General features: G+C 54.0%; 3 protein-coding genes and 1 pseudogene across 5 annotated transcripts; 2 read left to right on the top strand and 2 right to left on the bottom strand.

Moving 5' to 3' along the window:
* The first annotated feature begins 89 nt into the window (after positions 1-89).
* LOC308534035 (beclin-2-like) lies at positions 90-14118 on the top strand (annotated as a pseudogene). The gene is made up of 5 exons: positions 90-977; positions 1033-1422; positions 7155-7257; positions 8343-8582; positions 14017-14118. The product of its transcript is annotated as a beclin-2-like (transcript).
* A 24911-nt stretch (positions 14119-39029) lies between these two features.
* Positions 39030-52184, top strand: POGK (pogo transposable element derived with KRAB domain). Its single transcript, XM_081112848.1, has 6 exons — positions 39030-39290; positions 40680-40813; positions 45370-45496; positions 46093-46191; positions 47538-49010; positions 50483-52184. The coding sequence occupies exons 2-5, from the start codon at positions 40682-40684 to the stop codon at positions 48995-48997; spliced, it is 1818 nt and encodes a 605-aa protein (XP_080968974.1). The 5' UTR covers positions 39030-39290; positions 40680-40681; the 3' UTR covers positions 48998-49010; positions 50483-52184.
* Positions 52185-54228: 2044 nt separating this feature from the next.
* On the bottom strand, positions 54229-69342 carry TADA1 (transcriptional adaptor 1). The gene is made up of 8 exons (XM_081112847.1): positions 69161-69342; positions 65190-65281; positions 64889-64954; positions 60027-60124; positions 58512-58721; positions 56966-57117; positions 55574-55736; positions 54229-55184 (listed from the first exon to the last, which is right to left on the bottom strand). Exons 1-8 carry the CDS (start codon positions 69232-69234, stop codon positions 55032-55034), a joined length of 1008 nt encoding a protein of 335 aa, XP_080968973.1. The 5' UTR covers positions 69235-69342; the 3' UTR covers positions 54229-55031.
* A 15980-nt stretch (positions 69343-85322) lies between these two features.
* On the bottom strand, positions 85323-140669 carry ILDR2 (immunoglobulin like domain containing receptor 2). Of its 2 annotated transcripts, none has more exons than XM_081112424.1 (10): positions 140609-140669; positions 126801-127133; positions 125473-125592; positions 107150-107206; positions 104503-104649; positions 103146-103322; positions 94902-95015; positions 91049-91265; positions 88595-89195; positions 85323-88071 (listed from the first exon to the last, which is right to left on the bottom strand). In XM_081112424.1, exons 1-10 carry the CDS (start codon positions 140652-140654, stop codon positions 88036-88038), a joined length of 1848 nt encoding a protein of 615 aa, XP_080968550.1. In that variant the 5' UTR covers positions 140655-140669; the 3' UTR covers positions 85323-88035. The 2 variants fall into 2 exon arrangements, with proteins under 2 accessions (XP_080968550.1, XP_080968549.1); XM_081112423.1 differs by having other exon boundaries at positions 107150-107202; positions 125469-125592; positions 140609-140663.
* Positions 140670-140899: the final 230 nt, after the last annotated feature.

Below are 140899 nucleotides of genomic sequence, written 5' to 3'. Positions count from 1 at the left end.
CTGCCCCCCACCCCGGCTCCCTAACCCAGGCCACACCTGCCCTCCCAGCTCAGGCACAACTCCCAGCTCAGGGCCACCTGCTATATACCATGTCCTCCATCCGCTTCATCTGCCATTTCTGCCGCCAACCCCTGACGCTGGCTCGGTCCACGGAGACCTCAAGCCTTGACCTCAGCCAACCACCTGCAGCTTTGACCGTCCCCTCAGCTCAGGGGGAACCGGGAGATACTCCGGAGGAAGGCTCTGCCTCCAGGATGGAGACGGACCTGGAAGAGCTGCAGGGCAGTGCCTCCGGCTGGACCATCCCTGGCGATGGCGAGATGTCCGGGGACGGTCCCAGCCGCTTCCCCTGCTCGGGAAGCTGGCCTCTGGGAGGACCTCGGTAGCATCCAGAGGGCCACGAGGGGCCTTTGTGACGCCCGATCCGGTGAAGAGTGGGCCACCCCTGTGCGAGGACTGCACTGACAGTCTCTCGGAGCAGCTGGACAGCCAGCTCAGGATCTCAGGGTCCGACAGTCAGACCTAAAAACGCTGCTTGGAGACCAGGGGTGGGTTAGGTGGGGACTCGAGGGAGACACGGCAGCAGGAGCTGAAGGTCGTGGAGCTGGAGGAAGGGAGGCTGGTCCAGGAGCTGGGGGAGGTGGAGAAGAACTGAGACAGGGCAGCTGCGGCCCTGGAGGCAGCTGGGGCAGAGCCGGAGAGCTGGAGCAGCAGGGAAGGCAGTGCCACGGGGACCTCGGTGAACTGCAGTGGCAACAACTGGAACTGCAGGACGAGCTGCGGAGCGACCGCCTGGGTACGCCCAGACCCAGCTGGCCTGGCTGAAGAGAACCAACGCCTTCAAGGCCGCATTTGAGATCTGCTGTGCTGGCCCCCGGCCATCATCAATAGCTTCAGGCTGGGCTGCATCCATCCCCACTGTCCCGTTGAGCTGGAGGGAGATCAACGCAGCCTGGGGGCAGACAGCCTTGCTGCTCGTGGCCTTGTCTAGCACAGTGGGTCGCAGCCTGGGGGCAGACAGCCTTGCTGCTCGTGGCCTTGTCTAGCACAGTGGGTCTGCTGTTTCAGAGGTACCAGCTCATCGCCCCCGGAGACCACTCCTACCTGAAGTCACTGACAGAGGACCCCGTGGGGCTGCCCTTGTTCTGCACCAGGGGGACGCGCTCTCTCTTGGACAGCAAGTTTGACCAGACCGTGGTGGCCTTCCTGGGCTGCATGCAGCCGGTCAAGGAGGAGGCCGAGAAGGGCAAGCGGAGTCTCTATATGCCCTGCAGGACCTCGTGGAGCGGGGCCTGATGGGGGACCTGAGATGGGGTGAATTCCGCTCCATCAGAACCACCTGACCACGGAGGAGCGGTGGACAGAGGCACTCAACTTCATGCCCCAACATTTTAAGTTGAGTCTCGCTTGGGTCTCCTTAAGGTATCTGTTAGGTCTGATCAAATCATTGAATTGATAGCCCTCCCCCTGGAACTGGCTTTTCAGGCCATTTCACTATGGCCATTCCCTTTGCTGAGACCACATTCCACATCTCCCCACCGGATATGCACAGAGAATTCTCCGCGCAGAAAAAAACCAACAAAAGTCCTTTAAAAGCCGCTGACTCCTGCCACTGGGGGCTGGAGCCATTCAGGCTCAGCCACCTGGCGTGCAGATGATCGAATAAATTCGTGATCCCTCACCATTCTGGCCTCGTGCATTCCTCCTTCGGCAACCTAACATTTGGTGCCAAAATCCGGGAGGGTTCCACAGGGATGGGGAGCCATTGCCCCGGCTTTGGTCACCCCATTTGCTACTTGGAGAGGAGTAGGCAGCGCAGCTCGTCCTGGGCTTACGTCCGAATCTTACTCAGGTGATTCCATTGCTGGCCTCAATCAGGCCTCCCTCCCCTAGGAGGTCGTCGTCCCCCCCCCCACCCCCACCCCTCCAGCCAGCCAAGGAGGACACAGGACTGGGAATCTCTCCTCCATTGTTGACCCTCCATCCCACACCAGCCACTCTTCTCTAGGTGAGTGACGTTCCATAATTCCCCTCATCCTGGGTCTTCTGCCCACTCTCTCTCACTGACTTCTCGAAAGTCTCTTGTCTCAAAAGTCCTAGCGCTAGGCCAGAAGACCCCTCAGCCGTTTGGCTTTGGGTCCTGCTGGATTGGGGACGCCCAGTCCGGAGGGTCGGCTCTCGTTTCTCGTGGTGATTTGTTTAGCAGCAGGACTCCTGCCCTAAACAGTCCCCTTTGGATTTGTGGTCTGTCGCTCACCCTTCCTCTCTCATGGGCCACACCACACTCCCTCTGCACACGCACAGGGGAGATCATGCCCAACCACCTCACTTTATTCTGTAATACTGTTTGGCCACAACATAAACTAGATAATTAGTCTCAATGGCCTGAAAACAGCACTTTCCATTTTAACACACTGAGCAACTTACATAATTGCTGTCACTGCAATGGAAAATGGTCAGAGATTCCCTACATCCAGGCCTTTTCACCCTCCAGTCCTAATCCTCTCTCTGTCAATCCTGCTCTACCCATCAGATCTTTCTCCTTCACACAAAACATCACCCCCCTAACACTTCTGATTCTGCATCTACTTTTGACCCAGCAGACCACCAACCTCCACCCCCTTACACTTCTCCTCCCTCACCTTCAGGAAATTCCCAAACCCAGACCTTCCTAACCAGCAGCCACCTCCTCCCTGCCCCTGAGAGCCCAGCTCCCAAGAACGCAAGCTCCAAACAGCCTTTGCCACCTGACACTCGTTGTGTCCGACCTCGCGCAGATTGAGAGGCATCTCAGGTCTTTTTCCACCGACCTGACCACCTTTACAAAGCAATGTGACAAGCTTAATGGAATCACTCAGGGCCCTGACAAAAGCCCAGCTCTCCTCTCCCGCCTGACGGAGGCCTTACAGAAATGGACCACCTTAGACACCACCTCCCCCGAGGGAGCCCTTCCTCTGAATACCCATTTTATATCCTAACCAGCCCCCAGCATATGCCGCAAACTTTGAAAATAGACACAGGTCCACAAACCCCTCAAAAGACCTCCTTAACCTGACCTTTAAGGTCTCTAAGAGAGACGAGGAGATCCAAATCCAAAAACAAAAGTGAGATCAGGCCAAGGCTGAGGCCCATTAGGAGGCCTTCCAGCTCCTAGCCACCGCTCTCACGAACCCCAAATGAAGTGCCGTCCTCCAACTGCGGGTAAGTCAGGGGCTAAGCCTCCTCCAGGCCTCAGCCAGTCCAGCATGGCCGCCCTCTGGATCTGGTTTGGAGCTCCCAGACCTCCTGGGACTGGCCACTGAAGAAGCTGCCCTGACAGGGCCCCACAGACTTACACCACCAGGACAGAGCCTCGGGTAACAACTATGGTGGCAGGTAAGCCGATCTCCTTTTAACGGACACGGGGGCCACTCATTCTGCCCTCCCCGAATTCGCTGGGACCCTGTCCCCTCCTCAGTGTCTATTATGGGGGTTGACCGATCAGTCTCACAGCCATTAGCCACCGCATGTCTACACTGCATCTTACTAAATTCCCCATTCACTCTTTTCTCGTTCTACCTCGGTGCCCGGCCAGGGCTACCATGCATCCCCTCAAAAAGCCCAGTTGTCCCAAACCACAGTCACCTACCTCAGCTCCACTTTCTCACCACACAAGGCCCCTCTCTCATTGTTGATGTTTCTATCTCTCTTCCTCTCCTTTCTCCCTGAAATCAATTTTTAAAAAGTATGCATTAATAGAAATTCCAATATTTCCTTCTCACGCCTCTTGAGGCACCTTGCACCCCCTGGGTTAGAAGCACCCCCACTTCTGAGGCCACTGATTAACCTACCCATTGGAACCGAGTGATTACCAGCCCCGTCTGGTGTGTGGAGTCCCTGCTGTATGCCAGGCACCTCTTTACCGCAGACAGAACCGAAGATTCAGAGATTTAGCGACGTGCTGATGAATTACCGGGACCAATGCGGTCACACGGATTGTAATGGTACAGCTGGGATTTCGGCCCCCAGATGTCCAATCCTTTTACCCAAATCCCCCAGAAATGGCATTTCCCACAGGTGATGGGCCCGTGAACAGAGACACAGGTGTGTGCAGAATAGGAGGTGGTGGGAGAGGACAGCATTGCGGCGATTCTGGTGGTCGCTCTCACAGGAGGTAGGGGCCCCAGACCTCGCAGGGGTCGGGAATCTCCACGCTCTCTCCCTGAGGTCGGCCTCTCCATCTTCCTCCCCGCGTGGACTGGAGGGACCGGTGGGGACCAGAGGGACCGGTGGCTTCTCCTAGCTCACACTGGCCCTTCTCCCCTCTCCTCCCTGCCAGCGCTCTCAGCTCTCAACAGCCTCCTCAGCTCCAAGCTTCTCCCTGCAATTCTCTAGTGAAATTCCGGTTTCCTTTGTAATTGTATTTTAACATGGTTCATGCTCTGATACCAACCTTAAATCAGTCTTTGCAGAAAGACTATGGCAGTGTGACAAGCTCCTCTCATTACAAAAACATTATCCGGGCTTCCCGGACGGTGTGAACGGCTGCCTGAGTGCAGCAATGACTTAATCCACCAGCCGGGGATTTCATTTCCTCTCCTGTTCCCTCCCGTGGGCTCCTACCCCAGTTTCTCATGAGATTCACTGCTCCTCAGAGCTGGGGCACGGGTCCCGGGAGCCTGCAGCCCCGGGGCCCTGTGGTTGTCCAGATTCTGTCCCCGGCTTCCCCGTCCGGGACCTGCTCTCTCTGGAGACCACTCAATACACAGTGGAGAAGAAAGCTCCCCTAAGGGGGCCAGGTGTGCACTTCCGTCTTCTTGGGGGTCCTAGCAAGGGACCTGCATCCAGGATTCTGGGTGAATGTTGTCCAGCAGATGAGAAACACGCTGTCTCTTCAGGGAGCGCAGGCCAGGCGTGACTCCAGCAGGAAGAGGACCAGGCGGGTGGTCCGGGGATGACACAGAAGAGCTGGAATTCTGGGCAGAGACACTTGGTGGGTTTCTGAGAGGGACACAGCATTACTCAGGAGATGGCCTACAGGCACGGAATCAGCAACTGGGACTCAAAGAAGGTGACACAGGAGATCGGGTCCACACATCTACAAAGAGCTGAACACGATTGGAGCCTGACGCCTCTCAGGGCTCCGTAAGCGGCAGACGGTCCTTGCTCAGACGCTGCATGTCTCCTGAACAATTCAGCTCAAGGACATAAAAGCATCAAACACGTGTTTTCCTGATCACTGTCTTCAGCTCGACTCTGTGCCCTCGCCCTTTCCCCCCTTTATGACCTCTCAGCAAATCCGACAGGTGTCTGATCATGTCAGGCCAGCGCCATGTACGACGCCCACCTACCTCCTCCCCGCGCCCCTCAGCCCGGACTTGGCCCCAGTCACCTAGAGGGGCGGGACTCTTTCTTTCTTCCATCCCATCTACTTGGGACGGGGATGGAGCGGTGGGAATAAGAGAGAGGTTGCTGGTCACGGCACATGGAATGGCCTGGGTGGTAGTGACTTTATGGACCACAGTGACATGAGAGCCCGAACTCTAGTGGGTACCAGTTAATTAAGTCACTTGATTATCTCTTCCCGATGGTAAGAGTTTAATGCTTAAGAGAGAATAAGAACTAGTCAGAAATGCATGTGAATAGCCGGAGGGCCAATTAAACAAAACCAGTCAAGTGAGGAAACAGCTGGGGAATCAGGCCTCCATGAGTGGCCTGGGACCCCGGTGGCTCGGAGACCACCTTTCAACCTCAGCAACTGAGAAGGCGTCTTCCAAAGGTGTTGGGTGACAGAATTATTAGTGAGGAAGTCTGTTTTCAGCCCCGAGAAGATTTAGGATTATGATTCCAAATGTGTAAGGGAATTAAACTCAGTATAAAATGTTAAAAGGACTCCGACATATACCATTGTGTGAGTTTAAGGTATACAATGTGTTGATGTGATACATTTACATATTGAAATACGATTAACCTCTATCATACCACATAATTATTATTTCTTTTTTATGGTGGGAACAATTAGAGCTGGTCTCTTAGCAACTTGGAAGTTTGTAATTATATAACCATTATATGTTATATATGGATTATAATATATTACATCAATTATTTATTAATCATAATTGTTAATCATATGCTAATTATAATTGTACTAGAGGTCCAATGCACGACATTTATGCAAGAGGAGGCCTTCCTTCCCCTGGCTGCCAGCACCGGCTTCCCTCTGGCACCCAGGACCCCCGCTTCCCTCACAGCCCTGGCTTCATCCAGAAGGTTGTCTGGAAGGATGTCCAGTCTAATTAGCATATTATGCTTTTATTATTATAGATTATTGTTGTTGTCAGTATTGTTGACTATAATCACCATGCTGTGCATCAGCTCTCCACATGGATCCTAGATTTGAATCCTGCCCTTCCACTTACTAGCTGTGATCTTGGGCAAATCTCTTAATCTCTCTGCCTCTCTCCTTATTTGAAAATTTTGGATAACCTATTTAGGGCTGCTGGAAGGACTAAATATGCTAGTGCATATGAAGTCCTTGTAACAGTGCCTGGAGGATAATAAATAGTATGCAAATTGGTAGCTTTATTATTATAAAAAAAGCATAGCCCGGCTCGTATGGTTCAGTGTTAAGCTTTGACCTTGAACCAGGAGGTCACAGTTTAAGTCCCAGTCAGAGCACATGCCCAGGCTTTGGGCTCATCCTCAGTGTGGGGCGTGCAGGAGGCAGCCGACCCAGAGAGCAAAACATCAATGATTCTCCTTCTCTCTTCTTCCCCACTCCCTTCCACCTCCTCTGAACATCAATGGAAACAATATCCTCACTCCTTGGGTGAGGATTTTTTTAAAAAAATCTAAAGGAAAAGCACAATGGCTTAGATCCCCGTCTGTCGCAGGTCCTGAATCGTCCATCTGACGGGGCGGGCTGCACCAGCACCAATGGCCCAGTGTCCGTCCAGTTCGCTGTGAGACTTTCCCCTCTCGGGTCTTCCCTTTCCTGGGGCTTCGGGAGGTTGAGCGACAACACTCCGCTCAGTTCCTCGGGCCGGTGGCGCCCTCTAGTGCCTGGTGGATGCCGGTGCTTTCAGCATCTCCCAAGTCTGACCATCAATCACCCCACCCGGCAGGGCTGCTGGGAAAACCGCGTCCAGAACTGACCTCTTTGGGTCCATTCCTAGACCCCAGAGTACATCTAAGGCCCTGAACTCCCCGTTAGCAGCCTCGGTGGCCGGCGACAGGCGCCCGGTCCGATACAGGCTTGGCGGGGCCTCACCCTTCGCGGTGGGGACAGAGTGGGAGGCGGGACGATGGTCATGCACCCACCTGTGAGGGAGACCCCGCCAGCCAAACCCTGGACAAGCACTGCCAGGAAGGAAGCCCGCACTTGGCTCCTCCGGGGAAGACGTAAGTGCCGGAGTGTGAGGCTCTGAGACTGAGGACCGGGAGGCGCTTCTCCGTCACACAGGCCACGCCGCGGCCACGTTCCAGGGGCTGCTTGGATGCTCTCTGTTCAGACAAAGCCGTGCTTGCTGCGGATGAGGGGGCCGAGGGAGAATGGCCTCCTCCCCCCGACACCTCTTCCCCTCGTCCCTGTGCGGTCCTCACGGCGTTGCCAGCGTGAGGACCGCACTGAGGCCTCGACATCGACTCCGGGGCCGACGTCGTGGTGCAGCTCCTGGGCCCTCGCAGACACGCCCTCAGCCCAGGGTTCACCATGAGCGCAGATGCCCAGTGGCTGCTCGGTGGGGGGTAAATGCCAGCCTCCTTTCTCCAATGTGGGCACCGCTGCGGGCCATCTTCAGGTGGGCCAGGTCCTTATTCAGTAGGAAATAGGATTACTTTTAGGTTTTAGAATGCGCCCCCAACAGGCCGTGGTCATGGCCAAAGGCAGGCGTTCGGAACAGTCTGCACTGGCTGACGCTGCTTCTCTCGTCGGTGTCACCGTCTCTCGTCTGAACATGAGGAGCAGAGGGAAGGAGACAGTCCCAGGGCAGGACGCTGGCGGCCCCTGAGCTCAGCGCTTTGTTCTGCGGTCTCTGGCCCTCGGCCCACCTGCGTTGTCTAGGCCCCCAGCATGGAGCCCAGAGCTGATGATGGTGGCTGTCACTGACACATGAAAACAGGCTAAGAGCTCCTCCCCCCCCCCCCCCCCCCCCCGCCCGGCTTCCCAAATGTGCTAACAAAGGGACTCAGGAGCAGCCATTATTTTATCCACATTGAGAGCGAGAGCTGTGGATGGTGTTGGTGATGGCAGCTTATGGGTGAGCCACATGTGCACGAGGCTGGGATGGGGCTCGGAGGAGAGAGGTCCCTGGGGAAGGCACCGGGAGACGCTCTGAGGGCGAGCCCTCTGCCCTCCCTCCCAGGGCCCCAACCCTCCTACTAGCCCCGCAGAACCCGTCCCGCTCTTCCTCCCTGTGGCCAAGACCTCTGCTTCCCGGCTCCTATCTACGTTTAACAGGAATGACATGCACGTGACAGCCAGTGGCAGTGGCTCCAGTCCCCTCTGCTGGGGCCTTGCGTGGACACACGGGTTCTGCCGTGGGCCCTGCATCCACGGCTGGCGGGGCCCCACCCACGCTTCCATGTACAGGATCTTCGTGCAGGTGACCAATGGCACTGACTGTCTCAAACATTGATTTCTAAAAAGTTTATCTCTAAAAGGAAGTTTTGCAATGTATTTTGAAGGATCCAAGTGTTAGGCCAGGAGCAGGTCTGCCACCAGGGGTGCAGTCCTGGAGGAGACTGGGGGGGACAGTCCTAGAGGAGACTCGGGGGGGACAGTCCTAGAGGAGACTCGGGGGGACAGTCCTGGAGGAGACTGGGGGGGACAGTCCTGGAGGAGACTTTGCGGGGAGGGGGGCAGTGGCAGGAACTGGCTGAGACGTGAGGAGGCCCAGCCTGCCCTGTTGCCTCTTCTCAGGGGAGAGATGTCCGTGGGGAGTCACTTCCTTCCGTTGGACTTGAGTTCCCCCCAGTGGAAACCAGGGAAATCTCCGTTGCCTCTCACAGTGTTTGAGAATCCCATGCAGGACAGGAAAGTGATTGTAAACTGTGAAGGGCTAACCAGGTATCGGGACGTTGATGTTCTGCGGGCTTTGCCACCAGCCGTAGCTGCTTCCCTTGCTTCGGTCCCCGTCATTTCCCAGGGAGGACACAGCCAAGAGGAAACACCAGGAAATTCCCCTCTTACCCACTCACTATGCTTCCCCTCCCGCTCATTTGTCCACACCGAGGGTCAGTTCAGAGGGCACGGTCCCAGGGACAGGAAAGGGCTTCCGTGTCTGACTCTGCTGGCTGGGAACAGAGACGTGGCCCCCCACAGCCTGGGGAGTTAGGACCCAAGACCTTCGAGTCACATCTGCCTCAACACACACATCCCTCACACAGGCCTCCTGGCCCCACGATTGGAGAGACTCAAAATGAGGCTCGTGTGATGTCACCGCTAAGCAATATTCTCTGAACAGTTAGGGCCACCAAGTCCCCTTTTCAGGGTGCTGTGAGCTACTGAGATGTAACATGTATGTTCATGGCCCCAGAGACACAGGAAGCAACTGCAGAGCAAGTTACCACCAGCGTCCTGTCTGCGGACACTGTCAGGGGCCTGTCAACCATGCGGTGTTCACGATCGTTCTGTAATCCGACTGGCAGAGTCGCAGCAACTGCCGGGTAAGGAGTCCCATATATGTCTTCACACAAGACCTTGATTCTTTGGGGGAGACCTGTGTCCCCACCTGCTCACTAGAGGAAGAAAGAGGAGGAGCATTTGTCTGACTAGCTCTGATTTGATCCCCTTTTGACTACCAGGGAAAAGGCAAACTCAGGAGCGTAAATAAGAATTAGAGGGATATTCTGCTATGTCCTCCTGTCAGGAACAAAGCTCACTGTGGAGGGAGACGGGACCCACCTTGGTCGCTGGGGCTCACAGCATTTATCTGCTGCACATGTACTCGGCCTCCCAAAACTTAGGCCAACGGAGGCCCGTCCTGGCACAGCCTGCCAGGGTGCTGCCTGCGGAGGCGACGAAGCCCCTCGGGAGACGGCGCCAGAGAACGAAACATAACAAGGGGCTCATCCCCTCCCAGCGGTTCTGTTCTCCAGGACTCCTCCATTCAGCGGCGCACAGGGCAGGCTATTCCGGTAACTGTGGGCACTAACCCTGATGGGTCAGAGTCCGGAGCCTGTGGGCTCAATTTAACCCTTTACAGAGAAAGTCCCACTTCCCGTGCAGATCCCACCCTGTGTGCCACTCAAATCCCTTCCAAACACTGCCCCAGAAATCTCCTTATAAAAGATAGCTAGTCTGGCCAGTGTGGCTCAGTAGTTGAGCATTGACCTATGAGCCAGGAGGTCACGTTTTGACTCCCAGTCAGGGCACATACCCGGGTTGCCGGCTCGATCCCCAGTGAGGGGCGTGCCTGAGGCAGCCGATCGATGATTCTCTCTCATCACTCATGTTTCTGTCTCCCTCTCTTCCTTCCTCTCTGAAATAAATAAAAATATATTTAAAAAATAGTCATAGCAGCTAATATTTGCTGGGTACCATGTGTATGGACAGCGCTGAGTACATCGTGACAGAGGGAGACAGTGACCACCAGTCACACCCATCTACGAGGGTAACGTCCTCTCTGGGACAGGCCACCTGAGTACTGTGCGCTGCTTGGTGATGGCACAATAACCCCGTGGTTCTCAACCTTCCTGATGCCGCGACCCTTTCATAGAGCTCCTCATGGTGTGGTGACCCCACCCATAAAATGATTTTCGTTGCTACTTCATAACTATAATGTTGCTACTGTTATGAATTGTAATGTAAATATCTGATATGCAGGATGTATTTTCATTGTTACAAATTGAACATAATTGAAGCATAGTGATTAATCACAAAAACAATATGTAGTTATATATGTGTTTTCCGATGGTCTTAGGCGACCCCTGTGAAAGGGTTGTTTGACCCCCAAAGGGGTCGCCACCCACAGGTTGGGAACCGCTGCAATAACCCGCCATACGCTACGGGGAGCAGATAAGCTTTCCAATTCCACTCTGCTATGGACAGATACATAGAGCTAGTTGGTCAAAGCAACATGTTCTAACTGTTCTTTTTTGTTGTTTTTAATCCTCACCTGAGGATATTTTTTTCATTGATTTTTAGAGAGAATGGAAGGGGGTGGGGGGGAGAGAGAGAGAGAGAGAGAGAGAGAGAGAGAGAGAGAGAGGGAGAGAAACATCGGTGTGATCGACGTGAGACACATCGATTGGTTGCCTCCCGAAGTCTCCCCAACCAGGGCCAGGGATCAAACCTGCACCCAGGTATGTGCTCTTAACTGGGAATTGAACCTGAGACCCTTGGGTGTGTGGGCTGATGCTCTAACCACTGAGCAGCGCCAGCCAGGGCTGATCTAACTGCTCTTACTGTTGAGACAGCTTGGTGAGGTTTCTCTATGCTGACCTGCCCCTCTGTGTGTGTGTGACCACCTGGTATTAGTGGCCACTCCTGCTCTGTGTGTGGCAGGATGGAGCAAAGGTAGCAGGAGCCCAGATTGCCCAGGGTTATGTAATAAATGGTGAGTCAGTGTTTGAACCTACCTGGTACCAAAGCTGGTGTTCTTTGCTATACGGACCATTCATTTTCAACAGATATTCTTCAGGAATTTACATACAGGAGCATTAAAACCCTGCTAGTGTGCATGTATTTGCTTCACTGCTGATTGCTGCTGAAGCAAGCAAATCGTTCCATTGTACATAAGCAAAAGCTGCATTTTCCTAACGGCACTGACAATACTTAAACAGAATGTCTTGTCGTTTATTCCTCCCGCATCCTTCACCAACTGCATACTACACTGATGTGAAGCCAGAAAGAGTTTTCAACCAAACTGTGTTTTCTCACATGAAAATGTGTATCATCTCAATCAGTTTAAAGTGTTTGCGTAAAAGAATATCCATTTTGAAGAGTTTTATATCGAAAGCCTTCCTTTGAATGATGAGTATGGTATAGATCACCAACTCCCAGCTTCTGGATCGAGCTTCCTTGCCCCTCTGGAAGCAGGCATGGCCGTGTGGCTTGCTTTGGCCAGAAGAAAGCAAGCAGGAGTGACATGTGTAACTCCACGGCAGAATCCTTAAGACACGGCGCCTGTGCTGTACACGGTGGAATACTACTCAGTCACAAAAAAGAAGAAAATGTCACCCTGTGCAATAGCAAGGATGGACTGCCTGCCCTGCCTGCAAACCCAAGCTGTGCTCCCCTCCCTCCTCATGGACTGTGCCTGACACAGAGGCCGCCCATCTGAGCTGGCCCGCCCTTTTCTGTTCCTGTGTGTCACGTCTACCCGGCAGCGTTTCCAGGTGCCCACCGTGCTTCTCAGATCTGACCGCCTGACGCTGCAGAGGGGCGCAGCAGGCACCTCACACACTCAGAGCAACAGTTGGCAAAACCTGACTCTGGCCGAGGTTCCTTCTCCTTTCCTTCCTTCCTTCCTCTCCCTCTCACCGCACGCCCTAGTTTTCATTTTCTCTCCAAGAAAAGAGGCACAAACCCCAGAACCAGCGCCGTGGTGCAGGGAGGGCAGCGTGGAGCGGCGGCAGACTTCCCCCAGTGCTGCTGGCTCAGTGTCCTTCGCAGGCCGGGCCGCTGGCTTCCCCTGCTCAGCACGCAGGGCTCCCCAAGGCTGGCACCGCCCCAGCCTCCAGCTGGGGAGCAGGGTCCATGGTGCTCCTGAGCAAGGCGTGAGCTGGAGCTGGCCACTGTTCTAGCTGCTGCTAGAACCACCAGATTCCTCCCTCTGCGGGGGATTGGTGCCCGAGCTTAATCATTCTCGGAGAGTGCGGGCAGAATGCAAGAGTGATGCATAAGGAAGCTCTCTGACATTATCTCAATGCGTATGGAAGCGCTCTGACGTTATCTCAATGCGTATGGAAGTGCTCTGACATTATCTCAATGCTTACGAAGCGCTCTGACGTTATCTCAATGCGTACGAAGCGCTCTGACGTTATCTCAATGTGCACGAAGCGCTCTGACGTTATCTCAATGCTTACGAAGCGCTCTGACGTTATCTCAATGCGTACGAAGCGCTCTGACGTTATCTCAATGCGTACGAAGCGCTCTGAAGTTATCTCAATGCGTACGGAAGTGCTCTGACGTTATCTCAATGCGTACGGAAGTGCTCTGACGTTATCTCAATGCGTACGAAGCGCTCTGAAGTTATCTCAATGCTTACGAAGCGCTCTGAAGTTATCTCAATGCGTACGAAGCGCTCTGACGTTATCTCAATGCGTATGGAAGCGCTCTGACGTTATCTCAATGCGTATGGAAGCGCTCTGACGTTATCTCAATGCCTACGAAGCGCTCTGACGTTAGATCAATGCGTACGGAAGCGCTCTGAAGTTATCTCAATGCGTACGAAGCGCTCTGACGTTATCTCAATGCGTACGAAGGGCTCTGAAGTTATCTCAATGCGTACGAAGCGCTCTGACGTTATCTCAATGCGTACGAAGCGCTCTGACGTTATCTCAATGCTTACGAAGCGCTCTGACGTTATCTCAATGCACACGAAGCGCTCTGACGTTATCTCAATGCACACGAAGCGCTCTGACGTTATCTCAATGCGTACGAAGCGCTCTGACGTTATCTCAATGCGTACGAAGCGCTCTGACGTTATCTCAATGCCTACGAAGCGCTCTGACGTTATCTCAATGCATATGGAAGTGCTCTGACGTTACATGGTGGCCCCACTGTCCTGCGTGTCCAGAGGCTGGAAGGAAGGGGCCACACCACAGAGCCGGCTGCTACCCAGAGGCCCGCCAGTCAGCTCCAGCAGCCACACCATCCATCTCCACTCCTACGCCAGCCTCCCCTGGGGCTCCTGTCCGGCCGGTCCGTGCCTTCAGGTGGGCTCACCTTCGGCAGCGCTGGCCGGGCAGCTCCCTGCCCCGAAGCCTCCAGCGCTGTCTCCAGCAGAACGAGCCCCGTGAGCCGCAGAGCGCTGCACCGCCAGGCGCTGGAACCTGCCTGTCTGGGTACTGTCCCCTCCGCTCTGCCCCCAGGATGGCCTGAGACACCTGCAGCCAGTTCCCCACCTGCCCCCGCCGCTCACCTCGGTGCCTGTGCCCACGCAGATCCCCATCCCCTGCCTCTTCTCTGGCTGATAAAGCCCCGCTGATTCTTAGAAACTCAGCTCAGAGAGCCCCTCCCCCTGGAGAAACCTTCTCTGCCCCCGCCATGGAGTCATAACTCTCCTCTTCTCGTGCCACGTCCATTCTTTGAAAGGATCTCTGTTACTCCTGCCCAGACAGCCCGGTGGTTAGTGCTTGTGTCTCCCAGCTAGAGCCTGGGTTCTCCAGGGTGTGGACTGTAATGGGTTAATCCCTGAACCTCCAGGGCTGATGGATAGCAGCGCATAGTAGGACCATGATCAAGGCTGGCTGGCTGGGTGGCTGAGGGGCACCACTTGGAAAAGCCACAAAAGGAAGGATAGCCAGTGGGGCTGCATCCCCAGCCAGAGAAGAAAGGAGAGAAGACGGCCGCTCGAGCATGAGTGACCACCACGCTCACAGCTGCCAAGCCCTCCTGCCGGAGCTCCCAAACTTGTCTCTGGGCAGAGGTGTGGGTTTGCACTGTGAGACAAAGGGGCCACACTGGATGCCCTAGACCAGCGGTTCTCAACCTGTGGGTCACGACCCCTTTGGGGGTTGAACGACCCTTTCACAGGGGTCGCCTAAGACCATCGGAAAACACATATTTTCGATGGTCTTAGGAACTGAGATACCGCTCCTCTATCCATCTCCAGGCGGGTCCACCCACATGCAGATACGCCCACATACGAGTACCTGGTGTATTAAAGGGTCACATCATTAGGAAAGTTGAGAACCACTGCTCTAGACACACGTGTAGAGCCACCTGCCCCATGTCCACTCCCTGCCATTCAGGGCGGGGGTGGCGATGGAATTCTGTCTGTGCAGCAGGGTGGCTCTGTGAGGCCTTAAGTGTATCATCCTATATAATAAAAGCCTAATATGCTGTCGGTTGTCCAGTTGGCCGTTCAAGCAATCAAAGTGTAATATGCTAATGATATGCTAAGGCCACTCAACCGCTTGCTATGATGTGCACTGACCACCAGGGGGCAGACGCTCCAACTGGTAGGTTAGCTTGCTGCTGGGTTCCGGCCGATCAGGAGGACTGAGCAAGACAGGCTGGACCCACCCTGGAGCCCTCCCGCGGCCCCTCCCCAGCTGACGAACCTCCTGCATCCCTCCCCGGCCCCAACCATGCACCGGTGGGGTCCCTGGGCCTGGCCTGCACACTCTCACAATCTGGGACCCTTTGGGGGATGTTGGAGAGCCAGTTTCGGCCCCATCCCACAGGCCAGGCTGAGGGGTCCACTGGTGCATGAATTTGTGCACCGGGCCTCTAGTTAGAAAATAATCTGTCTGCAGACTCAGGGGCCACAGAGGCTCTGTGCGTGGCAGAGGGAGAAGCAGTTTTTATTCATGGCCCTGCAGTTCTTACGTCCTCCCCTTGCCGCAGCCCCAATGGACACACAGGCTCCTGTGGGCTTCCAGGGGATTCCCTGTGGCCAAGCAGCCAGCCATCGGAGGTGGCCTGGTGAAGGGCAGACAGCGTGTTAGCTGGGGGTGGACTCTTTATTCTGTTCACTGTGTAGGCATCAAGCCCGAGAGATGGGCAGGCGGCTCCCTGGAACGAGCCACGCCTTCCTGAGAAGCAGCCTCCTGCTTGCTGTGTGTTCGTGGCTGAGACAGGACACGCTTTGCCGTGGTCCCACCCAGAGCTCAGGTATCCGAGACCGGCTGCCAAGAGCCTTCTTCTCAGAGGGTCACTCGACCGAAATACGGCGGCCACTTGTTCTAGTTACTGTAGCCATGTAACAAATTACCCCAAATCCAGGAGCTGCAAACACCACTATTCGAATACTCCCAGGTTCCAGGTCCAGAACCCAAGGAAAGACACACGGCGCAGCGCAAATGGCTTCTGGCCAGTGTCCGCTTCAGGCTGCCTGGGCCTCAGCTTAGGCCAGGGATGGCGAACCTATGGCACGCCTGTCAGGGGTGACACGCGAACTCATTTTTTTGGTTGATTTTTCTTTGTTAAATGGCATTTAAATATATAAAATAAATATCAAAAATGTAAGTCTTTGTTTTACTACGGTTGCAAATATCAAAAAATTTCTATATGTGACACGGCACCAGAGTTCAGTTAGGGTTTTTCAAAATGCTGACACGCTGAGGTCAAAAGGTTCGCCATCACTGGCTTAGGCGGATGGAGGGCAGGCCTGGGTGCATGGTCACGCTGGCGCGGGCCCCTCCAAGTGTCCCGAGTGTCCGCATGGTGTGGTGGCTTCAGGAGTGGACTTCTCACCCGGAGCCCGGGCCTCGGAATGAGTGTCCTGTGAACGCCACGCTGCGTTCCTCTTCATGCCCTCGCTTCAGAAGCCTCACGTCCACTGTCGGCGCCTGCTGGTCATGAGGGTCACAGCCCCCCCAGATTTGAGGGCACCGAACCCCTCCCCACAGGAGGAGGATCCAGGGGCCAGCCCACCGGTCGTCAAAGGGGCTGAACCAGAGCAAGGAGGCGGGCCTTGGAGGCAGAGAGTCACGGTTTCCATTCCAGCTCCACCCCGGCCAGTCCATTCACCCCTCCCCGCGCCTGTGACCTGGAGACGGTGCCTCTTGTAACTGAGCCGTTGTGCTTATTAACAATGTTCATGCTCAGAAAATAATAGTTCTCTCCAACCCAAATGAAATCAAAGTCCTTACCTCATCATAATGTAGGCTGCAGAGATATCTACAGGATATAATTTCGAAGTCAGATTTTTAAGAAAAGTAGGAAGTATCTTGAAACACACACACACACACACACACACACACACACAGCCAAAAATACTAGGAGGCAAGAAGTGTGCTTTATGCCCTAACCGGTTTGACTCCATGGATAGAGCGTCGGCCTGTGGACTCAAGGGTCCCAGGTTCGATTCCGGTCAAGGGCATGTACCTTGGTTTCGGGCACATACCCAGTGGGGAGTGTGCAGGAGGTGGCTGATCCATGTTTCTCTCTCATCGATGTTTCTAACTCTCTATCCCTCTCCCTTCCTCTCTGTAAAAAATCAATAAAATAAAAATTTATATAAAGAAGTGTGCTTTATATATGGAAGGCGGAGAGAGAAGAGTAAAGAAAAGGTTAACACCATGATCAAAGCATCATGTGCCAACCAGAGTTCTGGGCATGAGACCCAGAGGAGGCGCGCCCTCCCCGCCCCCCGCCTCCGCCCGGGGTGTGGCCCAGCTCGAAAGAGAACCAGGGCTCACCCCACACAGGCAAGAGTCCAACTCTTGGCAGAAATGCCTTCTTAATATTAAAGTTTTCTGAATAGAAAGCATAACATCTAAGCTTAGCACATGTTAAAAGAGGATAAAAGAAGTTCTATATTAGACCTTAAGAGTTTAACTTTAGGATAAAGAAGAATTTGACATTCTCCCACGTGTCCCCCCCGCCCCCCGCCCCCTCCAAAAAGATAAAAAAGCCACCTGTCTGAGCCAGCCGGGAGGCCCGCTGCCCTGCAGGAAGCCTGGCTGGCACCCTGGCTGCTCTCTCCATCTTGGTCACTGTGCAATGGTGCCTTTGGGCCCTGGATGTCAGCTTGGCCCTGAGCATCCTGGTGTGCATGGGAAGGACAGGCACAGGCGATGGAAGCCGGCAGCAAGGACAACGGTGCTGCGTCCAGTGGAACAAGATCCCTCTGCCTCCTGAGGTCAGGCAGCAACATCCTGCTCAAGGCCTCGCGTGACAGTTAGGCAGCCCAGGGACACCCGCCTGCTCAGAAGGGCACTGTCACTGAGTACTAAGATTTAAATAATTAAAAAAAATACAGGGTTTTCCCACTCTTAACCCATCTTCATTACATGTGTTCTTATTTTTCTAGTTTTTATTGTGCCATAGCTGGCACATGCCATTGTGAATTTGAGGTGTAGAGTATGCGATTTAATACATTTTTATATTGCAATATGATTGCCACCATAGTGTTAGCTAACACCTCTGTCACATTATATAGTAATCATTTTTGGGGTGTGGTGAGAACATTTAAGATCTAGTCTCTTAGCAACATTACAAACTTGCGGTTAGAAGATGAGTGAGTTCTGAGCTCCAATGAAAGCACAGCATTGCGACTGGTCACCAATCCTGTGTCAGAAACTTCAAAAAGAGTTACGACAATTTCCCCAGTTACTTCAGTTAGCTTGTTAGGTCATTAGCCAAGGAGCACGAGGTCAACGTGATGGATTCACTCTGCTTTCATAGCCTTTTCTGAGTGTCAAACAGTTACTGTGCCTACTATCGTTGGCCCCTGAGATTTAATCAACAGTTGGTGTTCTCATTGCTAATCCCTCTCCTTTAACTCCTATTCCGTTGACCCTCCCTTACCATCAATTGCTATAGGAGTCAATCAACAAACATTTGCTATTGCAGTGCCTCCTATGACCCCTAAAAAGCCATCACAAAAAACTCTAAGGCCATGGTCGGCAAACTGAGAATTGAAGAGCCCTTAATGGAAGTCAAGGGACTTGAACTTGGACTGTGGTGATCCACCTGACTAGCTAAGTGTGACAAATACCTACCTCTCTGTGTCCACACACTGACGCAGCCATTTGTAAAATGAAAGGACTTGATCTTCTGAATGTTAAAATGCAATATATTCTGGAAATCAGGACCCGATTATGATATAGTCTATAGATTATTGACTAAGGATGATATCTTTTTTAGCTTTTGTTGTTTGCTTCCTTGCTCAGACACTGCCCATAGGGAGACATGAAGTACGTATATTTGGAGAGTTTCAGGGGGGAGATGCAGGAGCATGTCCAGAGCGGGACAATCTCACAACGGCAGGCAGAGTGGGGCTGTGACAAAGTCCTCAGCAGGGCCAGGGACAGGGCGAGGCACCGTCACTGGGAAGGGAGAGCGGTCAACTTGGTGAAGACCGGCCCGTATCTCCATAGAGGATGGTAAACACAACCAACCACCACCCGTCTCCTGAGACATCATTTCCGTAAAGACCACGAGGCCGATGTAATGATGTTACACTAAAGGGGGAACTGTTGGTGAGCGTTCCTTTCGGACGGGTCTGAGACAGGTCCGTTTACTCCCTAGCAGATCCCTGACCTACAGTTAGACCCACAGGGAGTGTTGGAGTCAGCTCCCTCTGGGGCGCTGTGAAATATAACGTTAAGTTTCGGGGCAACCCACTGACCCGGGCCCAAAGGCCTGCGCTTTCAGATCACACAGAACACGTGTTTCTACTCTGCGATGAGCTGTCATGCGGAAAGGAGTCCCTGTAACAGGAACCCTCCTCTTCCACCACCGGCATGGAGAAGTCCAAGGCTGTTAGGTCCACGGCCGGGAGTAACATCGTGATGGGAGGGCATCCTCGTGGCTGGCGTGGGGAATCCTGGCGTGGGCATTGCCGTGGAGCTCAGTCACGCAGCAAAGCAGGTCTGTCTCCTGGAAAACCGCCATTTCCCTAGAGAAGCCCCCGCCTGTTGGGGGGCCGCCCGCCGTGAAGGCCGAGGGTCCTGGCCTCAATGTGTTTAAATTCCTGGGAGCAGAGGATAAATGTAAATCAAACGCCTCATATTCACGGCGGAAAACTTGCAAACAGACTATGACACTCTGGTAATGAAGTGAAACATTAGCTAAAATGAAGCGGCAGGTAGAGAACCTGACTTTTCTTGCTACCACAGTAGCTCCTGGTTCCTGAAACGGACTTCAAACGGCGGTAAAGACAGGAAACTGGGAGTCCATCTGGGATCAGCCGATTTTGTGGCAGGATTTTGGGACCTTAGAGGAGGATCAGTAGAGATGACCGTGGCTGGTCTCCTTAGCGGGAGGACTGGGATGCAGCCAGCGACGGAGGCAGGTGGGAGGGGAGACATTCTGCTTTATGCATATTTCATGTCACACAGAGCAAGTTACCCAACAACTTCACTTACGACGGATTATCCAGTATACTCTCTTCCACTGGAAAATTAACAATGCCCCGAGTTCAGAAGAAAATGAGTTACCTTTTTAATTCAACCTTATTACCTACACAGAGTGGCCAGATGATTATAACCACCCCATCAGTACAACGAAGTGAATTAGTTATGCAAATAATAATAATAATAATAATAATAATAATAATAAAACCTTGAGAGTATTTGCTTAGGGAGTTTTCAATAGTCAGTATATTTGGACGTGTCAGTGAAGTACTGATGGGGTGGCCATAGTAATCTGGCCACTCAGTGTGTGTGTGTCTATATAAACGCAATCCATTCCCATTAGCCGACTCACGTTATCATCAGTTTTTAAAAGTGGCAACACGGGGAAACCATTAGTTGAGAAGGCATTCAAGTGCCATTCCCATCAATGTTTAGAGGGCGAGATGAACTATTTCTAACTCGTTCATTAAGCATCTATATGGTGCCTGTGCTGACAGGCATATTGCTAAGGTTTCTAATAGGACTGTGCAGAGTGGGTGCCTGAGCTTCTACGCCTGTTTATTTGCCTCTGAGTAGAAGTTCTTGCAGCTTTCGGATGACACAAAGCTCTGTCCTCAGACCTGTTCCAGGTATGTGACGCCACCCCGCCAACCATCCAAGTGGATCACAGTGAGTAAACGGATGAGTCTGCCACGCCTGCCCTCTTTCTCCAAGGCTGGCTGTGGAGGTTCTCTTTGGGCCGTGCACGCCGCACCAGTACTGGCTGCAGGGCTGGGGTGCGGGGGGGCAGTGGGCAGGGCCCAGAGAGCAATCCTGACCCAGCGAGAGGGGACTGTCAAGCCTCTGAGGACAAGGATTATGAGTGAGACGGGCTCTCCCTTGCTGTGCTCTTGGGTACAGAGGGCACCGTCGGCCTTGCATGTCTGACCACTGGCTTGGCTACTTTAGATACATTCATCACTGTGGTAACGGAAATAAATGGACGGACATTAAACAGGAAAAGCATGCAATCGCTTCCACTAGTCCTGGACCACCATATCTTAGAATGTTTAGGTCCTAACCTACGTTCAATATAACTGAGTACTACTACAACTGCTATAGAAAATTGTTACCTGGATACACTTGACAAATGGATTTCTTTCTTTGAAAATAAGCAGACTTCATACTTGTAGTTGTAATGTGAAAAAGCTTATCATTAAGAGGAACCTGGCCCTAGCGGGTTGGCTCCATGGATAGGGTGTTGGCCCTGGAGCGGAAGGGTCCCAGCTTTGATTCTGGTCAAGGGCACGTACCTCAGTTGCAGGCTCCGTCCCTGGGGGGTGTGCAGGAGGCAACCCATCAAGGTGTTGCTCTCCCATCGATGTTTCTCTTTGTCTATGCCCCTCCCTCCCACTCTCTCTAAAAATCAATGGAGCCCAGCCAACCAGGAGGACACGGTTCAATTCCCAGTCAGGGCACATGCCTGGGTTGTGGGCTCGATCCCCATTAGAGGGCATGCAGGAGGCAGCCAATCGTGTGTCTCTCTCATCACTGATGTTTCTATATCTCTCTTTCCCTTCCTCTCTGAAATAAATAAAAAAATATATTTTTAAAAAATCAATGGAAAAATATCCTTGGGTGAGGATTAAGGAAAAAAGGAAAAAGGAAAAGAGGAACCTGGGTCAGCTGTAAGCGTGCATCTGCAATGTAGATTATTCCTAAATTGGTTTCACAAAGCTCCTTAGAGGAATTTATAAATAAAATTTTGATTTATTATTGATTTTATTTTCAATGTTATATTTCCTTCTTCTGAGTAATTCTATCAAAGTTTCATCCAGACTGAAAGCTGACACTTTTTACCTTAAGTCTTTTAATGTTGCGTCCTAGAAATGAAAAGTCACAAGGAAAAATATTTTAGGCTTTCATTTACTGGAAACTAAACATGCTTTTCCCTGTAGGTTCATTTGAAAACAGCCCCTTTATTTTGAAGTAACAACTAAAGAAAAAAGTGCCATGTATTTCCTGTGTCTTATAAATTACTCTAAAATTTCAATATCAGAAATAAGCAATTATATTCAACAAACAGCTCCTTATATTAAGACCAAGACTAGATGGATACCCAGGTACCAAACACCTCCAGCTGGCTGACCTGGTCCTCTGGCCTGACTCCACAGCGGTCTCTCCACACATTGGACAGGTGTGATTTGGGGGTGCCAGATGCCCCCAGATGCCTTCTCCTCCCACTGACTGACTATTTGACCCCCAAAACTCAGCCTCTGTTATTTAGCTGCGGGGGTTCCTGTCTCCCTAACAACAGAAACCTCTGAGGTTGGAAATGCAAGGCAGACCCTGACCGGGGACACAGGCTCACATGACGCTGCTCCGACGGCCGGGCAACAGAGGCCCCGAACTCGTCACGTGCCTGAACGTGGGAACAAGCCACACCCGAGAGGCCCCCAAGAAAACGCTTTTCGCCTCCATTAAACTCCCCCTACGTTCACTTTGTGGAGAAATTAGCAACATCGCCTTGCGAATCCCATGCCTCCGGGTCGCAGCTCGGAAGGTGGCCATCAACACGTCCACTTGGGTGACTTTTTTTGGGGGGGGGGCTTTTTCAATGACAGAAACCACACGCGCGTTGGACTGAGTAGAAAGAAAAGTTTTATTGGAGAGGAGTCTGTGGGTGAGGGGCCTCAAGCACCTTGTCTGTCCCGAAGGCACCTGCCGGGCATGGCACCGAGGCCCGAGCCCTGGCACTGCCCAGGGGGCGCTCCCGGCGTCTCACACGCCGCAGGTGAGGAGGTGCCGGAGACGGGAGAGCCTGGGCTGGTGCGGCTCTAACCCCTGTGCTCCTGGATGAACGGCCTTCAGACGCCACGGAGGCCCAGGCACACATACACAGCTGCGCGCGGTGCGAGAAAGCCCACAGCAGAGAGGGCCGGACAGGCGGTCCTCTCCGGGGCACGAGGAGCCGCCCTCCTCTTCCTGCTCAGACACCCAACGGGGAACAGCACCCAGCGAGCCGGGCAAGCTCCTCCGACGAAGCTCTCCCACTGGGCGGGCGCAGGGCCGAGGGGTCACGGTCAGGAGCCTTGCTACCAGCTTGGTATCTGGACATGTGGTTCCCCTGGATCCTCAGAGGATTCTATTTCACAAGAACGGCACGCACAAGCGCGGGGCCACTGGAGGCGGGAACTGGCCACGCGACAGTGACCTTCGGCTGACGGTGCCTCAGCCTCAGGGGACAGCAGGCTGTGCGGCCGCAAGGCACCGCGAGGGGGTCAGGACCGGGCACATCCTGCGGCGGGAGGCGCACCGCGCGCTGCACTGTCACTCCACCTGGATCAGCAGCGGCCAGCACTGCCCCGGTGTCGCCATGGCAGCCTCACAGTCGTGCAGCGACACCTGGTGACAGGACCACAGGCTCCCAGGTTCCCCACTTTATTGCAGTTCAGGTGGGAGCTGCAGCGGCTGGCCCCTGCCTCAGCGCCCCCCCTGCCTCAGCGCCCACCCGCCTCAGCACCCCTGCCTCAGCGCCCCCCCTGCCTCAGCGCCCACCCGCCTCAGCACCCCTGCCTCAGCGCCCCCCTGCCTCAGCGCCCCCCCTGCCTCAGCACCCCCCCTGCCTCAGCACCCCCCTGCCTCAGCGCCCACCCGCCTCAGCACCCCTGCCTCAGCACCCCCCCTGCCTCAGCGCCCCCCTGCCTCAGCGCCCCCCCTGCCTCAGCGCCCCCCTGCCTCAGCACCCTCCCTGCCTCAGCGCCCCTGCCTCAGCACCCCCCTGCCTCAGCCCCTGCCTCAGCACCCCCCCCTGCCTCAGCACCCCCCCCCCGCCTCAGCGCCCCTGCCTCAGCGCCCCTGCCTCAGCGCCCCTGCCTCAGCACCCCTGCCTCAGCACCCCCCCTGCCTCAGCGCCCCCCTGCCTCAGCACCCCCCCTGCCTCAGCGCCCCTGCCTCAGCACCCCCCTGCCTCAGCCCCTGCCTCAGCACCCCCCTGCCTCAGCCCCTGCCTCAGCGCCCCCCCCTGCCTCAGCACCCCCCCCCCCGCCTCAGCGCCCCTGCCCCGGCGCCCCTGCCTCAGCGCCCCTGCCTCAGCACCCCTGCCTCAGCACCCCCCCCTGCCTCAGCGCCCCCCCTGCCTCAGCACCCCCCCCTGCCTCAGCGCCCCCCCTGCCTCAGCGCCCCTGCCTCGGCGCCCAGCCGGATACAGTTCAAAGCACAGACAGTCCTGGCAACCTCAGAACACCCTTCCCTGGGCGGGTTAGGCGCCGCTTAATCAGCAGACAAAACCAGGCGAAACAGGGCCCCACCGGAACCCGGGAGGCGCTGCTGTTTCAGGGCGGTGCCAGCAGGATTTTCCATTCGTGCAGTTTTGCTCATTTATTCATTTATCAGTACAAGTATTTCCTGAGCTCCAGGCACTGTCCAGGGCCCTGGGGACACAGCAGGACACAAGCAAACCAAGTGCCTGCCCCTGAGGAGCCACACACTCTGGGAGCAGATACTCGGCAGACAGATAAACACGATGCCACGCAAGAAACACGAAGAAAGCATGGGGAGATAAGGTGTTTTCATGCACATAAATTCCCAAACCGTTTTCCTGCAAAAATTGGATATGCCATCTCTACTTTGTTATAAATTCCACTAGTGGCCCGGTGCATGAAATTTGTGCACAGGGGGCAGGGGAGGGGGGTCCCTCAGCCCAGCCTGCACCCTCTCCAATCTGAGACCCCTCAGGGGATGTCTGACTGCCTGTTTAGGCCCAATCTAACAGGGGTTGGGCATAAACCGGCAGTCAGACATCCCTCTCACCTAACTGCTCACCTGCCTGCCTGCCTGATTGCCCCTAACCACTCTGCCTGCCGGCCTGATCACCCCCAACTGCCCCCCCTGCCAGCCTGATCACCCCAACTGTCCTCCCCTCCTGGCCTGATCTCCCCTAACCACCTCTGCCTTGGCCCCACCACCATGGCTTTGCCCGGACGGATGTCTGGAAGGTCTCCCAGTCTAGTTAGCATTTTGCCCTTTTATTAGTATAGATAATTTATTTCAGTAACCTACTAACTGTTGTCTCCACATACTGGAATTTATAAAAATAGCAGACTGAAAACTAATGGCATAGGAGGTAGTGACTGAGGAAGACTTTAAATAGGGCTGAGAAGCTTGCCATGGTTCCCCCAAATGCCATTGTTCCCTCTGTCCCCACACCTGCAGGCACTGCCCTCCCCTCCATAACCAGTCATCACCTGGAGAGCCTCTTCGCCAGTCCCACACAGGAAGTAATTCAAGGCCTACTGTTCTCAGCATCAGGACCTGGGACAGAACATGACCTGGAGACATGACCTGGCTCCCTCCTTAAACAGACCAATCCCTTACTGACAACAGAAAGAACCTTCCTAACCCCAAAGCATCCTACCTCTACCCAAACTCTGCCTTCGTGGGTCAATCCCGTGCTCATCCACTTACTGCCACACGTCTGCACCCGGCCTCGCAAATGTGAGAAGGTGGACTGGACACGTGGCACTGAATTCACAGGCGAGCATGGGAGGGCAAGAGCCGAACTAAGGAGCCAGGGCCTGGCCCTCTCGCCCCTCAATGGATCTGGGCTCTTCAGGGAAGCCGGGCTCTGCTGACCTATCTCTCCACCCGCACTTGCCCCCCCACTTCTCAGCCCTTATACACTTACCCCTGGCCCTCATTTATGGCCCTGGACCATTTCAGTGGCTTTCAAAACGCCCTTTCTGGTTACTTTGGGCTTTTGCTTTCTAGCAAAGTTTTATTCTGTTCATTCCTTCAAAACACAGACAGGTCCTTTGCTCAAAACTTCATAAAATACAGCTTTCTGAGTCTAAACATTAAAATAATCATATAAATAACATAAACCAGAACATGATTATTTAAACATATCTGAAAAAATTACCTCTGTAGGTGTGCTGAATATGACTTGTCCGATTCAACTTTTTGTATAAAAGCGTTTTCCTTTTCCCCCAGAACGAGGATGTCTGTGAATCGTGAAGCTGGAGATTCTGTTCCAAATTGGAAAGAGAGTTGGAAAGAGAAAACAGGGAGGCAGCAGGTGGGAGGCAAAGGCGATGTTGCAGGAATCTTTCCAGAAACTTTTCACTGCAAATTGAGCGCCCCACTGCCACCTGCTGGCAGGAGTCTGACCCACGCAGGCAGGCAGTTTTACCAGGTCACCAAGTGCCTTTCGTAGCTGCATCTGCAAAATTCAGATTGTGACGTGAACCCTGTTCATACCATTTAATTAGAACTTTTAGGACAAATCTAAGGCGGGTTAGTAACAACAAACCACAAGGACAGAAACCGGACGAGACAGCGCACTCGGACCTTCCTGCGGTGACAGAATGTCATCCACGCACCCTCCAGGTGTGAACTCTGCCTCCGCGTGTCTCCCCAGGGCCCGGGGCAAAGGCGGGCCTCCGAGCAGACCGCAGTGACCAGGTGGCCGCGGGCTAGAGCAATACAGGCTCCGCACAGATCCACGGGCTATTCAATGCAACCCTCACTCCAGACAGATGATCACATGGACTTTATAAGCTCCTATTTCCAAGGAGAGCCTATAACTTTCCCAGCTATGCGTACTACGAACAAACAGTAACTAGTACTAAAACTGTAGCAACAGACTGATGTGGTCCCTCTAACACCTCGCTGTGCTGCACCCCCCTTCTCCTGGGGGTGCTCTGAGATGTCCTGAGGCCCAGGTGACGACGTGAAGGGCGAGTGACGCCTGGCTGGGAACATCAGGCTGCTGCTGCCCTGACCGCTGGTGACAAGCACTTTCCGGCTTCTCCTGGGCGCATGGGAACCGCCGGCCTTGCTGCTCCAGCGCTTTGGGGCCGTTGTGACGTCACGTGACGTCGGGGTGACGTGAGCACAGCCCTGCGAGGCCAAGAGGCTCCTAAGTGCCCGCGGGCGGGGCGTCTGGAGCAGGGACACGGCCGAGGGAGGAGCCAGGTCCCGCGGGGCACTGAGCGGGACTTCCCCGTGCCCCTTCCCGTCCTGGGTCCTCCCTGTGGTCTCCGCGCTGCGTGGCCAGGGTCGCTGACACCGCGGACGCGCAACCCGGAGAAGCCACCTGGACACGCAGGTGGCCACGCCCGGGCAGGTGTCCACAGTGACAGCAGCCAGCACAGATGGGCTTCGGGGGGAGCAGAGATGAGGGGAAGGCGGGCCCCTGGGCGACCCCTTAGGGACGCATTTCTGCAATGTCAGCCATGGTGACTGGGGCGCACTGCTCCCGCCGCAGGAGGCCGGGGTTTATACCCGGACAAGAATATTCCTTCCCGCTGCCAACGACGTTTAATTCCTCCTCGGCGAGGTGAACCCGATCGTGGTCCTTGTCCTTTCCTCTCTCCTGCGGAGGTGAGTCCTGTATAAAAGTGTGAGCCGTAATCCCATGAGCTCCGCAAAGGCAGCCTGGCGGTGTGACTGCGGCACATTATGCGGAGCAGCCCCAGGGGTTATGAAGAGAAACAGACTTCACCAGCAGAGCCTTCCCCGCCCCTCCCGGCTACCTCCGCAGGGAGGGCTTCCATCTCTGGGCGAACATCACAGATCATTATTAGCTCCTGGGCCTTTTCAAAAAGAAGCTAAAAATAAATTTGAGCTTCAACTCACTGAATGTAATTCCTGCCAGTGAAATCTCGGTTTTTGTCACTTTAGAAAAGCTGGCATGAAAAGACGATCAGAAAATGCTACAGGGTTTAAAGCAAGCACGTCAAACTCTCGGCCCACAGGCTGCAGGCCTGGTTTATTTGGCCCGTGTTAGCCTTTGAGCTTGACATGCTTGGTTTAAAGCGTTGAATTCTTTCAACATTTACGGTTGTGGGCGTTCTCCGGACACTGTCCTCGGCCCTGGGAACAGGTACATACAGCGTGGCCTCTGCTCGCAAGAAGCTTACAATTTAAGGCAGATGAGCTTGTGGTTCTATTTCTATAATAATCTTTCAAAATCATTATAAATAAGAGTATCCTAGACCTTGTTGGGAGATTAATAGGGTTTAAAGAGGTGTGTCTGGGTGTTAAGGGTAACCTGACTTTTGATCCCAATGGTGGTCAGTCTGCCCCCAAGATTCAACTTCATCCAACAACTCAGCTCTTTGCTGGAATGTCTGTGCCGGTTTTGCAGCCAGAGCCCAGTGCTTTGTTGACCGTAGCTCTCCTCCGTCCAACATCCGGGAGCCTACGGATCTTCCGTCAGTTATTGTTTTCAGAGCTGCTATTTTCTCACTGCCCCGCCCCCATCCTGAACAAATAAGTTAAGGGACTCTCTCCTACAGGGCCGGGCCCTTGCTATGTCAGATCCCCAATTCCCCAAACTCTCCGTGCTCTTCCAGCCATAAAGTGAGTCTGTAGCATTCCTTGACGATGCATATGGTGTTCTAGAACAGAAAGATTAGCCTGTAGTTACAAACAGCAGTGATTGCGTAGGCCTCAAAGGGTGATGGGGGTGGGAAAAGGTTCACTGGGAAGGGTTGATGGAAATATTTGAATCTTGACTATGGTAGTGGCGACATAGATCTGCAGGAGGCAGCGAGGCCTGAGCAGAGTAGGAACAATGGGACAGGTGCAGAAGGTCGCCAGGGGGGAAAGGCCCAAGTACCCAGCAACCGGCAAAACGACAAGCCCGTGCAGATCCACTGCCCTCGGAATTAACCCCTGGAGATGACCCCAGGCCTCAGCTGTGTTCCAGCTCTGAGCCCAGAGAAGCAGCAAAATCAGATGGAGCATGACACCATGGCGACATCAGGACCAGCATCGACTAATGACCCCCTGCCCTGGTGCTGACCAATCAGTGGAGACCATGAGGGGGCACACCTGGAAAGCAAGTGAATATTCTACTGATATCCTCTCCCCCCCCCCCCCCCCCAGACCTCCAGATAGAAGTTCTTAAGACAGGGACGCCTGGAGTTGTCTCCCTCCCTCTCCCTCTCCTGTCACTCTCTCCCTCCCTCTCCAGTGTGTTCTCTCTCTCTCTCTCTCTCTCTCTCTCTCTCTCTCTCTCTCTCTCCATGCCAGCACCTTTCCTCCCCCTTTCCTCTCTCTCCTAAGCTCTAAGGGCCCTTCTTTTGTCTCTGTAACTCATTCCCTGGGCCCATTTCTTCTCTGGTCCCTTCTTTTAGCTGACTTTCTAGATAAAATTTCTCTTATAGTTTGAGTCTTGGCTCTGAATGTTTTCTCAGCCAGAACTCAAGTACCAAGGTTGCTGAACCGAGGCCTAACACCTGGTGCCATTTCGCCACCTCATCAAACTATATATTGACTGGCTGGGGTGGCTCAGTGGTTGAGCATCGACCTATGAACCAGGAGGTCACTGTTTGATGTTTTTATCTCTCCCTCTCCGAAATAAAAAAAAAAGAAACTGCACATTTAAAATAGATGTATTCGTTTTTAAAATAATCTATACCTTAATAAACTTAATTTAAATAAAGAGAGAGCAGCGTCGGGGTTAAAACCCTTTCCTCAGAAGGGGCTCCGGAGCCCCTGGCACACTGTCTCCCCCTGGCTGTGACTCCCTAAAGCAGCCGAGTAACATGTGTCGTCACAAGGAAGAGAGAATGAGTCTTAATCTTCTTGGCATCACCAGCACCTAGCTCAGTCCCCTGTAGAATGAAGACATTTAATAAATAAGTAATAAGCACACTTAATAGAGAATAACTTACAACAGTGGTTCCTCCCCATGTAAGTGTGAAAACGCCATTTCACAATTTAAAAAGTCAGCACCCTCAGATGAAACTAACGATACCACCAGTAACTGTGGATTGAAAAAAGATGGTTCCAAAACCACGATTCAACAACGATCTCAGCGAATTCCATCTCACTGAGCACAGCGAGGCTCTGGCACGCCGGCTCCCGCTTGCAGACTCGTGCTGGGTGCCATGTGAAGGTGCGGACTTCCTGGGACAGCTTCTGGCCCCGCTGAGTGAGAGCCACCCCTCTGCGCCCACCTCTGGTGTCTCCCCTAAACTGTAACTCCCACCTCAAAATCTCTCCTGTTCAGAGCATGTAAAGGTGTTGGTATAAAGAAGCTTGGAATAAAGCTCCAAAGCAAAGTCCCGCCTCTGCCACAGACAGGCTCTGTCCCTTGGATAAGCTACAGAAACACAGTAAGCCTCGGTTTCTTCATCGGTAAAACCAGAAAAGCGAGACCTCACAACCTGACATAAGTCAAAATGCCTAAAACTCTACCTAGCTAGCCTGGGATAAATGCCCAATAAAATGCAGAGAGGAGCGAAATCCTTTCCACTGACTGGCTATATATTTGTCCCTTATCAACTATAATAACAGACATTCCCACATTTACCCCAGCATCTCCCTCCTGGAACAGCATACTATCCCCTACAAATGGTAAAATTTCAAGAAAGTTAACGGTAGGCCAGCCTTCACCCCGGCCACCATCCCACGACGGCCTTCATCTCTGGTCCCTACTGATTCCATGTCAGCTCCGCGCTCCCCCCTTATCCCAGCTTCAGTTCCAGGACGCCTCGGTTTTAAAATGACTTTCTATGTGGAAAGTTTACAAAAGCTTTGTGAAAAATTAGATAATTACACCCCCTGATTCATCCAAACTCTATTTTGCTACATTAAAACATCTGAAAATGGAGAAGAATGTCTTGTCTTTTTAGGTGTGAAACTTAAAATGTGCATCAGACCCATGTTAGTATTTTGTGGGATCCCAGTGCTGACGACAGAGCGAAACCTCCTGCCACCGAGAGTTCTTATTCAATAGCCAGCAAGGACGATGACAGGTGGAGGGACCCCTGGGGACGTTCTAGCTGCTACATGAATAGCCTGCAACTTGAACTCCTGAGTTTTACACTCGAAGGTGAACGGTCTGACAAATTCAAGTTGACTGCAATAGCTACCAGACAAACACTAGTACATACAACAAGAAACTATTGACCTTCCACATTTCCATACTACAGCAATTATGATCGATGAATATTATTATTTTTTAAAATATTTTTATTGATTTTCAGAGAGAGAGGAAGGGGCGGGGGGAGAGACACATGTGAGAGTGAATGGGCTGCCTCCTGCACGCCCCTAACTGGGGAATCGGGTCCCATAACCCGGGCGTGTGCCCTGACGGGGAATCGAACCAGCAACCTTTGAGTGCACAGGATGACTCCCAGCCAAGTGAGCCACACCGGCCAGGGCTATGGAAGGATCCTTTGAAATTAAAACTGTAAAGAAATGTAAGTGTGTGGCTATGAAAAAGGACAGGGTGGTGGCCACCTCGACGCGAGAGAAGTTATGGTGGGAGGGGAGTATGTGGAGGGCTTCTGGGAGGGGGTAATGCTCCTTTTCTCGACCTGCATGGTGGCAACACGAGATTTCATTTCACAGCAGTTTCTTAAACTCTGTATCTGGTTTTGTACATTTGTGTATCTGTAATATATCACACAATTTTAAAATTTTTTTTAAAAATGCTTCAGAACAGCCCTACCTGGTTTAGCTCAGTGGATAGAATGTCAGCCCTTGGACTCCGGTGAATGTATTCTTGTTAATGATCCCAGAATTCTATTAGATGAACTATCCCATATAATAAAAGCCAGCGACTGAATGGCAGAACAACCGGCTGACCAGTTGCTATGATGCGCACTGACCACCAGGGGGCAGATGCTCAATGCAGGAGCTGCCTCCTGGTGATCAGTGTGCTCCCACAGTGGGAGTGCCACTTGGCTGACCGGGATTAACAGTGCAGCAGGAACAGCCACTCAGAGGGCGGGTCCACAGCCGCTCGGCTGACCGGGATGAGCCCTGCACCAGTGCATGAATCCTGTGCACCGGGCCTCTAGTTTTTATATAAAAGACATTCCTTCTTAGAATTTCCTTCTTTATAATCCTCTAAGTTTACGTTTCTGCCCTTGGGGATTTGGTAATGGATGTTCCATGTCTATGTGGCTCCCCCCTTTTTTTTTCTTTTTTTTAAATTTAGGAGATTACTCTATTTCCTTTCTAGCCTGATTTGTTTTATTCTATAGTTATTTGCTATAAATATTTAAACATATTCTTAACAGGCTATCCCTAATGAGTAATACTTTTTACGAAACACATTATCCCTTAGCTATTTACTGATAAATTGCCTAAATTATCCTGAATGATGTGAAAAATCTGAGCCTTTAGCCATCTAGTAAATAGCAACATTTCTCCCTTATTTTAAGTAATGTTCTTAGTTCTCAGCCCCCTTTCTACCCATACTCCAAAGGACGCTGTATGTTACCTCTCTTGATATTTACCGTAGTAGAAATTAAAATGGAGGCACTGAAAAATATGTACTTGTTTATTGATGAAGAACAATAATAAGCCCCATGCCTATCAACAGAACATGCTTTATGAAAATAATTACCTTTTCCAGAACAAAGACATTTTAGTGAAGAGAGTGGCATTGTTTTTTTTCATTCTGCAAATCCCTTCAGTGACTGGCTTGACAGAAGACTGCTGGATTCTAGCATCCGCTTCTCCACCAGCCTGTTCCAATATGCCGTTTCCTGGCCATGATGGATAGAACTGGCTTGGGGGAGATGTTAGTTCAGGAGGCGAGCGAGGGTGAACCAATGGGAGGCGGTCGTGTGTAGGTCCAAAGGCACACAAGCCAGCGCACCGGCTCTAAGGCCAGGGAGGCAAGACCCACACCAGCCACCCAGCTGGCATGAGCGAGGCGCAGAAAAAACTTCATTCCCGGGCGCCCGTCCTGGAACTCGGAAAGGTTGCGTTTGCAGATATAAAGCTTTAATGAGCCCCAGCAGAATCTACCCCACTTACAACTGTTTCGTTTATTAACCCAGTCATCCCAGTGGATATACTATGGCTCACAGCTGTGTGATATCACCACTTAGCTATTTTTATTAGTTAACAATAAGCGTCTTTAAATTTTCATCAGGTTGTAAATGTCCTGACATTTCCATGAATTATAAACGCAACTATCACACCAAATGGCCTCTTTCTAAGGCTTCTCTGGAAACGTCCTCCGACATTACTTTCTCCCTCAGGGTCCACCAGCCTTTGATCCCGTGTGTATATCTCCGGGCTTTGAAGGACAGGCTGAGGTATAATCATTAACTCCTCCCTCGTTTCTACCTGTTGAACTTAACACTCAAGGTCTTGCTCAGCCCACCTGTCCCAGGAAGCCTCCCAGCCCCCAGCTCTGCCCGAGCCACTCAGGGAAGCAGGCTCCAGGGAGTTACAGGAAGATTTTTGTTTCTTGGTTGGATTGGTTTGGTTCACGTCCCAGGAATGGAGGCTTTTCCGCCCTCAGAAGAGGATGCCTTTCCCCTTGGTGGTTCTGGAATTGAGTAGGCAATTATTTTTAAGGACAAATTCACACATTTTCCATAATGGATATGTGTCAAAAACAGTAGCAAAATCCCAGCATCTATAATAATAAAAGGATAATATGCTAATTAGACAGGATGTCATTCCAGACGTCCGTCTGGATGAAGCCATCGGCCAGAGGGAAGCCCAGGTCCCCAGTGCCAGAGGGAAGTCGATGCCAGAAGCTGCAGGAAGGAAGGCCTACTCTTGCACGAATTTCATGTATTGGGCCTCTAGTATATATATATAAAAGCCTAAGTGACCAGTCGCTATGATGTGCACTGACCACCAGGCGACAGATGCTCAAAGCAGGAGTGCCGCTCAGCTGACAGACAGGCACCAGACACAGGGCTGACGGTGAGCACAGCTAAGGAGGTGTGAGCCTCTCCCAAAGCGGCAGCAGCGCCCAGCCTGAGCTCGGGCTCCTCCCTGGCTCCTCCCTGGCCGCCTGCCACTTTGCGCACTATTTCATGCTGTGTGGGATGAACACGGACAGTGGGCTGGAGCCCAACGAGCTGGCGGGTAAGGCTGTGCTGTGGCGGTGTGGAGGTCCACTGATCCCCGCAGGCCAGGCCGAGGGACCCCATCGGTGCATGAATCCGTGCACTGGGCCTCTAGTAGATATATAAAATAGTTACTAAAATAAAAGTGCTATAAGTTGAATATAGCTTCCCATCGAGGTCGTCTATTGTTAGGTATTTTTCACGCTCACTGTGTCTGGGTCCTCCCTATTGTCCCTTTTCACTTCTCCACTGAACGTCTGCTGTGGGATGCACCTGGTACACCGCCGCCTTGTTTGTTTCTGTTAAATCCTCAACTGAGGATATGTTGGTTTTTTTATTGATTTTTAGAGACAGGAGGGGGAGAGAGAGAGAAAGAGAAAGAAAGAGAAAAAGAGAAACATTGATTTGTTGCCTCCCATATACACCACAATTGGAGATTGAACCCAAAATCCAGGTATGTGCCCTGACCTTGAATTTAACCCACAAACTCCTGGTGCATGGGATGATGCTCCAACCAACTGAGCAGCATTCACAACTTCCTGAAAGCTTTGCTTTCAAACAAACTGCCTTTCTGTTTATCTGCTCCCATCTCCTAACTTGTCACACAGGCTGTTCTGATTTGGGGGGTTGAAAAATAAAGTTGCACCATTTTAAAATGTAAAGTGTTGAAAGAAAAAGCATCCCGGTGGCAGAGACAAACGCCCGGGCTTCCCTTTCCACTGTGTGGAGATGCCACTGGAATGTGGCTGCCCAGGCGCCCTACCCTTCCCCGCCCCTCCTCATGTCAATGTCTCCGTGAAACTAATCCTCACCAATGGCGTGTAAGCAAAAGAGATGTGTGGCCCGTTAGGGCCAAGAACAGGGTGTGCCTTCTCTCTTTCGTTCTCTCCCCTTCACTCTGGTGAATGAAGACAACTACAGAGTCACAGGATGGAAGGAACCTGGGTCCCTCAAACACAGCCCGGAGGAGGGTCACCTGTGGACCAGGAACACCACAAAGGACTGTGACATGAACAAAAAAATGTTGATTGTTTGAGCCTTTATACACTTGGGGGGCTGTGTGTTGCAGCAGCTAGTCTATACTCAGTATTAAAATTCTCTTTCTCCACTTGTGCACTGCTGGTGGGAATGCAGACTGGTGCAGCCACTATGGAAGACAGTATGGAGTTTCCTCAAAAAACTTCAAATGGAACTCCCATTTGACCCTGTGATCCCACTTCTAGGAATATATCCCAAGAAACCAGAAACACCAATCAGAAAGGATATATGCACCCCTATGTTCATAGCAGCACAATTCACCATAGCTAAGATCTGGAAACAGCCTAAGTGCCCATCAGTAGATGAATGGATTAGAAAACTGTGGTACATCTACACGACGGAATACTCTGCTGCTCTAAAAAGGAAGGAACTCTTACCATTTGCAACGTCATGGATGGAACTGGAGAGCATTATGCTAAGTGAAATAAGCCAGTCAATGAAGGAAAAATACCACATGATCTCACTCATTCATGGATAATAGAGACCATTATAAACTTTTGAACAATAATAGATACAGAGGCAGAGCTGCCTCAAACAGATTGTCAAACTGCAGCGGGAAGGCCGGGGAGGGTTGGGGGGCAGGAGGTAGGGGGGTAAGAGATCAACTAAAGGACTTGTATGCATGTATATAAGCATAACCAGTGGACATAAGACATTGGGGGATAGGGGAGGCTAGGGGACTGTCTAGGGCGGGGGGATAAAATGGACACATATGTAATACCCTTTGTAATACTTTAAGCAATAAATTAAAAAAATATATATCCAAAAAAATAAATAAATAAATAAAATAAAATTCTCTTTCTCTTTTCCTAGCGAGACCGCTAAGTGTCCCTTAACCTTCTGAGGTGCGCTAAGCACACCCCTCCTCTCCAAGGACCCTGGGAGCCCCGCCAAGGCTGTGCAGAACAGCGTGTCTCTCCCATCCCACCAATGTCTGCCGGGTATGTCTGGAGGCTTTACTGGCAAATACCTAAAGTTAAGGTCATGTCTTCATCTTCTTCTGAGGTGCCAGCCCCCCAGGGAAGAGAAAGATACAGTCAGCGGTGACACCGCCTCCCCCCATTTGTTTTCCTCTCCCCCCTCCCAATCTAGAATTTCCTTGTCCACACGTCTGAGGATTCCCACCATGAAATAGCAAGTCTCCTTTCCCTGCCTCGGAGCATCCCTATGGGGCCAATGTTGAGAGCACCAAGTCTAAGGTTGCTGTTGTCACTGTGTCCATCAGCCATTGCCACAAGAAGGCCACATAACCAGCCACCCTGGCACTCAATAGCTTATGTTCACAGGATGGCCACGCAGCACAGGTCTCATTCTGGAGCCCAGGCTGGAGGGGCATGAGTGCCTGGGCATGTTTGGTCACGGCAGAGGACAAAAGCTCCCAGAGGTGCAAGTGGAGGCCTGTGACACCTTTCACGGCCTGTGCTCAGGATTTACACGTAGTCACTCCCACCCTCATTCCACTGGCCACGTCACGTCAAGTGGCCGGGCCAAGTGAAGGGTCGCTGAAGCACATCTGCACACACGAGACCTCCGCAGGATGTGTTGTTCAACAGAGGGGTGCGCTCCACAGGGACGCAAAGGGTCAGGACCGGTCCCTCAATCTACCACAGTCCCCAAGGAGGGGAGCATGGGGCCGGGCTCTGCGGAAGCACCGTGGCTTCTCTAAATCCCCATGGCTGGGAACTGCGATAGCTCAAGGCGAGGGAAGATGGAGTCGGACCCTTCGCACCAATAAACAACTGTCACGTTGATTCCTTCCTTAGTGTCATGTTTATTAACCACCCACCAACAGAATTCCATCCTACAGGATGGCCACAGCCAGGCACAGCCTCAAGGACTAGCTTCAGTCACTCCCCATTCAGACCAAGACCAAGTGTTGTCTTACTGAGAATGGAATCTCCAAATGACAGGGAGGAGGCGGAGTCCAGACAACATGTGGTTAGTGGAGAGCCAGGCGGAGACCAGCGACCTGACGGACACATGGATGTCCGCAGTGTCTTGTCCCTACCCCAGCACTCTGTCCCTATGAGTAAGTCCTGTTGGCAGCTACGGACTAGTACAAAGGTGGGCCCAGGACCACCACTGAGACCATGGGCTCAAAGTCAAGAATTCAGGGGTCTCCGCTGATCAGCCTCTTCCCAGAGAAAATCTAACCAAAGTTCCACGGAACATTAGGGCTCTCAGAGACTAAAGCCCTAACCTACCATTGCCCTTTGGTTATCTCCTTATGTCTTAATACTTTTTGGCGAGTTGCCCACAATGCCCCAGTACCCATCTCCTGACACCCTCCCTCTTTCCTCTCAATCAGCCATCTCAGAAGAGTTAAGATGGGAATTGAAGGTTCCCCACGTCCCACATGGTTCAGGGTTCAGGATCTGGAGAAGGGTCCGCACGCAAATGAAAGAGACAAGAAATAATAATTTGGAAATATTGGGGGCCAGGCGGGCAAGCCCAATGCAAGAGAAAGGACTCCCACTGGTGCCCCGGCCTCGCCAGCCTTTTATTCAACTTTGGATACACATCTAGTTCTTAGTCAGGCAGGTAACTGCGGTAACAGACAGACTATCTTAAAGGTCAGTAAATATTAGAAGGATTTATTCTGAGACTATTTGGTCAGGAAATAGCTTGAGCCCCCATGGTCTGGACTAGACAACCGGTGCACACTCTGGCCCTAGCCATGGGTTCGAGGTCCACCAGCGTTCCGGGCTCCTTGTTTGCGCTTCTCTGCTAGTGAAGACGATGGGTGGCTTCCTGCAGGGAATGTCAATCAATGTGAGCTAAGGTGTCACTCTTGCTCTGAAAACTCTATCTTTACACTCAGAAAAGACCTGTTCATAAAAACAAAAAATTCTAACACCTCTTCCCTCCCACATTTGAATAATGTTCCCCATCCATCCATTAGACCAGCGGTTCTCAACTTGTGGGTAGCGACCCCTTTGGTGGTCGAACGACCCTTTCACAGGGGTCACCTAAGACCATCCTGCATATCAGATATTTACATTGCGATTCATAACAATAGCAACATTACAGTTATGAAGTAGCAACGAAAATGATTTTATGGTTGGGTCACAACATGAGGAACTGTATTTAAAGGGCCAGAAGGTTGAGAACCACTGCATTAGGCCTTCTCTGGTATTGGGTTGTCCACCATAATTATACTCCAAAGGTGTATCTTCTACCCTGTATTTTGTGTAGTAAGAGCTGCACAGTGGCCCCTCCCTTACAGAGAGAAGTAAAATTCACATATAAATACAGTCAAAATGGCCAGCAAAGCTTGGAGAGAGAGATGGTGGGGGCAGACCGGAAAGGTGGACAAATCTCTCTCCTTGACCAAACTGAAGTTCTCCGGCTCTCCGTCCCGGCAGGCCTCCGTGTTGGCGCACACACCTCTCCTGTCCGTGACCTCCCAGCCTGGTGTTAGCAGGCATCCTGCCGGTTTAGAGAACCCCCTCCCCAGCCACCTCCCCGGATATCTGTCAGGTCAATCTAGTCTGCCACCTGCAAGAATCCTGTTAAATCGGTTTAGCAAGAATCCCTCAACCCTCTGCCTCCTGCTGGGAAATTCTTACCCCTGACCCCGCACTCTCTTCAGCTGTAACCCCCCAACTTGTCTTTGCTGGATCGCGTTGCATGGATGTCTTACTCCTTTTCGATAGCCTTGACACCTATCTCCATAATCCCAAATGAAGACTTCCTTTCCATTTTAATTGTGCCAGAATCATTTTTTCTCGAGCGCATTCCCAACACCCAAACCCAGAATCTTGTTCTAGAACAAGAAGGGCTTCTGGCTTATCCACGCTTGTTGTATTGTCTACAGAGCTGCCAACAAACAGCTCCTTTGAACATTTTGGGGAGGATCCTTCCAGACACTTCGTCCAGGAGATTCTAGGCTTGGGATTAAACAGGAAGTTCCTTCTCCATGTATATGAACAACTTCTGCACACATGTCTAATAGAATACAGCAGGATCGATCCCAAAGACCGCACACTCACACACACACACACACACACACACACACACACACACACGCACACGCCCCCTGCAGCCTAGCCGGTCTGCTCTGCACAACCCCTTCCCTGAAGCAGAAGAGAGTGCCCGGGTGCAAACCGCTGGTGAGTGCCCCGGAGCACAGGGGCGCGTGCACCGGCTGTTCCTGCCGCCTCCACCGGAGGTCGCGCGCAGCGCACAGGAGGCCGAGTGCAGCGGGGCGCGCGGGCGGGAGGGGCGCGCGGGGCGCCGGAAGCCACGGGAGGAGGGTGGGCGCGGGCGCGTCCCCGGGCGCCCGGCCGCTGACATCAGCGCGCCCCGCCCCCTGCCTCCCAACACCCTCAGCTCGCGCCGGACCCTCCCTCTCCCACCACGTGTCCCCGCGCTCCCTCCCGAGGGGCCGCGCGCTCGGGCCCGGAGAGACGGCCGGGATGGCGCAGTGACAGCCGGGCCCGAGCTCTCGGCGTCCCCTGCGCCCTGGCGGTCGGCCCGGCGGTGAGTGCGCGCGGCGGCGGGGAGCGCGCGGGCGGGGCGGGGGCCGGGGCGGGATCCTCCCGGGCCGGGGGCCGGGGCGCGGGGCGGGGGCCGGGCTGCAGCTGCACCGGTGCCGCCTTTGTTGCGGGCCGGCGGGAGGCGATCGGCGCCGGCGCTCGGCAGGTGCGCGGGGCCGGACCAGGCCGGGCCTCCCGGGGCGCGGAGACGGGAACTGGGACAAGATGGCTGGAGAGACCCGAGCGGCCCCGGCGCAGGCGGCGCCCAGGCCGCGGGCACCCGGCCTCCCACCCCCGACCCGCTGCCCAGGAGCCGGCGGGGAGGCCGCAGCCAAGTTGGGGGCCCCCGCTCCAGGATCTGAAGCCTGTTCCGCGTACCCCAGACCCTTCTCGGCTGCATTCGCCCGTCCTTTAAGGAAATATGGAGGAAGCCGACTTTGAACTCGGGAGCGATGTTTTCCCTGCCACCCGGAAGGCTGCGGCCCCAAGATGCGCCCTAGCTGCCCACCTGGGACTGCCCGCCCTAGAGGGCAGGAGCGCGGCCCTTTGTACCGCCTCCGAGCTCCCCAAGAGGGCACTTGTGCCGGCGACAGCGAGGCAGCTCCGCGGGGCTGGGCCCAGGGCCGGGCCCCAGCAGATTGTGCACCTTGTTCGCTCCCAGCGTCGCCCCTCAGTGTCGCGACTCCAGAGAGCGCTTTCTCAGCCTGCTCTGGGCAGAACCTCCGAATCTGGAAAATCCTGATGGTGGCGATTCTGAGCCAAACAACCTCCTGCTGCCCGACTGGCCCGTAGGAACGACCAGTGGAGCAAGTGTCCTGTCGCTTCAGAACCCCCACTGATAGGAAGCGACACCCCTGGGCTGAGTCCATGTTTGGGTGGCGCCCTGAGCTCTGCCCTTCCCTGCTCTCTTCCCCGAATGGAATGAATGTTTACCCATCAGCGGGCTCTGCCCTTGGGTCCCTACAGAACCCGGCTGGTCTCCTCCACAGAGAGCTTTTTAATTGTTTATTGATGGAGTTTAGAGCGGGGGCGGAAGGGAGAGAGAAAGAGAAACATCGATTTGTTGTTCCACTTACTTACACATTCATTGGTTGATTCTTGTATGTGTCCTGACCTGGGATTGAACCTGCAACCTTGGCGAATGGGAAGGTGCTCTAACCAACTGAGCTCCCCAGCCAGGGCCCACCGAGCTCTTTAAAGGTTTGAAGGCAGCCACCTATGCGCTCTGCTTGCAGCCCCTCCTTCCAGCCTCCTGCTGCCCCCCTTCCTCCCCAGGCCAGCAGAGCTTGGGGCTAAGAGGTTGTGTAGGCGGAGCTGCCCCCCCACTCCACCCCCCATTCAGGCCATGGAGAGTTCACACGGGCCTGGTTTTCTGAACGAGTCTTACTTGCAGACATGGAGCCCACAGCCATCCCTCTGAATCTGAGCCTGAAAGTGGAGGAAAGCGAAGAACAGATTCAGAGCCCGGAACTGGAGGATGGCTCCACCGACTTGCAGAAGGTCCGCATCTGCTCCGAGGGCGCGTGGGTAAGTCAGGGTCGGGGGCCACACGGCTTGTGGAAGCCTCCTCCTGGAGCGGACAGAGGGAGGAAAAACAGCCCAACCCAGCCCAGGTGTTCGCATTCCCAAGAAAACAGTGCCCCGGCTTTAAAAGGTGCGGTGGAAACGGAGCTGGTTACCTGAGCAGGCCCTTCTGTCCAGGAGGCCAAGGCCCAGGCTTTCCGCACCCCTGGGTCCCCGCACCCTGCTCAGTGCCAGCACGTTGTGGACACCCTGTTTGCTGACCTGTGTTACAGGAACGAATGCTCTGACAGTCGTTACCATGGAAGGAAGGGTCACCCCGGGCTACTGAGAAAGGGGTCACAGGGTCATAGTAGTGGACACAACCTGGCTCCCACCAAATACAGTAAAGAGGAGTGGGGGTTACAGCGTGGAGGGTCCGTGGAAGAAAAGCATTTAGGACCAGGACTTCTAGCTGAAGGCAGGTCAGGGTGATCGGATATCAGAGTGTGGGGGTTTTTCTAAACTGAGTTGGGCAGGCTGGGGCAGGAGGGGACCTCACAGGGAAGGAGAGAGGTGGTGTCCCCTGCGGCTGGTTGAAGGGAACCACTTTCAGCGAGACTTGGGGTCACGGAGCTGACGGGCAAACTGCACCCCCAGCTGGCCTGGATGCAGGGACCGGGGCTCGGCAGCTGGGGATGGGGTGCATATCCAAACAGAACAGTGGAGAGAACTTGGTAAACTTGCAAACATGTCAGTGTAAGAAGAGGAGTTATATTAGGAACAATTATTCACAGGACTCACTCGCCTTCCTGGCAGTTGCGTGTGGATGGTCAACATTTTAAATGAGCAGCAAGCTGACATTCCTGTTCTCTGCTTCGTTTGCCTTGCGGTCAACAGTGTCAACATCATCACCTCCTTTGTTTCCAGTGAGACCTGTAGTCAGAGACTCACGGTGCTGCCCGTCACCCGGCGCCCCGCCCACCTGAGGGAACGGGGGTGCAGGGAGGTTGTCCTTTGCCCCAGGGATACACATGGACACGGATTGTTCTTAAAGCGCCTCCTGAGCTAGACCCTTACACGTGATGCATTTTGCGTGTCTCAGCTATACGAAGCAAAGAGACAGCGTGCCGCCAGGCTCTGGTCTGGCTGTGGAGGCTGCGGTGCCCCTGTCTCTTCTGGTTCTCTGCCCACCTGTTCTCCGCCCAGCCTGATCCTGCAGCTGAGACCAGGCGCAAGGCCTCCAGGCCGTGGGAGCCCTGGGCTTTGAGGCTAAATGAGCCCACCCGCATGGGGGCGGGGAGGGCCTGGGAGACAGGTGCAGTGGAAGTGGGTGTCTGAGTGTCGGACAGAGAGACATGTCCAAGGTGAAGGCCACGCTCCCCTGGGAAAGGAGGACGTCAGTCGGGAGCACATGGTGCTGGAGCTATTGACACAGGCCTCCAGGCTCACGGAGTCGCTGGTCTCGCAGGCAGACAAGGAAGCAAACGACAGTACAGCATTCGGGGTGCAGCAGTGGAGGTCAGTCCTGGGGGCCTCACACTCAGGCTGGACAACTTAAGAGGCGTCCTGCAGAAGGCAGCCTGGGCCCGGGCTTGCTCAGTGGGCTCCCCTCCTGGGGAATTTGGCTAAATCTGGAGACATCTTTGGGCATCGTGACTCGGGGAGGGGGTGTGAGGTCTTGCTGGCATCTGGGCAGAGGCTGGGACGCTGCTGAACGTCTTCAGGGCACAGCACGGCCCCCATGGAGAATGGTCTGGGCAGCATTGTCGGCCCTGCTGAGGTTGGAAACCCTGCCTGAGGGCATTCAACCCGGGGAGGGAGAGAATCCCTTTCTCACACAGTGTGTGGGGTGATCAGTGGAAACCCTGCAGACAGCACCGTGCTGGATGCTGGAATAACGCTCCGTGGGAGAACCGGGTGGAAATGCAGCGTCGAGGAGAGAAAAGGAGACGGACTCTGAACCCGGCCTTCGTCACCAGTGGATCCCTCCAAGGGGAGCAAGGGGCTCATGTTTCTGGTGCGGAGGCCGGATCAGAAGCTGGGGCAGGAGAGCTGTGGGCAGAGCTGAAGCAGGTCCCGGAGCCAGAACCGAGCGCGCGTAGGGATGAGGAGTGAGAAGTGGGCCAGGCCCGGGCCAGGAGGGCTGGTGTGATGGCGGAGTTGGAGCCCTCTCCTTGGTGGCGCTGGGGGACAGGGCTTGAAGCATCTTTCCTGGGGAAGCCGGAGGCCCCTTCAGCCACTGGGCGAGGCCTGAGCGTGGAGAAAGCAGAGGCTTTGGGTCAGACTTCCCTCCGTGACGCTGGGCGTGTTACTTAACAGCCCTGTTCCTCCCCCGCGAAAGCAGGATGCTGACCCCCATATCTGTGTGTCATGTGAGGGATTCAGTGAGATAATGTACAAAAGCAGGACTGCCCTCTGCTCCGAGATCCCCGCCGCCTTCCCTGGGGCCGGTGGTGTGTGTGGGCGCAGCAGGCACCGACCCTGGAGATAAGCCCCGGGAGGACAGCCTGTGGGGCAGCAGGGAGGGTCTGAGTGGAGGGAGGAGGGCAGGGCTGAGCACCCCTCCCTGGAGACCAGGAGGGGCACCCGGTGACCTCGGGCTGCCGACCCCTGAGTCTTGCTCGGAGCCCTGTTTGCTTCTGTAGTGCTGGGCCAGAGAGAAGGGCTCTGTGGAGGAGGGAGGTGCCCGCCAGGGCCTGGTGCAGCCCTGCCCGGTGCCCCGGGGCGGCTGTGAGGGACATCTGAGCCTCGGGCTGTGCCTCTGCAGCATAATGTGGGCTCGGACATAAAAACCAAGAGATGAGCCCGCGCCAGCCCCCAGCTGCCCCCTCCCAGCTCAGGCGCCGGATGTTTGCACGGGGCCCAGGGCGCGCGGCCTTCTACGAATCGATTGCGCCTGGGAGGTGACAGGACAGGCAGCCCTGCATCCGTTTATCAGCAAAGGGAAGGGACTACAAATAGGGATGGCCAGGACCTGGCATTTCCTCGGGGACAGGCACAGAGCCTGGTGGGAAGCTGGGAAGTGGGAGGTGAGAGGAGGGTGGGCAGCTGGCACCAGCGCTGGGGCCTCCTGGTTTTCACATGTGGGGTTTGATCCACTCACTCCGAAGCCTAGGTCCGGTTTTGTGTCAGGTAAAATCATTTGCAACTATTCCAAGTGGAGCAAGAGAAGGGAAATCTGGAGAATATTTGCTTAAACCTTTTATTCAAAAAGATGTTTAAGTGATCAGGGGAACAAAGCGGGAGGCGCCAGGCTCTGCCCTCCGAGGGCTTGTGTTCTAGTGGGAGAAGCAGGCGCGGGAGCCAGGGGCACAGTGTGATCAGTGCCACTGCGGAGTGGGGCCCAGGGCAGGGCAGGGCAGGGACGTGGAGGTGGGCACCCAGCCAGGTCCCGGGAACGGGATGTCTAAGCTGAATCCTGGATGCAGGGTGGGTATTGGCCAGGCCAGGAATGGGGGACCTTGGAGGCCGAGGGAGAACCCTGTGTGGGGGGCTGGCAGGGCGGAGATGAGTTGCTGGGGGACAGCTGAACACGGAGGCAGGGGAGGGGGAGGCCTGGGCACCGAGGGGCCACTCAGCTGGAGCCTGGAAGTCAGACTGCTCGGTCCCGGTTACTGGCCGTGTGGCTTTGGACAGAAACAAGTCCTCTCTGAGCCCGCTTCCTCCTTGCTTATTTGCAGTGGTGATGGGTGTGTGTGTGTGTGTGTGTGTGTGTGTGTGTGTGTGTGTGTGAAGGGGGGCTGGGCGGTGAGTGAGTTCCAGGCTTTCCCTGGGAGCGCTCCCTGCATGTCTCGAACGTGTTCCAGCTTTGGGAACAGCTTTGAAAGCAGTAGTCAGGGTAGCCAGCCTGAAGGAGGCGGTCCAGTGATCCTTACCACTGAATGTGGTGACCTGGGGGTAGGGTTCTGAGGGACGGAAAGAAAGGCGGGGTAAAAATGAAAGCAAATGGCTGAAGAAGCGAGCGGGTGGGTGTGGGCGGCTTGGCCGCCTTAGCTGCCCGGTGCCCCCTCCCGGCAGGCAGGGGATGTCAGGGGGCAGCCCTCGTCCTTAGGGCTCTGAGCGGGGTCCCGTTTGCCCTGGTGTCTCATTACCACCCAGGCTGTCATTAGCCCTCTCTCCTGCCCGTGCGCCTGGGAAAGGCCGCCCTTCTGTCACTGGCTGCTTTGGGTTCAGAGTCCAGCACTAGGGCCAGTGGGAAATGGAGACCAGTGTCCGGAAACCACTGAGGTCCAGACAGCAGTGATCCATCAAACTCACCCAGACCAGCCCCCGCTGAGGGTCTGTGACCAAGGGGAGGGGGTGCGGGCGGGGCGGGGCGATGCCCTCAGGGTGTCCCTGGCGTGCAGAGGGTCTCCCACGGGGGTTGGGGACTGGGGGCTTCTCCGGGAGGTCTGTTCTCCTTGTCTGCCAGCCGACGGGATGGTAACCACTGCGGGTGTGGGCACCTGTGCTCGGGCGCTTTTGCCTCTAGCGGCCTGTGTGCGGGCAGACAGATGGTTTCCTGGGGAGGCCCCTCCTGGAGGATGGCCTGGGAGTCACCTGTGTGCCTGCTAGCCGCTGAGAGGCCTGCTCTGCCCCAGGTGCCGGCCCTGTTTGATGAGGTGGCCATCTACTTTTCCGACGAGGAGTGGGAAGTTCTGACGGAGTCCCAGAAGGCCCTGTACCGGGAGGTCATGAGGATGAACTACGAGACGGTGCTGTCGCTGGGTAACAAACATCGTGTGTCCCTTTGCCTCCCCAAGCTCTGAGCCCAGAGAGCGTTTCCATGTCTCCTGGGTAGTGGGATCAGCACCCTCTCTCCGAACTTAGCCTGTCCCCTCAACACCTGTGCCTTTAATTTCCCGTGTTCGACTCAGGCAGGGATATAAATATTGTGTCATTCTACCCAGTAACTTGCGCTGGTCTCAGAACCTCATGCAATCCAGATGTTCGTATCAGAAAAGCAGAACCTCAGAGGTGTTGCAGGGTCCAGGCCTGAGCACCGCCTGCTCCTCGGCTCACTGTCACTCCTGCAGCCTCAGAAGCTGGGGACATGCCCAAAGCATCCTGGCTGCCTGCCAGCGCTGATAGTCAGGGAACCAGGCTGCAGCCGCTGGAGGGACGCTGGGCTTGCTGGGCCAGGCCTCGTAGCAGAGACGCAGGAATTCCCTTGGACAGGCCCATTCCCATCCCCTTTCTCTCCCCGTGTCCCGAGCCCCTTTCCCTGTTTTTCATAAACCTCCATAGTGAGGAGGGGGCGGGGTGAGTGTGATGAAGGACTGATGTGGACGGTGCTCCGAGCCTCGGTTACTTCCTCTGGACAGAGTTCCCGTTCCCGAAGCCAGACATGATCTCCCGGCTGGATGGGGAGGAGGAGCCTCAGAATGCGGACCGATGGCCGCTCCCAGGAGGAAGCGTCGCAGGTACCGCGATCCAGCCGACCCGCACCCATCCCGCGGGAGCATGGGAAGCGGGGTCTTCAGTTTCCGTGTTTGTTCTATGGCAGCGGTTCTCAACCTGTGGGTCGCGACCCCTTTGGGGGTCGAACAACCCTTTCACAGGGGTCGCCTAAATACATCCTGCCTATCAGATATTTACATTCCGATTCATAACAGTAGCAACATTACAGTTATGAAGTAGCAACGAAAATAATTTTATGGTTGGGGGTCCCCACAACATGAGGAACTGTATTAAAGGGCCGTGGCATTAGGAAGGTTGAGAACCACTGTTCGAAGGGGTGCTTGAGAGTGAGGCAGGGGTGCAAGGCAGAGAGATGATGGGCTTTGGAGTTTGAAAACCTCCCTTCCAGTGCTGTGTTGGCCTTAGGCAACTTCATTGCGCTCTCTGAGCCTCCATGCTCCTCTGCCTGCTGTGGTGAGAGTCTCAGTGTGCCACCGTGTGGGCAGATGAAGCAAACTGAAGTTTGAGTGGCATTGAGACCAGTGCACATTCGGGGCCTGCAGCCACCTCAGGGTGCCCTGTACCCCTCTGGCGATGGGGGAAGACATGTGCCAGGCACGCGCCCAGAGTTACTCGCCCTGGCTCCTTGTCCACTCCACCCTGATGGACAAGCCGCCCCGGGCACAGCACACGCGTGAGCAAACAGGTCTAAGAAGCACAGTCTCATCAAGAAACATGGCAGCAGGGTAGCGCTGGCTGAATTCGGCTCCCAGCAGCCAGGTGGTTTCACTTGCCTTCTCTCCGTAAGTCGGAGTTCAAAGGCCATATTGCATTGATTCTAAGACATCTTCCCCCCCGCACTTGAACGTCTCTGAAATTGAGAGTGCCTCTTAAAGTGATGATGCCTCTTGCAACTGATGACATCTCAGTTTGGGTGAGATATGGCAGTTTCCCCGGATTGTATTCAGTTTTCTGAGGCCCTCCACATATAAACACACAGGGAACCGGTTCCAGCTGGTGTGCGAGAACCACTCGCTGCCCGAGGAGCCCAGCCCTGCTGAGTGTGGCTCCTGCCGCAGAGCCTCTTGGATTGAGGTGTGGCTCAGCCATGGAAGGCCACACCCTTCGGTGGTCTGGCAGTGCCGGCTATATTTGACTTCACACCCAAATGGGAGTCATTTTGACCTAAACGTGGCCTCAGATTACGACTCAGGCTCAGTACCTGTGCTCAGCTCAGCCCTGCCCCTCTAGCTCAACTCCCTTGACACACTTGACTTCCACTCTTGGCATTTCCACCAACAAAATAGGAACCGGGTGGACGTCATTGTGCTCACTGCTCTTACCTTCGCCCCTTCTTGTTTATCTCCAGAACATGAAGAGGCTGATGTCAAGCACCCAGACTGGGCCAGCCCGATGCACACGGTGTCCCCATTCCCACCGCCACAGCCCCTGGACGGCTTTGGCCTCCGCCTGCCTCGGGACTTCCCCGAGCTGCCCGAGTGGAGCGAGGGGTACCCCTTCTACATGGCCATGGGCTTCCCGGGGTACGACCTCTCGGCTGACGACCTGGCCGCCAAGTTCCAGTTCAGCCGGGGCATGCGCCGCAGTTACGACGCGGGGTTCAAGTTGATGGTGGTGGAGTTCGCCGAGAGCACCAACAACTGCCAGGCGGCCAAGCAGTTTGGCGTGCTGGAAAAGAACGTGCGAGACTGGCGCAAGGTCAAGCCGCAGCTGCAGAACGCCCATGCCATGCGGCGGGCGTTCCGAGGCCCCAAGAACGGGCGCTTTGCCCTGGTGGACCAGCGCGTGGCCGAGTATGTCCGGTACATGCAGGCCAAAGGGGACCCGATCACCCGGGAGGCCATGCAGCTGAAAGCCCTCGAGATCGCCCAGGAGATGAACATTCCAGAGAAAGGGTTCAAGGCCAGCTTGGGCTGGTGTCGCCGGATGATGCGCAGGTACGACCTGTCCCTGAGGCACAAGGTGCCCGTGCCCCAGCAGCTGCCCGAAGACCTGACGGAGAAGCTCGTCACCTACCAGCGCAGTGTCCTGGCGCTGCGCCGGGCGCACGACTACCAGGTGGCTCAGATGGGAAATGCAGACGAGACGCCCATCTGTCTGGAGGTGCCCTCCAGGGTGACCGTGGACAACCAGGGCGAAAAGCCCGTCTTGGTGAAGACGCCAGGCAGGGAGAAGCTGAAGATCACGGCGATGCTGGGGGTCCTGGCCGACGGCAGGAAGCTGCCCCCCTACATCATCCTGCGGGGCACGTACATCCCCCCCGGGAAGTTCCCCAGTGGGATGGAGATCCGCTGCCACCGCTACGGCTGGATGACGGAGGACCTGATGCAGGACTGGCTGGAGGTGGTGTGGCGGCGGCGGACGGGCGCCGTGCCCAAGCAGCGAGGGATGCTGATCCTGAACGGCTTCCGGGGCCACGCCACCGACTCGGTGAAGAGCTGCATGGAGCGCATGAACACCGACATGGTCATCATCCCGGGCGGCCTGACCTCGCAGCTGCAGGTGCTGGACGTGGTGGTCTACAAGCCGCTCAACGACAGCGTGCGGGCCCAGTACTCCAACTGGCTTCTGGCGGGGAACCTGGCGCTGAGCCCCACCGGGAACGCCAAGAAGCCGCCCCTCGGCCTCTTCCTGGAGTGGGTCATGGTCGCGTGGAACAGCATCTCCAGCGAAGCCATCGTGCAAGGGTTCCGCAAGTGCCACATCTCCAGCAGCCTGGAGGACGAAGACGACGTCCTGTGGGAGATCGAGGGCGAGCTGCCCGGCGGAGGGGAGCTGCCCGCCGAGAGCAGGACAGAGAGCAACTGACCGCACGGCTCAGGTAACCCAGTGACCTGTCTGTGTCCACAGGTAGCCTGTCTCACCGCGCTTTCCCCTTTGCAAGACCCCTAGAGCCCACGTGCAGTGCTGGGGTGCAGGCCACCTGCCCTTGCATGTAATCATGTACCGAGGGCTGGTCAGCTGCGGACAGCACCTCAGCTCTGACGCTGGCTGTGGGGCTGAGCAGCATGGTCTGACCGCCGGGTTAAGGAAGTTTTGTCTGAAAAGCCCACTTCTTGTTGCCTTGCTGGCCAGGAGGTCTGGGACGTGAGACACACCGAGTTGCCTTCAGCCCCGTCCTCGGCCTCGGGTCTGTCCCGGGGCGTCTGTGGGGCCCCTGGGAGGTGGGAGTAGCCCCTGTGCTTGCTTCTCACAAGTTTGCCAACATCTTCCTCTTCATAACGACTTTCACGGGGGGGGGGGGGGGGGGGGGCAGTTAATTTCTCGTAGTTCTCAGCTGTCTGAAGGAAGATACTTTTAAATGGAATCTTTACATCAGGAAATGGTAATAATAAGCAGGTGCATATCTGGGACGACGGGCGGAAGGTGGGGAACAGGCCTGCGGCTCAGGCGAGTCTAGGAGAAAGGGCTCAGATGGAAGGGGGTCTGGCAGAGCACCAGCCCCCACCTGGAGAGAAGCGCGGACAGGGGGGGACACAGAAGAACAAGGGTTCGCTTTACCCTCTCGTTCTTGTTTCTCTGTCAGTTACTCGTCCCTCCAAACACAGTGCGTATTGAACATGAAGCGGCCTTTACTGGACGGGGGACCTGGAACGGTCCTGACTAAGCTTCCTTTTAAAGTGTGACGAGGTGTTTCCGTGCTGTCTGCTTCCTCCTCCACGTGAAATGCTAACAGAAGGCTCTGTGCCCTGCGAGCTGCCAGGAGACCCGTCCCCTCCCTCCCCTACATCCAGTGGCGCTCTGTTGCGGGGCGCGCTGCCAGCGTGGGCTCCCTAGAACTCCAGGGCACCACGACATTCAAAATCGCCAAAGCTGCCTTTTTCTCATGTCCCCCTCCCACCCCTGGCTCAGCCTCCCTTCCCGCTAACCATTCACTGCCATTGCATATCGCACTGACTTACAGCGAGTGTTTATCCCTTTCTCACTTTACCTTGTTTCCTCTCCTTGTTAGGTAACATTTTTGTGCGTTTTTTTATGTTCTAAGCTCATTGCCACCCAAAGGACTGGGTCCGAGTTGCCAGAAGAGGGGAGGGAACAGAGCGATGCTTGTGCCCGAGGACCGTGGGTGCTGACGCGTCGCCCACCGGCCCGCTCACCTGGATGCGCGCGCTCCATGCAGCGGCTCTTTTCGGAGTCGCCGCAGCAGTGGACGGGGACCCGGGAGACGTGTGGGCATTCCACGGCCCCTCCTCATCTATCAGCAATCTGACTAATGGAATAATTACGCTTGTTGAAAGTTACGCGCTATCCAAAGTCCCCGGTTAATTCACACTTAGGTCCTCTCTTTTCCAGCAAATGGGACTGCCTGAAGCGGCCGGGGAGAAACCCAGGAGGAGAGCTGGAGTGTGGACACAGGGACCGCGCACCAGGCCGCGGGGCTGGGAAGGCCGGTCTGGACAGCGCCCGGGCATCCCACCCGGACACAGCCCGCACCCGCGGGGTCACAGAAGTCTGGGACCCTTCGTTTCCTCAGAGACGTGATTAGGAAAGAAACTGCTTCTCCTGTTTCTTGTAGAGGTGACGCCAGTGTCCACCAGAAGGAACCCGTGGGAAATGAAAAGGCATCGCCTGGAGGAGACCGTTGTGCAGTGCCCAGGGGGCTCGCCGTCGGCCACTCCACCACGTCCTTTCTGGGGAGAGAAACCTCAAGTCATTGTTTCTTCTGCCTTTAAAAATGCTTCCCGTGGAGCCTGCCGCCAGCAGGTCAGGACTGCGGAGAAGGCTGAGTAGAAACATGTCGTTTTTGTACTTAACACATTTCCTCTTTTAGGAAAAGGAGATACTAATGACAACATTCAGACACACTGGCCTGGTGCCAGCCGGTGGCTTTTCTATAGACAAACTCGGTTAGTGGGGAAGGTCCAGGTTAAAGCAAACGATGCTGTTTTATTAATCTTCCCAGCCAGGTGGGCAGCTAGCTTGGGGGTTCATTATGGTTCTATTTAACACAGGGCAGCGTTCAGGCCACAGGTCCCTTTCTCAGGCCGCCTGCACAAGTCAGCAGAAGTTGCCTGCTGTGCTCATGGTACAAAGCTCATGGACTCCTGGCGTTTGATTTGTTCATTTTAATATTTTTATCACGAGGGTGGTGAGAGGGTGCGGGCCTTCAGCCACAGCTGTTTGAGACGAACCCTTCCCCCTGCAGGAGGTGGGAGGTCTCCGAGTCTTTACACTATAGTAGTTTGCATTCCCACCTCAGTTGAGTGTTACGGAAACATTCCTTCAACGCTATCTGCGCTACAGGAAACAGGCCAGCACCTCGCAGACAAAGCCCCTGCTAGAAATGTCATTCCACGTCAGGCCTGCGACAGGCCTCCACGTCTCCCTCCTGCACACCCTCTCATTCCCACTCGACACTGTTCTTGGCATCTTGAGCCACCTACTTCTACTCAGGTACTCATCTTCCTGTTGATGAAACACCTTTTCCCCTTTTTTTAAAACCAGTGTTCCTCCCAAAGGGGAAATCTCACCTAATTTCTGGTATCAGAATAACTTTCAATATTTGAATTGCCCCATTGGCAAACTGTGCCGAATTCTTCGTCATCTCAAATGGCGTCTACACCCAGCTACTTTGCATTCCAGAACTTTCCATCCCCTCCAATTCCACTTAATTTATCCTCCACCTCCCTGGTTCCCGGCACCTCCCTCGCTGCCGTTTCACTTGCGTGGGGCATGCTTATAAGACCTGATTTTGGGATCCGGCATCGGGGCCACAGTTCTCTGGCCAAGATGCGTGGAGAATGCGTTCAACTCCTGATTCATTCCGCCAATACCGCCGTCTCCACCCCATGGGCGGTGCCTTTCGGCTGCTGCTCTGGGATCCTCCCGGAGTGACGGCTCTGCTTCCACTGACAGCCTCTGCCTAACGGAGCCCAGGACAGCTGCGCTGCAGGGTGGCCGTGACCCTGAGGGACGACAGCACATGTTGAGACATAGATGTACTTACTCCTCAGTAGGTAGAAAATGGCCCACAATAAACTTTGATAGTAAAGACCGTAGGCTGTGGTGGTGTCTTTATTCCTCACCTGCTAGTATTGTGAAAAGCCACACTGCAAACAATGACTCGTCCTCCCTCACCCCTTGTCACACCCTTGGATCGAAAGGGTCTGTTCGTGGGATGGCAGTCAGGGACGGTGTCTACAGAGGGAAGCAAATGTGTGGTTTTAGACTGGGGCAGGGGGCTGGCATAAACAGCTTCCCCTCAAGCAGTCCTGGCTTGGGCGCTGTGAGGGATGGTACGTTACCAGAATCAGTAAGGCAGTCATTAGGGGTGTGGGTTTTAATGAGTGAAAACGTGCCAACACGCTGACCCATAGAAACTGCCTTCTAGAAAGGAAAGCATGGCGAACCCTCCGTGTGCCCTTTCACGGTGCGTGATCACTCCTGACTATCTACCCTGCCTGTGGATTCAATGAGTAAGTAGTTGTCTCCTTTCCAAGAATAACCTAGACCACGTTTCCCTTTAAGCCATCAGTCAAATTCTGAACCAATCTGTTGGCCACAGCAGGCAGGACCCCTAAAACCAAGCGTCCCTGCCCTGATTTTATCTCCTGGAGGCACATAACATGGGGAACAGGCCTTCACTGTAGTCGGGAGCGACCACTCAGTAACTGAAGCCCATCGTGGTCGCCAAGGGGATGGGCGCCGTGAGGAGAGCTGTGCTTGGCCGGTCACAGCGGTGGGTGCTCAGGGTGATGGGCGCCGTGAGGAGAGCTGTGCTTGGCCGGTCACAGTGGTGGGTGCTCAGGGTGATGAGCGTCGTGAGGAGAGCTGTGCTTGGCCGGTCACAGCCATGGGTGCTCAGGGTGATAGCCATGTGCTGAGCACTTCGGGCCAGGACACAGTAGGGTGGCCCGAGTGACCCTGCAGCTAACATGATTGTGGGGTTCCTGCAGGAAAAGCGCTTCATTCTGAGTGTGAAGCTACCTCGTTCCCAGCATTTTTCCTCACGGAAGCATTTCTCAAGAGGATGCTTAGCAGGAAGCACTCAGGATCCCAGGGCGGTAGGGCCCGGCTGGCGGCAGCCTCATCTGCTCACACTTCTCAGGGCTCTTGAGCACCATTCTCCCTACCCTCCTGCCCTCAGAGAGTGGGCCCGGAACAGGAGGCACAGGGAGTCCTCTGGTCCACAGAGCAGGTGACTGTAGGGACTTAGATTCAAGAGCAGAGATGAAACCTGCCCTCTCAGTGGGCCATAGACCTGGCCTGGCTGCCTCTGCACCCCCGGAACCCACAAAATTGAACACATACGTAGCCTTGAGGCCCAGGTGTGTGTAGTCCAAAACGTTTGGTTAGACACTGGTTCCAGTTCCTCTAAACCCTCGACTCCAGTATTAGCTCAACTGTAAGTCCAAAGGGCCTTTCTGACTTGGGCCAGCAACTGAAACTCAGCTGTTGACTTTCCTTTCAGTCTTGTTTAATCTACACACCACAGAAGGAAGAGATGGCATGCCTTAATCTTTCCCTCTAGAACATTCTCCTGAAACATCTTGCTCAGGTCTCACCACAGGGCTTTTCATGTTTCTGCAGAAGGCAGGGTCCCTTATCTGTTTAATAAACACACAGTTTTCTCCCAAAAGGTTTATTTGTCACATTGAAGGTACAAAATCCAGCACACACAGCCAGCTTCCCATTTGTACATATTTATACATGTTACTAAACCACAGAACTCATTCTAATGCAGCCGACCCTGAACAACACAGGTTTGAACTGCGGGGCCACATATACATGAATTTTCTTCAATGAACACCTGGACTAAAGATTGCGGTTGGGAATCTACATTGCTCTACACCATGTGGTATCGGGGACCTGAGCATCCGAGGATTCTGGCATCAGTGGGGGGTCCGGGAACCAATCCCCCACGGGTACTGAGGGTAGCTCAGTTTTGGGAAGTCACAAGTTGTAAGTGCGTATCTGATGCGTTGGGGTTGGCGCCCCTAACACCCACACTGTTCAGGAGTCAACTGCATATCCACCAGCACTTCCTCTTGAGTAAACAGCAATACCTCTCAAAAAAAACCTGGTGTCAGTAACACTGCCAAGTGTAAATTACGTTCACTTTATCGTTTGAAAGGATAGACACAGGAACTGGGGAATTACACGTACAATGCAACATGTTCACATAAACTGTAAGCGTCCTATGGGAACGAAGAATAGGTGAGCCTGCCAGTCAGCATCCGGGAATATGAACTAAATGAAGGGAACCTGAGTCACGAGGAGACATCTCATGAGGTGAACGAATTCATTCTGCGTCTGCTGTGGCGTTTGTCCAGTAGCACAGGCTGCCTGAGCCATACTGTCTCGGAGCGGTGTTGATTTGTAGGTGCTGCCAGATAACATCTGCTGACAATCAGACTGGTCACTGAGGGAGGCGTCTGACTGTTAACACTGAACGTTACTTTAATCGAATTCCAAGAGCGTGCTTCTCTCAGGAGGCAGGCGGAAACTTGGGCCTGCCGGACACTGAGCAGAGGATGCCACTGAACACACGGGTGTCCTGCAGGTCACGGGGGCAGAGTTCTAACAGCGTCCTTGTTCTAGGAGGTCACCTACCTGACACGCAGACCAGAGGACTGAGCACGTCAGAGCCAGGCCATTCCCACGCAGGCAACTTTCAGCGCCCACTCTACGGGGACACGTCCACACACAGATATGGGTCCCTCGCGAAGTCAGATTTCTACTAATGGCTTCACAGTAGCAACACAAAATGTACTCAATGTCACATTTCCATAGGAAAGGTTATATTTACACTGTCCACTCCAGTCTTGAAGTGTGGACCCGAGACATTCAATGCTCACTAATCAGTATGTTTGCGGCGTGACTCGGCAGAGCAGGGGGCGACTCAGTAGAGCAGAAGCCCCTCCTTGGCGGCCAGGCGCTGCCTGTGCACCTGGTCCTGCCGCAGCTCCTCGTGGGTGGGATGCCAGAGCTTCGTGATGACCCTCTCGATGTTGAGCGCGTACACAGTGTGCGAGGGAATGACTTCCCTGTGCACCTGGATTGAACATGACAGGTCTCAGTTACACTCAGGACATTTCTAACATGTAAAAGGTTTAGATCCACAAAACACTCACACAAAAGACACACCACTTATAAACTTCAAGCCAGAACCTAACGAATCCCAAGCCAACTAACAAGAAAACAGGAAATAACAAGGTTCTGAAATAGAAGGGAACAAGGTTTTTTCCCCTCTTCTTTCTCTCATTGGGGAGGTGTGGGGGGTGGGAGAGAAATTAGGAAGGACTTGGGCCGAGGATTTAAAAATGAGGGGATGAATGGCTTTAACAGAAAACAGCCCAAACTGAAAAACAAAAGGCCGGGAAGTACGCAAGCTCCTGAATGCCACCCATAAACCCAGGACAACCTTCAGGAGCCAGGAGTTACCTGCAGAGCTTCAAAAAGGTCATGCATGTTCACGGGAGGCAGGGGTGCGGGGAGGGTGTCCCCAGAGCATGCCAGCAGGAGTGCGGCCTGCTGCTCCGCATCATCGGGGTGCAGGTGGGCAGCTGCGTTCTGGCCGACACAGGAGGCAGGAAGGGCTGGAGGGCTGGAAACAGAGGATGTTAGAAACACCCAGCAACTCCGAGGAGACACCCAACGGCGAGGCTAGGAACGGGCTGCAGGGAGGCACCCCATTAAAAAGATCTAAAAGGAAGTAGGAACCCAGCTATTTTTTAGTGAGAGCATAGAGGAAGAGTAGAGTTTTCATTTTAGAGCAACTACTGACCCCCTCCCTCCACATGTTAAAATATTTACTACACTCCAGATACACAGCCAAGACTGTTCCCTGCCCTTAAAGAGCTTCTAGTTGAAAAACCACAACAGACCTTCATTCAAGGAAGAGGAAACAAAACACCGACGTAGAGAGGAAGGTGGATGTGCTGGGACCAACAGGATCGGGGAGAACCCGCCAGAAGACATGGCCAGCACAAGGGCGGCCACAGACCAAACGCAGGTCCTGGGGAAACTAACCCATCTGGCCCGTCCCCGGGGCCCAGGTGCAATAGGTGGGAAGCCGGGCATGGTGTCAGCACCAGGACACAGCACAGACCCGCTGCGGCAGAACACGCAGGCGTGAAGCCACACCCAGGAGGTGACCCGGAGGACAGCGTGGGCCCCAGACAGAGGCAGCCCTGCTCCGGAAACAGCCCACCCGAGGAGCCCGAGCCCTGGGTGACTGCACAGGGGAGAGGCGGCTCAGACGCCTGGCGGTCAGGGACTCTGTCCCCAGAATTCACCACCACAGGAGCTCCCTTTTTTGGTTTGTTTGTCTCTAGAATGACTTACAAATGAGAACAAGTAATCCCAAACACAGGCCTGCAGGAGACTGAGAACTGCTCGTCACCTACAGTGCGCCCGGGGTGAGGAGCTGCAGCCCAGGTCTCCAGAGGCAGGAACGGCGCTGGCAGAGCCCCTCCCCGTGGCGCCAACACTGTCTCTCCTCCCACCTCCCTCCCTGTCACCCTGCACCTGCATCGCTCCCGCCTCCCCCATCATCTTCTCCAGAACGTCTCCCAGTCGCCATGACCAGATGCACCAAGCCCAGCACTTGCAGAAATGCAGTCACTTCAGTTCCCACAAGGAAACTGAGAGTGTTTTTCTTTCCCAAAGGCTTAACATTTGGACAGAACTTTGTGGGAAGTGGCGGATGAACGACACAATGAGTAAAACCGTTCCGCTCTAAGGGTCCCTCAGACTTATGGCCGCACCAACCCATTATCTGACAGCGGTCGGCACACAGAGCAGTGTCACCGCCGACGTCACAGCCGCGCATACCTTTCTATTAAGCTGTTGTACACCGTGATGCTGTTCTTCAGGTACGGCTGGGGGGTCACGTTACTACCAAAGGCGTATTTAAAGTGACCGTCTCGCAACCGATATGCTTTCCTTCGTGATACAACTGATGCCAATATGTCCTTAAGATGATTCTGTAAAAACAAGAAGAAAAACAGCATGAAGTCCCGTTTCAGAGCAAATCCTCAGACTTCCCCTGAGCTGCTCACGCCCACAGGACTCAGCCGATGGGAGGGGAGCGGCGCCCGTGCCGGACCACACCAGGTTCACCGAGGAGCCAGACCGGAGGGGCCGGGAGGAGGGGTGGGCTGTTTACTGTGTTCTACTTCAGGTGGGCTTGCTCTACATGGAATTTACTTTAAAAGGTTTCATTTTCATATCTCTAAATTTGCTCCTCTCAAAAATGATTTCCAGCCTGGCCGGCGTGGCTCAGTGGTTGAGCATCGACCTATAAACAAGGAGAGGTCACGGTTCCATTCCTGGTCAGGGCACGTGCCGGGTTGCAGACTCGCTCCCCAGTAGGGGGCGTGCAGGAGGCAGCCAATCAGTGATTCTCTCTCATCACTGAAGTTTCTATCTCTCTCTCTCCCTCTCCCTTCTTCTCTGAAATCAATAAAAAAAATTTAAAAGATGCTTTTCAGATAGCTTTAAATAAAAGCACAAAAGTGAGTAATTTTCTTTAAAAGAGGCACCCACCTTGAAACTTGCTTTAAAAAGTCTCAAGCTCTGGGGTTTCTGGGGTACAGCGCCCCATAAACTGAGCCCCCTCCCCGAAGAGAACCGTGGCTCTCAGGAGCCACATAAACACAGACACACAGGACATAGAAAAATCGGGGTTTCATCCCTTCACCTCATGAGAGCCAAGTATAGAAGAGGGCTGGCGATGTGACAGCTCGTCCCAGCCTGCCCTTGTTAGCGGGATCAGGGATGGCATTTCAATGACACCTGTGAGATCCTCTCCCATCAGGAGTTCGTGGCAGTTTATAGTTTCCACACACGGAGCTCATTTTAACGTTTGTAACTTACATCTCTGAGGTCCGGGTGAGGAAAGGGCCGCCCAGAGAAGTGCAAGATGATCCAGCGTCCCTGGAGCACCTGTGCCTCCAGGCCCCAGGGACACCCTGCGGTAACGACGTGAAAAACCGAGGGCGTGACGGAGCGTCTGCGACAGGAACCCACTGTGCAGACGCCACGTCGAGCCGAGCCGAGCCGAGCTCTCCTAATGCCAGACACAGTGACACCCCGTGAGTTAGGCCCTAGGACTCTCGATCTCATTTGCCCCCTTAAAAACTGCTCCCTTGCTGACAGATGACACATGGGCTTGAACACCAGTCGCCTCCAGGAAGCTCACCTGTGAAGCGAAGGCACCTGCCTGGAGTGCGATGCATTTCTCCCTCAGAGGAAAACTACGTGAATGATGACAATTCTGAGATCAGAGTGACATGTGGGGTCTTTTCTTGCAGCAGCAACTTCCAACAACACACACAAGCTCATCACACGCAACCGTTTCTGCCGCCAGGAAACCCACCTCCACGGCGTAGACCACAGCCGACACGGCCTCCTCGGTGACGTTGTCCAAGCCGTGCTCGTACGCCGTCACGATCATCCGCCCCTCCAGCTGGCCCCGCGTGGGCAGCGTCATTGTGTGGGAGCACAGTTTCAAGTCATCGTCATCTTGGGGATCCTTTGCCACAAACTGCTGGGCTCCCGAGAGGGGGTTCTGAGGCTGGAATCTGTGCTGAGTAAGAAAACCTTTCAAAGTTATTCATTACAGTGGCGAGTAACGAGACGCAAACAAGAGTAACGTCCTGGACTGCACAGCCCACAGAGCCACGCCACCAGGACCACGCCACCGGGGTGAAAACCAAAAAAGGAACGCCTCATGCACAAATACTCACAGACTCACGCGTGTTTCATGGAAATAACGGGGGCGTGGCTTGAGGGGAGCACGCTAGAATGCACGGCCGATAATTCTAATAATTAGCATCTCTGTAACCACAGAGCACATGGCTCTGTGCTAGAGTAACAATCGGAGAAGGTTTAAAACTATGTTCAAAACAAGTGAGCGCGTGTGAAGTGCACATTAGCAGGCAGGTTCTGAAAGTATCAGGACATAATCAACCCTTCAGTTAAGCCTGGAAAGTCTTACTACCCAACAGGACAGACCTAACAGCAGATGCTCCAAGATAATGCTGTGTAGTGCAGTGTGACTAGTTACTACTGCCTTCCACTTGCAATTCTCAACAACACATCGCCAGCCTCATTATTTAAAATCATTTTCTCAATCTTTTTTCTGCTCATAAAGCCTCGGCCTCCTCTGGGAGAGCTGAGAGCCCATTTATACTCTCTGTCACCATCCAGAGTCACCATCCAGAGACGGGTCCTGGCAGCTTGTGGTTAAGCACAACACACAACACTTTGTAGCTAACGTGTTTGAAGTTTGTATTAGAAAAGCAACACTTGTTTTTCCCCATTTTCCAGGGGAGAAGCTGCACTGTACACCAGCATGTGTGTGAGCAGGAGGCCTCCCTGGGTCCGGATGCCTCCAGGGGAATGCTGCTGAGCTGAAACAGCAGAGGCAGGATCGGTGCTTGTGGTGTTATCCAGAGCCATCGCTTCCCCGTCAGCACCGGGAGGAGGGAGACTTTCAGGAAACTGTTCCCTCAGGAAAAAGCCGGTTACTCTAACTGTGTACACACCCTACAGCCAAACGCCCCTGCGCCTTCTCTGCTGGCCCCCGGGCCCCCGGCCCTGCAGCCTGCGGGCCTCCTAGACCGAGGGACTCCAGTCCCTCCAGGGAAACATTTCAGAGGAAGAACACAGGCATAGCTTCCAATTCACTGAGAAATCACGGATGCTGTTGAGAACATTAATGTTTGTGCAGAACAAACCAGAATTAGAAAAACTCAGGCACCAACTTCACAAACAGGAACATCTTTCCCCCACAGGACGCCCCCTATTTCCCAACTCAATTACCAGTAACTTCTTATTCATTTAAAAACTTAAACCAGTGGTTACTCAGACCTACTGGCGAACAACCTACATCAAATTTCTGGCGCACAGAAGACATCTTCTTCCTTCCCTTCGGCTTCCCGGGCTTGGCTGCGGAGCCGCCTGTCCAGGGCAAGGAGCCGGCACCCTCTAGGAGACAGGAAGCAAGGACCGTGAGAGAAAACCACGAGTCGGAAACTGCCAAGTGTTTTCATTTGGGGCTAAAAACAAGTATGGAATGCTCCAATAATGTAAATCAATAAAAAATTCACATCTTCTTTTTCTGCTTCTCAAAACAAAATCATAAATTCCTTCCACTTCCTTTTCTAGCTGTAACCAAAATTACTCTCAGGACGACAGCTTGGTTTTCCATACCATAGCTGCTGTCCCTGCAGCCATGTCACAGAGGGAGGACTGTCAGCTACTGTCCCTGCAGCCGTGTCACAGAGGAAGGACTGTCAGCTACTGTCCCTGCAGCCGTGTCACAGAGGAAGGACTGTCAGCTGCTGTCCCTGCAGCCAGGTCACAGAGGAAGGACTGTCAGCTGCTGTCCCTGCAGCCGTGTCACAGAGGGAGGACCGTCAGCTGCTGTCCCTGCATCCGTGTCACAGAGGGAGGACCGTCAGCTACTGCTCCCCGCAGCCGTGTCAGAGGGAGGACCGTCAGCTACTGCTCCCCGCAGCCGTGTCAGAGGGAGGACCGTCAGCTACTGCTCCCTGCAGCCGGGTTAGAGGGAGGACCGTCAGCTACTGCTCCCTGCAGCCGTGTCACAGAGGGAGGACCGCCAGCTACTGCTCCCTGCATCCGTGTCACAGAGAGAGGACCGTCAGCTACTGCTCCCTGCAGCCAGGTCACAGAGGAAGGACTGTCAGCTGCTGTCCCTGCAGCCGTGTCAGAGGGAGGACCGTCAGCTGCTGTCCCTGCATCCGTGTCACAGAGGGAGGACCGTCAGCTACTGCTCCCCGCAGCCGTGTCAGAGGGAGGACTGTCAGCTACTGCTCCCTGCAGCCGGGTTAGAGGGAGGACCGTCAGCTACTGCTCCCTGCAGCCGTGTCAGAGGGAAGACTGTCAGCTACTGTCCCTGCAGCCATGTCACAGAGGAAGAACTGTCAGCTGCTGTCCCTGCAGCCGTGTCAGAGGGAGGACCGTCAGCTGCTGTCCCTGCATCCGTGTCACAGAGGGAGGACCGTCAGCTACTGCTCCCTGCAGCCATGTCACAGAGGGAGGACCGTCAGCTACTGCTCCCCGCAGCCCTGTCAGAGGGAGGACCATCAGCTACTACTCCCTGCAGCACACCACAGAAGCAGAGCAGGGTTTTCTAGCTCAGGATGGGGAACTGAGCACGTGTGCTAACCTGCTCTCCTTCAGGACCTGCTAAAAATGGCAACAGAGGAAAGTAAAGGCCCCGCCCACACAGCAAGGAAGAGGACAATAGTAGGGACCAGATGAGATCTCGACAAATGTCCACGATGGGCTGAACGGTGCTGGCTTGCAGAGCAGACACGAGTTGGCCATGACCCAGCTGGCAAACCAATGCCACGGACCTTCTCACAGGCAGGCAGTGAGGCGGGAGTCAACCTGCCCAGGAGAAACCCGACAGGACCTGGATTTGGAGGAGGTGAGTGCAGCGGGCACCATGGGGGACCCGTAATATCATCGGTGGGAGGACTACAGGCAAAAGTCATCCACACAGGCCCCTACCCCCAGACGGACTCAGTACAGAGCAGAAATGCAAGTGCTCTGTTCAGACAGCTACCTAGCCCAGTGTGGGGCCGTCTGAGTTCTGGGGCAGTCCACCTGCTGTGAGGCCAGCCCTGCTCACTGCCATCCACGTGGTACTTCACACAGGTGGGGCATGGAGGGCTCAAGTTAAAGGGACAGCATCTCTAGGGTTTACTAAGGTAGCTGGCCTCCAAGGAAGAAGCCCATCCTATAAAATAAAGAGGTAATACGCAAATTGACCATCACACCCTCGTGTCACAAGATGGCAGCCCCCAAATCGTCACAAGATGGCCTGCAGGGGAGAGCAGTTGGGGGCGACCAGGCCTGCAGGGGAGGGCAGTTGGGGGCGACCAGGCCTGCAGGGGAGGGGAGTTGGGGGGGACCAGGCCTGCAGGGGAGGGCAGTTGGGAGCGATCGCACTGGCAGGGGAGCAGTTAGGTGTCAATCAGGCTTGCAGGGGAGCGGTTAGGGGGCGATCAGGCTAGCAGGCAGGCGAGTCACAGAGGGAGGCTTGTCTCTGCAGGGTTTTCTGTTAGGAGCTAGCAGTCCTGGATTGTGAAAGGGATGTCCAACTGCTGGCAGTCGGTCATCCTCCGAGGGGTCCCAGATTGGAGAGGGTGCAGGCTGGGCTGAGGGGCAGTCCCCACCCACCCCCACCCCCAGTGCACGAATTTCGTGTACCAGGCCTCTATTTCTTAAATATGAAACCTCAGGTCTCTGACAATAATCTACCTGAAGCACTTTAAGAAAGACCAAGTTAAGCAAATGAAAAATAGAGGTTCGAGAGGTAAAGAATCCAGGCTACACAGAGGACTCAAGTCACGCCTAGCTGGTATCCTCAGAGAATTCTGAGAAGTCACATATCCGTAAAACAAAAGAAGATTCTATGGAAATGCTGAATTAAAGGATGCATGAGACAGAAAGGCTGAAAGAAAAGCTGAGGAAATCTCACAAAACACAGAGCAGTAAGATGATGAAACACTCTAAGGTCTAAGGTCAGTGTATCTATAGAGAGAATAAGCACACTGTATGAGGAGCTACTAAGGCCCCAGAACACAACACAAGCGTAGCTGTCTATCAGAACAGGATGAGGGTGGGAAGCTTTTCATTGTAAGACCTGCTGCACTATTCTCTTTAACCATCTTGTTTAGTGTCAATGAGAAAAAGTCAAAGTAATACAAGCTCATTGTAATTCACCTGCAAGGGCTGTCGGTACAGACCCCCATTTCTATATTCTACTTGTAACAGAAACCTTCTCTTTGTTGCTAGCCAATATTAAATAATTTCATTTCAAGAAAATATATTTGGGGTGTTGATGGAGAAATAATCTGTCAGATTCCAAATGTTTCTTCACTTATCTAAAAATAACCAATAATAAGCATTCAAGAATATCAAAGGTTTTATTTAATTCAGGTCAACTAGCTATACTTATTAATAACTCTCCATATTTGTTAAGCATTTTTGTGGGTTTTTGTGTGTGTATTAATCCTCGCCTGAGGATATTTTTCCATTGATTTTTAGGGAGAGTGGAAGAGAGAGGGAGAGAGGGAGAGACAGAGAGAAACATCGATGTGAGAGAAACACATGGATTGGTTGTCTCCTGCAGGAGCCCCAACCAGGGCCCAGGCCTACAACCAAAGTACATGCCCCTGACCGGAATTGAACCCGGGACCCTTTGGTCTGCAGGCAGACACTCTATCCACTGTGCCAAACTGGCTAAGGGGCAAGCATTTTGTATTTTTAAAAGCACCTTTTTACTTGTTATTTCGTCTGCTTATTTATTTATTTATTATCCCGTAGGTTCGACATCACTGTCTCTATTTTACAAATTAAAGCTAAGGCCATCCAATAATTAGTTCCTTTCTCTAAGCCAGCGGTTCTCAACCTGTGGGTCGCAACCCTTTTGGCAGTTGAACGACCCTCTCACAGGGGTCGCCTAAGACCATTCCTGCATATCAGATATTTACATTATGATTCATAACAGTAGCAACATCACAGTTATGAAGTAGCAATGAAAATAATTTTATGGTTGGGTCACAACATGAGGAGCTGTATTTAAAGGGCCAGAAGGTTGAGAACCGCTGCTCTAAGCTAAACCTGTACCCAGGTCTCCAACCAGGGTTTTCATTTCAGATCCCTTATCTCTTGGGTGTGTGGCGCCTCACAGTACGCTCAAAAGTAAGATCTGCCTCAAAAGCAAGATCTGATCCTCACGGTGTTGGTTCTCTGATCAAGTTAGGTTTTCACAATGAAGTGATCACCTCTATGATCCTCCCGGCCAAAGTCCACGCTAAGCTGAACAGAACACAGGAACCTGACACGTGTGAGCCCGCGCTGTGAGGGCAGGTGAGCGTTAGGGACGCACCCAATGGGGACTTCTTGGAGAAGGAACTGGGCTCCGGGCGACCTTTCCTGAATTCTTTATCACACAATAGGGGCTGGCATGGGAATGAATGATACAAAACACTGGCCATTTCTAGATAAATAAGGGCTTTTAATACATGATCATCAGCATCTCCACAGCCCTTTTTAAAAAAAATTCAACTTACTCGACAGCAGGAGGTACCTAAGAATGCACTTTTTAACAAGAGCCCAGGCTAAGTTTTATCATGGGGCAAATTTTGCATGTATTCAATTATTTGTTTTGGAAGAATTGATTAAAACAAGATGGCTGAAAGAGGTGGCTTGTACCACTTAAGCTCCAAGCAATTAGGGACACAGGGGTGGGTGTTTCTTTCAACACCTGTTTAGTTCAACCTCCCAACAGGCTGCTGTCCAAGACCTTTGTTGTCCACCAATAATCTGCCTAACATACATGTGGAAGCTCTAAGCTACCTTCCAGGTGCCAGTATCTCACCAGTGGAAGCCCAGGTTCCCCACAAGTTGTAATCCCCACTCCATCTATGCAAACCCCCGCTGCTGTCCTCCCCGCACTGGCCTCCACTTCTTCATCCTGGCCGCCCAGCCCTTCCCCACTTCACACAACTTCAGTGTCTGAAGTCCAGTGGGTGGGGAGTCATGACCAAAGGTGCCGTGAGTCCAGGGAGAGCCCTGCTTTAACATGGCCATAAAGGAATCTGCACCAGCACACCACCCCTTTCTCAGCCCTTCAAAGAACATTTCGCTTTCAAACACAGGTGTCTGTTTCTGGAAGCTGCAGCCAGTGTCTCGGGCGTACTGTCGCTCCCTTACCTGGGGTAGACACCAAAATCTGGCACCGCGTGAGAATGGCCAGGAGGAACTCGTTGTGAGAGTGCACTGTAAAAGGGAGGAGTGCAGGGTCAAATACATGGTAGTTAAAAGAAAACCACTACTTCAGCGTAGCTTTTAAGGATTTGGGGTATCCCGTTCTGCCATTCTTTACACTTAATTTTAAATACCACATTATTAAAATGGCCTTATAGACCACTAAAATCAAACTTTTATTTTTTTTAAGTGAAAAGACTAATTTATTGCACAGCTGGGAAGCCCCCCAGGTGGGTAGTTATTTTACCATTATCCTGTGTGAGAAGTCTATGAGCTTCCAGGTCAAACTCCTCTTTGCTGATCTTCTGCTTGAACCACAGCTTCAGGTTGGCCCAGTACCTGCAGGGGCAGAGACAGTATGAAGAATCACAGGTTTTGTTTCTTCCCCGCGTCCACCTAACCTCGTCCACCCTGAGGGCAATTTCTACTCCCTAGCGCAGGGGTTCTCAACCTGTGGGTCACAAACCCTTTGGGGGTCGAATGACCCTTTCACAGGGGTTGCCTAAGACCATCGGAAAGCACATATATAATTACATATTGTTTTTGTGATTAATCACTATGCTTTAATTATGTTCAATTTATAACAATGAAAATATATCCTGCATATCAAATATTTACATTACAATTCATAACAGTAGCAACATTACAGTTATGAAGTAGCAACAAAAATAACTTTATGGTTGGGGGTCACCACAACATGAGGAACTGTATTAAAGGGTCGCGGCATTAGGAAGGGTGAGAACCACTGCCCTAGTGTGAGGGTGAGTGCCCTGCTCTCCACCCCAGGATGTGACTATTTGGAGAGAGGGCCTTTCGAGAGGGGCTCAGTTCCCATGGGGGTGTCAGGGCGGACCCTGCCCCACCGTGACTGGCGTCCTTATGAGACAGGTCGGAGAGAGACACGAGAAAACGGCCATCACCAAGCCCAGGGGAGAGGCCTTAGAAGAAACCGGCCCTGCTGACCGTTGATGTCAGACTTCTAGCCTCCAGACGGTGGGAAATACATGCCTGTTTAGGTCCCCCAGTCCATGGCATTGTTATGGCCACCCCCGCGGACTAGGGCACCTGGCAATCAGCATACCCACCGGTGGGAAAGGGAGGAAAGACCTCCGTGAAAGGCGCTGACAGGTAGTCACAGAATCGGACTCATGAGCCAAGTGGCCAAAAGCACAGCTGACCCTTTCCGTCCTCGCTGTCCCCTTCTAAGAGGCCACGACTCCTCAGAAGCCTGCATTTAACATGCGCATTTAAAGTGTGACAGGCTCCAGCTAATACTGCCGTGCTGCAGATTTGCGAGCTGCTAAGAGCGACCTTAAAAGGTCTTATCACAAGAAAACTTTTTGTTTTGTTTTGTTAATCTTCACCTGAATAAATTTTTCCCATTGATTTTTAGAGTGGAAAGGAGAGAGGAGGGAGAGGAGGAGGAGGAAGAGGAGGAAGAGGAGGAGGAGGAGGACAGAGGGAGAAAGAGAAAAGCATGGATGTGAAAGAGACACATCAATTGGTTGCCTCCCACACCTTCCCTAACCAGGACTGGAGATGAACCTGCAACCCAGGTATGTGCCCTTGACTGGGACTCGAACCCATGACCCTTTGGTGTGTGAGCTGCCACTCTAACCACTTAGTACACCAGCCAGAGCAACATATTTAGTGTATGGTAACAAAGGTAAGTAGACTTACTGTGGTGATCATTTTGCAATATTTACAAATACCAAATCATTATGTTGTATATCCAAAACTAATACAATATTACCTGTCAATTATAATTCAATTTCAAAATAGATTTATATGTTAAAATGTGTGTGTTTTATGGGCTGGGGAGTGGTCATTAATACTGTTTCTGGCTGACCTCTTTCCCTTCAAATAGAGTCCAGTTTCAATCTCACTGGCTGAAGTAAATGGTTTCTAAAACGGCTCACCACCCAGAAAACACCCATGGCTGTCAGAAACTTAGTGGTTTTTAAAGTGAAAAGCAACCTCTAATCACAAAAATAACTAGCTGACTGGCAGAAAAAAAAGATTCAAACCTTTCTCACATAACATAACGCCGCTTGAAACGAGTACAATACATGCGTTTTCACATCCACACCCCTGTTCCAGTGCTTAAGGAAGCTGCTCCCTGTTCATGAAGCAGGATTAATAAATTAGTACACGTCTCATAATCACTTTCAGTTCACACTTGTTTACTTTCTAATGCTCATCTGAGTTCCTAACAGGAAAAGAAAAAAAGCAGAGATTTCTCAACCAGATGGTTTAATGCCTTCACTGCCTTATTATGCCCCAAGCAGGGCCTCTCCTGTTCACCGATTAGCTTCTGGGCACCTCAGCATGATCTCTGCACGTACCCAACCACGATTTCTGCATAGACCTGGCCATGATCTCTGCACGGACCTGGCCATGACCTCTGTATGTACCTGGCCATGATCTCCACATGGACCTGGCCATGATCTCTCCATAGACCTGGCCATGATCTCTGCATAGACCTGGCCATGATCTCTGTATGTACCTGGCCATGATCTCTGCATGTGCCTGGCCATGATCTCTGCATAGACCTGGCCATGATCTCCACATGTACCTGGCCATGACCTCTGCACAGACCTGACCATGATCTCTGTATGTACCTGGCCATGATCTCTGTATGTACCTGGCCATGATCTCTGCATGGAACTAGCTATGATCTCTGCATGTACCTGGCCATGATCTCTGTATGTGCCTGGCCATGACCTCTGCACAGACCTGACCATGATCTCTGCATGTACCTGGCCATGATCTCTGCATGGAACTAGCTATGATCTCTGCATGTACCTGGCCATGATCTCTGTATGTACGTGGCCATAATCTCGGTATGTATCCGGCTACGATCTCTGCATGAAACTGGCCATGGATGGATGAAGTTGCAGCCAAAGCTCTGGATTCATGTGAAAAAAAAAATTTTCCAGGAGAAAACCCACAGCCTTAATGGAATCTTAAAGTCGCCTAAGATCCATCTCACTCAACAGCCAAACATGTTTAGTTCCAGAGCTTGCCACACGTTTCGCACGCTCAGTACTGGTAACTTCCCAACAGGGACACTTAGAGGCCTTCTTTGTTTTTTAAAGGACAGGAACAATTAGGAAGTGGAACAGAGCTCCTTTCCCATCCTCTTCTATCCAACAGGAGGTCAGTCACACAAGAAACCCGCCTCCCTAGTTTACAAGAAGGACGCAAACACACACGTCTGGAGCGTGGGAGCTGGTGCAGAGCGGAGAGGAGGCTCTGCAGGGAAGCTGTTCCAACACGGTGCTGCCTGCCTCTGGGCAAACTTGTGCCCCAACAGCAGCCCTGGCTCTCGAAGGCTGGGAGGCTGACCTAGCTGGTCCCTCACTGTGCACCCACAGCCAAACGGCTGTTTCCTCAACACCAAAACCAAGCCCGCCCGCCCCTGTGAGGCCGAGGCGTGTCAGTGGGTCAGACAGGAGGCACTGAGACACCTGCAGAAAATACCGCACGACCGAGTCAACCAAAGCACTCAGCACCTGTTTGAGCACGACCCTCCACTGGGGCCAGACACAGCATCTCAGCGGCTGCTCCCACGATGCTATTCGGCCTGGGCCTCGTCCATTCAGCATCCGGCCCAACAGGGTCCTCGCCCCTGCTGTAACCTGGGGAAGGTGTGGCTGGGCACCTGGGCCCTCTGCAACCAACCCGCCAGGTGTCAGGGCCAGGGTCCCAGACGTGCTGTGACCTACTCTCCAGCTGCAGTTACTAAGCTCCCCGATCTCCATCTGCTCACCCATCACATGGGAGTGGCCGCACCTGGCTCACATCTCTGTGAGGTGGGAGGAGGCGGTGCCTGAGGCTTAGAGCGCTTGAAAGGTACTCCCTAAGCGCCCGCTACTATTCTACCGGAGGGGCCGAAACTGCCGTCCTCGGCGCCGACAGCCCACCCCGGCTCAGAGCCTCCGCCTCCAGGAAGCCCTCCCGGGGCGCCCCGCACCGGGCCGCACCCGCGCAGGAGATCGGGGCGTGAAGCGCGCTTCTCCCGCTCCTCCCAGGGCCGTCCCGGCGCAGAGGGAGGCGGGGAGGCGGCCTGCGGCGCGAGAGGCCCGGCGGCCCGCCCGGCGCAGGGCCCCGCCGCCCGCGACGCCGGCAGCCCAGGCCCGGGCGGCGGGGGCGTCTCCGGGCGGTGCGGCGGTTGGGCCGGAGCCCCGCGCGGAGGCCGCAGGCCGCGCCGCTTACTGTTTCACGTTGTCGCCCAGCGCCTCGCTCAGGTTCTTCTTGGCCGCCTCTAGCTCGCTCACAAAGGTCGCCATTGCTCCCAGCTCCCGGCCCGACCGCAGAGCCGGCCGCCGCGCCGCGCAACCCAAGAACCAACGCGGCGGAGGCCTCGCGCCGGAGGCCCAGCCCGCTCCCGCCCTCCCCGCCCCGCCCCCCGACGCTCGGAAGACGTCGGTTTGGTTGTCGGCTCCGCCCGCCTGTCTGAAGGGAAAGGGCGGAGCCAATCCGCGGTCCGCTCAGCCCTCCTGCCCGCCCCTCGGGTCACATGACCTCTCCGCGCGGCGCGGCTGCACCTGCAGCGCCACCTGCTGGGCTGGCGCGACCCGCGCGTTCAGTGGGCCGGCGGGCCCAAGTCCTTTCCCCTGGGTGTCTTACTCCCTACCCCCAGGTCAAACAGTCACTGCAGCGTCAATTTTCTTTTCTTCCTGTTTTTTCTTCATTTTCGCCGAACACTAATCATCTGATATGCCTTTTAGCTGAACTGTCTTGTTAAGTTTACGCCCTCTGCAGCTGAGAGGTAAGTTCCTCCGGGCACGGGACCCTTTCACCCCATGCTGTTTGCTCTGTCCCGGAGCAGGGCCTGCAGTAACCAACTTTGCTGAGCGAATGAAGTGATGGTGAAAAATGGAGAAGACACACCGAGGATAAGAGGGAAAGAGAGAAAGTGTTTTACCAAACTCTTCAACTGAGATTTCTCCCGCACGCCCATAGTAGAATCATACTCTATCTTCAGTTTTGAGTGTTGGTGGGTCTTTAACATAATATAATAACGTATCTTCCTCTGGTATTACATTGCCCCTTTAATCCTAATTCTAATGCCAGGATAGAATGTACATAGTAACCGGATTCCTGGTTGCTAGATTGCTTGCTTTCTCATTCTGTGTTAGAAGCAACAGTAATGAACTTTATGCATAAAGCTTGGCCTCACTTAGGATTATGAATACAATCCTGTACAAATACTATACAAAGGAAAGCCATCCCAAATGTTTATTTTCACATGGCTATTTTACTTCTATAAGCTTACCCTCCCCCCTCCCTCCTCCCAACACACACAGATTGATGAATTCTTCCCAATTCTGTATTTATGAAGCACTGGTGTTTGGGGCAGTAGGACTGGGTATTGGCGGAGCTGTGAGATACCGCAGTTGGGCGGTTGTTGTTACGATGGTGATTATTTCTCCCCGGTAGGACATTTAGGTTCTTTAGACCTGGTTATAAACCACGCCTAACAGCAGAAATGTGCTGGTTGACTTGCTCGTTAGCCTTCTTCCCTGAACCCTGACAGCAAACATGTGAGCTGGCTCCGTGTCAGACTCAGCGCTCTGCTTTCCGGAAAGGCTTCTTACGTTCCAGCTTCCAAACACTGATACTTCTGGTTGCCCTGTTGAACCATCATTATGATGCTCACTGTAATTTGTAATACTTGCTACATATATGTGGTTATACTATATGTTACATAGTGTCTCACACTCAAAGTATATGTGTCTGCCAGAATTAAATATTTCAGACAATACTATGTAATGTTCTCTCTCACCTATATCTGTATGATGTACAGGTTTTACTATAGTTAAAGGGTTTAGACCAGAATGTACTAGGAAATAGTAAGACTTATGGTTGAGACCACATGGATTTATTTTATGACCGCAGAGGAGGGAGATTGGTTCTTAATATTTCTTGTGCCTTATTTATGGGACCTTGTTGGCAGTTTGGTGAAGCTTTGCAGCCCTTCTCAGAATAATGTTTCTAAATGTATAAACGCCGAAACCGGTTTGGCTCAGTGGATAGAGCGTCGGCCTGCAGACTGAAGGGTCCTGGGTTCGATTCCGGTCAAGGGCATGTACCTGGGCTGTGGGCACTTCCCCAGTGGGGGATGTGCGGGAGGCAGCTGATCGATGTTTCTCTCTCATTGATGTTTCTAACTCTCTATCTCTCTCTCTTCCTCTCTGTAAAAAATCAATAAAATATATTTTAAAATAAATAAATAAATGTATAAACTACATAGGATTACATTGAAAAGTCTGATTGAAACACAGCTCTATCCGTGGGCCCAGCTTAAACCCTCTGAAGCTTTATAAGTGCAGCTGACCCTGGAAAACACAGGTCTGAACCGCATGTTCACATCTATACAGATTCTTTTCAATACAGCTGACCCTTCGTATCCACGGGTTTCACATCTGCAGATTCAACTGGTCACGATGGAAAACAGTATTTTCACATTCCCAACTGCCAATTCCCGAGTGCTGTTTCAATCTACAGTTGGTCGAATCTGAGTATTTTAAACACAGATTTTTTACTGCACGAGGAGGGAGTGCCCCTAACCCCATGGTGTCAAGAGTCGGCTGTATTTATTTTGCTCAGGATGCTATAACAAAGTTCCACAGTCTAGATGGCTTAAACAACATAAATTTATTTGCTCACAATTCTGGAGGCTGGAAGTCTGAGATTAAGGTGGCAGCAAATTTGGTTTCTGAAGGCCTCTCTTTCTGGATCATAGACAATCACATCTCTGTCCTCACCTGGTCTTTCCTCAGTGCGGGGGGTGCGGGGTGGGGGGGGGGGAGGGAGGGCACTCTCTAATGTCTCTGCTTGGAAGGACACTAATTCTGTAGGATCAGGGCCCCACCCTTAAGACTTCATTTAACCTTGATTACTTCCTCAGAAGCCCCATCTCCAAATATGTTAAATACAGCCACACTGGAGACTTAAAAATATACGAATTGGGGGGAGGGGTGTGTGCAAACCTTCAGTCCATAACAGTCCACAGGAGTTACCTATATTCCTTTTTCTTAGAAGCTCTTGGTGGTTGAAGTTCTAGGACCCTGAGAAATGGAAGGCACATAGGGATTCTGGTGAATGAAAGATACCTAAGCAGCCCAAGAACACTGACAAGTGAGCAGGGTCTTTACCGTGTTACAATACCCTCCTGGTTGTAATTAATGTGATCAGACCATTGTTCCTGGATCTCTGAGTCTTCCCATTGACGAGCAAACGTTTACCGGAGGAACTGTAACAGAGATGGAAGATATCAGAAGCTATCAACTGTACGTACTTGTACTTTACTTATACAATGTAAAAAACTCCACAAATACTAACTTATCTAGTTCTTTAAATATATTTTAAAAATTTTCCTATAGCAATTTCCTTTTCCTTTCTCCAGTTAGAGGAGTAGGTATAAGTATTGTTGCAACTGTGAGATTTTGTGTTAGAACAATCAACAGACTAGAGGTGCTGTAGGGGTTCCTGTTCAGCTACGAGGGACGAATATGGGGCAGAGCTGGACCACTAATTAGCTTGAGGACAGGAAGCGGCAGCCACGGTGGGCACAGCCCCGTAGCCCCCCCCCCTCGGGCGTTTTAGTGCCCTAAAGGGGATCTCAGAATTAGCTCCTTGCTTTCTGTTGCCTCGTCTTACTCTGGACCCTGACAGTGAAGCCCCCTTGGTTCTGTGAGTAGTAAGAGCCCTAGACAGTCTGTGATGAGACAGAGCAGATGGCTCCAGAAGCGCCCATTAAGGATGACGTTAGCCCTGGGCATCATGCCAGGGGTTGTATGGGGCCATCCTTTCAATTTCTCAAAACACAAGCTATTACACTGCACACGCTGGAAAGACTTCTTTCAAACCCCTGGAAGCAGGGAGCCGAACAGGAAGTTGGAAAGCTTAGTTGAAGCCTTTGGCCCTGCTCAGAATGCGAAGAGCGTCTCCAAGGTGCTGAAAACTATGTCCATGGTCGGCAAACCGCAGCTTGCGAGCCACATGCGGCTCTTTGGCCCCTTCAGTGTGGCTCTTCCACAAAACACCACGTGTGGTCACTCATGTACGGTGCGATTGAAACTTCGTGGCCCATGCGCAGAAGTCGGTATTTTGTGGAAGAGCCAGTATTTTGTGGAAGAGCCACACTGAAGGGGCCAAAGAGCCGCATGGGGCTCGCGAGCCGCGGTTTGCTGACCACTGAACTATGTCTGTGTGGTGATGGCGGTCCAGCACAGGGGAGACCTTTGGCACTCGGGCAGGTAGAGCTTAGAAACGGAAGCACTGTCACTGAGGTTGCAGTTGACACAGGGAGACCCTGCTGGGTGGAGATGAGGCTACACCCGTCACCCCCTGGAAGGAGGGGAAGCCACGAGCGAATTTGAGGAGATTCCGCAGGGGTCCTTGTTTGAAATCCAGGAGGTGATTCGCTGCCTGGGGTAGTGGCTGCAGTGGTGCCGAACAGTGCCTCCCGGCCACCCGCGGAGCCACGGCCACTCCGCCCTGCCAGACAGAGCAAGGGGCTGGAGCCAGGACTTCCTCCCAGCCAAGGCGCTGTCTTGCATGTCTTTTGTTTGCTTCATGCCTCGTTGTTGTTTATTTAAATTGTGTTGCTGTTGCAAAGACATCTTTTTGGTCTGTTCCTTTCCCCCTGTTATGTTACCCAACTTGCTCTGTGGGTGCACTGAAGGGGTCCCGAGGCAGAAGAGCAGAGTGTCAAAGGGCAAGTCACCTAATCGCACTGCCTCGGGGTCACATCTGCCGGGTGGGGCTAATACCAGCTCTCACTGTTGCCGTAGGAGTTGAATTGTAACACGGAAGAGTAATGAGCGCCCCTGGCCCAGTGCGGCGCTTAGCACTGTGGTCGCCCCAGAGGGCTGCTTAGCGCTGTGGTGAGATACAGCTCGGGAGACTCAGGAACCGAATCTGTAATACAATTTAGACTTGAAAACCCGCCTGTGGGAGTGGCCAGTGGCGCCAGATTGAACATCTCAAGGTCAGACCCTCCGGGACCAGGCGGGGCACCTTTGCCTTGGCCCTGACTTTCAAGCACTCCTCACATTTCACCAGTAAGTACGACGTGGCGGACACTCGGAAAGATACCCTGAACCCCTGTTTTGCTGACAGTCACCATGAATTATCATCAGATGTGCAGATGCGTTTCTGCATCTATCAGAGGATGGTCTGGTTTTCTCCTTTACTTCTTCCACGTGTTGAATAACAACGATAGATATTTTTCTGATGTTAAACATTCTTGTATTTCTGGGATAAATCCTCCTCGATTCAGATGCGTTTTAAATACACTGCTGTATTTGATTTGATAATACCGTGTTTAGGGTTTTTGCATCTATGGTCATTAATAATATTAATCCAAAACTTTTGAGTACGTCCTTGTCCGGGTAGAAACATGGCATCATGAAGGAGTTGGGGAGCTCCCCCCCTTTTCTATCCTCTGAAGCAATGGAAAAGGGAGAGAGAGACTTCTTTGTCCTTTGAAAGTTCGACAGACTCTCCACGAATCCCTGTGCGCCGGCTCTGGTGGAAGGACAGGCTTTTAAAATTGCCGATTCAGTTCCTTGGTTATTTGGTGTCTTATTTTTCTTGTTATTTTGTTCATTGATGTGTTTTTCTGTGTATGTTTCCATTTCTTCAAAGATTTAAAGCTCAGTGTCGCCGCTGGTGTTGCTGGTCAGGATGGGCTCTGGGTGGATGGTACCCCTGGATTAACAGCACCTCGCTTCTTCGCATGTCTGTGGATACAACTCACACAATTTCTTGCCGCCTCAAAGAATGGCCCCCAGTGTGGGCCTAATTTGCAGCGATTTAATTCAAAAGAGAACTCCTGCGGTCACGTGGCCTAGGAAAACTGGGCTGCGGGTTCTGTAATTTTGGGCCCCGGCCTTCCTGCCACTTCTTTCTAGAGAGGCAGTTCTTGGATTGCACACCAGTGTGGGTGCCCGGCCTCCTCCTCCGGGCAGCTTAGCTGTCTCCGGGCCCCTAAATTGTAGCTGCCGGGGCGCTCCAGGGCAGCCCCATGTCATTTCTGTGGGAGACAGCGGACCCCCCCTCCTCTCACCCAGCCCCCTCCCCCCCCACCCCCCTGCCCCGGGGAGGCGGCGACCTGGTGCAGGAGCCCCCAGACCTGGCCGCGCTGCTTTGGTGGAATCTCACAGCGGCGGCCACCCACGTGCGCCCTGGGCTCCCTCAAGTCCGCGGGAGGGCTCCGTGCCAGCGCCCGCCTCCTTGGGCGGCTCCGGGGAGATCAGGGTCCCTGGGCGGCAAAAGCCGTCTACCCGGAAACGGGCGGGTAGACGGCTTGGGGAGGAATCTCTCTGGGGGCAGGCGCACAGCACCCGAGCAGCTGTCTCTGGGGAGCAGAGCGAGGATGCAGAGGCCCCGCAGCACCTGGAGGGAGAGGGCGCCGGGCGCGCTGCTCCGCCTCGCCCGCTGCTGTTTGTTCGACCGCCACCAGGGGGCGATGCGCCCTCGTCCTGCGTCCAGGAAGCCAGGGTCAGGGGTGCGGGGGTGACCCGTGCGCATTCCTCCTGTGGATTAGAAGGGGCCAGAGAATCCTGGCCTCGGACGCACACTGCTAGGCGGCCCAATGGTGAGAGCTCTCAGGTCCTCTGGGAATGTCGGAGGACAGCCACTCCAGGGGACATGAGGCCACCCTAAGGGCCTGGCAGCGGTGGGCTCAAAGTCATTGCCAGGCTCCAGACAGGGTTGTCACCTGCAGGAGGAAAGCGATGAATTGCCATTATGGGGAACAGCCTGGGAGCTCGGGACCAAAGGGGCCTTAGAGCTGTGTGTGGGGAAGGCAGAACTCGCCAACCCTGAGAGAGCAGGAAGCCCACGGTGAGGACCCTTTCACGTCAGGCCCCAGCCAAGGATGACAGCTGTCGTGAGCTCCCACTGCACCTCCTGTCCACCCAGCGAGGTCCGAGCTCTCCCGGGCTGGTGGTCGGGGAGCCCAGGAGCCTTTGTAAGACACGAGGGTGTCTACTCTCCATTTCTGGAACCTCATGTGTCCAACGGTGACTGCACTTTGCTGTATACTGGGGAATAATTTCTGTTTAATTTGTCCCATTGTAACTTTGATAAGAGCAGTTTCTCAGCGTTGGTGTTAGGGTCACCTGGGGAAGTTTTGACGCCGTGCCCAGGCCATGCTCCAGACTAAGTCAGAATGTCTGGGGAACGAAGCCCAGGTCTCGGTGTTTCTCAAAGCCCTGCCAGTGACTCCAAGGCGCAGCCATTCCTTGGAGTGTCCCCTAACCCGGCAGGTGCTGCAGGGGCCGGGGCTGGGCGCTCCCACAGGCCTGCGGGGCTCGGCTGTTGGCCTGATGGGATTAGAGGGCAAGTTCCAAGGAGTTTGGCGACTCACAGCAGAAACCGATATCACAGGTTTGCTTTATAGAAAGGAATACAGGTATGTTGAGGGCATCCCAGGAGGGAGGTAAACTGGCCTCTGTCACATGGAGGGGGCTGAGCCTGGGCCTTGGGCCCCAGAGCATCTCATACGATGACCTGTCTCATCTGGTGACCTGCCCCATTGGTTATCCTTGCGCTTTAAGAAAATTCACACCCAAAGGTGAACCTGGTTTGAACCGGGCTCAGGAAAGAGTCCAGTGGGCAGGTAAAGAGGAGCCTGGTTTAGGCTGACATGGTGGCTGGGCACAGCAGGCGGGGTCAGCATGGCATGAGCAGTGACCGCAGACAGAGCAAGGAGCAGCGGCCAGAGCCAGCGAGTGGCAGAAATGCATAGTGCCACAGTGACTTGGAAGCTCTGTGAATCTCTCTCCTCAAGACTGCCCATGGCCCCAGACCCCTTGAAAGCAAGGCTGGAGGTTCTGTGGGGAGGGCAGAAGGGAGGGGCGAAGAGGCGTTATTAATTGGGCATCGTGATCAATGTCACCGCATCTGTACTGAGGATCTGTGATCAGTGTCACCTCAACTGTACTGGGGAGCTGTGATCAATGTCACCTCACCTGTACTGAGGAGCAGGTGAGGCCCACCACACATTGGCTATAATCAAATCAGTAACTCCTCACTTAACGTGGTCCATAGGTTCCTGGAACTGCGGTGAGACGATGGATACAGAAACCAAGGTTGCCATAGCTGATTAATGTAAACAAGAGTTAAGTTCTCACGGCATCTTATGGCAAAACGATGTTGAATGAAACGACGTCATTTGAAGCCCTGCTTTCGCTCTTGAGTGTGTAGCTCAAACCCTGGTCACGTTTCCCTTAACAGCAGCCCATCTCCGTGGCCCTCCGTGTGGAGCGGGAGCCGTGGTGCCGCAGGGAGGTCAGTGGCCGAGCAGCCGCTCCGACAGCCCTGCAGCCGGGGCCGGAGGTCCGGCGCTTATACTTGGTGCGTGTGTACGGGGTGGCGGCGCTTTGAGTCAAGGCTCCTCCCTGGTGGGCGCAGTCATGAGCAGTGACAGCCAAAGCGAGCTGGGGCGTCTGAGTCCGCACTGTCTGGGACAGTTGGTCTGCGGCCTTCCCGAAGCAGACCCGGGGGCCAGCAGGCAGTGACTTCCCCAGAGCAAGAACCAGCGTCGTTTTGAAGCATCTGTAACGTAGCTCAAGACCCTCCCCAGCCAACTCACCCGGTCCCTCTTGGCATGATTTCAAGCCCTGTGTCGCCATAGAGATGATTAAGGCTCCTGTTGCCATGGTGACCATTCTGTGAGCTAAAACGCTTCCATCAATCCTCCCCCCCTTGCCACTGCCATATGATGTAAACATATATATATACATGATGTGAAAATCATATATATGCATCCTTTCTGAGCATTTACAAGTGTTTTGAGGTCAACACATGTCTTGGCGAGCAGAGTGGTTCAGGTGACACCGCCTGGTCTCTGTGACCGATGCCACATACCCGACCGACATTGTACAGCTCAGGAGTCAAATGAGGGCTGTGAGGGGGCAGAGCACTCCCAGACGCAGGGTGTTCAGGAGCCGTGGGCGAGGATGCCGCTCTGGCGTGAGCCGGAGGCATAGGGACCGCACCACCCACGTGCGCCCTCCCAGGAGAGAAGGAAGCGAAAAGGTGCTGACCATCCTGAGGACAGGAACGACAGAGGCCGTGGACCAGGAGGGACAATGTAAGGTGCCTGAGCACTCACCTTGCACTGGGGGGGGGGGTGGGGGGGGGGAGTGCAGCCACTGAGTCCGGCTAGTTCTCCTGTCCTGCTTCACAGAAAAGAATGAGGTGGCGGCCCGGCCGGTGTGGCTCAGTGGTTGAGTGTCACCCATAACCAAGAGGTCACTGGTTTGATTCCCGGTCAGGGCACATACAAGGGTTTCTGGCTTGATCCTCAGTGGGGGGTGGGGGGCAATCAGGAGGCAGCCAATCAATAATGTTTCTTATTCATCGAAGTTTCTATCTCTTTATCCCTCTCCCTTCCTCGCTCTCTAAAATCAATAAAAACCTATTTTTAAAAGGAGAAGAAGAGGTGGAGACGAGGGCCAGAAGTCCCCAGGTCTATGGAACTTAGAAAAGGAGAAGGCACCTTGCCCAACATCCAGTGTTTTTCTTGAAAGTATCTAGAACTTGTGGCAACCAAGTGGAAGGAATTATTAGGGACAAGCCTGGAGGTGGGAGGAGGAGAAGGGAGGGTGTTAGGAGAACCCGGGAAAGACATCAAAGTCCTGACTAAGGTGGTGGTGGAGATAGGAGATGGGTTTCTAACTTCAGAATGATCGGCGTGTCACCAAGGCAATGCTCTGGAATGTGGAACGCTCTGCGGGTTTCCCACAGATGGCCGGGAAAACAGCCTTCTGGGGCCCCGGATTGGGATACTGCCTGAGGGGGCACAGGGCCCCTTGCTTATTGGGTAAGAACCTCTGGGATGTAGGAATGGATGCCTGCTGTCTGCCCAGCATCCTGCTCCTACCTCTGTCAGTCACCCCTCCCTCTATCTTTTGGAGAAATTGCCGGTCCACTGTCCAGTCCATCACAGAACCTCATCCTCCTGGTCAGAAATGGACTTGCCGTCTCTCCGGCCACAACAAGTAGCTCAACAGTGGGCACATGGCTCAGTGTGAGCCACCCACTGCCTTTCCCGGCATTGCCCTTGAATAAGGCCCTTCGTGTGTCTGGATAATTGTGACTCTCGGACTGCTGGGGGCTAGTCTGGCCGGTGGAGAAGGTCTGACCTCCCTTGGAAACGTCAATGTAAGGAGACAAGTAGGAGTGAGTGATGGACACAGAGAGTCTGACTCCACCCAGACCCAGTTCTCCCGTCAGTTCCTACAGCTCCCCATCCCGTGAGCCAGCCCAGGATCTTCTCACAAACCGCCTCCATCCTTTCCTTTTTTCCTTAAGCCAGTCTGAGCTGCCTTTCTGTCATTTACAATCAAACAATTTTTTACTGATTTTACTGCAAAGGAAAGGAACTTCGGCGACTTCAGTGGCTGTCTTCCTGGCGTGAAGGAATGCGGGGCCAGCGCCTGGACTGCGCACCCACGCGAGAGGCTGCGGGAGGGTGGGTGGCAGTGTTGCCCATTCCGTTCAGCCGAACAAAGGGCTTTTATAAGGACGGCGCTAAACAGAAGTCGGCAAACTCTCCCCAGGGGGAGTATGAGCCAGGGAGAGACACATAAACAAAATGTAAGGAAACATCTGCCGAAAGCAAGGATTGTTTTTAAAAAGGGTTTTAATATCAGAGAGGATGGACTCTTCTCTGCTTGTATGTTAGCGACAATGAGTGAGAACCAGAGGAAGACTGAACTCCTCTTTTTACGAGAGGCGGGGACTGGGCTACTGAGGCCTGGGGCCGCACAGATCAAAGATGTAAGTTTTGTGAACGAGAAACTCGCTTCCTGGTAATTCTTCGGGATCAGAGTCTGGGCTGCCTTCACAAAGCGCTTGTATCTAATGACGCTGAAAGCACATCTTAAAACAGCGCTCAGTCAAGGGAGGAGGTGTGTGCCTCGTTCCCACTTGGTCCCAAGCAAGAACCCGTGGTGTCTCCACAGGAACCTGCCTTGCAGACCATGTGGCGAGGTCTAAAGCTTCAGAACATGGGAGAACCCGTCGCTTCTAAACCAAGAACGCCCAATGCCCTTATTGGATTTGTCATCAGTGAATGCATGCAAGACTCTAATTCAGGGGTGGGCAAACTTTTTGACTCGAGGGCCACAATGGGTTCTTAAACTGGACCGGAGGGCCAGAACAAAAGCATGGATGGAGTGTTTGTGTGAACTAATATAAATTCAAAGTAAACATCATTACATAAAAGGGTACGGTCTTTTTTTTTTTTTTAGTTTTATTCAATTTCAAACGGGCCGTAGTTTGCCCACGGCTGCGTCTAATTCAACGCAAAACCCAAGTCCTGGCAAGTGCGCACCAGAGGCGTGGCCTCCGAGGGGTGCCGGTAGGTGGCGCAGCAGGCTAACTTACGCCCCTTCTCCGACCGCTGGCTGCCTGGCTACCACTGCACCCCCTGTCTTATCAGGTGGTCATCACAGGCCGCCTGATAAGCATTCAGGAAATGCTTAGGACCAGTTGAGCAGAAAGTATCATGTCACCTCAGTGGAGTGATGCGTATTATTAGGATGTCTCTGCCAAGATTTTTCAGAACCTGAAATCGGCCTATTTCTTTATTTCTTGAACGTATATGAAAATAGGACTTTTACACTAATCATATGGAAGTGAACAGGGCGTAGACATAAAATAATGGTTTTTGTCCCCACGGTTGCCTAATTCTAATCCGTCCTCTGGGCTAGCCCTTCTTTGGGGCTTGAATGGTATCTAGAGCTGTAATGTCTCTGGTTGCCCTTGAGTAATGAATGGCCTTCTATTTACTTTTAACCCCCCAAACTGTCTTATTTCTGCAGTTAGAATAGTGACTCTTATGACCATCAGACACTGAGCTACTTGTGAAGTTAAACCTCCTTGTTCTCCCCTATCTCGGGCTCATTTTAGTCTAGGGCAGGGGTGGGGAGCCTTTTTCTGCCAAGGGCCGTTTGCATAGTTATAACATCATTCACAGGCCACACAGAATTATCAACTTAAAAATTGGCCTGCTCTATTTGTCAAACATTTAATTAACTCACCCATAATGCCTTGGCGGGGCCAGACCAAATGATTTCACAGGCCTTATGTGGCCTGCGGGCCAGACGTTCCCCACCCCTGGTCTAGAGGCTTGCATTGGAGAGACATGCGTGTACCTTCTAGATTTTCCCCACTTAGCTTTTCCACTCTTTCTTCACACAGTCACTCATTCCTCTCGGCCCCTGAGGGTAGCTATATGGAGAGGAGGAGGACAGCTCGGGAGCAAGACAGTCTTTCCTGGTTGGCACCGATGTAAAATGGCATTCTACCAAACATGAGTTCACAATCAAACCTGTAAAACAGCCCTGGCAGCGTGCTCAGTGGTTAGAGCATGGCCTGTGCACCGAAGGGCCTTGGGTTCAATTTCCAGTCAAGGGCACGTAACTCAGTTGCAGATTCAATCCCCAGCCCCAGTCAGGGCACATGCAGGAGGCAACCAATCAATGTCTCATATCGATGTTTCTCTCTCTCCCTTCCTCCCCCATCAGCCCTCCCTTCGCCTATTTCTATAAAGCAATGGAAAAAAACAAACAAAAAATATAAAACACATAAGGAAACAAGAAAGCATGAGTGACAGCAAAAGTAACGAACTACAAACTTAGACCCCAAAACACTGCTGATTTTGGCACCACTGAGTATAATAATAAAAGTGTAATATGCTAATTAGACCAGACGTCCTTCCGGACAAAGCCAGGGCTGCGAGGGTGGGTCCCAGGTGCCAGAGGGAAGCCGGTGCCGGCAACCAGGGGAAGGAAGGCCTACTCTTGCACAAATTTCATGCATTGGACCTCTAGTAAAATATAAAATTAGTGCATTTAACATATTCAAAGAAATAAGAATTTTATACAGGAGTAAAAAGCAAGATGCTTTCAACAATGACCACGCTGATTTGAAAAAATACCTAAATTGAACTTTTAAAAATGAAAAACATACTAATTAAAATTAAAACTGGAAGGAGATTAGAGCCAACTGAAGAGAGAAGTAGGGAACTGGAAGATGAACTTGAAGAATACAATAGACAAAGAGATGGAAAATGCAAAAGGCAGATTAAGCAACATGTAGCACAGAATGAGAAAGTCTGACGTACATTTAATTGCAACTCTCAAGAATTTAAAGAGAAGAAATATTTGATATGTTAATAGCTGAGAGTTTTCAATAACTGATGGCAAATACAATCCACAGATTTAGGAAGCACAACAGATCCCAGTCTGAATAGATTTTTTAAAAATTCACACCTGGTCACATGTTATTTAAACCAAAGAACACTGGAGACAAAAAGAAAATCTTAAAAACAGCCAGAGAGACGAGCCAGATCGCTTACAAAACAAGGATAATTCGGTCGGTAACTGACTTCTCAAAACAACCAACCACAAAAGCCAGAGGGAGCGGAGTGATGACTTGAGAGTGTGGACAGGAGGTACCTATTAATCTAAAGTGGTATGCTCAGTGAAATTATCTTTCAAGAACAAGAATGACGTAAAAACTTGGGATTTTTGATAAACAAGAACTAGTCGATATGGTACCCGTGAACTATCACTAAAGACTTCCTTCAGAAAGAAGGGGGAAGACCTCAAAAGAAGGTACGGAACGCAGGAAGAAATGACATGCAGAAGAACACGGAGGTGATTCTGAAACACTTTCTAAACCAAATCCACTATTTTATAAAGCGGAAGAGCAAGATGGGATTAAAACAACGGACCAAACGGCAGGAAGTCCGGAGGAGGGAATCAGAGTGCAACACTATTTGAGTCCATCTCTAAGGCAAATCTGCGGGTGAACAGAATGAAGGTAACTGCTTCATAGGGAAGAACGGAGCCCGGATGCTTCAAGCAAGGACAGGCTTTCTGTCCGCCCAGGACCCGGGGACGTGCAACGCCAGAGCCTGGCAGGAGGGGGGTCAGGACAGGCTTTCTGTCCGCCCAGGACCCTGGGACGTGCAACGCCAGAACCTGGCAGGAGGGGGGTCAGCGGTTCCCTGATGTACCTGTCGCTTCTTTCGCCAACAGGTTTTAAGATGCCTCCTCCTCAGGGTGCTGTGGAGTTCCTCAGATCTCTTCCCAACATGCCCTCCCACCAACTGCTTCCTTCCTCACTTCCCCAAGTGCCACTTCTCGCAGGTGCCCCTCTGACAACGGGCTGGGCGCCACCCACTGTGCGGCCTTCCAGCTTCCCCTCTCCGGAGGCGGGCAGTCTGCGCAGAGCCATGGCGATGCTCATACAAACCCGTGAAACACGCTGTGCTCCCCCAGGCCCACAGCAGCGAGCGATTCTGCTGTCACGGGGCTTAAATCAACCGGAGACAGCGTGGAGCGCGAGTTCCTCCTGCCGGGTCACTGACTGTCAGGCCATGATCACATGTAGTTGTGTTCATCATGAGTCTTGACCACACACGGAGGTGAAAAATGCTTTATTTCACAGTTTAAAACATTGCAATGCAATTCGCTCTGTATATTTGACACTGAAAAGAAGTCCCGGGCAACAGACAGACAGACAGTTCAGTTTCGATGCCACAGACAAGGCACAAAAACGAACAGGTAGGTGACACGGGCAGCACCTTCCTCAGCCTCCGTCCCTTCTCCTTCCTCCCGCAGGAGGCTCTCGGGCAGCGTGTACACCTTCGCCCCACAGCGGTGCTCCCTGGAAGCCACGGTGAGAGGCTCCTCTCGTTCAGCCTTCCCGGGAGCAGGTCCGGCCCCACCAGCCAACCACCACCACGCAAAGTAACCGCGCTGCCTCCCTCGGTATCTGCCCTCTTCGTTCTACTGAAGATCCCTGAATGCAGGCAAGTGGCAGGCAGTTAGATCCTGAGCAGGTCACCCCCAAGGCCCAAAAATCTGAGTCTCGATGAATCTGTACTTTGGCTCAGAAATCCCTCTTCAAGGAGGAGTCTAAAACCTGTGACACAGTTATCCAGGCGCCCCCAGCACAGGGCGAGGCTGAGTCCCCGGCACATCAGCAGTCACTGGGCAGTGCCCGGGTAGGACGGGCAGCATGTCTGTGCTCACAGCTTCCCTCCACGGCGCCAGGTCGTGGGCCTCGAGTGCAGGACTCCTGCCACCGTGCTCGGCGGGCGGTACGGAGGGTCAGCCAGACCCCAGGCCCTCAGGAGTCGCAGGAACTGGAAAGAACCCTAGACAGACAGTCCGTGGGCCTGGCTCTGGGTTTTTAAGGCTCCTTTTCAACCTCTTTCACTTTGTTTGAGGGACCCCAGCATCCCCCAGCCTCTCACAGACCCAATGAAACAGGGCATGTGGAAGTGGCCTGTAAACAGCAACACCCTGAGCATCAGGCAAATATTAGAATCTCCTCTCACCACCCCGGCAGCGGGAGCCCAGGCGGCTGCTGGCAGCAGCTCACGAGTGTCCTCACCCCACTCGGATGTCCAGAGCCCCCAGCTCTGAGCCTCACTGATCAGCTTCCCGGGAGGTCAGAGGGGGATCCTGGAAGGAAAAGCGAGGCCCTTGAAAGCTGGACCCCATGTTGGTCCACTTGGATCCTTACACCCAAGTCAGTTTCAAACTCCTGTAAGGTTCAGGCTGGACCCTGGGTTGGGAGGATGGGTCGTGTAGATTTGCTGCTTCTTGCCCACCCCACATGCAGCAGTCATCTGTGTGGGCAGGTGGTTTTGGGAATCGCGGATCCAGCAGAAAAGACCTAAGGCTTGTAGTCCGGAGACCAGATTCCGCGTGTGACTTCACCAATGGGCGACGGTGTACTTCTCCATCGCTAAAGCCGTGGCTGCGGCCTCCGGCAGAGGCGGCCTGAGTCTAGTCCAGGAGCTGTGTGAGTCTTTGAGACGGGGAGTAGCACTGACGGGCGTGGCGAGGTGTTTTGAGCATGGAGTGCCTGGGGGTGAGTGGCAGCCCCCTCCCCACCCCGTGCCAGGGGCAGAGTGAGGCTCAGGAGATGAGGCCCGTCTCCTCTGTAAGACTTTGTGTCGGGAGGGTGGCCGGCAGCACTGGAGGCTGCGGAACGGAGTCAGGAGCAGCCAGGACGGCACTCCGGTGAGCACGCGTGGGTAGGACAGCTGGCATGCACTGTCAGCTCCGTGACAAACGTCCTCGGCTTCCTAAGGAGTCTCTGCACAGCCCAGAGACGCAGTTCATCTACCAGGGGACACTCTGCCACCTCCATCCACGTGCCCTCAACACGTCCCAGACTCACTGTGACTCACAGGCAAACACAGCAGCTCACCCATCATCCCATGGGCCCTCCGCCTCCCCCTCCCTCTCCCAGGCTTTTCCAATCACTGAGAATATCATGAACTAAGATAGATGGACACACAAACAACTAAAATATCAAAATATGCCCATTTAAATAAAAAACGCACACACTTTAATCTCCGGGTCTGCTGTCACTTATCCATAGCAGGGCGTCACATGATGGGCACAGAAGCTCCCAGTTCTCTTTGGGCATGTCCTGTTTCCCCAGGTCCCGGTGGACAGAGACCAGTCTCACCCCAGACTGGCTTTGTGCCCCAGGAAGCCCGGGAAGGAAGCTGGGCCAGCCCTTCCTCTGAGGACACACGACTCAGGAGAGCAGGAGCAAGGGCGGGCCAGGAAGCCTGGGCACTGATGGCACCTCTGCCTTCCCTTGTCCGTCAGCCTCACCTCCTGCCCACGTACCCAGAAGCGACTGTCTTCTCTCTTCCCTGCAGGCCTTGACGTCTCAGTAACTCTACAGACAAGCTGGCCCAGCCCAGTTACTGCATGTCTGTCACTGCCTGCACCTGTATCATCCTTGGAATTGCAGGTTTCCAATTTTAGTCCTTTCCCACTGCCTCCTCCACCGTCACCCAGGCCAGAGTGCCCGGCTCGGAGCAGCAGCAGGGGGCTCTGCGGTGGACGTGGGGGGCTCTTTGGTGGCGAGAAGCCTGATTCAGGGTGCGGATGAAGAGATAATAGCGCCCGCAGCTACCGATGTTCTCCAAGATTGCCTGAGCAAGTCGACTCCAAAGCTGGTGACTAAGAAAGGATGTTTTAATCATCTTTTCCATCTGAACCAGGGCCCAAATGGACAGACTAGACCTAGGCTTTTGGAGGCCAGGGACAGCAGCACGGCTAAGACTCAGCACCAGGGTTATGGCTCATGTCTTCCAGCCCTTGGAAGTGCCAGCACTGGGCTGAACTGTCCGCCTGGGTCCTCTTGGACAGGCCAGAGCCACCGCAGAGTCCTTGGTAGCCCAGTTCTCCAAGCAATGACATCAACCCATCCACTGGCCTTACCCAGCCACTTCTTCGTTTCATTGCACACATACGACTGTTTTGGCAAAACCTGATGCAAATGGGATGGTCCTCTGAGAATGAGGCCCAGCTCCAGTCAGGTGGCCCTGGAGAAGCCCAAGGAGATGCTGAAGGAGGAAGCTGTCCAGAGAGCCACAGGTAGAGGATGGCCCGTGTGGCAGGCGAGCACCCTCCAGGGATAGGACCCAACCACGAGTCCCACCATATAGCCTGGGCAGAAAGGCTTTGGCCAAAGTCTGCCCAAGAAAGTGGAGACTGTGAGACACCCAAGGCTGGATGGAGTCAGGGATTCGGGGCTGGACAGTGAAGCAAGAAGATGATGAACATGTAAAGAGAGCAACGTCTCATGCCTTGAGTAGGAGTCGGCAATGTGGGCTCGCTCACTGGCGGTTCTTCTGCTGGTTTTAGCTGGGTTCCCTCATGTCTGCAATCAGAGAGGGAGAGGGGGAACTGGGCCTTTTCTCCCATCATGCAGGGGGACAGCCCAGCTCCTTCCCCTGGTGGTAACTGCCAGGTGCCCAAGAACAGCAAGAGAGGGCAGTCCCATGCCCAAGAATTTCCCGTCTCGGCTTGTGTCACATTTGTTACTGGGCCACCAGCCCAACCATATGACCTGGCCATGCCAGATTCCAGGGTGGAGAGGCAGACTTCACTTCTGCGTGAGAAGGAAAGTGTGGCCATTTTTTTCAATTTACACAAATTACAAAATCCAGAGTGATCTATTGGGCAGCAGACCTGTCATTTCGGCCGTGGTGGGGACAGGAAGTGCTCCCCCAGCAGCAGTGTCCCTCGGCTCCCAACGCGTCTGGAGCGGCCACAGCGTGAGGCCAAGGTGCGTGGGCACGTCTCCGGGGCCTGGAGCAGCAGAGCTGCTGTGGCAGAAACCACGCATGGCAAACGCAGTACGAACCCAGGGATTTCACGTGGAGTTCGGGAGGGAAATGGCCCATATTCCAAGTACGAGAACATGCATTCTTTTCTCTTCACTCCATTGCTGCATCCTCTCCTTTCGCTCCCTCTTCTCCTGCACGTGCAGACTTGAAGCATTTATCAAAAAGCCTGTCGGCATGTGGAGGGAGACGGGGCTCTGTGTGGCCGGGGCTCTGTGTGGCCCCAGGTCTTGTCCAAGACTCAGGTGTGTGCAGCAGAGAGAAAAAGCAGCTTATGTTCTCAGAATTGGAAAGGAACCCACTTAGCTTTCCATACAGGTATATACTCTCTTCCGTGTTGTTCCGACAACAAATTGAAGTCATTTCTGTCATGCGCTCACTCACAGCTTCTGACTTCAGTGTAACCACAGCGTTGAGTAGGGACGAGAGGAGATGGGATAACACGTATACTTAGCCGGAAGCTCTCTCCCGTTGTCAGCAGAAGGCCTTCTGATAGCAGTAATAAGTTCTGCCGCCTCTCGGCACAGCCAGGAGGCACGGAAATGCGTGCTGAAGGCAGCGGCATTCCTGGAGCTTAGCGTCCCCAGCTCACTCCTGTCAGACTTGGAAAGAATCCTGGTTCGGCTAAGGAGACTGGGCGGGCGAGAAATGCGCGTGTGGACTGTTCCTGCGTGCAGTCACTCCCATGGCGATTTCTCAAACCGGTCACACGGTACTGAGGTCTGGAATCAGCCTCGCTCAGGCTTCCCCCATCCCTGGCCAAAGCAAAGATCAGCAAACCTTCCAAGGTGGCGGCCGGAGAAGGTCCCGGCCTGCTGGCGCTTGGATTTGTGTCTTGTCCCCATTGTCCACTTCTGATTCTCGTCATCCAGAGAGACGTCTCGAACAAACATCAGACCACAAGGGACATCCTGGTTGGAAAGTCATTCTGGAGAAGAGCAGGAAGAACCCAGCATGAGACCACCAGTTTAGAGACCCAGCGCAACAGGTGGTTTCGCGGGCACAGGCCACAGCCTGGCACCCTCGCCCCTAAGGGATGCACTCATAGGCTGGGGAGGGGTGTGCATACACGCATGTGCAAGAAGTTCTGCACGCAGGCCTCCCAGCCCATGCAGTGTCCCTCGGCTCCCAACGCGGCTCCCCACCTAGAATCCCTGACGCTGCTTGTTAGAGATGCTCACTAATGATCCCACCTCTCCTTTCACACACCTGCTTGCCTGCCTCTCCAGCTCCCCAGCCTACTCACCCCCCTACTAACACGCCCCCCCGCCCCCGTCGCAGGGACGGGGGGGGGGGGGGGAGGGGAGACTAGCCCCGCACCCAAGTTCCCTGCAGCGGGCCCCTCCCTCCGTGTCTGGGCCACCTGCTCTGCCCCCTCCTCTGGCCGCCCCAGCCGGGACAGGCGCTGCCAGGCAGCCCAGCCTCACCCTCACCCCCACCCTGGCCCTCACCGGCTTCTTGGCGGGCTCCTTCTTCCGCCGCTTCTCCGAGGAGCCGTGGGCCGACAGGTCGCGGCCGCGGTGGGACGGCGCCCGGCTCAGCTCGAGCTCGCTGTAGGGCGGCAGCGTGTCCTCGGCCGAGTCCCCCTCGTCGCTGCCCCGCGGAGCGCGCGCCCGGTAGGTGGCCGGCGGGGACCAGGCGTAGTAGGGGGCGCCGCGCCGGGCCGGGGTCTCCAGGCTGCCCCCGCGGCCCGGGCGCTCACAGGCGGCGGGCAGGCTCACCAGCCGGGGCAGCGGGGCGGCCTCGGGGGTCCAGGCACGCTCGGCCTCGGCGGGGGGCTCGCGGCTGTGGCTCCGCGCCCCGAAGTACCGCTCCGGCGAGTAGCCCTCGGGTGGGTACCCTTCGGGCGGGCCGTCCCCAAAGAGCCCCGCACGCGCCCGCGACTCCGAGCGCTCGAAGCGGCCCCCGGCCCGGGCGTCCAGGCCGCCCTCCGCCGCCCGGCGGGACCGCGCGTAGGAGTCGGCGAAGGCGGCCAGCTCGTCCATGGACACGGCCGGCACCCCCGTGGCGAAGCTCTTGCGCGACAGCATCTCGGACTTGGAGCGCTGTTGGCTGCGGGAGAGGGACGGGGTCAGGCGCCGGGAAGGCCAGGGGCACGGTCTGCCTGCGCCTGGGGACCTGCTGGGAGCGCGGCCACCTCTCCGGGCAGGTTCCCCACAGAGAGGGGCGGCGGCGTGTCCGCCTCGGGTCGGTGCGGAGCGTCACAGTGGGGCTCGGGGTCAGTGCGGAGCGTCACAGTGGGGCTCGGGGTCAGTGCGGAGCGTCACAGTGGGGCTCGGGGGTCGGTGCGGAGCATGGCAGTGGGGCTCGGGGTCAGTGCGGAGCATGACATTGGGGCTCGGGGTCAGTGCGGAGCGTCACAGTGGGGCTCGGGGGTCAGTGCGGAGCGTCACAGTGGGGCTCGGGGGTCAGTGTGGGGGAGCGTCACAGTGGGGCTCGGGGGTCAGTGTGGGGGAGCGTCACAGTGGGGCTCGGGGGTCAGTGTGGGGGAGCGTCACAGTGGGGCTCGGGGGTCAGTGTGGGGGAGCGTCACAGTGGGGCTCGGGGGTCGGTGCGGAGCGTCACAGTGGGGCTCGGGGGTCGGTGCCGAGCGTCACAGTGGGGCTCGGGGGTCGGTGCGGAGCGTCACAGTGGGGCTCGGGGGTCGGTGCGGAGCGTCACAGTGGGGCTCGGGGGTCGGGGCGGAGCGTCACAGAGGGGCTCGGGGGTCGGTGCCGAGCATGACAGTGGGGCTCGGGGTCGGTGCGGAGCATGACAGTGGGGCTCGGGGGTCGGGGCGGAGCGTCACAGAGGGGCTCGGGGGTCGGTGCCGAGCATGACAGTGGGGCTCGGGGGTCGGTGCGGAGCATGGCAGTGGGGCTCGGGGTTCGGTGCGGAGCATGACAGTGGGGCTCAGGGTCAGTGCCGAGCGTCACAGTGGGGCTCGGGGGTCGGTGCGGAGCATGGCAGTGGGGCTCGGGGTTCGGTGCGGAGCATGACAGTGGGGCTCGGGGGTCAGTGCGGAGCGTCACAGTGGGGCTTGGGGGTCGGTGCGGAGCATGACAGTGGGGCTCGGGGTCGGTGCGGAGCGTCACAGTGGGGCTCGGGGTCAGTGCGGAGCGTCACAGTGGGGCTCGGGGTCAGTGCGGAGCGTCACAGTGGGGCTCGGGGTCAGTGCGGAGCGTCACAGTGGGGCTCGGGGTCAGTGCGGAGCATGACAGTGGGGCTCGGGGTCGGTGCCACACGTCAGCTCCCTGGGCACAGGGGTGGCTGGCAGCTCACATGGCTGCGGCCCAAGGAGCCCTGGGATACTCGGTGATGAACAGGCCTTGTCCTCCCTCCACCTGACTGACAGGTTCCTCTTGGGCGCAGGCCGGAGGGGCCCACACTGATGAGGGGGGAGAAAGGCGCTGCCCTTCAAGGGAGAGGGCAGGTGAGTGAGGAAGGCGCCCCAGTGGGAAGGCCCCACACCTGGGCCTCCTGCATTCACTGGCTGTGTGTCCGGGGAGAGTCCCTGGCCTCCCTGAGATCCAGCGTCTGCGAGTTAAAATGCGGACATGAACGATACCTGCCTGTAGAGTTATGACAACCAGACGCAACAGTGTAACGTGTTTGGCATTTTACCTTTCACGTAACAAATGAGCAGAAAGGGTGGAGCTGATGGGTGGGGTATTGTAGAGGCCACGGGATAGCACATATGAGAAGGCAGGGAAAGGAGAACAGGGTTCATTAAGAGCCTGGAATGGTGACTTCACGTGACACGTTGCTTAATAAGTGTGGGGAGGGGGTGTTCTCATAGAGGATGTGGCAGGATCACCTAGAACGGCAGGCAGAGGTGCGACCGGGTAAGAACAGCCTGGGACCCCCCCCCCCCCCCCGTTCTGCTCCTGCCTCACGCCCAGCCCGGATGCCCCTCCACCCCTCACCTGTGCCTGAAGCTGTCCCGGTCCTCTCTGTTGTACTCCACGGCCGAGGGCCCCCGGCTCGTCCCACTGCTGCCTCCCATGACGCCCGACCAGTAGTCAGCATTGCTCTCCAAGTCCCGGGACACGGGGAGCTGCTTGCTCCGCATCTGATGGTAAGACTGGCGGAAATTGCCATCCTCCTCGTGCAGGGAGCTGAGTTCCGAGATGGTGTTGTTATCTGCAGGGACGAAACGAGGTAGGACAGCGTTCTGCATGCTGGCCAGGACAGGACCGCTGGCCAGAGCGAGACCAGGAGCCTCGGAACCCCACCCAGCGCTCAGCCCCGTCTGTCCAGTGCAGCGAAGACCTGAACTAGCCTGTTTGTGCCCTTAGCTGGGCGGGCGCTGGGTCCAGCTCGAAGCTCACTTGCCTAGAGTGGGAAGCTTCTGTCCTTGGACTCGGAAAACAATCGCCATTGCTCCACCTAAGGCAGGCTTCCTAGCACGGGGCCCCCGCAGCTGTCTCCTCCTACGACATCATCATCTTGTTCACACGCATGTTGTTGTTTTGCATGATTCTGTGATGAGCTGTGACGACCCCGGGCATGTTGAGCCAAAAGGGGTAAAGGAGAGAGAAGCCCCAGTTCACAGTACCTTCCCTACTGTTGGCCGAGTCCCGAGGCGGGGCCGTCAGGGCGAGTACCGCCCCGGCAATGAAGCACCCAGGCCAGGCTCCTGCAGCCGTGCCCGTCCCAGAGCAAGGCGTCCACAGGGCCAGGGGGGCATGCACACCTCGCATCTGACCACCCACTTCCTGCTGGAAGCTCACCTAGGAGCCTGGCATATCCTCTCCAAATGGCTCCAAGTCCATTTCCAGGGTCAACGTGGACTCTTCCCCTCCAGAGAGAGTGTTCTAGGTATATGTGGCCTGGTGGCCAGGACAGCTGTTTGGAGGTGCAGGCAGGACAGGGGGCCGGCTGCACCAGGGCCTGGGCCTCCACGTGTGGTCTAGCCCCAGCCCCACATTGTGAGAAGGGGGGTTGGGGGGGCTGGGCACAGCTTTCTCGTGTCCGAAGGTGGCCTCGGGAGCTATTTGCAACAGCACTTACGAAAAAGGCCAGCATTGCAATCCGGAAAGAAAAATACACACCTATTTATCTGTAGAACTTTGAAATGGATTGAATGTCATTTTTCTTAAAAAAATACATCTACTTAATCTATTTGTACTGTAATTCAAGCCATTTGTTTTCTAAAGTCCTTTGGTTAGAACTTTAAATATTATCAAAGTCAACATTTACAACATGAAGGTCTGGCTGCTGAGCGAGAGGAAAGCCAAGAGGGGAGGTGGGAGGCACAAATGTGGGCCTGCGTTCCCCCTGCGTCTTCTCCCGTGTCCCTGAGAACTGCTGCTGGCTCCCCCAGAAGGGGAGGGTGGTCCTTCCCACAGCGGCACGTGCTGCCTCTCCTCCTCCAGGACACGGCTGACCAGGAGCACCGGGTACTTGGTCATCAATTGGTTTTGGCAGTCAGGCGTTTTGAATTATAATCTAATTTTAAACCTTTCTCCCTCCGAAGGAAAATGGACTGGTGTGTATTTAAACAACAATAACTCAGAGCCTCTTGAGGAATAAAATCTAGAACCTTTCCTTCTCAGGAGCTTGGTGACGAACAATCTCCCAGGAAGCACGCAGGAGAGAACCTTAAGATGCGCCGAGTGTGAGGACTGTCAGCAGTCACGTGTGACTCCCGAGAAATCGCATTATTGTCCCAGAACTGTCCTCAGCCTGCAGGAGCAGCGGAGACCTTTCCTGTCTCCGGGTCAGGAGGGCTGTCTCTGTTTCCCCGTTCAGCTGATGGGTGGGCGAGGTAGCCTGCTCTGAAGTTTCTGCCCCACTGAACGTGACCACCACCCTCCTCTGCTTTACGGACCCCTGTAACTCAGGGACAGGACAGGCCAACTCTTCTGTGAAGGGCTGCACGGTAAGTATTTTAGGATTTGTCAGCCACACTGTCAGGACTATTCAACTCTGCCATTGCAGCAGGAAAGGTGTCAGAGATAATATGGATGTGAATTGGCGTGGCTGTGCTCCAATAAATGTATTCACCAACACAGGAGGCGGGACATGGGTGCCCTGGGAACTGGAGTTTGCTGATCCCTGCACTGGGATTCCAGACGAAAGGCATCCCAAGGGCAAATGAGGGTCACATGGCTAGTGGACCCTGGAATACCAATGCGCACAGAGTGGATGCCTCCCGTGTTGCAACCTGAGACGGAGATCCACTCTGAGAAGACATCTTCAAGACGGCCCCACTCTGTGACCCGCCCCGGGTTCTCTGCCTCAGGGACAGAACCTCTCCAAGCCCCGTGAGCTGCTTTCCTGCCTCATCTCTGTGCCTTTATCGTCGTCAACCGGCAGCTTCCAGGACACCAGGTTCCAGTTCTGGCACCGGTGCCAAGACCTGGCACCGGTGACCTCCCACGGCCTCCCTTCCCTCCTCTAAAATAAGGAGGGAGACTCAGCACCTCCTCTCTTCCAGCTTTGACTCCCTCAAGTCCTACGAGCCGGAGGCTGTGGCCAAACAGCCACTGAGCCACCCAGTCTGCTCACGGGTTTCTGTGCGAAGAGCACAGGACGGAGAGTCAGGAGGACTGGGTTCCAGTCTGATTCTGTCACTTGCACCCTCCGGCTTGCGTGACCTGGTCTTTACACCACACAGGCGGTTCCTGGCCATCTCCAAGGGCCCCGTGGGCACCACGAGCCCATGACCTTGTGACCTGCCAGGCCCTGGGGGACCATTTTCATCCAGGGAGACAGGACACGCCACCTACACCAGCCTATCTCTTCTCCGAGCTGAGACTCCCAGGGCTCCTCTCCGTGATCACCGACTCTGTCCCCTTCCAGGGATCCATGACAACATGGTTACAACCAGCTTGTCAAGTGCGGTGACATCTGCATCCCTGACATTCCCATCTGGAGACGGGCTTTTTATAGTCGGTGGTGGGAGGATGCTGCTGCGAATGCAGCTCCGACGGGAGGAATTTAGAGCCTCAAACATGGTGGAACCTGTTGTCCTTCGTCCGCACAGAGCTCCACTCGGCTGCGTTCACGGTGGCCCCAGCAATCCCATCACATCCCTGGCAGGTCCCAGGGTGAGGAGGGTTCAAAGACAGAAGTGTGGTGACTTCAGTGTCATGCCTGCGGCACGCTCGTGCTGCACACCCGCCGTGCTGCCTCTCCCCACCGCTGGTCATTGGGGAGTGGGCTGTGTCAGCCTCAAAGTCTCCAGGGACAGGGTGAGTGACGGGGTGGGGCCCTGCCCCTACAGACTCCGTGATTCAAAAGTTCTCTGACAAGGGCAGCCGCCTGCCTTGCCCGTTCACTTCTGCTGTCGGGCATCTCAGAGGCACGAAGGCCTCTTTGTACGACACGCATCAGCACAGTTGTTCTCTCGCGCACGGGGCCTCCGTGCGGCCAGTGGCCGGCTGTTGTTCAGGGTGAAGGCCTCTCGGGTTGGAAAGACTGAAAGCTTCCACATGGACGTCTCTGTCCTGGGTATACTTAAAGGGCCAGTGGAGAGGACTGTTTCCATAAGACATGTCCAACCCCAGCGCAGAGCCCAGCGATGTTGCCTGACGAGAGACGCCGAACCTGAACCCCGCTGGGACACCTCTCTGCTCTTCACATAGAAGCCCCGTGTCCCTCCCTCCTGCACCCCCCAAGGCCCTTTCTTCAGGATGCTGTCACCAGCACCTGCTAGTTCTGACCCTGAAAGTCAAAAGCTGCCCAAGTTCGGGGACCTCTCCCCCCAGGTCCCCTTAAGCTGTGAATTCCTACACGAGGGAGGGCCCAATCACACACAACACAGATGCTCACAGTGGCCCCGCAGCCTCCGGGCCGGGTCAAACTGAGCCAGCTCCTTCTCCACGTAGTACAAGACCTTCATGGAGTCCCGCTCTTTGTCCGCTTGGATCCGGTAACCTTTGCGAACTGTGGAGGAGAAGACACGCGGGTGAGCTGGGAAACTCAGGAGATGGAGCCTCGTGTCTTTTACCAGGTAGATACCACGGTTCCCACGTGTAGCAGCTCTCTCTGGAGTCACCAGACAGTCATCCATATTTGTACACTTAAGACCCCTTAATCACAGGTGACCTCGGAATGGGGGGCCAGCAGGTCGGGAACAGAGCTCTATTCTGGTACATGTCAGTCATGTGCTCACTGCTGCTGCCTGTCCCACCTCCAGTAGCTCCACACAGAGCTCCTCCTCTCCAAGCTCAGGACTCTGACCTAAGTACTCAGTGAACACAGACCCCTTTCCAGACGGAGACAGCCTGCTCTACAGCCCGAGGCTCACACCTCCACTTGGTGGGAGTTCCTGCAACTTCAAAACAGACACCTCAACGTGAGGGACCTCGACAGAGGTGGCCTGAACGCCTCTAGTGGCCCAGGAGATGCTGAAAAAGTTCCACTCCTGGGTGGTGCATAGGAGCTAATGTTAGATTACAGGCTGTATAGGCATTAGTACAAAATAAGATGTGAATACGTGATTATCGTTATGATTCCATTGTTTTCCTTTCGCATTTTCCTTTTGGAAAAGGAATGCCATATTTTAGACATGAGTAATCCAACCTGCTGCTTGCTGTGTGTTACAAGCAGGTGTTGTTTTCAGGGCTTAATAACCAACGAAATTAAAGCATCAGACATAATCCCACCTCCTACATTCCTGTCACTCACATTGTCAGGGACAAAAGCTGTTTGAGCCCCACACCCCCTAAGTATCAATCTAGTCCAATACCAGCCCCAACGGGAGGTCTAATCGTCACAGATGAGAGAGGAAAGGAGAGCAGGGAGTGCATGGGATGGGAACAGACAATGATGGGAACGGACAGCATGTGCTGGGTGCTCGCTAAGTGCTTGGCCGTTGGCCCTCGTGCCGCCCAAGGAAGGTGCTGTTCTTAGTCACAGTTTGTGGTTCAGAAAACTTTGGCTCCAAGGAGTTTCCTAACTTTGCCCCGGAATCACTGGCAGCTCCAGGGCTGGGACCTGCACTCCCACCGCCCTGGCCATCTTGCCTGTCTTGGAGTCTAGGGTCCCGGTAGGAAGGAGAGACGAGGATGAGGAAGAGGGGCCCAGGGCACGAAGGCCTTCGGCGGCCAGGGCGCTGTGCTCTGAGGCGTGGTCCTATCTCCGCCCGGCAGGACTGTACCCTGAGGTGGAAGCAGGGGACCCAGCGCCAACATCCTGCTCCCACAGCGAGGCAGACACCACACAGAAGCCACATGCCTCTGGATCTCTGGTCATGTTACATGGACAAAGTCCCCACAGCCATGCACATGGGGGACTGTAATAGGACCACAGCCTGGCACGTGGGCGGACACGGCAGGCGCTGCTGTTGGACGTGAGGGCAGGCCAGGCAGTCCACAGCCATCAGCTTGTGGCGATACTTTAAGAAAATCTCCCCACGCACTGTTTAGTGACTCCTCCCGGAGGTCAGATCCATAATCCTTTCGCAGAAGCAATTATTAGAAGATATGGTTTTATGTATCAAGCCACACGGTCTCCCACCTGGCAGAGGCGTTTGCAGAGTAGTACAGACAGTTCAATTAAAACGCAATCATCCCACGAGCTGCTCTGTCTGTTCTGAGGCAGTTCGTCTGATGGGTGAATACAGGGCTGGGGGTGGGGACTGGGCACCCTGTGGACATGCACTGGTTTATAGAAGAACCCCAAATAAATGGTCCCTCTCTGTTCTCATGTCTGTCAAAGGCAACTCAGCCCCAGCCGGTTTGGCTCAGTGGATAGAGCGTCGGCCTGCAGATCAAAGGGTCCCAGATTCGATTCCATTCAAGGGCACATACCTTGGTTGCAGGTGCCTCTCTGGCCCGGGCCCTGGTTAGGGCTTGTGCAGGAGGCAACCAATTGATGTGTTTTTCTCTGTCTTTCCCTCTCTCTTCTAGTCTCCCTGAAACTCATTGGGAAAATATCCTCAGGGGAGGATTACCTAAAAAAAAAAAAAAGGTATCTCATACTTCCCACCCTTTAAATAACCTCATAAAGAAGAAAGACAACACAGACCAAACCCACGGAACCACTGAGTTCTCTGTAATTATTAGGGGCAGCTCAAATATCGCCACCTCTCAAAGGTATTGATTCTCGTCACTAGAGAAGTCCTATCTCCTCTGTCTGTCTCACTCCTAACTTCCATGTCATTCAGTTTGAACCTTCATCACGGCCCTTGATATATTCTAGTTTGTTTCAAGTTATTTGTAGAAACGCGAATCTTCCCAGATTCCGCAGGGACAGGAGTCCTTGTCGTTTTGTGTAAAAACACACAGGACCTTGCTGTACACAGAGCAGGCATTTACTGCGGGCGTGTGAGCGGCTGCTGGCAGCAGGGCGCGGCGGGGTCCCGGTCTCCTGAGAAGGAGTATTTTCAGTGCTTGTCCTCCCTAGACTGTCACCCCCCGAGGGCAGACAGGACGGTTCTGTTTCTCTCACCCCAGCGCCTAGCACAGCGCCGGCACATGGCAGACATCCTGAACATGTGAGCGAGTGAGCGAGCGAGTGAAATCAGGAATAGAAACGGCCTTAGCAGGAGAGGCCACGCAGCTGGCGTGTTGGAGAACTGACAGGAAGACGGCTCCAATGGAGGCTGGAGGGAGCAGAAGGCTTATGTAGGCTTTGCTTTATTGTTATTATTGTTGATGATGATTCCCTCGGTAAGAAAACTAGGTGTTTGCAGGCGTAGGGAAGGGGCCGCCCTGCCTTGGCTGTGGCTTCGTCTGGGTGTCGGAGTATGTGAGGCGCCGCCTGTAAACTTCCAGCCCTGTAGACTGAGCTGGGCTGTGCTCTGGGAACATGCCCAGGTACTGCCCCCTGGCGGCGAGGCCGGCCCCTGACAACCGCTGGAAACCTGGGCGGAGTGCCACGTGGACTGGAGCTGCATGTTCCGTGTCACACAACAAACACGCTCACCGGGCGTGCGTGCCTGCAGGTCCATGACCCCAGAAATCGAACCCTCTCACTGTCGCAAAGGACAGAGGCAAACTATTGATCTTGAGGCATCATCCATTGGTTCCAGGAGCTAAAACGCTAGGCAATTCTCCCCTGAAAAGGTTTTTCACCGTCAGCTCAGTGCCATGGCGTGGCACACTGTGGCTTCTCTCTCGTGCTGTGAGGAGCAGGCCGTGTCCCCCGGGGCTCAGGAGCACAAAACCAGGCCTTTCCTGACACCCCCCCCCCCACACACACACACACACTCGATGAGGCCGTTTTCTCTGGGCGGGCCAGAGGGAACGGCCTTATCAGACACTGCTTTGCAGTTTGCACTCATTCTATTCCCATTTGCTAGCCCCCCGCAACCACCCCCCTAAACCAGTGGTCGGCAAACGGCGGCTCGCGAGCCACATGCGGCTCTTTGGCCCCTTGAGTGTGACTCTTCCACAAAATACCACGTGCGGGCGCGCACATACAGTGCGATTGAAACTTCGTGGCCCATGCGCAGAAGTCGGTATTTTGTGGAAGAGCCACACTGAAGGGGCCAAAGAGCCGCATGTGGCTCGTGAGCCTCGGTTTGCCGACCACGGCCCTAGACCATACATTCCTTGAGGGGCAATTTATAAGCATTTATTAAATGTCATTGATTGAAGAATAAATAGAATGGTGTCTGGTTGGTTTCTGTCTGTACTGAGTCTGAAGACCAGAGAACTATGATGGGAGGCGCTATTTTAATAAGAAATGTCGCAGACCAGTGGCCAAAGTCCAACACTTTTTGGAAAATGACTGTGCTCCCCAGTGATGCTTCAGGGGAGGTGGATGGTTTCTCTCTCTTCGGGTTCCGTCTGGTTCAGGTCCTTTGGTTGGTGTGGCTTCCACATCAGCTTCTCTACTTTATTAGCCTTGCCAGCTCTGCTTTTACTGGAGAGGGAATATTAGGATGTTCATTTTCATGCCACTGTAATTTTGAGCTAATACTTTTGAAAAATTATTGAAAAATTATTGTTAAAGGATTTGAGCTAATACTTTTGTCCCCATTGAGGCGCAACTACTTTTCAGTTAATTTCCCCTTTACAGCCAAATGATACTTAAAAACTTGCAAATAACGCCCATCCCTAAGGCAGGCCCATGGCTGAGGCCTTGCTCTCGCAGTTCCAGCTTCCTGAGCTAAGTGAGGCTCTGGGGATGATGGAGCAGCTGCCAGATCCCACCCCCAGATGACAGCAGCAGCTGTGGGGGAGGTGGCGCTGGAAATGTGTGTGTTCCCTGTGTGCACACAGCGGGCAGAGACACATCCTCATTAGTTTTGGAAATGACATTTCTAAACCCTACCTACCTACTCAATTCTTTTGCTAGAAGGGTGAGGAGAGGCAGGTAGATGTGACGAGGAAGTGGATTACAGTGAGGGAAAAGTGGATGCGGAAAGAGCAGGTGGGAGGTGGTGGCAGCAGGGACTGGGGCTGGGATGGAGATGGAGGGACCGGGGCTGGGATGGAGATGGAGGGACCGGGGCTGGGATGGAGATGGAGGGACCGGGGCTGGGATGGAGATGGAGGGACCAAGGCTGGGATGGAGATGGAGGGACCGGGGCTGGGATGGAGATGGAGGGACCAAGGCTGGGATGGAGATGGAGGGACCGGGGCTGGGATGGAGATGGAGGGACCAAGGCTGGGATGGAGATGGAGGGACCGGGGCTGGGATGGAGATGGAGGGACCGGGGCTGGGATGGAGATGGAGGGACCGGGGCTGGGATGGAGATGGAGGGACCGGGGCTGGGATGGAGATGGAGGGACCGGGGCTGGGATGGAGATGGAGGGACCGGGGCTGGGATGGAGATGGAGGGACCGGGGCTGGGATGGAGATGTAGGACAGTAAACTGGTTCGAGGTTATTCTGAGCTACAGTCTGAAGGACTTGCTGACCAACTGGATGCGGGAAGTGAGGGCGAGGACGAGAGGAGGGTGAAGTCCCAGCTTTTGGCCAGTAGGTGGACAATGCAGCCACTGAAATAAGAAACGGACGAGTTGAAGAAGACAAACTGCAGATTATTCCCGTTTCCCAGAGGCTGAGATTCAAAAGCCTGCAGGCATCCAGTGGAGACGTGAGGAAGGCAGTGGGACCCGGGGACTGGGGATCAGAGGAGAGGTCGGAGGCATCGGCTTACAGACCATGGCGACAGCCTGGGGGTGAGTCAATTTCCGGGGTGGGGGGGGGGAGGGGGAGAGACAGGAGCACCCAGAGGGACAGCCGGCAGGTAGGAAATGTCACAGAACACCACGAGGGGGAAGGCAAAGCAAAGAGTGGGTGAGGGCGGCAGGACCCCTGCTGGCTCAGGGGAGCCGGGATGGAGGAGGACCCACTAGCCTTAGCAAGAGGCCACCTGGCGGGCTGGCTTCTGGAGTGACGGCAAGAGCAAGATGGAAGTTTGGGGAGTTGACGAGAGCAGGGGACACGTAGACATGAAATGTTCGAAACTCTCCCAAGGAGTCTGGCAGTGAAGAGGCGACGGGATGGGGGCGTGGCCTCAGAGGGCTGCAGGGGTGCGGCAGGTGGTGGTGTATGTGGCGGACGGTTTCCAAGCTGACAGGAGGAGCCCCTGAAGAAGGCAGGCTGGAGATGTGAGGCAGAACGGGCAGCGTGGGTGTTCGCTGAAGAGAACAGAGCTGAAGGGGTGGGTCCAGGCCGGGGAGGAGGAGGCAGCCGTCTTTCCTTGAAGGAGGTCCCCACCAGCCGCCATGAAGGTCGGAGAAGGAATCGGTGCCTCTCCCATCTCTCCCACATGGTAACCAACAGGCTATTCCATGCACGGCTCCTCAAAGCTGCCTTTGCAACCACCCGGTGTGCAAGAGTATTGTGTACAAACAGAATCTGAAAGTTACAGTTGCTAGGTGACTACCCCAAAATGGAGGTGGCATGTAAATATAAAATAGGCTAAATTTACATCTTCTAAAACAGCATTTCTTAACACGTCGAACATGCTTTAGAGAATAATCTACACGGTACGTTGGCGTCATCAGTAATTCTGGTCGTGGGACCAGGAGGACAGAAATGTGCCCAGCGGGGACGCCCACACGGCCAGGCTGGTGTGACATCCCCTCTCCCATCACAGAGCCCTGGTTTTGTTCATTTCCAAGGTCAGTAAGTGCTTTGATCTAAGATATATGTATATATTGATTTCAGAGAGGAAGAGAGAGAGGAGATGGAAACATCAATGATGAGACAGAATCGTCAACTGGCTGCCTCCTGCACACCCCACACTGGGGATCGATCCCGAAACCCAGGCATGTGCCCTTGACTGGAATTGAACCCAGGACCCTTCAGTCCACAGGCTGACGCTCCATCCACTGAGCCAAGCCAGCTAGGGCAAGAGATGAGTCTTGACCAGTCCAAGCCAATCAGGTTTAGGAAGGGGCCTGGGGCACAGTGCTGGCCACTAGGACTGCAGATGTCGGCGGGAGGAGGGGCTTCAGGCAAAGGCCTGTCACTCAGGACAAAGCAGCGCAGGGAGGAAGCATGTCTGCTTCCTGCCTCAGAATGCAGTTCCCGGAAGATGGCGGCCATCGTGGGAGAACCAGGGAGTGCCCGGGAGGACAGAGCAAGTGGAAAGAACAGCCCTTCTGTGTGTGATGCATGAGCTGTTCCACCAGCCCACCCCAGGCCACCTTCCCCAGGGGCTTCTCACCATGTGAAAGAAGACATTTTCCTCGTGCCCAGCCATTTCTAACTACAGTTGGTAGCACGGCAGCCAGGCCGAAACGACGGAACTGCCACAAGCAGGGGCCAGGGAAGGTTGGAAACAGGAGAGAGGAAGCCCTTGCCATTCTAGGAACCTGAGTCATTTTATTATGAGACTCACTGATTTAAAAGTAGGGGGGGGGGGGCGGGTTCTGGTGGGAAGGCAGGAAGGAGGGAAACTGGAGGAAAGGGAAGCAGCCAGCAGAGTCTGAGACGAGCTCCCTGGGTGGCTCTTGGCTCCACCCCCTGGGCAGTGGCTGCCTTCATCACTCTAATCCCCGTGTCCTTGATCATTAACTTCACTTCCCTGCCTGTGACTCATTTCCGGTCTCAGGCGACAGGATTCCGTGAATAGTACCAGGGAGAGAAAAAACACAAACACCGATTACTCACTGAGGACGTCTGCTCTGTCCACGGTCGGTACCGACAGTTCACTGCTGGGCGAGGCCCTGGTTCCTGTCCAGATGCCTCCAGAGCGCAAATGCCCGTTTTCCGCACCCCAGTGGCTCACCCACCCCGGGATTTACAAATCACCTCCTAAGTCTCCTAAACACAGTTTCAACCTTCCTCCTCCATGACCCTGATCAAGCCTCCAGGAGAGCGACACCTTAACGCGCCCCTCCTCCCCCTCCGCCCGGCCCATAACCATGACTCATCCCTCGGTGGGGCCAATCTCATCTAAACAGGCCCCGGACCAATGCGTTCCCTGCGGGCTGTGACGCGCACCGTTACCTCCACTTCCTGCCCGATGGGCTCCTCTCCAAGCACCTGTCTGATTGCCCGTTCATTTCAGCTCTCAATCTCCACCCAGATGCTCACGTTTCCCTGAATGACTTCAGTTGCATCTCAGCTCGAGGCCTAAGTCTCCCCCATGAACCACGTGCCCGGTCAGCATGTCACCTCTCCGCTCAGGACTCTGCTGCCGTGACTCTCGCTACAGCACCGATTCTGGGAGTCAGACGGGTGAGCTGGACACCATCAAACACACACAGTGTGTTCTCCCTGCTCGGGCTTCCACCCTGCTGCCTCCTGGGGGTGCCCAATGACCCCCAACTCTGCTCTCCCAATCCTCTCATTCCTGCAGGCTCAGCTCAGACCTCACCTCTCCCCGGAAGACTTGGCAGCCAGCTCTCTCCCACAATCCCCCATCCCACACTCTTTAGCACCCAATGCCTTGATGAAGCATCTTTCCTTGGGCTGGAGCACACTGCCGGACACAACCACGTCCCCCACGTCTTGGCGCTCCGCACAGGACGGGCTAGTCCTGAGCACTAGGGAGGGAGGAGGAAACTATTGGCTAAGTTCTGGGGTGGAGATAACCATTTCCCAAAGAAGCGTCCCTGGAAGCAGAGGAGGAGCGCGGGGCGGGGCAGAATGGAACCTCATTTACCACTGCGGCTTCCTCCAGTGGAGTCGCTCGGAGCCAGGGGTGGTGGATGCGACTTGTCCATCAGCATGCCCGATGAGGGGGCTCCTCCCAAGGGGACAGGGGGGATGGAGTAGGGGCCGGGGACACAGGACACAGAGGGAGGGTACCCGGCCTTGGCTGCTTTCCCTGCTTCATACACTGTGGAGGGAGACGAAGAGCAAGAGATTATACGGCCCCACCCTCACAACCCTCACACCTCACGTCCCTGAGGGTGCACTTCAGGGACCTCCTGGATGTGTGCCTGTGTGTGCTTATTTGTGCATGCATGCACGTGTGTGCCTATGCGTGCAGGTGCATGCTGTGTCCCAGTGCATGTGTACATGTGTGTGTCTATTTGTGCAAGTGCCTGTGTGTGCTTATGTGCATGTGCCTAAGTGTGCATGTATGTGTGTGCATGCGCCTTGCGCGCCTGTGTGTGTGTTCTCCTAGGCCTGAGTCACGTAATTGGAAGCACTCCCCGCACTGCCTTGGACTCCTCCGGCTCCGTCAGCAGATGACATCAGGAATTACAGTGTTTGGCACCTGGCAACTGAGTCACTAGCAGCAGCGGGAGCCGTCCCAGCAGCTCCGTGACAGCAGCGGCCCACTCTTAGCCACACTGTATGTAGGCGGCCCAGCCCCGGGGCTGCCCAGGGCAGCTTCCAGGGGAGCCGGAACCTCTTCTAGCGGCAAAGCGAGCAAGGGGCTGCGTGTGAGCCCAAAAGCAGAGCAGATAACCTGACCCTCCCGGAAGTGCGTTCTTCCCGAGAGCACTAACCTACCACGTGTCTCTCTCCTGCGAGCTGTGTCTGGTTGACAGCAGGGGTTCCAAATGTGATGCCTACCTGGGCCTGGCACCCTGGGAATCCCCAAAGGAGGACTCGCTCTTCTGTGGGCCCTTTGGTCATGGGAGCACATAAAACCCGCCAGTGGCTGGATGATACCCAGGACTGTGGTCTGCACACACTGCTCATCAAGAGGGGGTTCTCTGCTGTGGGAGGCGTGACCAGAGAAGGTTCCTCGAGTCTGTGGGGGAGGGCAGGCGCCTCTCCCACAGACTCAGCCTCCTGCACCTGCCCTTCCTGCAGCCAAGTCTCAACGAGACGGCACATGCTGGTGACGGGCGTGGACAAGGACGGAGAGGTGAGTGGACGTGAGATGGCACACAAGGTTGTCGGCTCTGGAAGCAGGGCTCCCGCAGGGAGGGAGCATGGGATGAGCGACACTTTGGGGGGAAGAAAGGAGGTGGAGAAGGAAGTCAGGCACACAGCCGCCCAGTGGGTCACGGATCCTCGCGGGCTGTCTCCCCCTCACCCACCCCCCGTGGCCCTTTACTCACAGGCCTGAGGGCAGCAGCAGGACTCCGGGCAGCAGGGGCAGCGGATGTAGCAGCAGCAGCTGTGTGGGCAGCACTGGCACCAGCAGATGCCCACCAGGACGAAGAAGAGGAACACGCCCAGGATCACCAGCCCCACAAACACCCACTCTGGAAGGAGGCACAGAGAAACCCGCATCAGGGTGGCGCCTCCCCATGAAGAGGCAGACAGGGAGCCTGGGACAGAGGGCACAGAACCCCCAAACTCGGGAGGCACTGGGAGAGTGAGAAGTGCAGACCTCCCAGGGCTGGGGCGTGAAAAGGATGGTCACCAGGTCCTGTGAGCACAAGCCACGGTGGGCTCAGGGCCCGCCCGGGGAACAGGTTTACCATGTTGACTGCAGTGTCAGGACTGGTGTGGGACAGGAACACAGACTGGTGGCTGGGGAGGGGACGGGTCTGCTGAGCTAGAACGTGGGTTCTGTGAGTACGTATCCTGGGGAGTCGTTGATCTTGTCGCTGGAAGTGTAAGCCCTGAGAAACTTCTCCATGTCTACCTGGTGCAAATCAGAATGTATTTAGGTGGTCCGTGTCCTTATGTCTCCATCCGTTCCCCTGCCCATCGTCCCAGGACGCCTTTCCTGAACTCAGCATCAGGGCTAATACCTGCCCAGGGGACCATGACCAGAGACAGGAGAGCGGATCCCAGAGAGAAGACGCCGCCCCGCCCCGGGCTGCCGACAGGCTGGAGGGCCCAACTCCCCCCTGGCAGCGTGGGAGGCCGGAGTGAGCCTCGGTTTCCCTTAAAAGCTAAAAGACTAAAGCAATTTTGATTGAAAATCATCTACCAAAAATCCCTTTACAATGGACTTTACACGTTATTTTCTTAAATTGTGGGTATTAAATACTCCTTCGGTTAAGTGGCCATTCAGTTAGAGCTTGAAAATGTGACGTTTTTGTTACGAAGGTTTGTGATCACGGCAAAGCTATTGATCTTTTGTTTAGACAGATTTCCTCAGAGAGAAAACAACTCCTGCTTCCTGACTGTCCCTGCCCTCATCCCCCTGAAACACGTTCAAAGCGGCCAGGCCGCTCTGCAGACAAGAACGGGAGACCGCCTCACTCTTGTGGTCCAGAGAGCCTTCCTGCTGAGGCGCTAGATGGCTGAGGGCTTGGCCTGGGCCTTGGAAATAACAGACCACGTACCCCGAGACAGTGTGAGCCCTGAGGCTTCGGTGAGGTGTGTGGCGAGGTGGCCACAGGCGGGTCAGGCAGTCAAGGAGAAGAGACTGCAGGTGCCCTTGAAGAAACACTGTTATCCGAGAAAGGATTCTTGCAGCCAAAAGGGAGGGGCATTCGGGTACCCAGGGGCGGAGATGAAAAATACAGTAACTCTTTCTTGGGGGTATAATCTCTCATTTGAAGAAGCGGTGCAGTGTAACATTGTTCCTTTGACGTACAAACTGACAATTCTGGATAAGGGGATCACGAAGCGGCAGCTCTGTGTGACCTTGGGATGAACGTGAAGAAGAATGTCTGTCCTGGGACCGTCAGCTATTGGGAAAGGGCCAGGGAATTCACGGAAGAATAATGAGGGAAGAGCTACTGGGAAGACTCTGGGACTCAGTGGTCAGCAAACTGTGGCTCTTTGGCCCCTTGAGTGAGGCTCTTCCTAAGCCTTAGGAGTGCCCTAATTAAGTTAATAACAATGTACCTACTTATATAGTTTAAGTTTAAAAAATTTGGCTCTCAAAAGAAATTTCAATCGTTGTACTGTTGATATTTGGCTCTGTTGACCAATGAGTTTGCCGACCACTGCGCTGGGTGTTTCTGAAGCCTTGAATCAAATCAAAACTGATGGCCATGACTATTCTGTATCTCGCTGCTGCTGCTAACTCTAGGCAGCTCTGAAACTTGGGGAGAAACCTCCAAAGCAAGAGGGAACCCTTTCCTACCCCGAATCTGGATGTGCCACCCCCTGGTCCATCCCTGTTCTGTCCGTGCCTCTTCCAGGCGGCACCAACCTGACGGTGGCTTGTCTATGCTGCTGCGTTCAACTTAAGCTACATGGAGAGACAGAGGTGTGCATTCGGGACAGGTGTCCTTGAGAGAGTCCACAGGCCCCGCTAGGACTTAGGGGCCCAGAAGTTGTATACAAGGCCCTGAAGTTGTATACAAAGCAGAGCAGGTATGTAGATGCGTGTTCTTCAAGGGAGGAGGGGTGCATAGCTTTCATTAAGTTTGAAGAAAAAGTTCTGATAAAGTACAAAGGGAAATTCAGAGTAACACGGTTGCACATAATGACCGGGTACACATATAACTTAGGGCATAAGGAATGCAGACAAGTAACGACTCTGTTCAGGATACTTAGTGCTATTTGGGTGCAGCTGAGACCCTGGGCATGAGGTGGCCAGGGAGCCCGCATGCCTGGCACGTGTGGTCAGGACTGGGTGCCCATCTCAGCCATTTTTAATTATTACTTTTTTAGGGTCTAGTAACAGAAATACAATTTAAAGGCTCTCCCAATGTGCTTAGTTCATCCTGGAAAAGACCACAGACATATATAGACAAATGTGCAAATACATTAAAGGAGCAATTAGTGACTAATGCAGAAGCCAGACAGATGGAATGACAGCAAATTAAGCAAACAAAGAGTTAAATGACTGAATACCTGGCATAATCTCCACAGCGAAGCTGGGCAAGAGGTCAGCAAGCAGCCCTGTCCTGCCTAGAAGAGGTAGGAGGGAAAGAGAAGGAAAGAGGTTACTCCCAGGGAAACAGCCTGGGCCTGGCTGCGGCGGCGCCACCCGCACGGGGCCTGGCCCAGGCTCTTGAGGCACATCCAGCAGTGGGGCTCGGACAAGAGAATGACCTTCCCTGTCGACCTCTGGCAGCTACGTAAGTGAACTCTGCACCTACATCAGGTGGAAGCAGAAGCAGGACTTCCCCTCCAACCACCTATAGGAGGAGGGAACGCCTGCCTCACCCACCAAGGACCTGACCCAGCAGACAGACACGCCCCATCTCCACTCACTTATGCGTCCTTCTCGCACCTTTTATTGGAAAAGTCCACCCTGTCCGTATCCAGACGGTCAGCCTGCATTTCCAAATATCCACACGCATCCCTACACCCATCAAAAACAAAGTGCATATTTAGTTTTAACTCGGAATGATCTCGGTATATAATTCTAATTATAGCCTGGAGATAGTTCAATGACTAAAATTTCAAAGGCAAAGAAGAGATAAGCTAGATCGGGTACACGCTCCTCTCCTCTGGCTTCGGAAATGCTCTGTACGGTACGGCTTTCCCATATGGCACCCACAGCTGGCGTGGCGTGGACCCAGCTGCCTTCCGCGTGACGAGGCAGAGAAGCGTACGGGCTGGTGTCGGAACAAACAGGTGCCCCTCGAGGCTCGCTGGCAAGGAGCTGTGCAGGAGGGGGGCCACTGGGAGATGTGGGGAAGGAGGCCAGTCCTGTTATAAACTCGCCTCCTTTATAGGACGAGGTGCCAAGCGCTCGCACCACATTCTCATATCACAGTCGGTGGAAAGGCCCAGCTGGGGACCTCCCCGCACCAGACGCCCAGCCACACTGGGGTCTCGCCCATCACTGAGGTGCGCTGGGAAACAGCTCGCAAGCCGCCTCCTGCCAGGCTTGGGATGGCAAAGGGTCACCCTGGCACCTGAATGCTGCTTCATTTACGTGTGTGACAATGCACCTAGAACAGCTCTTCCAGTACAAATATAATGTGAGCAGCGGTCACTGCAGGGTTTCTAGTAATCATGTTAAAAGAGCAAAAAGAGGCCCTGGCCGGGCAGCGCAGCTGGTTAGAATATCATCCTGATATACCAAGGATGCGGGCTCGATCCCCAGTCAGGACACATACAAGAAGCAACCAATGAACGCATAAATAAGTGGACTAACAAATCAATGTTTCTCTCTTCCTCTCTAAAATCCATCAGTTAAAAAATTTAAAATGAGTAAAAAGACTGAAATTAATGGCTATTTTTACTTATACCAATGCCGAAGTGTGAGCACTTCCCAGGCCCCGTATCACCTCAACTGTGGGGTCTGTTTCATGCCCGTGGACTTGGTTCATCCAGAAAACAGCCAGCCCTTCCTGTTCAAGTTTCTAGAGGTGGAGTCGAGGAAAGTCACTCACGTGTGGTTTACATTTTGAGGCGAAAGGCCATGGCTGGGCACTGGCCCCTCCCTCCTCAAGCCGCCCCACCGAAGAGCAGCCCCGACAGAGGTCAAGGAAAAGGCGCGCCCAGCCGCGGGGAGGACGTGTCCTGGGGGCTCGGCGTTAGGCAGGCGGAAGGGATCTTGGCTCACTTTGCTTTTCTTGGCTCTCCTGACTTTGCAAGGCCAGTGCCTCCTGGGAGAGGTTGGGTCAGAAATGCGGACAGGGCTTCACAAAGCTTGTCACTCGGACAGAAGGACAGGCGTCCGCTTCTCATTCTCCCCGAAGCCACAGCCCAGAGCTGGTGCTCTTGAGGCCGGGACAGCTTCCCACGTGCCGAGTGTGGTGGCCCCGTGGCCGGGTGGTACCCTCTCGCAGTCCAGGGGGGAACATGACAGGGCTTTCGCCTGAGGACAGCCGGAGTCAGGGGACAGCGGACAGTGCCACCCACCATGTCAGCAGTGAGACCATGCACGTCACTGGCTCGCACACCGTGACTTATTTTATCGGATTAAAGGCACTTTGAAAGGGGGGTTTACACTGGGATCCTGTATTTCTGAAAAGCATTTTGCTTCCATCTTCTTGCCTAGCGATTCCTGAGAACTGCCTTTGGCAGCTGGACATGTGGTATCTTCCCTTCCTGGTCTAACCCATCCCGTCCAATGAAGGCCTGACCGGGAGTCCACACGAGGCAGCAAATGCCCTGCTTTCCGAGGCCTTTCCCAGCCGGGATCTCGCTCATCCTCCAGGGGTCGGTGTCAGGGCGGCAGTTACTCGCCACTGAATGTCTGAGAAAAGGATGGAGAGACGACATTGCCAACAGAGGGCCCCGTTTTCTCTTTTCAAACATCGTTCAAGCTATTATAGGAAACGGTGTTCATGAAGCTTGGTTTCCCCGAACTTGGCAGAAACCATCACCTTAAAGACATTTCCATAGGAGTCACCCCAACAGCTCAGGCACACCAATCATTAGCACCAGCACCAACATGAGCACCATTTCATACCAAAGCATCACACATGTCGCCCACAATACTCACACACCTGGGCCTGAATGATCATGGCAGCAACGTGCACAGTGGATAAAACAACTGACGTATCGTCCCACACAGTCCCCCCGGCAGCCGCTGTTTGCCACAGACGCCTTCAAGTTACCCCTGAGCACTTTGTACTATTCCTCGGACCCATTACTCCTGAGTGTCTCCAATTCATTCATTCATTCATTCATTCATTCATTCATTTATTCATTCATTCATCAAGAAATGTATGTGGAGCCAGGTGGAGACAGAGGGGACTAGACGCGATCCCTACACTCTCGAGACTCTCGGGCTCGCCTGCAGCCTGTCCAACGGTGTGAGAAGAACTCGGTGTTGGGATCTGCGTCAGCGTCACAGGACTTACCCGAGGTCAGGGACTGTCCTCCTGCCGCGTGCAATGGTTTCACCAGCCTTCCTTGTATTTTAACATCGGGTTCCACCTGGTCCTGGGACCTTCCCCCAGAGACACGGCATGACAGTCACAACAAACCCTGCCCTGTGACATCCCCGAGACGCGAGCGCTCCTCTCACGGCAGGCCAGGCCCTTGCATGCACTTACTCCCTTCTTCCCGAAGGTAACAGCGCATCACTTCTCACTGCCCTTGTTTGTGTGAGCCCTCGTCCCGCACCGCCTCCCTGCCTCCAACGTGGACTCCGACAGCCCGTAAGGAAGCTGCGCTGAGAAGGTGGTTGCGCCAGGCTCGGAGGACCCAGGCACCCTGCCTCAGAGCTGGTCTCCGGCTGCAAGGAGCACCACACTGAGGACGAAACCCTCCAGGCAGGGACTGTGTTCTGTGCCTGACGTCCCCAGCAGCCCCCCAAGAGGAGGCACCTCACCCTCTGGACCGTGAAGTGTTTCCAGTAGCAAATCCCCTCTGAGGGGTATGCTGGCTTCTGACTGGCTGCTCACAAGGTGCCCCTGTCCATCCCAGAAGGAAACCGGCTGTTCATCAGCGCAGGAAGGGAGCATTCATTCACCGAGCGCTGGTCCATGTGCTGGAGAAGGGGGAGCACCCTGGACTCGGGGCTCAATGGTAGGAGCCTCCTCAAGGCACCGAAACATCCCAAAAGGTCATCTTACCGTCGAGGGGACTGAGGCCTGCCCCGCCTCGCACCCCACAGGTTGTAACCCCCCGGCTGGGGTGTGTGTAAGGCGGCCATCACAGAGATACAGTGTGCTTACAAACAGCCAAAAAGAGTGTTTTTGTCTCTACTCTTGAAACTTAAATCTAAGCCCTGATTACGAGTCCAAGCCTTCAGAGAGCAAAGGTTGACCGTTTCCTTTGTCCTGGTGAGGCTGCCGCTGCGGACAGCGTGGTCACCTCCATTCCTTTCCCTGCGCTTATTCACGGGGAGTCCTCCTGGGCTTTGCAATGGACGACACAAATGACCTGGCGCTTTCCTCCCCTGCCCTGAGGCTCCCTCTCCTCCGTCTGCCTAATGAACAGCTGGTCTTCCTCCCACAGCCAGGCCTTCCTCAGACCCCAGGGCCAGTTTTCAGGGACGCACAAGACCCACCCTGCTCTCTCAGCTCCTAACCCCCTCAAATGTTTCTTTTCAAGTCTTTGAGGAGAGAAGATGCCTTTCTCTGGCTCTTTGAAGTGTAAACTTGTTTCTATGGCTATTTGGAATCCCAAATAGATAGGAAATTTCCCCAGGGCACACACATCCCTGCTTTTATTCTGTATTCCCCCGGCAACCATGCATTCAGTGAGTTTATGATTACCCGTCACGAATGCGGAGCTAGCCTCCCTCTCTTTATATGTATTTATAGACTACGTATGCAAGCCTTTCATATGTGAACTCTTTCTTTTTATGTCCTTTACATTTTAGTTCACTTTAAACTATATTGAATAATGCTGACATTGGATTCTCTCCAATACTAATAATGACTAGTATTAGACCATCTGCAGTTAACTGTTCATAAATGCTTTGGGCTTTTTGGCAGTGATTATAAGGTTGGTCCAAATCACTGACTTCTATTCGCACAGAAGTCAGATTTGACAACTGGAAAAGATCTTGGAGGTCATCTAATCTGTAACCCACCCATGTTTTTAGGAACCTGAGGCTCAGAGAAGTTACAAATTTTACCAAAGTCACACAGCTGACTAACGATCAAACCAAGAGTAGAAACTAGATCTACTTGCCCATTCCGGTATTTATTTTTTATTTTATTACATTTTATTTTATTTTATTTTATTTGCCAATACCTCACTCCCTCTCCAGATTTGCTTGTTCTTAAATTTAACTCCTTCCTCATCTCCTGGATTTGCAGTGAGAGACCCTCAAATGTGTTTGTGGCATCATTGCCCAGTTAAATAATTAAAGTGTAATTTTTGGATGTAGAAAATGTTAGAGGTGGTTAAAAATTTCAGCACCTTTTACAGTTGCAGCCAGAAAATGATTACTGAGTAGTCGTGACCCTATGATCTAATGGAAGGGCATTCACCATGCTGCTACAAACGAACAAACAATGATAATACAGAGCACACCAGTTGTGCAAGGCCACTCTGAGCGTGGGAATCTTAATCAGAATATTCAAGGCTAAGATACTATACGCAGGTGAACAGTAAGGCCACAGTAATCTGACTATGGACACTGTGCAAACGTGCCCTTCTATAACCCAAAATAGTGAGGTCAGTATTTTGGAAAAAAGCCTCTTTTGTCTGTGTTGGTATTAAAGTATGTTACTGACCACCAGGCTGCTGCAGTAGGTACAGAGGCTGCTGCAGTGTGGGAAAGATGCCTTGTTACTTAGCTGGTGTACGGCTACTGTATGGGCCTTTACTTCGAAGAACTGTTTTGCCTAGTTGCTCCTTGTTAGCAATGGCTACTTGGGCTACGATAAAGACTCTCATATACCTACAACTTCTCATGGCTTCTCCGTGGAATACCCGGCGTCCCAGGAGATCCAGTCTCTGGCAGAGCGGCTTGGACGCAACAAACACCAACTGCAAGCACTCGATCTTCCAAAAGTGGGACAGTGAGGCAAGCCCCGGCCCCCAGAGAGTGAGCAGGTGTAAGTATTATCAGTAACGTAAGAGGCTCCGGTTGGCCTGAGATGAAAGGCAGAGGACGGCCACAAGTGCCTCAGAAATGATGTGAGGAGGGTGGGGTTCATGGACGGAAGATACTGAGTTTCTTGGTGTGATTCCAGGGGATTTCCTGAGCTGCTGGGCTCCTTGCATCCGACTGGCCCAGGCACCTTAGCTACAAAGATACCAAGAACAGCTACTTCCCTTAACCAACAGCCTGGGCCTCCGGGCATGCAGGAAGGGCAGCCCCTGCAGCCCTGGGATGTCAGAGTTCCTGCCCTCTCCCGCCAGCCCCCTCTCCGTGTGAACGCAACCCTGCGCACTTCAATAGCGGCAGCTGGCTTTGGAGAAAAATGGGATGACTGTCTCCTGACCGGCTTCCAAGGGCTGCCATTCTTTCTATGCAGGGCTGAGCCGATTTTCCGGTGACACCCCCTCTCTGCGCACAGGCACAGGCCTCGCACGTCTGCAGCCTTTCCACTGACTACAATGAGGCTGGCTGCGCACCCAGCTGCTCCCCGCCCCCCAACCCCCTCCCCCGTCACCAGGGCAACCGGCAACCGGGGCTGCAAGAATGCGCACTAATTGAAGGCCAGTTTCCTCCCACCTCCAAGAGCAACAAGTGAGCTGGAAGGAGGCTGTGGAAGAAGTTGGGGGGCGGGGAGGGGGGCAGGGAGCACACTGCAGCTGGGGCGGGGCCAACCCCGCCTCCAAGACCCCCTTTGTTCTCTTAACAACCCCGACTGACTGGAAGAGCCTAAATGGAACTCCCTTACCCTGAGGAAATCTTAGCGCCAATTTTTCAGTTAGAAGTTATTATGCAAACCACCATCTGTTGTATGGGCCCCTTGCTTGGAGATATGCACATAGTAGGTCCTCATGAATGAAATGCCAGCTACAGCAAGGGCTCCCAGGTGCAGCTGAGCTCCTCTGGAACTTCACTTCTTGTCAATCAAGAGGAGGCCCTTCAAGGTGGCCATCTCTAAAGATGGTGTGGCCCTCTTACCACTTTGCCTGTTGTCCTGACATAGACTAACAGGCTCTCCTTCTCACTCTCAGGAGTCTCTTAGTTCGGACCATAAATTATAAAGTCGCCCTATCTAGACTTTCCAGGACCACGCATATTCTCATCGAAGCCCTAGGTACTCCCCAACGCCTTCAGGACTTCATCGAGGGGCCTGTGGCACCTAATCCTTGCATAGGTAGTAAACACCCTGTAATTAACTAAGGGCCATCCACTGAGATGTGGGGGCAACCAAAACAGAGCCACCAAAAGACAGCTCCCTGGGACGGAATGTCATAAAATCCACTGGCAGGAGGTTCCCACAGGGCTACCGAGGCCACCTCCGCAGGGCATGGACTGTTACAAACAGGATTGCCAATTCACAGTGGCTCAGAGCCTGTCTGTGGACCGGGCTAAAGGAAAATCGGCCCCCGAGCAGGAGTCCCACACGAAGAATTCCCTGCAGATCCCTCAGACCAGAGGTGACAGGCTGGCAGAGATGCGGGGGGTGGCAGGTGGAAGGGAGCTGATACGACTGGTTCTGGTCATGTGCCATTTAATCTCACAGGAGGTCTTCCAGGAGTATGACTCCTCCTCCCCTTTTACAGAAAAGGACGTCAGGCTCAGCCACACTGGCCTGTCCAAGTTCCACTGGCGCACCCAGTCCAGGGACTATGACCCCAAAGCCATGCTCTTCGCAGTGACCTTCTCCAGTCCCCAGACTGACCTGTGGTCAGGACCAGGATTTTGCAACCTGGCTATTGACACTTAGGGCTGGATCTTCTTTGCTGGGTGTAGGAGGCTGTCTGTCCCATGCATTCAGGGTGTAGGAGGCTGTCTGTCCTGTGCATGCAGGGTGTAGGAGGCTGTCTGTCCTGCACATGCAGCATGTAGGAGGCTGTCTGTCCTGTGCATGAGGCATGTAGGAGGCTGCCTGTCCCGCGCATGCAGGGTGTAGGAGGCTGTCTGTCCCGTGCGTGCAGGGTGTAGGAGGCTGTCTGTCCTATGCATGCAGGGTGTAGGAGGCTGTCTGTCCTGTGCATGCAGGGTGTAGGAGGCTGTCTGTCCTATGCATGCAGGGTGTAGGAGGCTGTCTGTCCCGCACATGCAGGGTGTAGGAGGCTGTCTGTCCCACGCATGCAGGTATAGGAGGCTGTCTGTCCCATGCATGCAGAGTGTAGGAGGCTGTCTGTCCTATGCGTGCAGGGTGTAGGAGGCTGTCTGTCCTATGCGTGCAGGGTGTAGGAGGCTGTCTGTCCCGCGCGTGCAGGGTGTAGGAGGCTGTCTGTCCTATGCATGCAGGGTGTAGGAGGCTGTCTGTCCCATGCATTCAGGGTGTAGGAGGCTGTCTGTCCTGTGCGTGCAGAGTGTAGGAGGCCGTCTGTCCCGCGCGTGCAGGGTGTAGGAGGCTGTCTGTCCTATGCATGCAGGGTGTAGGAGGCTGTCTGTCCTGTGCGTGCAGAGTGTAGGAGGCCGTCTGTCCCGCGCATGCAGGGTGTAGGAGGCTGTCTGTCCTATGCATGCAGGGTGTAGGAGGCTGTCTGTCCCATGCATTCAGGGTGTAGGAGGCTGTCTGTCCTGTGCGTGCAGAGTGTAGGAGGCCGTCTGTCCCGCGCGTGCAGGGTGTAGGAGGCTGTCTGTCCTATGCATGCAGGGTGTAGGAGGCTGTCTGTCCCATGCATTCAGGGTGTAGGAGGCTGTCTGTCCTGTGCGTGCAGAGTGTAGGAGGCCGTCTGTCCCGCGCGTGCAGGGTGTAGGAGGCTGTCTGTCCTATGCATGCAGGGTGTAGGAGGCTGTCTGTCCCATGCATTCAGGGTGTAGGAGGCTGTCTGTCCTGTGCGTGCAGAGTGTAGGAGGCTGTCTGTCCCGCGCGTGCAGGGTGTAGGAGGCCGTCTGTCCTGTGCATGCAGGGTGTAGGAGGCTGTCTGTCCTGTGCATGCAGGGTGTAGGAGGCTGTCTGTCCTGTGCATGCAGGGTGTAGGAGGCTGTCTGTCCTGTGCATGCAGGGTGTAGGAGGCTGTCTGTCCTATGCATGCAGGGTGTAGGAGGCTGTCTGTCCCATGCATTCAGGGTGTAGGAGGCTGTCTGTCCTGTGCGTGCAGAGTGTAGGAGGCCGTCTGTCCCGCGCGTGCAGGGTGTAGGAGGCCGTCTGTCCTGTGCATGCAGGGTGTAGGAGGCTGTCTGTCCTGTGCATGCAGGGTGTAGGAGGCTGTCTGTCCTGTGCATGCAGGGTGTAGGAGGCTGTCTGTCCTGTGCATGCAGGGTGTAGGAGGCTGTCTGTCCTGTGCATGCAGGGTGTAGGAGGCTGTCTGTCCTGTGCATGCAGGGTTTAGGAGGCTGTCTGTCCTGTGCATGCAGGGTGTAGGAGGCTGTCTGTCCTGTTCGTGCAGGATTGGAGCAGCCTCCTTAGACTCTAGCACCCCATGTGTGTGCCAACCAACAGCGTCTCCAGACATCACCCAGCGTCTCCTGGGGCAAAGCAGCCCTCCTGAGCATCGATAGCCTGGATATTTCATATCAAATAGTTTAATCTTTTCTTGTGTTGTTCTCTCTAATTGCTTAAAATATGTAATTTTTATCTTTACCAAAAGACAGTGATTTTTTATAGAGACAAGACCGTGTCATATATTGTCATTTTGAATCCTCGCTGTGCTAGGCACTTGGTATGCAAAAATACTGGTTACATTTAAATAATAATTTTGATAAAAATCACATTTGAAGCAAAACTGACTGCACTCCATGGTACCTACCAAGAGCAAGGTGGCAAGGATGCAGTAGTCTGAGACACACACCCCCACCCCCACCCCCATGGCCTCCTGCAAAGAGAGAGAGAGGCCTGGACCCGGTCTTGGAGGCTCCACAGCCCCCACTGCACTCCGACCGCCGGGGAGGCTTGTTGTTGACAATCATGAGCCAGAATCAGGTTTTGGTTGATTGACACCTGGCTAACTTTCCCAGCTCTTCCTTCTCCTCCATCCCTTCAGCACATTTTCCTGGTTCATCTGAAAACCAAGACCAAGAGAGGCACCTAGTGAACTCAGGGCGGCCAAGGCCAGCATGGGGCAGCGGGCTGGGAGAAGGGGCAGGGCTGAGGCCGGAAGGTCACTCCTCTTTAGTCTTCTCTCTCCTGTCCCGGGGGCCAGACCGGTTGTCTCAGCTCCTCTAGAAATCTGAAGGCCCCAGCGTCTACTGAGGACAGAAGGGCGCTTCCACCCGCCTCCAGAATCAACCCGGCTTTCGGTCTTTCGTCTGAGGGGCAGTTGATTCGACAAATGAAAATGTGGGCTCAGCCCAAATCCAAGGGTGTTCCACGGGCGTCACCCCAATTTACACCCCGAGTGTGGCTGTAACTAACGCCTTCTCCCTCTGCAGGAGCAGCTTTTTCTTTCTTCCCTTCCAATTGTTTCCCTCTTTCTGTTTGTAAACCTTCCAGAGAAGCTGGAGCAGCCACTCTCCGAGATCAAAGTTTGAGCGGGCCAAAAAGACCTCCGAGGCGGCTGTTGCCATGGGAACTTGGGAGCTGCAGCCCTTTTAATTGGCAAATCCCCTCAGTTAGGAGCCACTGGGCTGGCTGGCAGAGGCCTAGAGCAGGGAGGGGAGAGGGGGGGAGCCTTGGCAACAAGTAGCCTTTCTAAAGAGCCCCAGGAACGTCCTGGGGGAGGGGGCTCAAGTGGAGGCGCAGACCCTGGGCAAGTGCGGGGATCTCCGCACAGCCTGAGAGACGCGCCCATCAAAATCCCTCAAGCAAATCCAGCCAGTACTACTGTAATAACTTAATAATGGCTATGGGGTCAGACGAGTGCCAGACTGACGGGTGATCACCGCGTAAGGAGGATAAATGTCCAATCACTATGTTGTACACTTGAAACTAATATCATAGTGTATGTTAACGGTCACTAACAAACATATTTAAATCCCTAACACCAGTTCTGAGATGTCCCCTCCACGAATTCCCTGATATCTTATGTTTTTAAATGTCCTTGAATACTAGTGAGCAGAAAGGTTTATTTTAAACCAGAATAGCAATTCCAGGCACAGTATTGTGAATAGCTCGACTTAAACACAACCCATGGCCCCGCCCAGGCGGCTCCGCTGGCTGGAGCCTAGTCCCTGCACCAACAAGGCTGCAGGATGGCGCCGTGAGGCCCACACCTAGGGAGAGGGTGTGATCCCTGGGTCAGGCATATATGAGAGGCAAGCAATGCATGTTTCTCTCCCTCTCTCTGTCTGTCTCTCTCTCTCTCCCTTCCTCTCTATCTAAAATCAATAAACATATCCTTAGGTGAGGATTGAAAATAAGTATTTTACAAAGTTCACACACAACTGTTCCTAGGTGGCATATGCCTTTCGCCTGGGAAAGGACAGGAGGAGGGGGAAGGAAGCAGGAACAGAGTGAACCCCAACTTGGCACCTCCTCATCAGGACCTGCTGAGCAAACCTGGCCCTGGAGCAGCCCTGCATCTGGCCAGTGAAGACGCAGAAGTCGATGAATCCACAGCATGCGGGCAGGCTGGCAGTGTTTGCTGTTGCCTACCTGGCATTCTCTTCTTCATTTGGGAATAGTGGCCCACCCCCAGCAACAGGACTTCTGCTGAAACTATGGAGAAAAGTACTTTATACTCCACCCAAGGTAGAAGGGATTCAAGTCCAGGAAGCTGAACCTGCTGGAGGGAGCCTGTGTGGGAGCAGCTGGCACGGAGAGGCTCTCTGACCTCCCACACTGGCAGGAGGTGGCTCTCTAACCCCTCACACTGGCAGGAGGAGGCCCTCTGACCCCCCACACTGGCAGAAGGAGGCCCTCTGACCCCCCACACTGGCAGGAGGCGGCTCTTTGACCCCTCACACTGGCAGGAGGAGGCTCTTTGACCCCCCAAACTGGCAGGAGGCGGCTCTCTGACCCCCCACACTGGCAGGAGGCGGCTCTCTAACCCCTCACACTGGCAGGAGGAGGCCCTCTGACCCCCCCACACTGGCAGGAGGCAGCTCTCTGACTCCCCACACTGGCAGGAGGAGGCCCTCTGCCCCACCCCACACTGGCATGGCCAGGCCTGACGCGGGGAACGCCCTTGGACGCGGTCCTAAACTAGGGCTGCTGGTGCAGCAGGAGTCATGGAGAACAGCCTGTCAGGTCTGCGTGGCCAAAGTTCAGGAGAGATTTTCTCCTTTTGTACTTTCCTACTCTGTTTGACATTTTTACAAGAAACATGCATCATTTTTTCCCTCCAACAAACAGTATTCACCCAGAACAAGACAGCAGTGTCGAGGCGTCACAGCCCTGCATGGAGAATTAATTCTGCAAACTGTGGACTTTGAGAGGAAGTCGCGGTCATAGGAAGGGCTCTGTACGCTGTCTTGGCCGTGCTCACGCAGATCCTGGGCGAGAGAGCCTGCCTCTGCTCACCAGAGGGGTGGCTCCTCTCTCCCCCTCACCGACCACCGTTTCCCCACACTGCTGTTTCCCATGGGAAAGTCCTTTAGCTTCAGTCTACACTCGCCCTGGTTCATGGCCTCTCGGTCTGTTCTGGGGCCACAGGCAAGAATACGCATCCGCCCTATGTCTGCCCCGCCCTTGCCCTCCTTTTCTGCTGGAAGGCCCTCAAAAAACCAGCGGCCGCATGGGGTATCAGAAGGAAGAGGCCAGGCCCTCACATTGTGCATCGAAGCAGGGCAGAGCAAAGCAAGCGGCTTTTAGATTTTTAAATAACAGCCTCCCCGCTGGAACCTTCCTGACCGGCGGAGTCCTTTCCTGCCAGCTGGGGCGGCCGGGGGCTTTGTTCCGGCCCCAGCCGTGGCCGGGCTCCAGGTCCCAGACGGGCCCGTCCTTGCCAGACCCTACACCCAGGTCTAACCCCACGGTGGCGGACTTCCGGACACTCCTGCCTTTCGGGACTGGGCAGGTCCGGCCCCACAACCCAAACGTCTGTCTAACTCTTTCTAAGGTACGTGCCAGTGTCAGCTCGAGGCACCCAAACACCTTGAGCACATCCAGCTCCAGAATGGCTTTGCCTTTCAAGCATCAGAGAGATATGCAAGGGGCTCAGACAGCTGTGCGCACAGCGCGTCAGCGGAGGTCCTCCCATCCCCGTCACTTACTTGTCTGCGGGCATTTCTGAACCCTCCGAAGGGAGCATCCGTAGAGATCTGCAGAGATCTGTAGACGGTTCGGACATTTGGGGAAAGGAGACCAGGCTCAGGGGCGAGGGGCCGTCTAGACAAGAACAACGATGCCTTTGACGTGAGGGCCTCGGTCAGTGGTGAAGGGCAGTTTTACTAAGAAATAAAATGAAACTCTAACGCCAACCCGGGACAAGTGAGAGTCGTTTCCTGGGCCTCAAGCAGCAGCCACGTTTTACAGGCGCTGAATATGGACAGTCGGGCCGTGTGGGAAGAGTGGGGCCAGGAGCCAACACCCTGGGCGGCATCGCCGACACTGTCTGCACCGGGACAATGAACATGAAATTCTTCGCTTGGGCGATGAGGAAAATCATGCCTGCTCCCCTGCCTTACGAGGTGACCACAGGGAAGATATATGAGCTACACACTATTCCTGTGCACATTACTAGTGATAACAGACGTCGTGATGGCATCACTTTGGTGGACACTTATTGCTTCGGGGGCATCACATGTCCTGTCTTCCTTCTTTGTAATCATGCTCCAGCTTACTTGGGAAATCAGTTCTCTTCCATATCTTGAGAGGCGAGCCACCAAGAGCCCCTGGTCGCCCGAGGCTAAGCCGTGGACACCTGTCCAAACTGGGCCAACCGGACTCTCTCCTGAGACTGATTCTTGAGTGGGAAATGCAAGAGCAGAAAATGTAGCAGCTGAACTGATTTTTCTGGCTTGGAACCCTAAACATATTACCTATCAGTTCTTGCCACACAGACCCTGGGGCACCTCTGGCAGGGCAGGGACCAGGCTGTTCATCTACACAGTCTAACTCTTTCCCTGGGCACATAAATCAGCAGAAGTGGCCCAGGCCTGGTCTCTACAAAGTCCCATACGACCTGCCTCATTCCATCTTTCTGTGCGGCTGCGACCAAAGGCCTCCCATGCCGCAGAACTGAACATGGAGCAGCCAGACCCCTTACACCACCACTTGGAAGGGAGCGATCGGGTGAGCCTCCTACCCTCACCTATGACCAGATGAAGTCACCAACTTCCCTGGTGATAAGTCATTGAGCTTTGGGCATTGCTTTTACAGGAGTTAACAAGCGCTACCCTAATATACTACTATCCTTTTCAGAGACGGATTTCCTGTCTTCTTTGCAATTTCTTTCCAATGAATTCCTTTCTGCTCCGCAGCATGTAATTCTGTTGCTTTCCACCACAGTCCCCGATGGATCGACCGCGAATAATAATGTAAATACCCAGCTGGAGAATTAGGACTAAGGAGGTGAAAGCATGTTCTCTCTTAAGACTGCAGATGTTTATTGTATTGACACTTTATCAGTCAATAAATAAATGCTTAGCACTAACATTTAAGAGGAACAAAGTAAGTATTAACTACAGATTCTGCCCATTTATCATTTGAGAAAAAACACAAACAAAAACACGCCCTCAAGCTTCCTTACTGCAGACCCTCTGCCAGGCAGTGCAGATGCAAACACAGACGAGAGGTGGTCGGTGCCGCTGCAGACCCGAGGCCCAGGCTGTGGGGAGCTCCCTGCTTGTGGAGAAATCAAGACACGCCCGTGGGCAGTGGCCATGCTACCACTCTCCTGAAGTGAAAGTAGGACATATGCCTGATGGGTTCCGTCCTTGGCCCTCTTCACTTTATATAATCTTCCTGGCTGACTCATCTATTCTTTCATGGTTCTGACCATCACTCATGGTTCTCTAATCTATTGTCTCCCATCCTCGCTTCTCCACTGAGTTCCAGACCTATATTTCTAATTGGGACACCACCTGGGTGCCCCACAGGCCTCTCATATTCAACACATCGAGAACCAAACTCATTCTCCTGCCCCCAACCTGCTCTCCACCATGTCCTCTCTCTGAGTTGGTGGAGCAATTGGTTATCCAGCGAGCTAGGAGTCCCAGTGACCTGACTTTTCCCATTCCCCATTCCCGTCCCCATTCCCTTTCATACACTGGTCACCAAGATCCATCACTTCCTCCTCAGAAATGTTTCTACGCTGTCTCTCGTCAATCCACCCCCCTGTGCTCTCCAGCAGCCCCCTGACTGACCCCTCTCTCGCAGCACGTCGCCCCCAGTGCACTGTCTACCCTGCTGCTAATCAATACTCCCCCCCTAAGATCTAGTTTCGTTTTTCTGCTAAGGTTTCTCCACTGGCTCCCCATGGTCTTCAAGATGAAGTTCAAACTTCTCAGTCCTACGTATAAGACACTTCACAATCTTGCTCCATCCACTTCCCATGTTCACCTTTGTGAGTATAAACTGAAAACTAAATTCTTCTGATCTTTGCCTCTAATTCGTCCGTTTTCACTGATTGGTCCTCTGAAATTCCAACCAGTTTTCTGCTCCCCATTTTGTGATCAACTCCAAGAAGACCTAACATTTCAGCTCCTTCAATCACCATCCAGAGCAGTGATGGCAAACCTATGACAAGCGTGTCAGAGGTGACACGTGAACTCATTTCTTGGTTGATTTTTCTTTGTTAAATGGCATTTAAATATATAAAATAAATATCAAAAATATAAGTCTTTGTTTTACTATGGTTGCAAATATAAAAAAATTTCTATATGTGACACAGAACCAGAGTTAAGTTAGGGTTTTTCAAAATGCTGACACGCCGAGCTCAAAAGGTTCGCCATCCCTGATCTAGAGTCTTCTCATTCTGGTGGGATCACCCCTGCTGGCCCTGGTCTATCTGCAGAAGACCACCCTCCATCCCCCCTGGCTTCTTTCTGAACGAGCATCACCCCATGTCCTTATAACCAACCTGTAGCCCTTTTATCTCTGCCACGAATTTCTAGGAGGTCATTTTCTCAAGGTAGTCGCATCACTCACGTTCATCTACATTTTAATGTGAGATTTTAGAATTTTAGAATTGAATAAAGCTCAGAAGTAACTTAGTGAAGCACCATTTCCTATGCATAAAAGCTTGATGTAACTCATAAGGAAGTTTCCAACCCCTTAAGGACATGGGAGTCACTGCTCTGAAGACGACGGTGAGTCTATCCATGTCTCCAGCTGTCAACAGCTCCTGCCCTGCACCGAAATGCACTCCCCTCCCTGTGACGTCCACGCCTGGCTCTCATTTTACCTGGCCGCACAGTGCAAGCTTCCAGTCCCTTCTGGAGACACGTCCCAGGGTCCTGTTCCACGTTCTCTTCCCCTGGACCAGGTCCTCCAACCCCTCCTCAGGTCAAGTTCAGTGACCGAGCCGGTGGCTCATGGGACTGAAATAAGCAGACCGTGGACCCGTCACCTTCCCACTGAGGCCTTCAGCTCCTCGAGGCCGACCTCACCAATCAGCATGCTCTCCTGGTGGCACCTGTAAAGAACACCTACCAGATGGGCCTGCAGGGTACAACCACCAAATAACTGGGCTTCTAGGAACTGACAGCATTTTGAAAAACTCTGTAAAGGGAGTCAAGGCACGAATACTCAGAATTTTGTATTTGGAAAGTAAATACAGTCCTTTCTGGCACCCAGAATATTCCTGTAGATGTCAAAGGAACCCCGTTAGATAACTACACATCTAGAGTTGCCCTAAAAAGTTTACATGGCAAATGCATTGGGCTCTGCATGTTTCTGATTCCTGTGGAACATAGTGGAATTGCGAGTCTCCTCCCTGAGGGCCCTGGCACGTGTCTGTCTCAGAGACATGTCACCTCTGCTGTGATGGGCTGGGTTGTGGCCTCCCCAGTTTATATATATGTATGTGTGTGTGTGTGTGTGTGTGTGTGTGTGTGTGTGTATCTCGTTTTATTGATTTCAGAGAAGAAGGGAGAGAAAGAAACATGGAATCATCAATGATGAGAGAGAATCATTGATTGGCTGCCTCCTGCACACCCCCTACTGGGGATTGAGCCCACAACCGGGCATGGGCCCTTGATGGGAATCAAACCCGGGACCCTTCAGTCTGCAGGCCGGCACTCTATCCACTGAGCCACACCGCCAGGGCCCCAGTTTTCCTTTCTGATTCGCTTTAAGTAGCACTGATTTCTGCTCTCCATCTTTTTGCCCATCAAAACCTTCTCCATCTGAGCCTTCCTTTCTCCACCTTTTTGTCCTGAGGACAGCATCTCTGCCCAAGTTACTTTGCAGGTCTGATCCAGAGGAATGCCCTTCAAACACACAGCACAGCCTCTCTCCTTCCCACGTGTGGAACTGGGGCCGGACGACTTAGAGTGGTTTCTGCCTGGCTGCTTCCCCTGCACAGGCAACCACTTCCCTACGATGGCGGCACTGGCCAAACAACCGTCCACAGTCAGCTAACTGCAGGCTCACGGGGCCACCTGTTTCTAACCTGGCCACTAGTGAGGTGTGATTATGCAGAAATTTATCTTTTCCTTCCCTGAGTTACCAAAACACAGCCGATCCCCCCATCTGACTTCCCTGGGTCCTTTTACAAAATCCACAGAAGCTGTTTACTTCTTTATTTCCTTTCCAATCTGTTCCCATCCCTTTCCGGACCACGGCAGTGTGGCTATATGATGCGCTGGCCCAAGGTATATGCACTTGAATTACGTCAACCCTCCAATAAGGGTTGGTTATTCACAATAAAGAGTTGATTTTTAATAATTATTACTTCATCCATTCTGTAAGTCATAAAGTTAAGGCAGCAGAACCATTGATTTGCCAAAATCACACTCATGGTTGAGTGAAACGAAATCCTAAGTAGCCAATTCAAGTTTTCCCTGGGTACTGAGTTTCCCAGGGAGGGTGAAAATTAGCCTATAACCTCATTTGCCTTTAAACCTTAAATATTCCCCCAAATTGTTAACACATGGTTTCTTGAAAGCTACAAAAAAACATAATTTCTTTTAAAAACTGGCATTAAGTATTACCTTTTCCCCTACAATTCATGTGGTTTCTCTTTTTCATTCCTATGTTTAATTCCAATGTCCTTGTTCAACCAACACTTATAGAGCATGAAATATGTGCTCAATTTTAAGTTCATAGGAGGTCACCCCCACTGACATCCCTCCAGTCCACGAAAGAGGAACAGTAACCCAAAGTAATGAGTTGGCATGTATGGAGAAATTGCTATTAATAAGGATTAGATATATATTTGCTTTGAGGAGAACTCGGGCACTTCTAGGTTTCAAGAAATTTGCCTTCCAATTAAGCGCTGCCACATTCCCCAGAAGCTCTCTGCAATGGCACCATTCAGCATTAAGCTCTCCAATTCTCAGCCATCTCTCCCATAATTGTCCTAAGTGGAGCTAATGAATGGGAAGGATTCCTGATTCTCAAGAGGTCCTGACTCACCAGTGATTTCCCAGCTCTCCTGGGTCTCTACCCTCTTCAGGGGCCTCAGGCGGTTCCTTCACAGTTAGCGTATAAAAAGGTAAGTAAAGCTTGGAGCCAGATAAAGCCGGGTTAATGATGCAAACGGAAGGAAGGAAAGAAAAAAACAACTAACAGAGCAAAAGAAACATTCAGGGAACTGCTAAGTAGTGGGCCACAGCCACCAAGAAACGAGATGGAAGAGCTACTGGACACCCGAAGCGCTTCGGGAGGGTGTAGAGGATAAAGGCTGTGTGCAGGGGCGAGGACCGAGAAAAGGAACCGGCCAGCGGCTCCGGTGCTCACGTCTCCACTCACCCAACACCAGCAGCTCCACCGAGTCCTCGTTTTTGCCCTCCAGGTCATCGGGGGTGGTGATGATACAGTAATAGAGTCCACTGTCTCCCCACATGAGTTTTCCAATTTGAAGATCTGCATCTGTTATCACAGAAAGAAGAACCCAATCCTACACCTGGCCTCTGAGAAGAGCAATAAACGATGTGGGAATGAGGGGGCCCTTGGGGCGTGTCCTGTTTACCTGGATGGTGGTTGACAAGATGTTTGACTTATCTAAACAAACATCCTAATATATAAAAAGCCAGGGGCCATCACGACAGAAACAACCAGACGGACGATCGAACAGCAGGCTGCATGGGGTGACCAGGCTGGCAGAGGGGCAGTTGGGGGCGACCAGGCCAGCAGGGGGGGGGCAGTTGGGGGCAACCAGGCTGGTGGGGGGGCAGTTAGGGGCGATCAGGCAGGCAGGCAGGTGAGCAGTTAGGAGCCAGCGTTCCCGGATTATGAGAGGGATGTCTGACTGCCGGTTTAGGCCCGATCCTAAACTGGCAGTCGGGCATCCCCTGAGGGGTCCCAGATTGGAGAGGGTACAGGCTGGGCTGAGGGCCGCCCCCCACCCCCGCACACATTTCATGCACCGGGCCTCTAGTACAAAATAAAAACCCAGTATTCCTGAGGCTGGAGTCCGGGAGCCCCAGCAGAATCGGTCTTGTTCCAGGTCGGGGCCAGGAACAGAAGACCAAGCAACCAAGCGGGTGCAGAGTACCTGAGAGCCAGGTACGTTCTAGAATTACCTGGACTACTGCAAAGGAGCTGGCTTCACAGCAGTTCTTCAAAATGCAAATTACCCACTAGATCAAATCAGACTCCTAGGGCCCTTTCTTGTCCAAAGCTGTAGGGAGCAGGAGCAAGGGTGGCAGTGAGAGAAAACCACCTGGGGCGTGGCCATGGCAGCCACCTGGCTGAGGACCCCACAGGCATGCAGCCCTTCTCGCAGGGAGGAGTGTGCTTCCTGAGTTCAGGAAAGGCCCTGCAGACTGGTGTCAAGGTGTCTGACCGAGGCAGTTCTTTTGCTAGAACCTATTTAATTTCGGTTCTGACAGCAAGGCCCTCCAAATGGAGGGCAGGTCAGGAAGGACAGCTCTCCAAGCTCAGCTCCGTCTGCTCCAGCTGTCACATGCTCCCCCCCATGAGCCCATGAAAGCAAGTCGATGGGGTTCTTGCTGCTCCCATGTCCCAGAAAATCAAAGTCTTGAGAGGATGCGAGGCTGGGAGGCCAGCATCCCTGGGCCATGGAAGACTGGTACTAAGGTCCCTCCCACCCTAATTCAAAGCAGAGGCTTGATTACCGTGGACGATGGTGACCTCTCGGCCCCTGTAGAAGTCTCCCAGGGTGACGGTCGAGCCCTGTTTTGAAGCGACCACTCGAACGGTCCTCCTGCTGTCCAAGCAGTCCAGGTAGGGGTCCCACTCCAGGTTTCTCTTGCTGAGAGACTGGGCCCGGGGAGAGGCCATGCCCAGGGACTCCCCCATGCGATCCTGGCAGTAGGACTTGAACTTCCACTGCACCACGGCGGGCTGGCGGGAGGACGTGGAGAAGTGGCAGCGGAGCAGCGTGGGCTGGAAGAGCATGGCCACCTGCTTCTTGTCGGGCACTGTGACCTGGAGGCCACCCGCCAGGGCTGCAACACAGAGGGAAACATCCATACAGCATCGGTACCCAGAACGCCTCACAGCGCGTGGGCATGCCCTCCTGCCTCACCCCCCTCACCCCCTCCCCCACCCGCCCTCCCACCCCCCACCAGTTTTCTCCTTCAAGTTAATGGCATCCGTCGCCATCCGGTCACCTTGTTCGGAAACCTGCCATCGCTCCAATACCCAACCAGTCACTGAGTCACGCAATGTGACCTCAGCATTCTTATGACGCCTCCCCGCCTTCTCACCCACTTCTCAAATGCCCCCCTCCGGTCTTGCGTGTACGATTGCAATAATCTCTTGTCTGTCCCCTGCTGCAGCGGCTCACAGGCAGTGCCTCTTTAGTTCAGATGAACTTTCTACATCTGTTAGGGCTCTCCTTAAAACCCTCCACTCCTCCTCCTTGGCCTTCAGAATCGTTGGCAAAGCATTTAGGGATCTCTCCATCACCCAGTCCCTCCTACCTCCTTCACTTTCTGCAGCACCTCTGAGCGCCACGTGCCCCAGGTACGGTTTCACACCTGTTGCTCCTTGTTTCTGGGATGCTTTTGCCTCACTTCTTTCCCTGGAAACTTCCTTCCATTTTTCAAAACCCAGTTCAATTGGCCGCCTGTGACCAATCAGTGCATTGGTCACTTCCTCCCTGGCTGTCAGTCTCCCCGCGTCCTCCTGTAGACATGTGTTATAGTACCTTTGCAGGGATCTGTGTCCATGCCTGCCATGCCCGTCAGACTTAGCCTGCTGTCCGGGCCTGTGAAGCCCGTAGGTACTCAGCACATATCTGATAAATGAGGCCAGTGAAGACAGGAAGTGTGCTTCAGGGGAAGTGACTTCCCTTCCAGCCGGTGACCAAGCAAAGGGGTCAGAGATGAAGGGGAACGAAGGCTTTGAGAGAAATGGAGAATTTCAGATCAGAAGCAGTAGACTAAGTTCAAAAGCAATGAAGGATGATCTAAAGTGGGGGTGGGGTGGGAGTAGGGGAGAAAGCAAATGAGAAGTTTCAGTGGTGAAAAGACACAACCTGAGGCTTAGTGTCCAAGAAGGAGGGAAATTTCAGTGAATGAGAGACCAGGGAGCATTTGGGAGGCAGAGGACCTCTATGACTCAATGGTAAGATCTAGAAATGCCAAGAAAGAGGACATCACTTCCTCAGGTGAACGGGAGGAAAGTCTAGAGTTCCTAGCTCAATGTGAGGTTAGAAGCAGATACAGAATTATGATGAGAAGCAGAAAAAAAGGAAAATTAGTGCAAAGACATGAATCGAAGGAGATTCAGAAATGAAGCCAGGAGCCTGCCAATCAGCTTCTGGTCGCTTGGGGCAATTTCACCCGAAAACTACAGGTGGACTTGAGCCACGCAGGAAAGCCTGGTTTCACGCGTGGGTGCCTTCTGTCCTTTATTGCTGCCAACGTTCACTGTGACTCTGCAAAGCAAAGCCACTCTCCAGCTCAGCCATGCACTATTGAGAGGTGTTTACAGAAACACCTTGGACGAGGGCAAGATATGGTATTTGGACCGATGTTTCCAGACCTCCAGGAGGGCCTCTGTGAATGCACGGGGAGAAACTAGCTTCTAATCCCTGAGGAGAAAAGGGCTCTGCTCTCTGTGGAACTCGGAAGCAAACACAACACAGTACTTGAGATTTAGGAAATCTTCAAGTGCTTTGAATCTACCAAGCGCTCAATGGGCTAACTGAAGGCTGGAAGAGCAAGTGAACGCCGATTCATGTGGGAATTTCTAGGACTCTGCAGGGGAAACTGGTTAAATGAGCCCTGAATGCCATGCATGGCCCAACAAAATAGTACTGGTGTCAAAAGATAGGGCTTGGAACCTTATCTGGCTGTAGAGTAGGGGTAAGGCCCCGGGCAATCCCTACCTGTAAAATGAGCCTAGAATTCTCACTCACTGGGTTGTTAACCATTGTCACCTCCTGGGTCCCCTGCAGAGAGTGGACCATGCAGAGCCCTGTGACCATGGCCTACAGAGGGTAGTTCTCAAATACTCATCCGTCCTTGCCTGCAGTTCTGAGGTTCCCACATCTTGATGACCACCCAGCATCAGTAGGTCTGACTACAGCCAGACTGTGTAGACCAGCTCCATCCAGGTGTGAAGAGTTCCCACCTGGTAGCTCACTTGAGAGCCCCAGCTCCCAGGCTCCACTGCTGCCCGCCCCCCCCATCTCCCCCACTCCCGGTGCGGATGGGCTATGCCCCCCCCCCGCCCCGACTCACACAGCTGGATTAGGAAAATTCTTTACAGTTCCTCCTTAAATTCCACTGCACTACTCTAACCTCGTGATTCTTCTTCCAGTCCTATTCACCTCCCAATTTTCCAGGTACCCCAAATGGGAAAGAGGGGTGAAGTGACTTCAGTTAGCAGTGGCCACGGTTGGGTAACCAGGGACGGGCACGGTTCCCAGCACGGGGCTGTGTACTTGACTCCACTGCCTGTCGGCTCTGCTACCTATTCAGGCGAACTTGGGGAATCACATTTCCTAGCCTTTCTCGGATAAATAAAACCAGCAAAGGAGCAGGTGCAGCTAGAAGCACTGGGGGTTGTTTTATCAGAGTGTCAGGCTGGCGTTTTGTTCATCAGATGATTCCTAAGAATAACCTCCTTCGCAGCTCTGTTCGCTCAGAATGAGAGACCAAGCCGCTGGCCCTGTAATTATTAACAGGGGTCACTCAGTTCTCAGCTCCTGCTATGACATGGACACAAACTCCTCCCCAGAGAAGGAAAACATTCTCAGAATCATCTGCCTTGTTACAGCCGGAGAGCTAAGATGTGGATCTTGCAGTCAGTCCTAAACTAGAATCCCCTTGTGGTGCTAGAGTCTACACGCGCTAAGTAGAAAGTCTTTGAATGCGAGGTAACCAAGTGCAGACTTCTCCGCCTCTTGCAGTATTTATTCATCTGCATCCAAGCTAAGGGTCATTCTCTCCCTTAGTTCCAACTACTTAAGGCCTCGCCTCCCTCAAGCCTCATCTGCATGTTTAACAGGTACTTCAAGTGAAGCATGTCTACACCTCATCTCTCATCTCTCATCGCCTCTGCTTCTACCCTTTGCTGGTTCTCCTCTCCCAGCTCTTCGCCAGTCTACCCCCAACCTACTGCCTCAAAGAGAAATCATAATTCTGGTAATTTCCTCTCTGGCCCTGACCACACTCGGTTGGTCGTTAAGGCTAAGCTCTCAAATTTGACCTTTCTCCATTCCCACGGTCATTCCCTAAGTCAGATATCCATCGCTGTTACTCCATAACAGTTACAAAATGCTTCCCACGTGAGAAATTGTGTCCAGCACTAGTTATGTAGTACCTTAGTGAATTCTCTCAAAAACCCTATAAAGTAGATATTAATGTTATTATACTCCATTTTATGGATGAAGAAACGGATTCTTAGAGAATGCCGGCATCTTCCCAACGTCTCAGAGTTAGCAAGTGATGGTCAGCTTGAACCCAGGCTGACTGGCTCCAAAGTTCTTAACCACCACCTCCCACAGGACCTCACGCTGTCCTGTTCTATAGCAGCCTCTTCCGTGGGGCGCTACTTCCAGCCCGATATGCTCTCCACGTTTCCTCTACCAAGACGTAGCTAATCCTCTGTTCCCTGCGTTCAGGCCTCCGTTCCCTCCCCATTCCTTCAGGATGAAACGCCAATCCTGGACATGGCACATAAGGTCTTCCCCACCATCTGGCTCCAGGCATGCTCTGGACAAACGAAAATATTTCTCTCTTTAACTATAAATACTTATTCCCTCCCTCGGAGGACACAGTGGCGTGTAACTGGAGGAGTTCCTGGCACAGATGGAGAGAAGCCCTGAGGGTGGTCATGCACACACACGAGTAGGGGTGGGCACACTGCAGGGCTCTGGGTCCAAGAAGGGCTAAAGGACCAGTCCTTGATCTTGAGAAATTCAAGATAAACTTGGTTTCTAACTCTAAGGTCCCTGAGGGCAGGGACCAGGATTTGGTTGACAGTACTCAGTACACAGCCCAGCCCAGCTGAAGCTCACGCGATGTGGGGTGCATCAGTGAATGAAAGAACGGGGGGGGGGGGATCTGAAGGGCCTTTCTCAGCAGGTCCCCAGTGCAGAGAATCCATTCTGGCCAGGGTCCAGGAAGGCTACCTAGGAGGCGTGAGTGGCCGCTCGGAGCAGCAGCCCCATCTCAGTGAGTCACCCCAGGTACCTCCTCACCAGGCCAGGAAGATCAGCTCCAAGTGCAGACAGTGCCTCCCTGGATGGCAAAGTAAGGCCCTGGCCCAATTCTCACATACGGAAAAGGACTACGTACTTGAGAGATTAACAAAAGCGGGGTCTGAAGCAAGGCTGTTCTTATTTTAGCGCTTTCATTTTTTTTCAAAGCAAGTTCCTTTTCCCCGCAAGTAGTAAGCTATTCCTGGCAGCATCTTTGTGAGGCAGATCTGTAAGCCCAGCCCCGCTGTAGGGAAGCAGCGCCTGCTGGAAAAGGTCATGGAAAATTAGCACTGTTAGCGACAGGCGTCTTCAGAACTATCTGCAGCTCACCCAGCCCTGAACTCTTCAAGCCCCAGAAGTAGGATCTGACCTCAGCACTGCCCCATCCCAGCATGCTTCGGCCTTCGGGTCTAAGATTTTCCTCTGGCCACTATGACAACACAAACCTTCCTTTTCCTGCCTCCAAGTTACATCTTCTTTAAGAAATTCATCTTCTGTCTCCACATGTGTATGTGTCCCAATTTCCTAAGACTGTTTTAGGAACGATTGATGGGCAGGTTTTCTAATGTCTGATGAGTAAGGTGTGTCCAAACAGCTGCTCCAGGTCTGTCCTGAGTCCAAACAAGGAGAGAAAGCCTGTCCATCCCTTGGCAGCATTGTGCAGGGAAGGAGCAAAGGGATGTTGACCTACAGGCTCAAGATTTTAAGGCAAAGAAAATGCAACTTGACTCCCTCCCCAAATAGAACCATTCATCTTCTTGATATACATGAGCTAAAAAAATAAAATAAACAAGAGCCCTGGCTGGTGTTGCTAGGTGGTTACAGTGTCGGCCTGAGGATGGAAGGGTCTTGGGTTTGATTCAATTCCTGGTCAAGGGCACGTACCTGGGTTGCAGGTTGATCTCCAGCCCTGGTTGGGTGGGGCGCATGTGAGAGGCAACCAATTGATGTTTTGCTCTCTCTCCTTCCCTCCCTCCCTTTCACTCTCTCTAAAATTCAATGAGAATAATATCCTTGGGCGAGGATTAACAACGACAACAAAATTATAAAATAAAATTAAATAAAAAAGAGCTGACTACCCCTTGGTGTTTCCTAATATCTAAGCCCGGTTCTCCCGCTGTCCCATTGGTTCTGTGGGACAATCAACTTCCAATAAATTCCTTTCCTGCTTAAGTTCTCCTGTTTGCTACCATGATACCTGACTGCTTGATCCATTTCGGGGTGGGTGTGACCAGATGTACCATGTTGAGGTTTAAGAAACCATGAAAGCCTTCTTTTACGTCTTCTCCCCAAGATTCCCGAAAGGCCGCAGTCTCTCCCCTTCTCCATGGGGCTAAGGTAAACACCAGTCCTGGCCCACGTGGGCGTGGCTCATGGCCTGATTAGAATATTGCTGCCAACACTCTGGCACTCTGCTCACAGAGAGTGCCATTCGTTAAGCACATGCTCCGTGGGTCCAGTGGAGCCATGCTGTCCCGTTCTCTGTCACCACAGAATAGATGAGAGCCAGGAGCCTGTCTCCTTCCTGTCTCATTTGCCTCATCTCCAGACATCTGAAGTGAGCTAACGCCTGGCGGGCTTACCTGCTGTTCCAACGGGACCAAAGCCATACTCACGAGGGCAGCCTCCACCTCACAGGAACCCCTGGTTCATTCAGGTGCGCCGCTTTCTAGGATGCACCAGCAACTTGCACAGAGAAAACTCCAATAAGAAAGCTCTCAACGATCTTTATCAACTTATCGGTGTTTCCAGGCTAGCTTTCTCACCTGAGCTCCGGACCCCAGTACATGACTTCTTTTTATTCTCCACCTGGATGTTACACAAGCACTTCAAACGCATCACTCTATGGAAAGAGATGCTAACTGTCCCCTTCTGTTAGTATCAGAGCTTCCCAGGTGTTAATCTGGCCAGCCAAGTACTAGACTCGTTTGCAGCTAACTGTGGCCGCATGATTAGGTGAGGACAAAGGTATGTGAGGACAAGTGATATGTGCGACTTCTGGGTCCCCTCTCTGTTCTGGGCCAGCACAGCCAAGGCTTCGGCAAGCCTGAGGCGGGAGGTGAAGGATGTAGAAAAGACAGACAAAGAGACTAAGCTGGGCCTAGGTGGATCCCTGTGCCTGACTGAGGCCCCAGAGAGACCCAGACGGCAAGCTGAGCCTTTATTTTATAGCCAGAGGTAAACAAGGTAGTGGGCACCATAGTTACAATGTTCTTGTGGGTTTCACTTGTTTTGGCAGCACTTGTTTCACCTCCCACAGCCCATTAGCTACCCAGATAGGATCTAGGGGCGTCATGAGGTCAAGCTTAATTATGCTGAGGGCTGTGCCCTCTAAGCTGGGACTTGTTTGTGGCTTTGCCAACAGGTCAGTCCAAGGCCTAACCCTATAGCCGCTCCCTACACTCTGCACAGATGGGCTGCCTGCCCTGGCCCTCTGTGTCCTTTGCTCCTGCTGGCTGGGGCATGCTCTTGGGAGCCACATGCTTGGAATGGTAGACTCACCCCTACTGGGTCTGGATAGTTACAGGAGAGAAGGAAATTATTTTGTGTGAGTTACTATACTTCAGGATTTCTTTGTGGCAGTAGCCTAGACTGTAGTACTTTACTAAAGGGTGGAAGCTTTACCACCCTTAAGATGTTTCTCCTCCTGTACTCGTTCATGTCCATGGGTGGCATCCCCGGCACCCCCAAGCCAGAAACCTGGGGGCACCTTTAACATTCCCTCCCCTCCCACCTCCGCATCCAACCAAGCCCGTGCCTTGTCCTCCCTCCCTGCTCGTCTGTCCACTTCTTGCATCCCCGCTGCCCTAGGCGAGGTCAGGATCTCATGTCCCGCTTCTCTCTGCAAGTCTCCCCACGTCTAACCCACTCTCCACACGGAGGCCCAACTGCCATTCCTGAAATGCACACCTGATTGTGGCGGCCCTGGCTCTGACCCTTGGCCACTTCAGGAGCATAGGGACTCGTTCCAGATGGGGCCGCTCTCCTCCATTCCCCCTGAAGCAGTGAAGTCTCCCATCACACTGAAATATTTAGGAATTTCAGAAAACATCATGTCCTCCCTTGATTCTTGGTCCTTGCGTATGCTGTTCCCTCTGCAAACGGCCCTTCCTCATCCCGCTCTCCCCTAGTGACTTCTACTGATCCTTCCGGACTTGCTTCGCTATCACTTCCTTTAGAGGCTCCATCTTGCTCTTACTATGGTCATAGTGCCCTTCAGAACCACATCACATGACCTGAGGATCTATTTGGTCAACTGTCTCCTCCACTGATAAAAAACTCCCCCTTCAATCTTTTTGGAAGACTCTATTACATCATAGGTCCTCGAAACATTTGTCAACAATTTGACCTGGAGGATTATATTGTTTCTTCCCTATTATTGTTCCCTCCCCTCTCTTGTCTGCTCCTTGTGGGTGGAGTACACTAACCACCCCATAGAGTAGACTGTGGGCTTGACCCTGTGACTTGCTTTGGCCAATCAAATGTGAGCTCATGTGCCAGGAGTCATGTCCAAGCAGAAGTTGGAAAGGCATTTGCATGGTGTGGTTCCGCCCCTTTCCCAGGTTCCCTTGAGCCCTCCTCAGTGAGAGAACAGCATGCGCAGATAGCGGCTGCTCCCTCGTCCTGGGTCTTAGAGTAGGAAGACATTGAGAACTGAGCCCGGTCCACCAATTCCAGCCAACTCCCGGCTGACCGGCAGCCACACCGCCCTAAACGTTGGCTGCTCTGAGCTGTTCTGATTTAGGAGTTGCTTGTTGCTGCATCAAAGTGCTGAATAATGTGCCTGTTTGGGGTTCCTAAGGAGTATGAGGGCCTACTATGTGCGAAAGGTGATGCTAGGAGTTGCACACAATTTCAATGATCACAACAACCCTCTCACTTTAAAGCCAAAGAAATGAAGGTAAAATATTAAGCTAGTAGCCAAAGGTCAGTTGGAGCCTAATCCCTGTCTCCCACTGCCTCTCAGGCCGCCTCCAGATGAGCCATGCGCATGGAGGGGGAGGGCAGGACCCCAAGCTGAATGGGCAACGGCCCTGCGGGGCCCTGATGCCACGGACAGCATGGAGGCTGGAGGCGCCCTGTTCTGGGGTCCTCCTTGTCACCTGGCCCATAGAGAACCCTAGCCATCCAAAATGTCTTCTTTCCTTTTCAAAGAGCCAACATTATCTTGAAGACTAAGAGGCCACAGCTACACCCTGTGGGCCTCCCGGGCACACAGCGCCAGCCCGTCCCCAGGGGCTCTGACACCCAGCAGGTCACCCCTGCTCTCCCGTGCCACGTCCCCTCCTTTTCTGTACCGCTCAGGATTTCACGTGAAATGCTAAATGCTTTCCTTTCTCACTGCCCTGGCAGTGTTCCCCTGGGTGCTCTGGACTCTGAGCCTCACTCCCCAAGGCCCCATAAGAGACACCAGGTGTGTCTGCGAAAGACGGTTTCCTTTGGATCCCGGCACTTGAAACTAGCCATGTGAAGCCAGTGGCACAGTTTCATATTCTTTTCGTCAATGAGAGACCATGGCCTCAGGTGAGTCACCTCTGAGCCTTGGCTTTCTCAAGCACTGGAGGTGACACCCGCCGTGCCCTCTTAGAGGGACCAGAGGGTAATGACCCTGAGAGCCAGTTAACAGAGAAGCACGAGGGCACATAAATGGGCCAGAGCCGCCGCCACACCGTACCCTCCTTTATAGTCCGGACTCAGGACGAAAAGGCCTAAGAGCGAACGTAGTCGGGAGGATGAAGAGGCGAGTCCAGAAGAAAACGTTAGACTCTTAGGGGCGGCCTAGGGCCGTGCTGGCTAGAGTCCTGCCTGGGCACAGCTTGCCCGCTCACTCTCCCAGTCCTGAACACGAACACGTTCCATCGTTCCGACTGACCCTGCTCCGTCCGCCAAGCACTGGGTGCCACCCCATTTGTCCCTCTGAGGGACCTAACGAGCTCTCCCTTCCTAGCTGGCATCTCTCCTGCCAGTCATTCACGCCAGGGCAAGGCTGCGGGCACTGGCTCCTCACTGGGGGAGTCATCAGGAAGACTGGACCTGTGGCTCTGATTTCTAACTCCCCCAAATTGGAGAAAAGTTCAGAACCAGACTCTTAGAGCTGAAAGGGACCTTAGAAACCATCTCATTCAACAGATTCTAAGACCCAGATCCCATGGCTGGACAGTTCGTCTGTGGAGGGGATGAGGGCAGAGCGTCAGCTCCCAGCCAGGGTCCCTTCCACTAAGCAAGTCCTGGCACTGACACTCTGAACACTGGACGGGCACGAAGGACCTGCACCAGGACGCTCACCGCCCTGCAGTAAACCCAGGGCTGATGCCCAGGTCTGGGTGCACTGGCCAGATGCAGCCATGTGAGTCTAGAACAGGGGTCCTCAAACTTTTTAAACGGGGGGCCAGTTCACTGTCCCTCAGACCGTTGGAGGGCCGGACTATAGTTTAAAAAAAAACTATGAACAAATTCCTATGCACACTGCACATATCTTATTTTGAAGTAAAAAAACAAAACGGAACAAATACAATATTTGTATTTGCATGTGGCCCGCGGGCCGTAGTTTGAGGACCCCTGGTCTAGAACCTGAGGAGTGATGGGGAAGGAAGTCCCTCTCCTGGTCCAGAGAGAAGCATCAGCTGGGGGAGGGAGGAGGAGGGGAGAGCTGTGAGGAGAGTGGAAAGAAGGTGCTCTGGGGTGAATACGGTGTCTCCCAGGGGACAGGAGACCAGAGGAGGGAGAGAAACGGAAAGGCATGCAGGACAGGGAAGCAGCTCATGGAAGGGAGGGGTCAGCAGTCTCTGAAAGCGGCCCTTCCTTCTCCAAGGCGCATACACTTGACCTCTCCACACCCAGGGCTGTCCTCCCACGGTCACCAGGCATCCACCTAATGCCAACCAGGCCAGAAGCCCGGACACTGCCTTTCCTGCTCGGGCTGAGTCAGGAGCCCAGGAAGCCCAGACCCCTGGTGCAGGCCCCATTGCTTCTGCTCATCTCATCGCTGCGTGTCCGCTTCCAGGCTGAGCGCCCCCTGAAGGCAGGGACTGTGCCTCTTCGCCTGCTAACCCTACACATGCCTGGACAATGGCAGAACTCAGCAGCTGACTGTGGGCATAAACGTCTCACCTGGGCCATCACCTCCTCTGCGGCCATCTCAGAGCTGCTCCGCCCACCCCCAGGTTCGGGCTGGACATGCCTCCCCAAGCTCCGTCACACGTGTGCTCTCTCCATATCACAATGACCCGAAGGCTCATTTGAGTCACTGTGTACACTGACAACTCTTTGAGAGCAAGGACTGTCTTTTGTTGTTGTTAATTCTCACCTGAGGATATTTTTTCCCCATTGCTTTTCAGAGAGAGTGGACGGGAGGGAGGGAGAGATATGAGAGAGACACATCAACTGGTTGCCTCCTGCACGTGCCCTGACCAAGGCCCGGAAGCGAACCTAAAACCCAGGTACGTGCCCTTGACCTGGAATCAAACTCTCCACTCCCTGGTGTGCGGGCCGACACTCTAACCACTGAACACACCAGCCAGGGCGCAAGGACTATCTTTACCTCTTTATTCTCAGCACCTATCACAATACTTAGACACCCAGGAGTTTAACATGCTTGTAGAACGAATGAACAAATGAATGAACCAAACCAAAGAGGAACCAAAAGAAACGCTACTAGAGCAAGCAGTCTTCATCAGGGAAACCCCATCTCCAGAGTGTCCCCCCTCCCCCATTCCCCCCCCCTCCCCACAGGCTGCGGGAGAGGACCCCAGGCCACGCCATCCACATCCACGTTTGGGAACAAAGAGCGAAGCCTCCAGGCTTCCTGCTCCGGGGCACCTGTTGCTGCACCCTCAGCCACAGCCCTGAGCATTTTGTTTTGTTTGAAACAAGAACAACAGAACACAATCTATGACAGGAAGCGACATTCCAGCGACAATAAGAAACCACCAGGCTGATCTACAGCTGTGCGAATCCAGAAAGAAAGACAGCAAGGAGCTGCTGGAGCCCCAGCAGAACAGTGCAGTGTTGATTAGAAATTGCTCAGCCTGCGTTATAAGACAGAACCGGGGGGAGGGGAGGGGAGGGGAGAGGGAAAAGAGGGGGAGAGTGGGGAGTGGGGGAGAGGACAGTGCGTGTTTTCTCCTGGGCTCTGACTCATTTCTAATCTGTCCTTTCCTCCCTTCCTCCCTCCCTCCCACCACCCCCTCAAGAGAGAATTCATTGATTGGGCCGGACTGCACTGTCTTACCTTTCCTCCCCTGGCTTCCCTGTGAAGGATGAGTCTGGATCCACGTCCAGTCACTGCACTTCTCCCCTCCCTCCCCCTCCGCCATTGTCGCCTCCACCTTGCTCGGGGTGAGAGCAGCTTGTCAGGCACTGGGGGGCGAGGCAGGAGCAGAGGCTGGGATCAGGGGGTGCTACAGGTGCTCAGGGGACCCAGGGCGCCAGCTGCACCTGCAGGGCAGCGGCCCAGCTCTGACAGCGAGGGCCCTGCTCACTAACCTGTTGCCTGCTTCCGGGCAAGGGCAGCCTCTCTGGGTGCAGAAGGAAGAAGGTGCGGGCAAAGCAGCCCACCGTTCCCAGCACAAACCAAACCAAACCCTACAATGAAAACTCAGAGGCCGCTTAGGAGAGAGCCACCCACGGGGGCTGGTTTGAGAGCACTGGGCTCTAGTCTCTGCTCCATCACACATTTGCTGGTGCTTGTCCTGTGGGCCTCCTTTCTGTCAAGGCTGCTGCCTGGGTCCCTGCCTGCCTGGGTCCCTGCCAGCGACCTGATTCCACTGCCGCAGAAGCCGTGAGCCACCGGCCAGGGCTGTTTCCCTTGCCCCCCTCCCTGCAAGGCCCTGGGGCACTCTGACTCAGGGACCCTCCCAGGTGCCAGCTGACTTCAGGGAGGGTGCGATGCAGGCTCAGGGCCAAAGTTCCCGGGACAAGATAACAGAGAAGAAGAGGCAAATTGAGGACACTGAGGATCAGTGAGGGGGAGGTGGCAGGCCCTGGCAGGCCAGGGGAGGGGGAGGCATGGATCAGCCAAACCCTGAAATTACAGATGATTCACATTTGAATAGTGTGGGAGGGAGACCCGCAGAGCAGGCAGGAGAGGCTAACTCAGCGCAGAGCCCCCACCGGGGACCATGGGCTCAGGAGCCAGGTAGGGCCATTCCCTGGGAACAGGCAACGCCAAGGAGTCAGGACTTGCACTCTGAAGCGGAGGGGAGCTGGGGTTGCCTTTCCTGAGTGTATGTCACCCTCATGCTGGGGTGAGTTAAATGTGCTCCCCTTTCCCACCGACTTGATTCTCCCAAGCCTTCTGGAGCAGACAAGACTTCATTTTGGAGTGCTATTTTGCGTTTTCTCTCCTGCCTTTCATGGCCCATCCTATCCTCACAACCTTTCTGATCCCTGTTCCTCTCCTCCATCACTCGTTCTCCACGGTCATTGCCTCAGAGCTGTCCAAACCCCCCAACCTTGCGAGCACCCTGCCCCAAGCAGGGCTACTGTGTGACTCGGCTGGCCACCCTGCCTGGCCACGTGTCTCTCAAACACACAGAGTCATGGGGGGGGGGGGGGGAGGGTAAAGTGTCAGAAACAAAAGCCTTTGCAGCCCCAGGAGGGTGGGAGAAGTTCACGAAAAGGAAGGGAAGCCTGGAGGGCCCACCTGGAGGAAGTGGCACGCTGGGAGAAGCCCTACCTTCTGAGCATCTCTGCTGATTATATCTTTACTGGGGGGACAGGGCCTGTTTAGGGGGGTGGGGGGAGGAAGGGCCCTCTCTCACGGCGGGACCACTCCCAAGAGGTACAAGTAAGAGACAGCAGGGCCCTAAATCCCACAACCAATGGAACCTCCACCCACCTGCCTCCTCACCCCCTGCCTGAGAATGCCCCTGGGTCCCCGCGTCTCCAGGGAAGGAATTAAGGAGACGCTCCTCCGCTCCCGCCCCCACCCCCAGCGCCAGTCTCCCTAATTAACCAGCCTCCTCGGAGCTTCCCTTAGTCCCGCCAGGCTCTCCCCAGCACTGCACTCGGGGGACCACAGAGGCAGAACCGGGGGATGCCGGTTCGAAAGAACCACCTCGTCACTAGTGGGCCAGACACCTGCCTCTCCAGCGGCTCACTTGCACTCGGAGGACCCCCACCCCCTCCCCCCAAAACGCAGCCCCTCCCCCACGTACCCAGCCGCTCACAGCTTCAGCACAGCCGGGGCGTGGGGTGGCGGGTGGGTGCACCCCCACGGCGAGAATATATAGAAAGTTCCCCGCGGCGGTGGCGCATGCCGCTTACCTGTCAGCCCGAAGAGCGCCATCCACACCAGCGAGACCCGGTCCATCTCCCCCAACTTCCCATCCAGGGACGAGTGCGCGAGCCCAGTGGGGAGCGGCGCGGGCGCGGGATCGGTCTGCGCGACCGGAGGCCGAGGCGGCGGCGGGCGCGAGCGGGTGTCCGCGTCCCCGGGCGCCTCCCCGGCGGACAGCGCGGACGGCCCAGGCGCGCTGCCGCTCGGCTCCGACTCCGCTCCCGCACCGCTCCCGCTCCCGCTCCCGCTCCCGCACGCCAGGCTCCCGGCGGCGTTCC

This window comes from Myotis nattereri (genome assembly GCF_964212035.1).
Source record: "Myotis nattereri genome assembly, chromosome: 18".
Taxonomy (NCBI): Eukaryota; Metazoa; Chordata; class Mammalia; order Chiroptera; family Vespertilionidae; genus Myotis; species Myotis nattereri.
The sequence above is the reverse complement of the archived record's forward strand: the minus strand, read 5'-3'. Positions and strand labels throughout refer to the sequence as shown.

Bases quoted from the DNA above. Each gene is read 5' to 3' on its own strand.
- ILDR2 (XM_081112424.1), bottom strand. From the start codon at position 140,654: ATGGACCGGGTCTCGCTGGTGTGGATGGCGCTCTTCGGGCTGACAG. The intron at 127,134-140,608 runs GTAAGCGGCATG...TCTGTGTTGCAG, and splicing joins GGCGCTCTTCGGGCTGACAG to CCCTGGCGGGTGGCCTCCAG. The intron at 125,593-126,800 runs GTAATCAAGCCT...CTGTGATAACAG, and splicing joins AGAGGTCACCATCGTCCACG to ATGCAGATCTTCAAATTGGA.
- POGK (XM_081112848.1), top strand. From the start codon at position 40,682: ATGGAGCCCACAGCCATCCCTCTGAATCTGAGCCTGAAAGTGGAGGAA. The intron at 40,814-45,369 runs GTAAGTCAGGGT...GCTCTGCCCCAG, and splicing joins TCTGCTCCGAGGGCGCGTGG to GTGCCGGCCCTGTTTGATGA. The intron at 45,497-46,092 runs GTAACAAACATC...TCCTCTGGACAG, and splicing joins CGAGACGGTGCTGTCGCTGG to AGTTCCCGTTCCCGAAGCCA.
- TADA1 (XM_081112847.1), bottom strand. From the start codon at position 69,234: ATGGCGACCTTTGTGAGCGAGCTAGAGGCGGCCAAGAAGAACCTGAGC. The intron at 65,282-69,160 runs GTAAGCGGCGCG...CTGCCCCTGCAG, and splicing joins CTGGGCGACAACGTGAAACA to GTACTGGGCCAACCTGAAGC. The intron at 57,118-58,511 runs GTGGGTTTCCTG...TTGTTTTTACAG, and splicing joins CTGTGGTCTACGCCGTGGAG to AATCATCTTAAGGACATATT.